We start from the raw sequence: 144,179 nt of genomic DNA on the forward strand, positions 1-144,179 counted from the left end.
TGAACTCTAACCCGCTTTCATCTACCTGATGGTACACACACACACCACAAAGCCATCTCCTCGGTTCACTCACTAATGGCTCTGGAAAAGTGTTAAAACAACCTGTTACTCTCCCTCACTAGTATCAATGTGCCAGAAATGTCAATCTAAAAGGCCATCATCATCATCATCATCATCATCATCATCCAGGCCAATGACCTCAGTTGGTCAGGTGAGGTTGGAACAACATCCTGCAGTACCTGCGGCACTCCAGGAACAGGGGTGCCTACCCCTGATCTAGGCAGCCAAATGTGCTATTTGAGATGGTGTGGGATCTTTCCAAACTACATTTAAATATAGTTATATAATATAACAAAAGATGACTGATCTGGTGATGGCTGTTGGAATGACACCAGTTTCTCATATTGGTAATGATTTTGGAGTCAAATTTGAACTGAGTGTGCAGAACATGTCAACAGCCTGTCAATTTAGCCTAAACATCATACTGTTACCATGGTTACTCCGTGAACTTTTAGTCTGACCCGAAGTTACCCTAAAAAAGACGCAATAGTCTCTACAAGCCAGAATGTTGAATAAAATGATACACTACATGACCAAAAGTATGTGGACACCTGCTCGTCGAACATCTCATTCCAAAATCATGGGCATTAATATGGAGTTGGTCCCCCCTTTGCTGCTATAACAGCCTCCACTCTTCTAGGAAGGCTTTCCACTAGATGTTGGAACATTGCTGCGGGGACTTGCTTCCATTCAGCCAAAAGAGCATTAGTGAGGTCGGCACTGATGTTGGATAATTAGGTCTGGCTCGCAGTCCGCGTTCCAATTCATCCCAAAGGTGTTCGATAGGGTTGAGGTCAGGGCTCTGTGCAGGCCAATCAAGTTCTTCCAGACTGATCTCGACAAACCATTTCTGTATGGACCTCGCTTTGTGAATATAAAATAAAATAAAATAAAATGTTATTGGCCACATGCGCCAAATACAACAGGTGTAGACATTACAGTGAAATGCTTACTTACAGCCCTTAACCAACAATGCATAATTTTTTTTAGAAAAAAAGTAAAATAAAACAACAACAAAAAAGTGTTGAGAAAAAAAGAGCAGAAGTAAAATAAAATAACAGTAGGGAGGCTATATATACAGGGTGGTACCGGTGCAGAGTCAATGTGCGGGGGCACCGGCTAGTTGAGGTAGTTGAGGTAATATGTGGGTAGAGTTAAAGTGACTATGCATAAATAATTAACAGAGTAGCAGCAGCGTAAAAAGATGGGGTGGGGGTTGGGGTGGGGGTGGGGGGGCAGTGCAACTAGTTTGGGTAGCCATGATTAGCTGTTCAGGAGTCTTATGGCTTGGGGGTAGAAGCTGTTGAGAAGTCTTTTGGACCTAGACTTGGCACTCCGGTACCGCTTGCCGTGCAGTAGCAGAGAGAACAGTCTATGACTAGGGTGGCTGGAGACTTTGACAATTTTGATGGCCTTCCTCTGACACCGCCTGGTATAGAGGTCCTGGATGGCAGGAAGCTTGGCCCCAATGATGTACTGGGCCGTACGCACTACCCTCTGTAGTGCCTTGCGGTCAGAGGCCGAGCAGTTGCCATACCAGGCGGTGATGCAACCAGTCAGGATGCTCTCGATGGTGCAGCTGTATAATTTTTTGAGGATCTGAGGACCCATGCCAAATCTTTTCAGTCTCCTGAGGGGGAATAGGCTTTGTCGGGCCCTCTTCACGACTGTCTTGGTGTGTTTGGACCATGATAGTTTGTTGGTGATGTGGACACCAAGGAACTTGAAGCTCTCAACCTGTTCCATTACAGCCCCGTCGATGAGAATGGGGGCGTGCTCAGTCCTCTTTATTTTCCTGTAATCCACAATCATCTCCTTTGTCTTGGTCACGTTGAGGGAGAGGTTGTTATCCTGGCACCACACAGTCAGGTCTCTGACCTCCTCCCTATAGGCTGTCTCATCGTTGTCGGTGATCAGGCCTACCACTGTTGTGTCGTCGGCAAACTTAATGATGGTGTTGGAATCGTGCCTGGCCATGCACAGGGGCATTGTCATGTTGAAACAGGAAAGAGCCTTCCCCAAACTGTTGCCACAACGTTGGAAGCACAGAATCGTCTAGAATGTCATTGTATGCTGTAGCGTTAAGATTTCCCTTCACTGGAACTAAGGGGCCTAGCCCAAACCATGAAAAACAGCCCCAGACCATTATTCCTCCTCCACCAAACTTTACAGTTGGCGCTATGCATTCGGGCAGGTAGCGTTCTCCTGTCATCCGCCAAACCCAGATTCATCCTTCGGACTGCCCGATGGTGAAGCGTGATTCATCACTCCAGAGAACGCATTTCCACTGCTCCACAGTCCAATGGCGGCGAGCTTTACACCACTCCAGCCGATGCAGTCTGATATACCACGGCTTTCAGCTAATCAGCATTCAGGGCTTGAACCACCCAGTTTGTAATGTGTGATATACCACAGCTTTCTGCCAATCAGCATCAAGGACCCAAACTACCCGGTTTATAATTTAAAATATATATCTGCAATGTTGCGCCATCCGAATGTCCCTATTTCATTTAGTGAGGAACGTTTAGCCTTGTGAAATAGATTAATTCCTCATAAATCAAATTTCTGTTTTTCTAAGTAGGCTATTCATTACAAACTGAGTGTGGAATTATAATAACTTCAACACCATGTCTTGAATGCAACATATCCTCTGAATTCTGGAGCTATACGGTTTGTTCTTTGGAATGAAAAAGTATATTCACAGTCAATAAGGATTCCATGATATACTATACAAACAGAGCTCTCATCTGTTAAGAAAAATACATTGATTACACAACTAGAGTAGTGTCCAAGCCAACATGACCCTGGCTCTGGCACCGCTGGTGTTCCGTCAGGGTTGGTGACGTGCCGTGGCGGGGGACCCATAGGCAGGACCACGCAGAGAGCGACCTTTCCAGTCATGTGTCACCTGCTTCTTGCGCTCAGGGAACCGCGGCGACCCTCTCAGCTCGGGTGTGTCTCTGAATGTCACAGTTGTGCCGCTCCACTGGAGCATCCCCAGGCCTGGGCAGCATAGTGTGCAACCAGGAAGCCACGCAGGCAGCAAAGCACTGGAGCCAAGCATCAGCCCAACATACCCTGATGGTGTGAAATCACTTTTATTCATTAAGGACTAGTGTGGTGGTGTCCGTTTATATTTCCAGGTAGGCATTTGTATAATTAATTCCACATCAAATATGGATGTTTTCTTTGTATTTTCTCATTCTTGCCTCTGTGTTCATCCTATGTGGCTTCTCAGAAGATGCTGCTGCCCCTTGCAGGGTCTGTGTCCACCATCCTCCAGAGCGTAATTTAACCTGTGTCAGAGGGGCAGCCCCAGTGGGATCATTGGCTCGTTAGATCCTCCTGTGATACTAAACCCCAAGTTGGGTTTTTGTTTTCGAAATACAGTGAGGGAAAAAAGTATTTGATCCCCTGCTGATTTTGTAAGTTTGCCCACTGACAAAGACATGATCAGTCTATAATTTTAATGGTAGGTTTATTTGAACAGTGAGAGACAGAATAACAACAAACAAATCCAGAAAAACGCATGTCAACAATGTTATAAATTGATTTGCATTTTAATGAGGGAAATAAGTATTTAACCCCTCTGCAAAACATGACTTAGTACTTGGTGGCAAAACCCTTGTTGGTAATCACAGAGGTCAGACGTTTCTTGTAGTTGGCCACCAGGTTTGCACACATCTCAGGAGGGATTTTGTTCCACTCCTCTTTGCAGATCTTCTCCAAGTCATTAAGGTTTCCAGGCTGACGTTTGGCAACTCGAACCTTCAGCTCCCTTCACAGATTTTCTATGGGATTAAGGTCTGTAGACTGACTAGGCCACTCCAGGACCTTAATGTGCTTATTCTTGAGCCACTCCTTTGTTGCCTTGGCCGTGTGTTTTGGGTCATTGTCATGCTGGAATACCCATCCACGACCCATTTTCAATACCCTGGCTGAGGGAAGGAGGTTCTCACCCAAGATTTGATGGTAAATGGCCCCGTCCATCATCCCTTTGATGCGGTGAAGTTGTCCTGTCCCCTTAGCAGAAAAACACCCCCAAAGCATAATGTTTCCACCTCCATGTTTGATGGTGGGGATGGTGTTCTTGGGGTCATAGGCAGCATTCCTCCTCCTCCGCTTGGCGATGGTCTTGTAGCCCATTCCAGCCTTGTGTAGGTCTACAATCTTGTCCCTGACATCCTTGGAGAGCTCTTTGGTCTTGGCCATGGTGGAGAGTTTGGAATCTGATTGATTGATTGCTTCTGTGGACAGGTGTATTTTATACAGGTAACAAGCTGAGATTAGGAGCACTCCCTTTAAGAGTGGGCTCCTAATCTCAGCTCGTTACCTGTATAAAAGACACCTGGGAGCCAGAAATCTTTCTGATTGAGAGGGGGTCAAATACTTATTTCCCTCATTAAAATGCAAATCAATTTATAACATTTTTGACATGCGTTTTTCTGGATTTTTTTGTTGTTATTCTGTCTCTCACTGTTCAAATAAACCTACCATTAAAATTATAGATTGATCATTTCTTTGTCAGTGGGCAAACATATAAAATCAGCAGGGGATCAAATACTTTTTTCCCTCACTGTATATTCTGTTTTTCTTTTGAAGTGAGAAAGAGGCTTGTTTCCGCTACCTTCGTGCCTGTAATTGGTTATGGTGATATCTTGTACATGTATGCCCCTGTGGCGTCATTACGTATGCTGGACGCTGTGTACTGTTGGGCGATGAGGTTTGTTACGAATTCCATAGCCCTCACTCATCACTGTACCCTCTATATGAGAGTGGGCTGGCCTTCCTTCGGAGACTAAGTCATTGTTACGTTTTTATTTATAAGACCATACTGAGACAGCTCCCATGTCACCTCTGTACCTACATTGTCCAGCAGACAAATGACAACTATCACCTGAGCACACATGACTGTGTTTTCTTGAATGTGCCTGATGCTGTGTTCAGTAACCAAGTGGGAAGTGGGAATTTACCACTTACGACTGGGGAAAATCCACTCCAATGGCCCTCAAACTGGTAATTACTACAATTTATCTTATTTCAAGATATTTTTTCAAGATATTTTACCTTAATCGTCTCATTAAGGTAAAATATGTTGAAAAATATATTGAAATAAGATAAATTACTTTAGGTTAGGCCTTTTCAGGTTAAAATAAACAAAATCATCTGCTAATGACGTTAGATAATTTAGCTTAGTAAGAAAAAAAAAGTGAATTATCACGTAATATAAGATATTTAGGCTTGCTTAGATTTCACTTTTTGCAGTGTAGTGGGAAAGTCGTCTGTCATCCTGAGCTCCCACTTTTTCTACATGCTGACCTCTGATGTCATCTACTGACCTCTATAACACAATTTTTGGCATTTAAATGCAACAACAAACATTATTATTTTTAAAGCAATCTATTCATACAGTTTTGGAACATAATATAATCTGTTTAAAAGCTTGATAGCTGTACTTTTTGTTTATGGTTTATGCAGCTTGTTGCCACTAGCCAATCGGCTTCTCTCAACAAGTTCAAAGCACGTGAATGCATCCAACTGGTATTTACGACTTCACAACTGGTACATTTCCACCTCCCATTTGGTTACGAACACAGCATAAGGCCTGTACATAGCTAGGGAAAAACATTTTGTTACGTTACAGCCATACTCTAAAATGGATTAAATAAATAAAAGTCCTCAGCAATCTATACACAATACCCCATAATGACAAAGTGAAAACAGGCTTTTAGAAATGTTTGCACATTTATTGAAAAATAAAAACAGAAATACCTTATTTACATAAGTATTCAGACCCTTTGCTATGAGACTCGAAATTAAGCTCAAGTGCATCCTGTTTCCATTGATCATCCTTGAGATGTTTCTACAACTAGATTGGAGTCCACCTGTGGTAAATTCAATTGATTGGACATGATTTGGAAAGGCACAAACCTGTCTATATAAGGTCCCACAGTTGACAGTGCATGTCAGATCAATAACCAAGCCATGAGGTCGAAGGAATTGTCTGTAGAGCTCCGAGACAGGATCTGGGGAAGGGTACCAAAAACTGTCTGCAGCATTGAAGTTCCCAAAGAACACAGTGGCCTCCATCATTCTTAAATGGAAGAAGTTTGGAGCCACCAAGACTCTTCCTAGAGCTGGCTGCCTGGCCAAACTGAGCAATCAGGGAGAAGGGCCTTGGTCAGGGGAGGTGACCAAGAACCCGATGGGCACTCTGACAGAGCTCTAGAGTTCCTCTATGGAGATGGGAGAACCTTCCAGAAAGACAACCATCTCTGCAGAACTCCACCAATGAGGCCTTTACGGTAGAGTGGCCAGACGGAAGCAACTCCTCAGTAAAAGGCACATGACAGCCTGCTTGGAGTTTGCCAAAAGGCACCTAAAGACTCTCAGACCATGAGAAACAAGATTCTCTGGTCTGATGAAACCAAGATTGAACTATTTGGCCTCAATGCCATTCTTCACTGTCACGTTCGTTGAGTACAGGATTGGACCAAGGTGCAGTGTGGAATGCATACATGTTTATTCACTAAGTTAACACATGACAAAACGACAAACGCAACGTAACGTGAGGCTCACAATGGCTACACACAAACAAGCCAAACAAGAGTCAAAATCCCACAACATACAGTGGGGAAAAAAGTATTTAGTCAGCCACCAATTGTGCAAGTTCTCCCACTTAAAAAGATGAGAGAGGCCGGTAATTTTCATCATAGGTACACGTCAACTATGACAGACAAAATGAGAAAAAAGAATCCAGAAAATCACATTGTAGGATTTTTAATGAATTTATTTGCAAATTATGGTGGAAAATAAGTATTTGGTCAATAACAAAAGTTTCTCAATACTTTGTTATATACCCTTTGTTGGCAATGACACAGGTCAAACATTTTCTGTAAGTCTTCACAAGGTTTTCACACACTGTTGCTGGTATTTTGGCCCATTCCTCCATGCAGATCTCCTCTAGAGCAGTGATGTTTTGGGGCTGTCGCTGGGCAACACGGACTTTCATCTCCCTCCAAAGATTTTCTATGGGGTTGAGATCTGGAGACTGGCTAGGCCACTCAAAATCTCACGATACATTGCCCCATTCATTCTTTCCTTTACACGGATCAGTCGCCTGGTCCCTTTGCAGAAAAACAGCCCCAAAGCATGATGTTTCCACCCCCATGCTTCACAGTAGGTATGGTGTTCTTTGGATGCAACTCAGCATTCTTTGTCCTCCAAACACGACGAGTTGAGTTTTTACCAAAAAGTTATATTTTGGTTTCATCTGACCATATGACATTCTCCCAATACTCTTCTGGATCATCCAAATGCACTCTAGCAAAAATTTTCTGTAAGTCTTCACAAGGTTTTCACACACTGTTGCTGGTATTTTGGCCCATTCCTCCATGCAGATCTCCTCTAGAGCAGTGATGTTTTGGGGCTGTCGCTGGGCAACACGGACTTTCAACTCCCTCCAAAGATTTTCTATGGGGTTGAGATCTGGAGACTGGCTAGGCCACTCCAGGACCTTGAAATGCTTCTTACGAAGCCACTCCTTCGTTTTCCGGGCGGTGTGTTTGGGATCATTGTCATGCTGAAAGACCCAGCCACGTTTCATCTTCAATGCCCTTGCTGATGTAAGGAGGTTTTCACTCAAAATCTCACGATACATGGCCCCATTCATTCTTTCCTTTACACGGATCAGTCGCCTGGTCCCTTTGCAGAAAAACAGCCCCAAAGCATGATGTTTCCACCCCCATGCTTCACAGTAGGTATGGTGTTCTTTGGATGCAACTCAGCATTCTTTGTCCTCCAAACACGACGAGTTGAGTTTTTACCAAAAAGTTATATTTTGGTTTCATCTGACCATATGACATTCTCCCAATACTCTTCTGGATCATCCAAATGCACTCTAGCAAACTTCAGACGGGCCTGGACATGTACTGGCTTAAGCAGGGGGACACGTCTGGCACTGCAGGATTTGAGTCCCTGGCGGCGTAGTGTGTTACTGATGGTAGGCTTTGTTACTTTGGTCCCAGCTCTCTGCAGGTCATTCACTAGGTCCCCCCGTGTGGTTCTGGGATTTTTGCTCACCGTTCTTGTGATCATTTTGACCCCACGGGGTGAGATCTTGCGTGGAGCCCCAGATCAAGGGAGATTATCAGTGGTCTTGTATGTCTTCCATTTCCTAATAATTGCTCCCACAGTTGATTTCTTCAAACCAAGCTGCTTACCTATTGCAGATTCAGTCTTCCCAGCCTGGTGCAGGTCTACAATTTTGTTTCTGGTGTCCTTTGACAGCTCTTTGGTCTTGGCCATAGTGGAGTTTGGAGTGTGACTGTTTGAGGTTGTGGACAGGTGTCTTTTATACTGATAACAAGTTCAAACAGGTGCCATTAATACAGGTAACGAGTGGAGGACAGAGGTGCCTCTTAAAGAAGAAGTTACATGTCTGTGAGAGCCAGAAATCTTGCTTGTTTGTAGGTGACCAAATACTTATTTTCCACCATAATTTGCAAATAAATTCATTAAAATCCTACAATGTGATTTTCTGGAGAAAAAAAATCTCAATTTGTCTGTCATAGTTGACGTGTACCTATGATGAAAATTACAGGCCTCTCTCATCTTTTTAAGTGGGAGAACTTGCACAAGTGGTGGCTGACTAAATACTTTTTTCCCCCACTGTAGGTAGGCAAAATGGCTACCTAAGTATGATCCCCAATCAGAGACAACGATCGACAGCTGCCTCTGATTGGGAACCACACCCGGCCAACATAGAAATACACAATCTAGATCTACACATAGATACCTAGATATTCACATGATAACCTCTAGCATTCACACCCTGACCAACCTAACTAAAGAATAACAGGCTTTCAAGGTCAGGGCATGACAGTCACGTCTGGAGGAAACCTGGCACCATCCCTATGGTGAAGCATGGTGGTGGCAGCATCATGCTGTGGGGATTTTTTTTCAGGGCATGGACTGGGAGACTAGTCAGGATTGAGGTAAAGATGAACAGAGCAAAGTACAGAGAGATCCTTAATGAAAACCTGCTCCAGAGCGCTCAGGACTGCAGACTGGGGCAGAGGTTAATCTTCCAACAGGACAACCCTAAGCACACAGCCAAGACAATGCAGGTGTGGCTTTGGGACAAGTCTCTGAATGTCCTTGAGTGGCCCAGCCAGAGCCCGCACTTGAACCTGATCAAACATCTCTGGAGAGACCTGAAAATAGCTGTGCAGCAACGCTCCCCATCCAACCTGACAGAGCTTGAGAGGTTCTGCAGAGAGGAATGGGAGAAACTCCCCACATGTTTTATTTTATTTAACCTAGGCAAGTCAGTTAAGAACAAATTCTTATTTACAATGACAGCCTACCCCGGCCAATCCCGGACGATGTTGGGGCAATTGTGCGCCGCCCTATGGGACTCCCAATCACGGCCGGGTTGTGATAGAGCCTAGAATCGAACCAGGGTCTGTAGTGACGCCTCTAGCACTGAGATGCAGTGCCTTAGACTGCTGCGCCTCTCGTGAGCCCAAATACAGGGGTGCCAAGCTTATAGCGTCATACCCAAGAAGACTCGAGGCTGTAATCGCTGCCAAAGGTGCTTCAACAAAGTACTGAGTAAAGGGTCTGAATACTTATGCATATGTGATATTTTATTTTTTATTTTTAACAAATTTGCAAACATTTCTAAAAACCTGTTTGGCTTTGTCTATATGGGGTATTGTGTGATGATAAGGCTGTAACGTAACAAAATGTGGAGAAGGTCAAGGGGTCTGAATACTTTCGAATGCACTGTATGAGCCGTGCAGGACTCCCACACTGCTGTAAATCAACTGTGAGTTCATGCTTGGAAAATAAAGAGTTGATCATGTCAATTGAAATGGATGAATGGATGGATGGATGGATGGATGGATGGATGGAGATTAGGAGCACTCCCTTTAAGAGTGGGCTCCTAATCTCAGCTCGTTACCTGTATTATAGACACCTGGGAGCCAGAAATCTTTCTGATTGAGAGGGGGTCAAATACTTATTTCCCTCATTAAAATGCAAATCAATTTATAACATTTTTGACATGCGTTTTTCTGGATTTTTTTGTTGTTATTCTGTCTCTCACTGTTCAAATAAACCTACCATTAAAATTATAGATTGATCATTTCTTTGTCAGTGGGCAAACATATAAAATCAGCAGGGGATCAAATACTTTTTTCCCTCACTGTATATTCTGTTTTTCTTTTGAAGTGAGAAAGAGGCTTGTTTCCGCTACCTTCGTGCCTGTAATTGGTTATGGTGATATCTTGTACATGTATGCCCCTGTGGCGTCATTACGTATGCTGGACGCTGTGTACTGTTGGGCGATGAGGTTTGTTACGAACTCCATAGCCCTCACTCATCACTGTACCCTCTATATGAGAGTGGGCTGGCCTTCCTTCGGAGACTAAGTCATTGTTACGTTTTTATTTATAAGACCATACTGAGACAGCTCCCATGTCACCACTGTACCTACATTGTCCAGCAGACAAATGACAACTATCACCTGAGCACACATGACTGTGTTTTCTTGAATGTGCCTGATGCTGTGTTCGTAACCAAGTGGGAAGTGGGAATTTACCACTTACGACTGGGGAAAATCCACTCCAATGGCCCTCAAACTGGTAATTACTACACATTTATCTTATTTCAAGATATTTTTCAAGATATTTTACCTTAATCGTCTCATTAAGGTAAAATATGTTGAAAAATATATTGAAATAAGATAAATTACTTTAGGTTAGGCCTTTTCAGGTTAAAATAAACAAAATCATCTGCTAATGACGTTAGATAATTTAGCTTAGTAAGAAAAAAAAAAGTGAATTATCACGTAATATAAGATATTTAGGGTTGCTTAGATTTCACTTTTTGCAGTGTAGTGGGAAAGTCGTCTGTCATCCTGAGCTCCCACTTTTTCTACATGCTGACCTCTGATGTCATCTACTGACCTCTATAACACAATTTTTGGCATTTAAATGCAACAACAAACATTATTATTTTTAAAGCAATCTATTCATACAGTTTTGGAACATAATATAATATGTTTAAAAGCTTGATAGCTGTACTTTTTGTTTATGGTTTATGCAGCTTGTTGCCACTAGCCAATCGGCTTCTCTCAACAAGTTCAAAGCACGTGAATGCATCCAACTGGTATTTACGACTTCACAACTGGTACATTTCCACCTCCCATTTGGTTACGAACACAGCATAAGGCCTGTACATAGCTAGGGAAAAACATTTTGTTACGTTACAGCCATACTCTAAAATGGATTAAATAAATAAAAGTCTTCAGCAATCTATACACAATACCCCATAATGACAAAGTGAAAACAGGCTTTTAGAAATGTTTGCACATTTATTGAAAAATAAAAACAGAAATACCTTATTTACATAAGTATTCAGACCCTTTGCTATGAGACTCGAAATTAAGCTCAAGTGCATCCTGTTTCCATTGATCATCCTTGAGATGTTTCTACAACTAGATTGGAGTCCACCTGTGGTAAATTCAATTGATTGGACATGATTTGGAAAGGCACAAACCTGTCTATATAAGGTCCCACAGTTGACAGTGCATGTCAGATCAATAACCAAGCCATGAGGTCGAAGGAATTGTCTGTAGAGCTCCGAGACAGGATCTGGGGAAGGGTACCAAAAACTGTCTGCAGCATTGAAGTTCCCAAAGAACACAGTGGCCTCCATCATTCTTAAATGGAAGAAGTTTGGAGCCACCAAGACTCTTCCTAGAGCTGGCTGCCTGGCCAAACTGAGCAATCAGGGAGAAGGGCCTTGGTCAGGGAGGTGACCAAGAACCCGATGGGCACTCTGACAGAGCTCTAGAGTTCCTCTATGGAGATGGGAGAACCTTCCAGAAAGACAACCATCTCTGCAGAACTCCACCAATGAGGCCTTTACGGTAGAGTGGCCAGACGGAAGCAACTCCTCAGTAAAAGGCACATGACAGCCTGCTTGGAGTTTGCCAAAAGGCACCTAAAGACTCTCAGACCATGAGAAACAAGATTCTCTGGTCTGATGAAACCAAGATTGAACTATTTGGCCTCAATGCCATTCGTCACTGTCACGTTCGTTGAGTACAGTATTGGACCAAGGTGCAGTGTGGAATGCATACATGTTTATTCACTAAGTTAACACATGACAAAACGACAAACGCAACGTAACGTGAGGCTCACAATGGCTACACACAAACAAGCCAAACAAGAGTCAAGATCCCACAACATACAGTGGGGAAAAAAGTATTTAGTCAGCCACCAATTGTGCAAGTTCTCCCACTTAAAAAGATGAGAGAGGCCGGTAATTTTCATCATAGGTACACGTCAACTATGACAGACAAAATGAGAAAAAAGAATCCAGAAAATCACATTGTAGGATTTTTAATGAATTTATTTGCAAATTATGGTGGTAAATAAGTATTTGGTCAATAACAAAAGTTTCTCAATACTTTGTTATATACCCTTTGTTGGCAATGACACAGGTCAAACATTTTCTGTAAGTCTTCACAAGGTTTTCACACACTGTTGCTGGTATTTTGGCCCATTCCTCCATGCAGATCTCCTCTAGAGCAGTGATGTTTTGGGGCTGTCGCTGGGCAACACGGACTTTCAACTCCCTCCAAAGATTTTTTATGGGGTTGAGATCTGGAGACTGGCTAGGCCACTCCAGGACCTTGAAATGCTTCTTACAAAGCCACTCCTTCGTTTTCCGGGCGGTGTGTTTGGGATCATTGTCATGCTGAAAGACCCAGCCACGTTTCATCTTCAATGCCCTTGCTGATGTAAGGAGGTTTTCACTCAAAATCTCACGATACATGGCCCCATTCATTCTTTCCTTTACACGGATCAGTCGCCTGGTCCCTTTGCAGAAAAACAGCCCCAAAGCATGATGTTTCCACCCCCATGCTTCACAGTAGGTATGGTGTTCTTTGGATGCAACTCAGCATTCTTTGTCCTCCAAACACGACGAGTTGAGTTTTTACCAAAAAGTTATATTTTGGTTTCATCTGACCATATGACATTCTCCAAATACTCTTCTGGATCATCCAAATGCACTCTAGCAAACTTCAGACGGGCCTGGACATGTACTGGCTTAAGCAGGGGGACACGTCTGGCACTGCAGGATTTGAGTCCCCTGGCGGCGTAGTGTGTTACTGATGGTAGGCTTTGTTACTTTGGTCCCAGCTCTCTGCAGGTCATTCACTAGGTCCCCCGTGTGGTTCTGGGATTTTTGCTCACCGTTCTTGTGATCATTTTGACCCCACGGGGTGAGATCTTGCGTGGAGCCCCAGATCAAGGGAGATTATCAGTGGTCTTGTATGTCTTCCATTTCCTAATAATTCCTCCCACAGTTGATTTCTTCAAACCAAGCTGCTTACCTATTGCAGATTCAGTCTTCCCAGCCTGGTGCAGGTCTACAATTTTGTTTCTGGTGTCCTTTGACAGCTCTTTGGTCTTGGCCATAGTGGAGTTTGGAGTGTGACTGTTTGAGGTTGTGGACAGGTGCCTTTTATGCTGATAACAAGTTCAAACAGGTGCCATTAATACAGGTAACGAGTGGAGGACAGAGGTGCCTCTTAAAGAAGAAGTTACAGGTCTGTGAGAGCCAGAAATCTTGCTTGTTTGTAGGTGACCAAATACTTATTTTCCACCATAATTTGCAAATAAATTCATTAAAAATCCTACAATGTGATTTTCTGGAGAAAAAAAATCTCAATTTGTCTGTCATAATTGACGTGTACCTATGATGAAAATTACAGGCCTCTCTCATCTTTTTAAGTGGGAGAACTTGCACAAGTGGTGGCTGACTAAATACTTTTTTCCCCCACTGTAGGTAGGCAAAATGGCTACCTAAGAGACAACGATCGACAGCTGCCTCTGATTGGGAACCACACCCGGCCAACATAGAAATACACAATCTAGATCTACACATAGATACCTAGATATTCACATGATAACCTCTAGCATTCACACCCTGACCAACCTAACTAAAGAATAACAGGCTTTCAAGGTCAGGGCATGACAGTCACGTCTGGAGGAAACCTGGCACCATCCCTATGGTGAAGCATGGTGGTGGCAGCATCATGCTGTGGGGATTTTTTTCAGGGCATGGACTGGGAGACTAGTCAGGATTGAGGTAAAGATGAACAGAGCAAAGTACAGAGAGATCCTTAATGAAAACCTGCTCCAGAGCGCTCAGGACTGCAGACTGGGGCAGAGGTTAATCTTCCAACAGGACAACCCTAAGCACACAGCCAAGACAATGCAGGTGTGGCTTTGGGACAAGTCTCTGAATGTCTTTGAGTGGCCCAGCCAGAGCCCGCACTTGAACCTGATCAAACATCTCTGGAGAGACCTGAAAATAGCTGTGCAGCAACGCTCCCCATCCAACCTGACAGAGCTTGAGAGGTTCTGCAGAGAGGAATGGGAGAAACTCCCCACATGTTTTATTTTATTTAACCTAGGCAAGTCAGTTAAGAACAAATTCTTATTTACAATGACAGCCTACCCCGGCCAATCCCGGACGATGTTGGGGCAATTGTGCGCCACCCTATGGGACTCCCAATCACGGCCGGGTTGTGATAGAGCCTAGAATCGAACCAGGGTCTGTAGTGACGCCTCTAGCACTGAGATGCAGTGCCTTAGACTGCTGCGCCTCTCGTGAGCCCAAATACAGGGGTGCCAAGCTTATAGCGTCATACCCAAGAAGACTCGAGGCTGTAATCGCTGCCAAAGGTGCTTCAACAAAGTACTGAGTAAAGGGTCTGAATACTTATGCATATGTGATATTTTATTTTTTATTTTTAACAAATTTGCAAACATTTCTAAAAACCTGTTTGGCTTTGTCTATATGGGGTATTGTGTGATGATAAGGCTGTAACGTAACAAAATGTGGAGAAGGTCAAGGGGTCTGAATACTTTCGAATGCACTGTATGAGCCGTGCAGGACTCCCACACTGCTGTAAATCACCTGTGAGTTCATGCTTGGAAAATAAAGAGTTGATCATGTCAATTGAAATGGATGAATGGATGGATGGATGGATGGATGGATGGATGGATGGATGGATGGATGGATGGATGGGTGGATGGGTGGATGGATGGATGGATGGATGGATGGATGGATGGATGGATGGATGGGTGGATGGGTGGGTGGATGGATGGATTTGGATGGATTCCATAATTGATTGATTCAATGATAGCTGGATGTTAGTCTACCACAGAAACTGAATTGGAAATGTGTATACCTGACTTGTCTGACACAGTCCTATCACAGCTGTCAACAGAGTGTGAGGGAGAAAAACTTCAGGCACTTTGCTTACTGCACAAACATTATTCCCTAGAGGTGTTCCACTGTCTCTGCGCCAGCCCAGCGGATGAGTCATGTTGTGCGTGTTTGCGTCCCCGGGAGTGCTGAGAATGAGACTCCGCTCTGAGCAGAACATGCACCTCTGCCTCTCTCCTACAGAGATAGAGGCAGCGTGTGTGTGTGTGTGTGGGTTGGTTGTGTGTGTGTGTGTAGACCCCTAAATCACATTACATAACAACAAAAACACAACAAGCTTTCCCAGAAGGGGAGCCAGCTGGGCTGTCATGGAAACGGTGTAAAGTGACCTTCAGGGACCATTGATGCTCCCCAGAGATGTTTCATATTTTGTATGTCGTGTCACTTTATGTGTAACCATCACAACCTTGAGATCCATGCACTTTCACTGGAAATAGCTACAAGGAACCTATTTGAGGGCTTTTCATATTCCTAACTTGAATTATACTGTTATTAATGCATCCAGAATTACGTTGGGATTCATCACCATCATGAAACAAATTAAAGTGTCCAATGGTCCCACATGCAAATATTATCAGGTTTTACAGTCCAGAATATTGGCAGACTCAATATATCCTTTCTTTTCTCTGCCTCCATGGTATTGATAGTAATAATCTTCTTCCTTTGTGTTTTGTCCATAGCTAGTGTTGGTGCTGTGAGAGGGAGGCTATTGTATAACACAGGACTCCCACAGGGGCTGGGTACATTAGCATAATAACAGCACAGGTTTTTAGAACATGCTGTTCATCTGTGACTGTAAGGTGCAAAGGGTATTTATTTCTATGTAATACAAACAACAGTTTTTGACTTAATTTGCAGCTATTGAATTAATTCTTTATTTTTCATTACAACTGAGATATGGCAGGCAGGACTGTTGTACCCAAAGAGAACAATGGTATAGCACTAATAGGACACCCTGTGTGTAGCACATGCAAAGTATGACAGATATGAATCAGTGTAGTGCACGTGTCAAACTCATTCCACGGAGGGCCGAGTGCCTGTGGGTTTTCGCTCCCCCCTTGCACTTGATTGATGAATTAAGGTCAGTAATTAGTAAGGAACTCCCCTCATCTGGTTGTCTAGGTCTTATTTGAAAGGAAAAATCAAAAACCCGCAGACACACTGCACTTCGTGGAATGAGTTTGACACCCCTAGTGTAGTGGATTGAATAGGTTGCATGGATGTGGTGAGAACACTGCCATCCACTGGTAGAGCAGAGCAACTGAAGCAGGGTATAAAAACCTCTGATCCTGAACATGATCGCTATCTACACAGTGTAGGTGAGTCATTCTTTGAATTGAAATTCCTTTGAAAGTTGAAGACATTGGATATGTATGTTATTTCAACTAGTTTCTTCCACATACATCAAATATGTGGCTCTCAATGTAGTTTTGTCCAGCAAATAAATAAAGGGGTAACAAAATGTGTGAATTCACAGTCTATCTGTGACGTATTCTGCCATAAGTGTTCTCACCCAACAATGCAAACGATGTTGGTGGAATTAACAGGCAGGGTGTGTATGTGGCTCTTCATGGGTGTACGCAGACCACAGTTTAGAAAGATTTATCGGGATCTGCATCATAGCTCGTTGCCATGGCGACCAAAACTGGATCTTTGGAACAGCCAACTTTATTCCCAGCTGAGAAAAGAGCTACTGAAGTCTGTCGTGCTCTGGTTCTAATCATGGGACTTGACAGTTCCATATGTTGTATGAGGATTTCTTGACTAGAGTATAGACAACTGTACACAAAATCAGAGAATTCTGAAAGATAATGTTACTTTGACAGTTGTAAGACAAATGATCTGGATACTATTGAATAAATCTTGATTTACACAATCCATGTTGAGGCTGATGTAGTTAATTTGAGGATGCAGCTTCAAGGTGACATTGATGCCCCCAACGTGACAGTGATCAGGACAATGAGGCACCAGTGTATTAAAACAGGAAAATAAACGACATGTTATAACTACCATTACTACAGTGCCTGGCTATCCAACTGGCCTGCCTTGAATTGAACTTGACCTCAAGTTTGACAAAAGGACCACATATAGAAATTAGGTTCCAACAATGTCTCTTGTCCCATTGGCCATCACAGACCAATATCTATGTGGCTTTGAAGAGAGGCACTCAACTAAGAGGAAGAGAAGCTGATTGTCATTTCAGAATGCAGTGGTGCACTCAGCAAAGCCCAGATGACATGGTGTGCTTCTGTTTTTATTTTTACTCAATGTCAGCCGCCCCCCAAAAAGTAGAATATAAATATTAAGTCAACAAGAAAGAGGAACAACTTTATAAAGTCTTAATGATTCCTTATGCTACCTATGTAGGGCAGCACCTGAAGGGACTCTTATCATCACTCTATGCAAAGGGGTTTTATAGTCTTCTCAGGAATTCAGCATTCTCTGTGTTGTCTTGCCAACCCCTCGTCACACTTCTGAGAAGCAGAGGTTCTGTTGTCTTCACATCCTATAGATCTGATATCTGATTGGTGGTTAACTTTACAGTACTACTATTGGTCAACAACTCAGATTTTGAATCCAAACAAATCAATGTTATAAAGGGGTCTTAGATTCATTGTTTCTCTTTTTTGTTCCTGACCTGCGCTGGTGAGATCCACTCCATCTTTCTGTTCTTTCTTTCTTCACCCCAGGGACTCTTGGTACACGGCCTTTCAGGCTACGACTTCTCTCGCACTCTCCCCCTCTATGATCATGCTTAGAATAATGCCTTGTAATGCTTGTTAATAATGCTGTGTAATTTAAGTTTATGCCTTGTATAATGTAGCATTCATCTTACAAAGCAATAAAAATAGACTTGTATTTACAATTCTATTCTTATTCCTTTCTCGATTGCCTATTACTGCAACTCAACTATAGTCTCTTGCATATTCTATTTATCTTTATGGAGTCAGATAAACAGGCTAAATGCAGTCTTATCATGGGTTACGTGTGAGGTATATACTGTTTAATGTCATTTGATAAATATTATCCCATTACACCTATAGGTGTAATGGCAGTCATATGCAGTATATTCTATCATAATGAAATGCTTGCAGAGTATTACAAATCAAGTAAAATACATACTGTATCAGAAATGTAATACTACAGCAATAACACAACTTACTATAAGCCTAACCAAAGTACACAAACAACTAGAATGTGTGATTTACACCAAACCATATCTCAGTCATTGCTATGGTAACAGTCTTGGGAAAATGAAAGTATGAGAATCTATCGCACTATGAATCATACAGTCGTAGGAGTTCTGTGGTGAATGAAATGCCTTTGGTCTGTCAACGGTTTATGTTGCTTATTGGTGTGAAATGGTGCCTTTCCTCGTTATTTACTTTTACAGGGCATTTCCGAAAGGGCAGCGCAGCGCGTGGCCATGGCCGTGGCCCTGGTGTGTTGAGGGAAATGCATGTCTTTTGTTTTTCCACCTCCCCCTCTCTCTGTCATGGTGTTGTTTGCGTTTCAGAGCATTGGTGGGAGAGCGTGAGTTGAAAAATCCCTCACTAGTCCAGTAGCAAGCCACAGAGGTACATCAGGCTTCCACAAATGGCAATGCTATTAATCTGTGTTGCAAAAGACTCGCTGCAGAATGTATCTTCATTTTGATACATGAGTGCAACGTATGGGAGATCTCAGTAAAGGTCTCCATATCAGCAGAACGGGATCTACTGGTTACAAATGGGTTTAGAGAAATGTTATCTTATTCTAAACAAAACTCCATATGGGGGGGGCTTTTTTCGGAGCAGATGGTTCCAAGCCAGCCAGCCAAAGTCAGGGGAGACGAAATAACCCACATATATTCTCTCCCGCTATCTCTCTCCCCGACCCCTGCCATCCTCAGCTGGGTGAGTGGTTCCTTGCACCAGGGATCCCAGAGATGGAGGAGATTGGCTCTGAGGACCAAGAGCAAGAAACCTCTGATAATGAAATATGGCCTCCTTCAAGAAACAAGATAAGGGTTGGTTTTATTTTTTCTCCAATGACTATCAGTTCCACAGGATAAAATGCATTTCGGTGTACACGGATCTGCCGATTCCATCCATATCAACTAGCTTCCAGGCCTCATCTCAGTGAAGATTTTTTATTTTTTTTGGCAAACTCCTGAGGTATGCAGGTGAGGTGAGGTGAGGAGCTTGGAGCTTGGCGTCGGGTAAGTTTGGCTTTATACATAGCTTGGGCTTTGTCGAGTAAGGCTTAAACTATGTATTCAGATTGTAAGGTATTGTAGGTAGGTATCGTGGGTTGTTGTATGTAGTTATTGTATGTAATTATTGTAGGTTAGTATTGTATTCGGCGGTGCCGGGTGTAGCACGAAGCTAGCTAGCTAACTCACCACCTAGACTAGCTGGCGAGTAGCTATTAGCAACGGTATAGTTGTTTCACGCCTGAGAGTGCCTGTAATTACGCCAGCTGGCTGCCTACAATAATTACATACAATAATTGCCTACCATTCAGCTGTTTTCTAACCTCATTGTCTGAACCGTTAACGTTAGGCAGCAAGTGGCTACTGTGCTCGAAAATTAGCAAGCTTGTTGCAACCTGGATAGCTACTTGTAAACAATAGCTGGACCGACCGGCGAACAGACGCGAACTGGCTGAGTCAATTCAGTGGCTAGCTTTGCACTTGGCTAGCTAACAGTAGCTGCTAGGGGTAAGTCATAACCTACACTTGTGTTTTGTTTTTTTACATATTGATAGCCCGAGTCGCTCAAGGAATTCGGGACATGGGTGACTAGTTAACGTTAGTTTGGCTCTCTCTGTGTGTTCGTGCCGTGAAAGGAGGGGTTCTTCTTTGTCTGAAAGCAATGGCTAGCTAGTTTGCTAACTATTCTAGCTAACTAACTGGCTGAATAAGTTGACGACGGACTCGCTCAAGCTGTCGGGACTAACCCACAACGTTAGACACGGACGATCTGCTTGTGTGTTGATACACTGGTGGTTGTTGTGGCTGAGTATTGGCGCTAAACCCTGCTGTTGGAGACCGGCATGCTAGCTGGCTGTGGCGTCTTATGACGAGGTGCCCGGACGTTTTTCACGGAATAATACTGCACCTAGTTAGCTAGCTGAATAAACTAGGTTAGTCTATTCCTAGAAAACATTGAACCGCTGTAGTTTACAACAATTATAGTTTCTGAGGTGGAAGTTGGGAGAGTTATATTTGGGAGTTGTGGTGAGGGAGGCCCCGCTCTCTCCTTTCCCAGATATTTAGTTCATTTATTCCTCTGCATTATTGTAGCCATCTGCTGCAGCCTGTCAACTATGCCTCTGCCTATCCCTGTTCTCTCCTCTCCGCACAGGCTACACAAACGCCTCACACCGCGTGGCTGCTGCCTCTCTAACCTGGTGGTCCCTGCACGCACGACCCACGTGGAGTTCCAGGTCTCAGGCAGCCTCTGGAACTGCCGTTCTGCTGCCAACAAGGCAGACTTCATCCCAGCCTATGCTACCCTCCAGTCCCTCAACTTCTTGGCGCTGACGGAAACATGGATTACCACTGAAAACACTGCTACTCCTGCTGCTCTCTCCTCGTCTGACCATGTGTTCTCGCATACCCCGAGAGCATCTGGTCAGCGGGGTGGTGGCACAGGAATCCTCATCTCTCCCAAGTGGACATTCTCAATTTTTCCCCTGACCCATCTGTCTGTCTCCTCATTTGAATTCCATGCTGTCACAGTCACTAGCCCATTTAAGCTTAATATCCTTGTCATCTATCGCCCTCCAGGTTCCCTTGGAGAGTTAATCAATGAGCTTGACGCCTTGATAAGTTCCTTTCCTGAGGATGGCTCACCCCTCACAGTTCTGGGGGATTTCAACCTCCCTACGTCTACATTTGACTCATTTCTCTCTGCCTTCTTCTTTCCACTCCTCTCCTCTTTTGACCTCACCCTCTCACCGTCCCCCCCTACTCACAAGGCAGGCAATACGCGACCTCATCTTTACTAATCTCACTGCAACTCCCCTCCAAGTCTCCGACCACTACTTTGTATCCTTTTCTCTCTCCCTCTCCTCCAACACTACTCACTCGGCCCCTACACAGATGGTAATGCGCCGTCAGCAACCTTCGCTCTCTCTCTCCCGCTACTCTCTCCTCTTCCATCCTATCATCTCTTCCCTCTGCTCAATCCTTCTCCCTCCAATCTCCTGATTCTGCCTCCTCAACCCTCCTCTCCTCCCTTTCTGCATCCTTTGACTCTCTATGTCCCCTATCCTCCCGGCCGGCTCGGTCCTCCCCTCCAGCGCCGTGGCTTGATGACTCATTGCGAGCTCACAGAACAGAGCTCCGGGCAGCTGAGGAAATGGAAGAAAACTAGACTCCCTGCAGACCTGGCATCTTTTCACTCCCTCCTCTCTACATTTTCTTCATCTGTTTCTGCTGCTAAGGCCACTTTCTACCACTCTAAATTCCAAGCATCCGCCTCTAACCCTAGGAAGCTCTTTGCCACATTCTCCTCCCTGCTGAATCCTCCTCCCCCCTCCTCCCTCTCTGTGGATGACTTCGTCAACCATTTTGAAAAAGAAGGTTGACGACATCCGATCCTCGTTGTTAAGTCAAATGACACTGCTGGTCCTGCTCACACTGCCCTACCCTATGCTTTGACTTCTTTCTCCCCTCTCTCTCCAGATAAAATCTTGCGACTTGTGACGGCAGGCCGCCAACAACCTGCCCGCTTGACCCTATCCCCTCCTCTCTTCTCCAGACCATCTCCGGTGACCTTCTCCCTTACCTCACCGATCAACTCATCCTTGACCGCTGGCTATGTCCCTTCCGTCTTCAAGAGAGCGAGAGTTGCACCCCCTTCTCAAAAAACCAACACTCAATCCCTCTGATGTCAACAACTACAGACCAGTATCCCTTCTTTCTTTTCTCTCCAAAACTATTGAGCGTGCCGTCTTTTGCCAACTCTCTTGCTATCTCTCTCAGAATGACCTTCTTGATCCAAACCAGTCAGGTTTCAAGACTGGTCATTCAACTGAGACTGTTTCTTCTCTGTGTCACAGAGGCTCTCCCGCACTGCTAAAGCTAACTCTCTCCTCTGCTCTTGTCCTTCTAGACCTGTCTGCTGCCTTTGATACTGTGAACCATCAGATCCTCCTCTCCACCCTCTCCGAGCTGGGCATCTCCGGCGCGGCTCACTCTTGGATTGCGTCCTACCTGACCGGTCGCTCCTACCAAGTGGCGTGGCGAGAAGCTGTCTCCGCACCACGTGCTCTCACCACTGGTGTCCCCCAGGGCTCAGTTCTAGGCCCTCTCCTATTCTCGCTATACACCAAGTCACTTGGGTCTGTCATATCCTCACATGGCCTCTCCTATCATTGCTACGCTGACGACACACAACTAATCTTCTCCTTTCCCCCTTCTGATAACCAGGTGGCGAATCGCATCTCTGCATGTCTGGCAGACATATCAGTATGGATGACAGATCACCACCTCAAGCTGAACCTCGGCAAGACGGAGCTGCTCTTCCTCCCGGGGAAGGACTGCCCGTTCCATGATCTCGCCATCACGGTTGACAACTCCGTTGTGTCCTCCTCCCAGAGTGCGAAGAGCCTTGGCGTGACCCTGGACAACACCCTGTCGTTCTCCGCTAACATCAAGGCGGTGACCCGATCCTGTAGGTTCATGCTCTACAACATTCGGAGAGTACGACCCTGCCTTACACAGGAAGCGGCACAGGTCCTAATCCAGGCACTTGTCATCTCCCCGTCTGGATTACTGCAACTCGCTGTTGGCTGGGCTCCCTGCCTGTGCCATTAAACCCCTACAACTCATCCAGAATGCCGCTGCCCGTCTGGTGTTCAACCTTCCCAAGTTCTCTCACGTCACCCCGCTCCTCCGCACACTCCACTGGCTTCCAGTTGAAGCTCGCATCTGCTACAAGACCATGGTGCTTGCCTACGGAGCTGTGAGGGGAACGGCACCTCCGTACCTTCAGGCTCTGATCAGTCCCTACACCCAAACGAGGGCACTGCGTTCATCCACCTCTGGCCTGCTGGCTCCCCTATCTCTGCGGAAGCATAGTTCCCGCTCAGCCCAGTCAAAACTGTTCGCTGCTCTGGCACCCCAATGGTGGAACAAGCTCCCTCACGACGCCAGGACAGCGGAGTCACTCACCACCTTCCGGAGACATTTGAAACCCCACCTCTTTAAGGAATACCTGGGATAGGATAAAGTAATCCTTCTACCCCCCTTTACTCCAACCCACCCCAAAAATAAATAAAAAATTAAAATTAAAAATAAAACATTGTAAAGTGGTTATCCCACTGGCTATAAGGTGAATGCACCTATTTGTAAGTCGCTCTGGATAAGAGCGTCTGCTAAATGACGTAAATGTAAATGTAATAAAGGTCTGCTTACGCGCATTGAATACAAAAATGCCACCACGTTACATTTCAGATCTACCAAAAAAACAAAGTTATCGAATTAAAATACAAAGGTAAAATGATATCCGATAACACTGCAGTCCCATAATTTCATTAGTGCCGTTACAGCTTTGATGAGAGACCAACTGTGACGTGTACCAGTAAGAACAAAAATGACATCGATTTAGCATGAACAAAACCTACAAACCTCCATTTTCCAAACATGTCCCCCTGAGGCCAAAGGATGAGTATGTGGTGGTGATGAGGGCCTTTCAGAGGGCTGGTTAAGGAACAGATGTGGGGGTTTTAAATGGCAGTTACAGGTAGGTGGGTTGCAACACAGTTAATGCTAGTTTTACTAAGCAGAGAGGAGAAGCAGTCAAGACTGTCAAGTTTGTGAATAACAAAACGGGAAAAAATACATATAAAGCAGGGGGTTTACAATGAGATTATTTCACAAACTAGAGGAAGGATAAGGAATTAACTGAATAGTTTCAGGCCTCCTATAATATCTTACTAAATCACACACCTTACAACTTTCTATAAAAATGCTAATAGGAATGGTGCTGGACCACCCTGGGGCAGTTCTAGGAAGATGAGACAATTACCTTGACTTTAGTCCTGATAGGAAGCCATCCTGTCCCTCTTCTCTCAAGGTGAGGGACTAATGACTTGGATGGCATTGTTATATTAGTCCAGCGTCGCTGTGTCTTGGAGACGTGCCGTCGCCAGGGATGGGTGGTCCCTCTCCAGTCAGACTGTGAGGTGATTGGCCTTGATGAATAACCATGGTCGGGGAGCACACAGTGTGTCTATTGTGACAACTGAACCATCGCTGTCACGTTACATTACCGGCTCAGTGGCATCTTATCATCACATCAAATTAGCCTTAATGAACACTAACGAGTCGACAGAGAGATAATCAAACTTTTATTAAATGACTTCATCTTCTGTACATTCATAATGGAGGAAAAGAGAGGAAAGAGGTGTGTGTGTCCCTTACAGAAAAACCACATGAATTTCACATGATCACATGTTCATGTGATAACATGCGACAACATGTAAAAGCAACATGTGATAGCATGATATGTGAAATAAATGTGACAACATGGGAAGCAAAATGTCAACGTAATACCATGAAACTACACTTGACAACATGTGAGTAAAATGTGACAACATCGGGATGCAACATTTCAACGTGATAGCATTCAACTACTTGTGAACATTTTTTGACAACATGTGATACCATGAAACTACACGTGACAACATTTGAGCTAGATAAAAACCTTCAGAGGACCATGACACAACATCCCAAGAATGTCCTAAAAACGTCCTGTGGGACATCCTTGAAACAAACCGGGAACTAGACAAAAACCTCCAGGGGACCATGACACAACATCCCAAGAATGTCCTAAAAACGTCCTGTGGGACATCTTTGAAACAAACTGGGAACTAGACAAAAACCTCCAGGGGACCATGACACAACATTCCAAGAACGTTCTAACAACGTCCTTGGGGACATCCCTGGAACAAAACTGGAACTAGACAAAAACCTCCAGGGGACCACGACACAACAGCCCAAGAAAGTAATTGAAGACCATGTTAGGATGTTTGTAAGATGTTTTCAAGACCATTGTTTTACCATTCATCAGGACATCACGTGATAAGTAAAGTAATTACATGGTATGGGGGTTTTAAAGTAAGTGGTACGCTGTTCAGCTAAAATAGTGTAAAAAGATTTAATCAATGTCAATATGATTACATTTGACATGATCACTTAGTAGTTAAGTACTGACTTTTCAATATGACCCCACTTGGGATTTGAACTCACAACCTCTGGATTTGGGGTAAGCTGATCTTTCTGCTGCACCACAAACTCTGTAGCATTCCCCTACACATACTATACTATACTACATCTCTGCACTTAGCAAAAGAGTGCCATCTACACTGCTATTTTAGTTATCAGTTAATCTAACAATTCTCTCATCATTGATTTCAGCAATTTGAGGGTTATCTGTATAGTGGTCTAATGTTGGTGGGGCATATTACCGTGTTTTAATGTTACTCCTGAATCACTACAATAAATCTGTACTTTTGACAAAACTGAGATTTACTTTGACGTCCAAAGTGTAGGAATGTCGGAATGGCATGAACGAAGAGGTTGTGAGTTCAAATCCCAGGTGAAGACATGTTGAATAATAATTACTGTATAAATAAACATACACAATGTAATCATGTATGTCAAAGTGTGTCAAATATGTAAGTTGAAAACACTATGTTAAAAGCACTGTTTGTGTTTGTATCCTAACGACTATATTTTCACAGGCATCACCTGTGAAATTTCAAGTGAAAAAAAATATATCCCCCAAAATATTCACATTTGAATCAAAATGTGAAAGGTTATGTGATCACATGTGAAACTCCACGTGAAATATCATCACATGTGAAGTGCTCCAAAAACACATGGTTTCACATGATTTCACAGTTCCAAAAACACAACATGTGAAATAAACATGTCAAATCATGTGTTTTTTCTGTAAGGGTTGTGTGTGTATATGTGTGTCTTTGTGTGTGTGTCTACCGGTAAGAGGGGGTTCTATATCGAGATGTGCCCCAGTAAAGTCTAAAACCTAAAATCTTTACCACCCAGTGGGCTTTACAGAACACATAACGCAGGAGCCATTTGTTTCAGCACAAAATGGGCCCATGTATGTAATGCAATGATCTAAATACAGCTGTGTAAAGTAATGGACCTTCTCACAGCCACATCACTGTCTTGAGAAATCAAAAAGAGATGCATTTCAAAAAGTATATTCCTTCAGTTGATTTGGTTATCATACAACAAAATGCACTGCAGTAGCTTACTCTATAAATCTTGCTCACTATATACCAAGAGCAGCTACATCTATCAATATTGCAACCAAAACAAGTTGTAAATGCTTGAATTACAGATGCAAAATGCATTAAAAAAGATTCCACATGTATTTCTACTGGGGTGTAACCCCAAGACTTCTCACCATCAACAATAGTATAATATTTAATTTTCAACATTGAAATGGCTATAAAGCACAGAATTAATGAAAACGAATTGCTTGCTTTTTATGATTTATAATGGGTTATATATATATATATATATATATATATATATATATATATATATATATATATATTTGAAAGACTACAGGTTTCAAATATACCACCTGAAATAAAATCAGGGTGTCAATTGGGTATGGCAGAGTATGGCAGTCGCCATACCCTAGCTCAACACCAACTATTTAAAATAGACTACTAAAATCATTCCAATCCCGATAAAAAGGCAATAACAGTTTAGTGTGTTATGGTTGGAGTCAATTTTGCTTGTTTTTGCGGTTCTATGAATAGCATTTTAGAGTTTTTAAATTGTGTAGAAATGCAGTAAATAAGCTTCAATGTTATCCCCCCACCCGTCACTTTGCCATACCCTAGGTTTAGCTGAAATGACCCCACTGACTAAAATGTACCAAGTAGAAATCGGAACAAGAGAGTAAAAGCGGCATCGACATGAACAGAAAAAGCACCAGGCTTTTTTTACCCCCTTGGGGAAATGGAACTAATGGATTTCCAAAAAAGACTTAAGTAATGTGCAAGGCATTATGCCCCCTTTGGCTGATGGTAGCAGGGATTTTGTCTTGAATTTGGTCTAAATGACACAGGCTCCATCACAGAGCCAGTTCTTTCACGTGCAGTTGGAGACCAGGTTTTAGTGCTGAGAAGGATATGGCCTCTGGGCTGACAAGGCATTTACATTGTAATGATGCAGATTAACAGAAGCACAGAGAGCCGATTGCACATAACCTGGGCAAGTGCTGTAGACCTTGGTCGACAGATCATTAGAGTCAAAATGTCCAAGACATTTATTAGTTCCTAAAACAAACAAAACATCCCTCATGTGCTCAGTGATGCACCACATACATTCAATTTCCTTTTTTAAGATTCACCCCCCCCCCCCCAAAAAAAAAAAATATTTTTTCAATGGCCTATGTACAAGAGATTTACATGAAATATACCATCACAAAACCTCATTTAGACACCACATGGGATCTAAATAGGACTAGAGCTCTTGGTGGCATCAGTTTCCCCTCAGAACTGAATAAAAGCATTCTTAGGGAGGACGCTCTTAGGTGCTTTTAAGACACAAAGGCTCTAGAAACGACTTTTAAATGTCCTCTTCCACCCAGCGGCAACAATAGAGACTCCACCGAAACAGATAAAGGACATGCTGCTGCTGGAATTGGCCCGAGGGTGGAAAGAGAAGGGTGGGTGAGAGCAGGTTGTGTAAGGCCTTGGGAGGGGCACTCCGTTGGAGGGGGGTTCCGAGGCCCGTTGGGTTCTACCTCGTCAGCTGGCCCACCACCTTCAGGAGAGTCTTGTTCTCCTGCTTCAGCTGCTCGTTCTCCTCCTCAATGTCGTCAAGGTCCTGCAAAACAACAACAAAGGAGACAGCTCCACTTCAGCCAGATCTAAAGGAAGTCACATACCATCACTATGCAAGATCTGCCTTCTTTTTACCTCAGAGGAGTTAGCTTGTCAGTTTAGAGAAAGATCAGAGTGTGGGAGGTGGAACGAAGAGTTTCACCTCCCGGGTCTCCCTTCAGCAGAATTGCCTTGATAATAACGAATTAAACTTGAACAGCTCCAATTAGGCACAAATGAGGAGCCCCGTTGCCACGACGCCCTCTCATCAAAGCGCTGATCTAAAAGTGACACTTCTCATTTTCGGCTTCCTCCATCACTGGCGGCAGCGACAGGCGACCGTCAGGATTAGCCAATCCGCACTTGTCGGAAACTTAAAAAGTGAGGTTGTCTGAGAGTCAAACACGGGAGGTCACAGAGCCACAGACATGGTGTGGCTACAGAAAAGCTCACTGTCAGCTCTGACACAAGGTGAGAAAAGTCGGCTCATTTCAGATCAGACGGCTGCTAGATCCACTCGATAGCCATGACTTTGTTTTTCTGGCCTTCGGCATACCACTTGAACCTTTTTAAGTTACAACCGACTAATAACTGTATTCACATTTAATTGAATCTCCCAACATAGATTATATCTACATGTACTTCAACTTGCATGCACCTGCTTGAGCCTGTATTCTATGTAGCCAATACCCAGAGTCAGATGTTCTCCAGGGTCATATCGTCTGCCAGCACATCAGCCTTATCCAAGCCTTCCCTACAAAACAAACTTTGCTAGTGAGTCACAGTTCAATCTTCAAGCGCCGCGAGAAAGAGACGCCACACTGGATCTGTCCCTTATCTCCTGCCTTCCCATCAGGCCTTGCAGTAACATTTCTGATCACTATCACCCCGGAGAGTGTTCCCACAGGGAGACTGCCTCTTATGAGGTCCTGTTCGTGTGATGTTATCAGGGCTCTCTGATCCAACAGTTATATGGCCTCCTCCATTTGGCCAGATGGCTCATAGCCTACTGCAGCCTACAGCCTTTCTTAATGAAGAAATGTGAAGACAAAGACAGCCAGGCCTAGCGGACACTTGCAAGTTTCTGAAATGTGTAAAATCAACACTGACCGGCAACTGTATTTGTTGGCAGGTTAGACTCAGGGCTTGTTTGCCTTCGAACGCCTCATCGAGGAGGGCTGTAAACTCTCTTTTGGAATATTTCAGAGATGAAAGGCTTTGGGAGACCCCCTGCTGGGTTTCCCAATGCCAAAAATGTTGCCAAAACCTGTGACCCAGATAACAGGAGCAGGGGTCATGCGATGGGGAGAGTTTGTTGATGGTCTCATAGCACTGGGAACACTGGACCAAGACTGTAGACTCAGGAAACAGAAACTCCGACCTCTGGTTAGACCAACAGAAAAACAGAAATGAGACCCGCTGTTGAGGTTTCTTCTCAATCTTCAATGCCAGGAGCTAGACAAAGATCTATGAAACCTTCAAAGTGAGTGAATGCCATCTACTTTAGAAAAATACAAAATAACAACAGGAGAAATGCTGAGGAATCTGTGTTTCAGAGGACCCCAGTATTTGCATCTCTGTATACGGTGTGAGTCTACAGCAGGTGTGGAGACAGGGTGTGAGGTATTTGCATGTAGGCTGTCACAGAGCTGACTCCCTGGTGCCAATTGGTCTCTAGAGAACGAGGCATATGAGACACAGTTGTCTCTTTACATTCAGAATCTGTGGATTTAGCCTAATGCACGGATTATTAAATGCATACATAACATTAATTGACTAATGATTAATTCATTACAGGCTGATAACCCAAGTGGTTATGAGTCACATTACATCTCAGGGGATGATTGAAATCAGATTCGTACTCCACACCACAAGGGTTATCTTAACCACAATGTAAGGGCTGTTGATTGGCATAAGGACTCTTATAGGGGGGGCCTAGTGTTTTCTTAAGACTAGATCCGATAGAATTCCGTCAGTAAAGGGAAAATGTCATGTTTTCAAAAGGCAGCTGTTTTAAGTCAGGCGGCACACAGCGCATCTCAAAAGTTGTTTCTCCAAACTGCCACGGGGAGCAGGGGAGTGAAACTGAAGAGCTCTGCACCTCCGACGGGTCTGCATATCGTTTGCTTCAGGCTCTGCAGACCAAAACCGGATGGGGTTACGACCCGTGCGGTTGACAATGAGTTTAAAATGTTGATAAAACACCAATCAGATCCAGTTCAGAGGTTGGGGTATGGGAGATAAAGAGAGAGAAAACATGAGAAAATGAGTTTTGGGGGGTGCCTGTGCGAGTGTTACTCCTATCAAGTGCTGGATAATTGTAATCTTCTGCTTATCCGAGAAGCAGCTTTACAATATCAAGCTGATTGCCCGTAGATAGCAATGTGGTAATTTGGCAATCGGTTCTATTTAGTCCTCGGCTTCACTCAACACAGCTGTGTGAGACTGAACAGCTCCAAGTTTCCTCTGCAGTGCACAGTTACTAAAAATGCCATGAGCTTTCAACTGACAATTAAAGATAAACTATAATAAAATGTAAGTTGCAATATGTAACTTTTTGGGTGACCTGACCAAATTCACATAGAAAAGCGTGTTATAGATCAGTCATTCTCATTGAAAGCAAGTCTAAGAAGCGGTAGATCTGTTCTATGTGTGCTATTTATATGCTTCCCTTAAGTTTCCAAACGCCTGAAGGTACCACGTTCATCTGTACAAACAATAGTACACAAGTATAAACACCATGGGACCACGCAGCCGTCATACCGCTCAGGAAGGAGACGCGTTCTGTCTCCTAGAGATGAACGTACTTTGGTGCGAAAAGTACAAATCAATCCCAGAACAACAGCAAAGGACCTTGTGAAGATGCTGGAGGAAACAGGTACAAAAGTATCTATATCCACAGTAAAACAAGTCCTACATCGACATAACCTGAAAGACCGCTCAGTAAGGAAGAAGTACTTTTTGGAGAAATGTCCTCTGGTCTGATGAAACAAAAATAGAACTGTTTGGCCATAATTACCTTCGTTATGTTTGGAGGAAAAATGGGGTGGCTTGCAAGCCGAAGAACACCATCCCAACCGTGAAGCACGGGGGTGGCAGCATCATGCTGTGGGGGTGCTTTGCTGCAGGAGGGACTGGTGCACTTCACAAAATAGATGGCATCATGAGGAAGGAAAATTATGTGGATATATTGAAGCAGCATCTCAAGACATCAGCCAGGAAGTTAAAGCTTGGTCGCAAATGGGTCTTCCAAATGGACAATGACCCCAAGTATACTTCCAAAGTTGTGGCAAAATGGCTTAAGGACAACAAAGTCAAGGTATTGGAGTGGCCATCACAAAGCCCTGACCTCAATCCTATAGAAAATGTGTGGTTAGAACTGAAAAAGCGTGTGCGAGCAAGGAGGCCTACAAACCTGACTCAGTTACACCAGCTCTGTCAGGAGGAATGGGCCAAAATTCATCCAAATTATTGTGGGAAGCTTGTGGAAGGCTACCCGAAACGTTTAACCCAAGTTAAACAATTTAAAGGCAATGCTACCAAATATTAATTGAGTGTATGTAAACTTCTGACCCACTGGGAATGTGATGAAAGAAACAAAAGCTGAAATAAATCACTCTCTACTATTATTCTGACATTTCACATTCTTAAAATAAAGTGGTGATCCTAACTGACCTAAAACGGGGAATTTTTACTAGGATTAAATGTCAGGAATTGTGAAAAACTGAGTTTAAATGTATTTGGCTAAGGTGTTTGTAAACTTCCGATTTCAACTGTAGGAATACTTTACTATACCTATGTTCTAGTCTAGAGGGGCACCATACATATCACACGTTATAATTTAAGGAGCATACTATTAATATCTAACAATTGTGAAAGTAGATCTAGCCTTGTTGCTCTAACATGTGTATAGTAACCTCTTCAAAATACCTGTAAATGACTTAACTCTATGTGCCTTAGTGGCTCCCTAGCCTACCTCTACCCTCTCAACCCTGGGCGACCCTCTCCAACACCCTAGCCCACCTCTACCCTCTCAACCCTGGGCGACCCTCTCCAACACCCTAGCCTACCTCTACCCTCTCAACCCTGGGCGACCCTCTCCAACACCCTAGCCCAACTCTACCCTCTCAACCCTGGGCGACCCTCTCCAACACCCTAGCCCAACTCTACCCTCTCAACCCTGGGCGACCCTCTCCAACACCCTTGCCCAACTCTACCCTCTCAACCCTGGGCGACCCTCTCCAACACCCTAGCCCAACTCTACCCTCTCAACCCTGGGCGACCCTCTCCAACACCCTAGCCCAACTCTACCCTCTCAACCCTGGGCGACCCTCTCCAACACCCTAGCCCAACTCTACCCTCTCAACCCTGGGCGACCCTCTCCAACACCCTAGCCCAACTCTACCCTCTCAACCCTGGGCGACCCTCTCCAACACCCTAGCCCACCTCTACCCTCTCAACCCTGGGCGACCCTCTCCAACACCCTAGCCCAACTCTACCCTCTCAACCTTGGGCGACCCTCTCCAACACTCACTCTATTCAGCAAGTCAATCTCCTCCTTCAGCTTTCCAATCAGGTCATCTTTGTCCTGGTGAGCTTTCAGCAGCTGCCCGTTCTCTTGCCGCTGTCTGGCCAGCTCCTGAGAAAGAAGGGACAAAGAGCTCTGTTAACAGTAGAACACATACTGCAGCACTTTGGTATGGTCCAGACAGACACAGAGACAGAGACAGAGACAGAGAGAGAGCAAATATAGAAGCCTAAGCCATGTGGACATATGGTCAACGTTTCACGTTGATATTTACGCTCCGAAATAAATGCTCGCCAGGAATCTGCCTCTCCAGCTTAACTTCGTTTATACTACAGATAAGCGTGAACTGGTTTCCATGGAAACCCCTATAGCAACGAGAAAACATCAAACATAATGCAGCTTCAAGTCCATACCGTGATAACCATAGATCTTCAGGCCGCGGAAGATAACATTTATCTTATGGAGGGTTACCCGAGTTACATGGGTAACTGAAGCGTCAAAGTAATACAGTACTTTCATTATCATGATGAATGACACTACAATGTGATACTTAAAGCAATTAAGGACGCAGCACATTTGTCAATGTTGTATAAAGCTATGAAATCTACTGCATTTAAACAACAAGCCAGAGACCAGCAACAACTTGCTGAAATCAATACAAAACTAAAGTGCACGGACTGCTCTCTCGAACTCGCCAGTGATGTGCGAACTCTTAATTTACAGGCGTCGTGGCAAGTGAAAGCAGTAGTTTTTCTTTTATAAATGGACTGGACCGGGGTGACATTTGAGAATCTAAAAAGTGATGGAGAGGGAGTACAGAGTGTTTCATAAGAACAGGGTGATGGGGAAGAGAGAACTCTCCCTCCCTCCCTCCCTCCCTCCCTCCCTCCCTCCAGGAAAGGACATTCTCTGACTGAACACACAGAGGAGTTATTGCAGTCAGGAATATAGGAGGGCTACAACTGATTTAAGACAAACAGCTAGGCCAGACTGTGCAGCCGCTCAAACGACTCAGAGAGGAATTCATCTTTTAAAAGAAATCCTCAAGATTTATCAGGATGCTGATAGATGCTTTAAAAACAATTATAGCACCAGGGCCTGGGGAGTGGAGACCAATCAAAGTCTCTCTGCCCCCTGTGACGGACGGACGGACAGACAGACAGACAACACAGGTCTTTCAGGAAATGAGAGAGAGAAATAGCAGTAGATAGGAATGATAACAAATACCAACAATAAAATGTCAAATGTGCCAAGAAACATAACAGTCATTCTGAAATAATCAAATAAGACATCATCACAGTCACATTATAAACATTGGATAGTGATGATGGATAGGGCTACGTTGTAATACAGTTGTCAACTAGTGAACGATAGGCCTAATGCGGAACCTTCCACCAGCCATGCTTACTTGCACTAATCCAATGTGTTAAATGCATGAGGGGGAGTGACCGAGTGCACACTTCTGGGGGAATGGTAGAGCAAGCCTAATTTCGAGTACCTTTTCCAGTTCCTCCACCCTCCTCTCCAGTCCTCCGGGTACGGTGGCGTTGCCGTGACGGTTGCGGCGGTGTCGACTGTTCCCCCCTGCCCCCGCCTCCTCCTCAGAACCAGGACCTCCAGAGCTGCTGCCACAACACACATCAATACTTCTGACCAACACCAATGCTTTCAACACAGACTCATGTCAATAATAGAACTGGGTACAGTACATTTACATTTTAGTCATTTAGCAGACGCTCTTATCCAGAGCGACTTACAGTTAGAGTGCATACATTTTCATACTGTACACACGCACACACACACACACACCTGTAGTTTGTGAAGTAAATCCCATTAACAACGTATAAACCTCCGATTTGTGAGATGTTCCCTGACATTCAAAAGTATCACATCAAAACTGAAAAGCTGTGGTAGTGTATGACTCAGACACTGTTGAATGCACAATACAGCTCTAAATGCTCAGACTTAAGTGTGGAGAGAACAAGTATTTATACCTTTCTAAAGCTTTTTTTACCTTTTATTCCATTAGAACATAAAACCCATCAGCGTTTTATCTCGAAAGGCGAAGAATGGATTCTGAATATGAGGCAATTTAAATATGACCACCTTGAACGCTGAGATGTGTGAAGAGTGCCCTGCATAAATCCACTTCATGTCATTAGCAAACAAAGCGTCCTTATTCATCGGCTAGTGAAAAGAGGTGCTACGGGGTCCTTGGGCTGCAGCTAGTGAGGAACATAAACAGCTCTCTCTCTCTCTCTCTCTCCCCCTTTCTCGTTCTTGCTCTTCTCTGAGAGAAGACTCTCGGGCAGCGAGGGGAATATTGGAACTTATTTCCTAGCGGCTTTATTTAAATAATTACCTGATATTTGTACCCGTGCGGATTGTGCCGGGTCCAAAAACTCTCTCCGGGAATCAAATTATTGGGCAGCCTGTGGGCTTCGCCTCATTGCTTGACAGGGTTGTCTGCATATTTCTCAAAAAGGACCATGAAAAAAAAAAGTGACGCTTCTGGAATTGCTACAGAAAAGCATAGTATTCCATTGTATACCACCTGTAGTGTGTTCAGGCTGTTACCTACTGGGCATTCAATAGACCAGTTAAACTAAGAGAGATACCACTCTCTTGGAGGAGTACAGTATGTCTGCATTACAGGAAAGCAAACTTCAATACTTCTTAAACAAGGTTGAATACCAGTTGAATACTTACTTATGCTGAGCAGTAAAATAAAAAAAAGTTCTAAAGAGTTTGAGACTATACAATCACAAGCTCCCTAGAGGCAGAAATCAGACCCATCTCCCCATCCATCGGAGTAATGCCATATTCATCCCAGCTTTGATCAGCCACTCTTTTCTTTAGCCAGGAGGCTCCACCACTCATAATACAAACACTCACAGGCAGTAATGCAGTTTTTTGGGGCTATTTGACATTTACTTCCTCAGTAACTCAGAGGCTGAGCCCACAGAGATTATTTTCACCCACTCTTTTCAGAACTAAAAAGTGTTGTGCCCATTGCTTTTGATAGAGAGAAAGTCCTTGAAATGCTCTCCATGGCACTTGCCTCTGCCAAGATAAAGTTACTTTTTTTTTTTTTTTTTGCAGAGGCTAATCGAGGCCACTCCTCCCTTGTAGGTGCAAACACACACACACACACACACACAGAGTATGTTCCAAAGTGTGGGCCCCATCATGGCATTGACCTTCCCCGCTCACCATGGACCCATAGCTCGCTCACCCTCCCTCCCTCCCTCCGTCTCCAGGGCTTGCAGCATCTGCCAGGCACCCAGTCTAAACGTCCATGTCCTCTGTGCTAATCACCCCACTCTGGTCCATTAGCGCCCCGCAGAGAGCGCATGGGAGACAGGCAGAGACAATGATCCACTCCTGGAGGTCTCAGCAGGTGGTGGTTGGAGAGGAGAGTCAGAGCCAATAACAGAGTAGTAACCCAACGGCCACACACAACAAGCACTGAGATGCCTGGTGTGATCTGCTAGCAGAGGAACTATAAAGTGGAGCCCCAGGGGAACAGAGAAGGCTCATCCATCTTAAAGTCATAAGCCATCTCCAAAGACTGACAACCAGCAACAGGCAGATCGCTATAATAGCCAATATCAACCATAATGATAGTGTAGTGAGAGAGGATGGTGTGAATGCATTAGCAGCCTGTTGTACAGTTTCGTTGGCGTTCACAGAGATGGGGTTGCCCAATCTTTCAGCCATCTTGTGGCGCCCACCTGGCAGCCGCTCTGCTCCACAACACTGGACCACCCGACAGTGGAGGCCAGCCAATCACAGGAGGACATCATTATTGGACCAGATTGGGAGCGTCAGCTGGTGAACTTGGCCGGGATCACACAGAACTTCACAATTTGATGCTGATTGTCCTTATGCAAATGGTGGAAAATAATGTCCAAATGGTGGTTGGGAATTTAACAGTGTGGTGTCCAGCAAAACTGAGGTGTCAATGGCTATGGCTTTGGACATTTAGCAGTGTGGTGTCCAGCAAAACTGAGGTGTCAATGGCTATGGCTTTGGACATTTAGCAGTGTGGTGTCCAGCAAAACTGAGGTGTCAATGGCTATGGCTTTGGACATTTAGCAGTGTAGCAAGGAGATACATTGAGGTGTCAATGGCCACACCATAAGCAAGAAATATACTGACTTGGTGTGGATTAATTGACTCATGTATGCTCCAATATGTCAATCATAGTAAGTGTGTGGTATGAAGGGGACATAAGCTGTAATCAGCAACAACTCTTTCCGACCTTGAACTTCAACTCCTTATCAAGACACTGGGTCGGCTTGATATGCCCTCATGTTACGTCAGTGTTGCATTGCCTTCCAACTTGTCAAACGATAGTCTGAACAACATTTACAAAATGTACGCGGCTGTTGTTGGAGTACAGTCTTCTACTAGAGCAGGGTTTCCCAAACTCGGTCCTGGGGCCCTCCCTTGGTGCACAGCTGATTCAAATAATCAAAGCTTGATGATGAGTTGGTTACTTGAATCAGCCATGTAGTGCTAGGGCAAAAACCAAAACGTGCACCCAGGGGGGCCCCAGGAACGAGTTTGGGAAACCCTGTTCTAGAGGACACCCTGGCGAGTTAAGCTGTGCTGTCATTTCTGACACATTGAAATCAAACTGGAACTTCTAGTTCTGACAGGCACCGTAAACACAGAGGACATTTTCAGTTGTGAAACTTTAAAATCTATTTAATTACATGCAAGGTCATCTGCTATAGTAATTCTACTAAACTGCTGCCTTCTCTTCCTGGTTCTCTGTTTCTTCAATTATCGCCACATTCACTCCCACCAAACCAGACACAATAATATACGCCCTCATTCTCAACAGAAGTAATATGGAAGGTTTCTCACCTCTGCTGGCGGCCACTCCCGGATCTTAGAGTATCCTAGGAAAACAAAGGAGAGCCATGTTATAGGAAGGGGATCCTCAGACAACAGAAGGCCAGGGTTCTTCTGTACAGTACAGTACATGACATACTGGTGGGCTAGGTCAGGGGGAGGTTCCTTTCCAACTGCTAAGAAATACATGAACAAAGGCAAGGGAAGTCTATCATGTTTGTTTAGGATGAATACTCGATGTGCTTGAGGAAAATGATGATATGTAGCTTGGAGTTATGAAACTGTTTAGTCAGTATTTTAGTATTCAACACGTTGTTGTCCAGAATGTGAAATGCACCGAAGTGACTCTCTGAAAATAATCAGCTTGAAAAGCTTGTCAATGCCTGACACAAAGCCCACCTTTCCTCATTAATCTGCCTTGGGTGCAGACACACATACACACAGACGTACAGACGTAGACGCACACATACAGACACACCTAGGCTCACACACATGCACGCATGTACACACACACACACACACACACACACACACACACACACACACACACAGTGCAGGGGCACGTGGTTGTGTGTGCAACACCGAGACAACAACAAAATAACATGGCATCAACATCAGCAGAAATTCATCAGGAATAGCTATTACAGAAAGCCTGCAGGTTGTGTATAAACCTTCTTGAACCTCTGCTGCTGAACTGATATAGATAGCTCCCCTGAATCTAATAGCTTACCCATCACCATACAGCCCCCAGTTGTACCATGCAATCTGTTGTGTAACTCGAGGTGACACACGTTAATCATTTTTCCCATTCTAGTATAATCTTAGAGTTAAAGGTCCACGCATCGGTGATGCCCCCACTGATCCCCTATGATAAAAAAATATCTCAATTTCAAAACAAGGTCAGGACCAGAGATATATACACACTACAGATCGATATCAATTCCTCCCATATGGCCCTGAACAGTGCAACTCCACTGGTGTGATTGAGGGTCTCTGCCTCTCCTCCACTTGATCAGAGAGTGGGGTTTAGTTGGTGCCGGTGGTGGACCTTAGTCTCTAGCTCTGTCTCCCTGACAGCAGAACCAGAGAGGTCCCTTAATAAATTCTGGAAGACCTTCAAAAGGAATCACACTTAATTAGAGGCTTTGGGACTTCAAAGATATAAGGAAGGCAGTTCTCGCTATAGAGAAATCTGAATAATTGTGTACGGTACAGAACTTCCATAGAGAACTTCAAATGGTTGTCTAAATGCAAATCTGTATGTGTATTGTGTATAGTACTTTGGTTTATGAATTGGTACAGTTGTTCCAAGATGCTCTGGCTTTCTATATATATACAGTGGGGGAAAAAAGTATTTAGTCAGCCACCAATTGTGCAAGTTCTCCCACTTAAAAAGATGAGAGAGGCCTGTAATTTTCATCATAGGTACACGTCAACTATGACAGACAAAATGATTTAAAAACATCCAGAAAATCACATTGTAGGATTTTTAATGAATTTATTTGCAAATTATGGTGGAAAATAAGTATTTGGTCAATAACAAAAGTTTCTCAATACTTTGTTATATACCCTTTGTTGGCAATGACACAGGTCAAACATTTTCTGTAAGTCTTCACAAGGTTTTCACACACTGTTGCTGGTATTTTGGCCCATTCCTCCATGCAGATCTCCTCTAGAGCAGTGATGTTTTGGGGCTGTCGCTGGGCAACACAGACTTTCAACTCCCTCCAAAGATTTTCTATGGGGTTGAGATCTGGAGACTGGCTAGGCCACTCCAGGACCTTGAAATGCTTCTTACGAAGCCACTCCTTCGTTGCCCGGGCGGTGTGTTTGGGATCATTGTCATGCTGAAAGACCCAGCCACGTTTCATCTTCAATGCCCTTGCTGATGGAAGGAGGTTTTCACTCAAAATCTCACGATACATGGCCCCATTCATTCTTTCCTTTACACGGATCAGTCGTCCTGGTCCCTTTGCAGAAAAACAGCCCCAAAGCATGATGTTTCCACCCCCATGCTTCACAGTAGGTATGGTGTTCTTTGGATGCAACTCAGCATTCTTTGTCCTCCAAACACGACGAGTTGAGTTTTTACCAAAAAGTTCTATTTTGGTTTCATCTGACCATATGACATTCTCCCAATCCTCTTCTGGATCAACCAAATGCACTCTAGCAAACTTCAGACGGGCCTGGACATGTACTGGCTTAAGCAGGGGGACACGTCTGCACTGCAGGATTTGAGTCCCTGGCGGCGTAGTGTGTTACTGATGGTAGGCTTTGTTACTTTGGTCCCAGCTCTCTGCAGGTCATTCACTAGGTCCCCCCGTGTGGTTCTGGGATTTTTGCTCACCGTTCTTGTGATCATTTTGACCCCCACGGGGTGAGATCTTGCGTGGAGCTCCCAGATCGAGGGAGATTATCAGTGGTCTTGTATGTCTTCCATTTCCTAATAATTGCTCCCACAGTTGATTTCTTCAAACCAAGCTGCTTACCTATTGCAGATTCAGTCTTCCCAGCCTGGTGCAGGTCTACAATTTTGTTTCTGGTGTCCTTTGACAGCTCTTTGGTCTTGGCCATAGTGGAGTTTGGAGTGTGACTGTTTGAGGTTGTGGACAGGTGTCTTTTATACTGATAAGTTCAAACAGGTGCCATTAATACAGGTAACGAGTGGAGGACAGAGGAGCCTCTTAAAGAAGAAGTTACAGGTCTGTGAGAGCCAGAAATCTTGCTTGTTTGTAGTTGACCAAATACTTACTTTCCACCATAATTTGCAAATAAATTCATAAAAGATCCTACAATGTGATTTTCTGGAGAAAAAAAATCTCAATTTGTCTGTCATAGTTGACGTGTACCTATGATGAAAATTACAGGCCTCTCTCATCTTTTTAAGTGGGAGAACTTGCACAATTGGTGGCTGACTAAATACTTTTTTCCCCCACTGTGTATATATATATATATATATATATATATATATTTTTTTTGTAAATTTTTTTTAAATTTTTTATTTTATTATTATTATTATATATATATATATTTTTTTTATTCATTCATGTCCTTGGGCTTCGGGACGATTATGCTTATATCCTCCTCTATGGTGGAAACACTGCTGACAGTTTTATGTTGAGTCACTGACACAGGGGTTTACTGTCAACTGTTTTTCTACTAAATAATGCATAGTGTGTACACCAGCCACATACAGGTAACTGCCAAAATAAAGGAAATGCCAACTTAAAGTGTCTTAATAGAGCGTTGGGCCACTACGAGCTGCCAGAACAGCTTCAATGCACCTTGGCATTGAGTCTACAAGTGTCTGGAACTCTATTGGAGGGATGCGACACCATTCTTCCACGAGAAAATCCATAATTTGCCGTTGTTGATGGTGGTGGAAAACACTGTCTCAGGCGCTGCTCCAGAATCTCCCATAAGTGTTCAATTGGGTTGAGATCTGGTGACAGACACACATACACACCCTTTAAACCCCCTATGCTCTTTTGAGACCCCTCTTTTAAAAAGTCACTGAGATCTCTTCTTCTAGACATGGTAGACAAAATAATAAGCAACTGGGCATGTTTAGACATGACCGTAAGCATGATGGGATGAATTAATGCAGGAACCACACCTGTATGGAAGCACCAGCTTTCAATATACTTTGTATCCCTCTTTTTAATTTAGCAGACGCTCTTATCCAGAGCGACTTACAGGAGCAATTAGGGTTAAGTGCCTTGCTCAAGGGCACATCAACAGATTTCGCCTAGTCAGCTTGGGGATTTGAACCAGCAACCTTTTGGTTACTGGCCCAACCTCTTAAAAACCAGGCTACTACCCAGCCCAACTCAAGTATTTCCTTTATTTTGGCAGTTGTCTGTATATTTCCATAGTGATAAGATCAAATCAGATCCAAAGGTTAGTGAACATAACAAAATGTTTTCATATAAACCCTGGGATTTATAAACACACGATCAAGAGAATAGTAGATTACAGCAGCGCTCGCATGTTGTGGTGCACAATGTATTGATCAAATAGATATTTGACTACATAAAACAGCATAAAAAAATATTATTGTCCATTAAATTGCAGAGAACGGAAATGTCTTCATGCTCACAACCCAACATGCATGCATACCTGAAAGTGTCTTAATCTTGCATGTATAAAAAACAAGGGTTACACAACCATACAGGCCAAGGGAGTCAAGGACTCAGAGGTCTGCCTGGCTGTTCTGTAGAGAGTTGTGTGAATGAGAAACACGACCCTGCTGCTGCGTGTGACATTGAAAGAATGTATCGTTTTCAGATATTCTCCCGGTTTGCATTCATCACATTAACAGACCACCGTGCGGCGGTTGCTTCCCAGTGTGCTGTCTTGCATCCCGGGCTGGGAGTTGCTGAGACAAGGTTAATGCAATTTAAGTAAGGATACTTCACAGCGCTGCATTATGGGGCTGTGCGGCTCTATTTATCATGCTTAACAGCCTCTGCTGCAGTCCTAAGAGCCACTATTACAGAGAACAGACAGGCCTCAGAAGAGCAGAGAGCATCGGAAACAACACTATGAATGAATGAGCTGTATTGATGTTACATTTCCAGCTCCTATTTTTCACTCTCTGATCATTCTTAGAATAATGCTTTGTTAATGTCAGTATTGCCTTGTAACTTCAGCTTTATGCCTTGTATGTGAATCCATTCACTTTCCAAAGTAATCAAATACACTTTCTCAGACATTTCTTGATTGCCTATTACTGTAGCTCAATTATAGTGTTCTTGCATATTGCTAATTATCTTTATGGAGTCAGATAAACATTTTAATAGGCTAAATAATTAGTCTTATGACGAGTCGCATGTGAGGTATTTATGATATCATATATACTGTATATACACACACGTCAAATATTACTGCCCACTACAGTAGCAAAACATGCTCAACATAAATGTCCAACAAGATATTGTAGCCTATAGCTTTGTGCCACTCCAGGAAAAGAGGAATAGCGTCATGGCAATGTTCTCCCTCTCATAAATCACATGCACCTTTTTTAAAAAGGAATTTATGGATGTTTGCGATCTGACAGCCTTTGTGCACTTGACAGGCCATTAAAATTTCAGAAATCCCAGAAGGAAGGCATGCCTAATAAAAGTTCACATTAGATGCCGACTTGTAGTTTAAGTTAGACGCGTATGTATATTAACCCATCATTTCTTAGGTAAATATAAGGACCTTTAAATATTTACCTGTTAAAGTAAATAAAAAAATATGAAATGGCAGATTCCTGTGTGCTAAATACTAAAGCATTTCTGTGACAATAGACAAGTCCAGCTCAAGGACAGAACTACATACATGTAAATGGTGAGAATAAATGCATTAAAAGGAATTCAGTGAAACTTTGTAGTTGACAGGTTTGATGTCGGACAAGAATATAATGATTTATTGTGTGCCAAAGCCATTAAGATGAAAGGCAATGTTTTATACTGAGGCGTTGGCGGGACCTTTAAACATATTACTGCATTAATGACTACAGGCTTTGTTATAGGCAATACCTTTCATGGTCAAGTTGGCGGCTTTTCGTGTCAGTCAGTCTGTGTCGGTCTGCCCATCTATCCATGGCCAAATATATAATTCATGACAATATTCTCCCACTCATAAATCACATGCACATAAAAATAAAAAAAAGAGGAATTTATGGGTTTGCAATCTGACAGCCTTTGTGCGCTTGACAGACCATTGTCAGAAATCCCAGAAGACAAGCCTAATAAAAATTAAACAATAGGCCTACTTTTGCATTCCAGCATGCTGCCGATGCCCTGAATTCTCCATCTATGTCTCCTTGCAAAGCCGATTAAGATCCCTATCTGTTACTCTGGAGGCACTCGGTCATATTATGGGTCCATGATTGACATTTCAAAAGGTGAGGCCTAACAATTCAACTGGCAAAATGAGAGGACTACAGCCAATGACCTATTTTAGCTGGCAGCAGTCTTGTAAAGGATACATATTCATCTGGTTAACCTGATTTACACACTTGTAATCTTTGGTCCAACAAAGGTGATACCCTCTGACAATATTGTCTCAGGCTATACAAGCAAACTTCTGAAAAGCTTAGAGAACACTACAGAGCGTCTGCTAAATGACTAAAAATGTAAATGCAAATTACATCTAAGCAGGGAAGCTTTAATTTATGCATTTGAAAACTGGGCAGGGAGGAGAAAGTGCCTGCCTTCCAGAAAAGATTCTCAAGCTTTGCTGGACTGACAGGTGCAAATGAAAAATGAAAATGAGGGTTGTTAAGGTGTTGGATACCACAACGGGGTGTGTGTGTGTCTTATTCACGTATGTTATGCTCTAGAATGGTTTACTTTAAAATAATTTGAACATACAGTACCACAATCAAAACATATTTGTTTGCAAAGTCATATACTGTAGCTACATGTGTATATAGTTAAACTGAGTATAAAAAAACATGAAGAACACCTGCTCTTTCAATGACAGACTGACCAGGTTAATCCAGGTGAAAGCTATGATCCCTTATTGATGTCACTTGTTAAATCCACTTCAAATCAGGGTAGATGAAGGGGAGGAGACAGGTTAAAGAAAGATTTTTAAGCATTGAGACAATTGAGACATGGATTGTGTATGTGTGCCATTCAGAGTGTGAATGGGCAAGACAAAAAAGATTTAAGTGCCTCTGAACGGGAGTATGGTAGTAGCTGCCAGGCACACCGGATTGTGTCAAGAACTGCAACGCTGCTGGGTTTTTCACGCTCAACAGTTTCCCATGTGCATCAAGAATTATCCACCATCCAAAGGACATCCAGCCAACTTGAGACAACTATGGGAAGCATTGGAGTCAACATGGGCCAGCATCCCTGTGGAACGCTTGCCACCTTGTAGAGTCTATGCCCTGACGAATTGAGGCTGTTCTGAGGGAAAAAAGGTGGGGGTGCAACTCAATATTAGGAAGGTGTTCCTAATGTTTAGTACACTCAGTGTATACAGCGCACACAGTTTCAGAACTCAGAACCCAAACCATTCCCCCCTTTGGACCCAGCACCACATTAGAAGCAGATGATCCGGTGGAATGTTCCCTATGGTTGTTTCTCTGACAAGGATCCAGGTTTAGGGAAAGTGTTTTCCTTGTACAGCTCACATACCACAGAGGGGTAAGGCCTGATAACCAGGACCACATTGGGGCCTCAGAGAGCGAGAGAGAGGGCCTCTCTGTGACACGGGCATCACTGAAACTACACTTGATTACACTGAAACTACACTACCTCACAGAGGAACGCCACCATAGGCAAGAAGAGAAAGACACCAATGTGTGTGTGTGTGTGATTATTCGTGTATGTGCGTGTGTACAGGTGTGTGTGTGATCCCATGTGTATCAAAAGGTGATATTGTGTGTGGGTGGATGGGTTGACAGCAGGAGATGGGGATATTAAATAGATGAGTAGGAACAGAGAGAAATGATGACAGTGGAGGAGATAGTGCTGCTGCCATTACAGGACTCTCTTTGTTCTCCCTCCCACTGAGATGGGCTGGTCAGTAGGGCCGGGAGGATACACAGTATTGCGATACTCGTTAGTATCGTGGCAAGGAAACAAAACACGAAGTGGATTTAACGTCTTTAGGAAAACAGCCCTGATGTTGGAAACAAACATCCTTATGTTGTCATCCAGAGTCACATGTATTTATTTTCCAAACTATAGCACACAATATTTTACAAACAGCGGGTTTTTAAAGGACCAAATAGTTGTCTGCTTCGTGTTTCCATTTTTGGCATGGAAAAAATATTGCAATACAGGTATTGTCACAGCTCTACTGGTCAGTGTTACACTGCTTTTACCTAGTCACATCTTCATGAAAGGGTTGTGATAGAGCAGGAACACACAGCGCTCCACAGAGGAGGAAGAAGGGGAGGATAGTGTGTTTTACTTAGTTCAGATAGACAGACCCAAGAAAGGATGAAAAGAGAGAAATACGAATCAACTATTTTACATTTTTTTTTACATTTAAGTCATTTAGCAGACGCTCTTATCCAGAGCGACTTATAAATTGGTGCATTCAACTTATGATAGCTAGTGGGACAACCACCCAATATATATATATTTATATTGTTTATGGGGGGGTAGAAGGATTACTTTCATTCATTATCAAATGAAAGTCGGAAAGCTCACTAATCAAGTTAATTTATTATTGATGCAACACTGTCTGGACTCAAAACGATAGGGGATCATTTTGTTCTGCAGAAACGTCAACGTTTTCTTAGTATTTGAAGTTGCCAGTACCGTCTCAGTCCAGACATCTTGATACCAGTGCAAAAGCTAAAAAGCCTGACAGTTTGCTCTCGAGGTAGCTGTATATTACACAGCCCAACATGGCAACCGCTTGTCTGTGTGATAAATGGGGTCAGAATGAAATGGCACATTTTTGGAATGCTCCGTCTTTACAGATGTCTGCTTGACAGCTCCCTGTAAATACACGTTTCCAAATGTTCTATTGTTCTCTCCATCCCTCTCTCTCTATCCCCACTTACTCTCTCTCTCTGTATGTCTCCTTCCTTCCCTCCTGTCTGTTTTCCTCTGTTAGCTCGTCACTACGGTCACAAAGGCACAACACACAACCAAATATGACCGTCAAACATCCTTAAACCAAAGACAGGGAGTGGTAGAGCAGTGGGTGAGATGCAGTGTGGGAGATACCCAGTGGTTAGTCATGGCAGTGCCCACATCTGCTCTGACTTAAGGGAAATATGTTGCAGTGGTAAGGTGGGTGGAGTGGGCACCTCCATGTCTCATTTCAAATGGCTGAAGTGTAATCTGGTTATGTCTCAGTGGGAAGGAGTGTGGTTCAAGTATGTGTTATGACATCTTAATCTTCTGGATTCACTATATGGTACATCAATGGAGTATAAACCTCTTTACTTGCTACACATGACACATAGGTTAAATGAGTGGGTGGGTGCTGACTCTTATTTCTAGTGAATTAAGTGTTTGCGGGCCTACTGACTTGATACATTAAATTACTAACTACATTTGGACAGCTTTACACAAATATATCATCTGACATACTGTATAGTACAGACAGAAACCCTATCTGTAAACACAAGGAGGAAATCGAAATCGTATTATATTCCGGCTCATAGTTACACAGATGAGTGCTTCTGCTGTTGCCTTCGTTACGGACATATTCTCATTGATGTCCTTTCATGTCTCTGCACAGAGAGTTTGACAGCACTTCAATTGCACACTTGTTGACTGCACAGTAATGATCTCCTCAAGGAAAAAGTAACAGAACATGATATTTTCAACATCACTGCTTATAGAGACATCACTGCTTATAGAGACAATCATAACAATAACAATAAGCCTGATAGTATGGACTCAGTCTTAGTCACGTCTGTTATGCTCTACAATGGTTTGCTTTAAAATCCATTGCACATACAATACCACAATCAAAACACAATAGTTTGCAAAACCATATACTGTAGCTACATGTGTATATATAAAATCGGCTTGGCCTTCCTATGATATCTATTAATGCAGGGGCCTGAATAGGCAGGGACTCATACATTACAGATTAGTTCCAGATACGGCTCTGAAGTGTGTTTTTAGAGAGACTTTCTGCAACACAGGCTCCAAATGAACCTTTGATTAATGTTAGCACTTAGCCCTATGGACCTTGGAGCTAAGCTGAGCTGTGTTGTGCTGTGTTGTGACCATCTCAAAAACACAGCTGTCCAAGCTATGTGTTTTTAGTACTGCTAATGTCATCACGCTCAGAGAATGGTTACACAGAATGAGAATGCATTTGTATTTGTAGCGTATTGTAGTGCATCATTTTGCCATACGACCTGGTTTATATAGAGCAGCGTTTCCCAAACTCTGTCCTCGGGTCCCCAAGGAGTGCACGTTTTGCTTTTTGCCCTAACCCTCCGCAGCTGATTCAAATAATCCAAGCTTGATGATGAGTTGATTATTTGAATCAGTTGTGTAGTGCTAGGGCAGTTTGGGAAACCCTGATATAGAGCAATGCATTGGTTGCGGCGCCCTTCTTCTCAAGCAGCCTATGGAGTGATTTCTCTCTGACCAACAGTGCCTCTGTTTGGTGGCACTGTGGTATCTATCTATCTATCCATCTCATCATCACATTCTGCTCAGGGGAGGGGAGTGTGTGTGTTGGGCTGGACTCAGCTGTAGATCACCATGGGAATCTAGAGGTCTATCCTGTTTTGTACTATACACTCAGAAAAAAAGGGTTATTTGGGGTTCTATATAGAACCTTTTGGTTCTTCAGATGATATTAAAGAACCCTTTACTAAAAAAGGTTCTATATATATACACCCAGTGAAGACAAAGAACCTTGAGGGTTCTATCCCTTCCCAGAGTGTAATGGGGATTTTAGAAATTAAGCTAACCCAGTCACATCAAACTCTGAAATGACAGCTAACATTCCCTCTTAATTTGTTTTAGCTGTTTTCCCATTGACATTTATATCTATATTAATGCTGCTGCTGCATGACTTCGCCTGTTCAGAAAAATGGCGAGCTGACGTCCGACACGTTAGCGCTCTATGGCAAGGGAAATATTTCATTCATATTCTGCAACATTGTTGCCATGGTCTGAGTGGCAAACAGCCAGGCCCAAACTTGTGCTGTTGCAAACTAAATTCTAGCTAGAAGCAAGTGGAAATTATGTGTTTAATAAAAGCATGCACTCATAAAAAAGGAGTTCTAGAAACTTTTGGTTAACTCAAAATGTAACTGCCATTCCGATTCAAAAACGAACTGCCAATCCATTCCAGCATGACAAAGCCCGAGGATGTTGGTTGAACCAACTTGCAACTAGCCTACCAATAAGCACATTTGTTAATGTATTAAGGTAAGCAAAGTTGATTCTTTAATTAAAATATATGAAGCCAAACAGAAAAAGCTAGGCTACTTTAATTCACCACTTCACAAGCTAGCTATCTCTTTCAAATAAACTTGAATTATGGGATATGCCAAATAGAGCTACAGACCCAGTCTGACATTGGCAATTAGCTAATTTTTTCTTTTATTTCAGTGTGCAGTCAATTGAAGGGACTATGTTTCATTAAAACCATTAGAAGACTGTTGCTGAATGAGATGTATAAATTATTTATAATAAATTAGGTATAATAAGTATTGGTGATTCAATAGCCTAGTTAATCATTACATTACTTTTAACACACTATCTATGTTTTGCTCAGTCTGGCAGTAACCCAGAACTATCAGAGGCTCTCTCTTTCGGCTGCTGCGGACAACTACATGTAAGTTGTTCTTCTACATCATACTAATTATATGTCTGCATAGCATTTTGGCAGGTTAACTCATGCTTATTTCTGAAGATTAACTCATTTTGTCTTCTTCTCTGGAACCAGTCAAGCAGCTAGCCCAGTGGCTAAGGAGTTGGGCCTGTGGCCGAAAGGTGGCTGGTTCTAATCCCGGGCCGGGCGCTGGATTGTTTTTGTTGCAGAATTGATCTGACAACTGGAGGGCAGCTGGGTTCACATCCTCAAAACATTCCCCTAACGTTAAGCCCTTGAGCAAGCCCCTTAACCCCAGAACATGCTCTCCATCCAGGGGAACTGCACTGCAGCTTGAACCTGTGATCATCTCAACTGTATGTGTGAGGTCTGCTGTTTGGGGGGGGGTTGAGAACAGAGCAGAAGACACCTTTTTGTTGTTCACTAACTAATGGACAAAGTATTGTATTGTAAAGAAGTCAGCCAGAGTTGACGTGGGCCATCATTCTTTTAACACACTGGGCTAGCTGCTTGACTGGTTCCAGAGAAGAAGACAAAATGAGTTAATCTTCAGAAATAAGCATGAGTTAACCTGCCAAAATGCTATGCAGACATATAATTAGTATGATGTAGAAGAACAACTTACATGTAGTTGTCCGCAGCAGCCGAAAGAGAGAGCCTCTGATAGTTCTGGGTTACTGCCAGACTGAGCAAAACATAGATAGTGTGTTAAAAGTAATGTAATGATTAACTAGGCTATTGAATCACCAATACTTATTATACCTAATTTATTATAAATAATTTATACATCTCATTCAGCAACAGTCTTCTAATGGTTTTAATGAAACATAGTCCCTTCAATTGACTGCACACTGAAATAAAAGAAAAAATTAGCTAATTGCCAATGTCAGACTGGGTCTGTAGCTCTATTTGGCATATCCCATAATTCAAGTTTATTTGAAAGAGATAGCTAGCTTGTGAAGTGGTGAATCATTCAAACAAAAAGATGCCTCCCTGGCCACCAGCGCATATTTCCAACTATGTTGACATTTAAATGGCAAATTCTAAAAACTCTGCCATTATTTAATTGTTTATTCAAGTATATTCTTAGCTCAAAATATTATTATTTAATAGTAGTAGCCATAATTCATAAATGGCACCATGCAGTGTTCTACAGTATATGGAACCATTTCGGTTCAGTGAAGAAGAACCTCTAGGGTTCTGATCAAAGAACCATATAAAAGGGTTCTATATAGAACCTTTAGGGGTTTCATATATGAAGCAAGCGATAGAACCCTTTTTTGTGTACAATAACTTGGGGAGCCAAATTCCTTATTGATTGATATGACTTGAGCCCAGAGTTTATCCTGCTCTGGTTACATGGTCAGGCTAAACTCCAGGCCCTAGGTATTACACTAAGGGGTAAAGGTCAGTGAGGTTGGGTGACATGTGACCTGGTCCACACCTGTAGTAAGTGAGTGGTGGCCCCTGGGTCAGAGGTCATGGCTTCGTTCTGTTCCGTGTTGAGCTGCGTCAGCTGTTGCTCCTCCTCCGTCTCCTTCTCCCCTCCGTCGTCATCCAACTCATCCAGGCTCTGCAATACAGAGAGAGAGAGAGGGGGAGAGAGAGAGATGAGTTGAACACACCTTTATTGAATAATTCAGGTGTGAATAGAGAGGTCAACGTCTTGAATGGTCTTTAGGTGCAAATCAAAATAAACTATCCAATACACTAAGTAACATATCAACAGGATGTAAATCTATTGTAAGAGAGAGAGAGAGAGAGAGAGAGAGAGAGAGAGAGAGAGAGAGAGAGAGAGAGAGAGAGAGAGAGAGAGAGAGAGAGAGAGAGAGAGAGAGAGAGAGAGAGGGGGGCACGGGGAGTGAGACACCACCACTGACGTTGACGCGCGGTGACAGCCGGGGTCTTTCTCACTGTAACCGTGGTAACCTCCGGCGAGATGTGGCCCCGGTCCCCTTAATCCTCTTAAGACATTATTTATTTCACAGCCCCTGGACAGCTCTGACGCAACCTAGGCCACATTCACTGGGACACGCAGGCAACAGGAAGACGGCCGGCAAGGGGTCCTTACATTGCTGCTGTGGACGTGTAGTCAGAGATGGCTTTTTGACCAGTGGAATGTCCCCGAAAACACTGGGAGTCAACAACACTCTGTGACGTATGGGTCAGTCACGACACAGCGAGAAATTGTGCACATCTTTCTGGGAAGTCTTCCAACTTTACTGAGGCATCTCTGCTCTCAGCTTCATCTTAAATTGTTTATAATATATCATCTTGACTTTCTATTTAGGCAACTAATTCATGAAATATGCGATTAAGTTAAGGAGTGCAACAAAATAAATGAAGATACATTGAGAAAATACAGTTTGACTTTGAACTTGACGGTTGTATCATCAATATTGACAGAAACAGGAGCCAACCTCCCACACGTACAGAATACAAACCAGTCTTTCCTGTTTTCACAAACAAAAAAGGTGCTTACCGGACGAACAGGCCCTTGAATGGTAAAAATAGCCTTAAAAGGCTAAAAAGGAATGTTGTGATTTGCAAAGACCTTCCTGCCAAAACGTTTATCAGCACGCCTGGGGAAATGCCAACTCTTTTCTCCTCTGCTCTAACTCAGGCCGAGGTTAACGCTAGTTGTTCTCGTCTGGCCTATGACATATCGCGCGCACACACACAACTTTTAGGAGCATGCTGCCTGTGTCCGTGCAGACTAGCCCAGTAAACACACACTGCCTGCCTTTAGCCGTCTGACCCCTGCAAAGGGCACAGGGATTCTCTGTGCTGTTTGATTCGCCAAAACGTTCCCCTGCTCCCTCCCAACTGCCTACAGCAATACACAGCTTTAGACTACAGAGAAGCAGGGGTCAGAAACATAGAACAGCCAGATATGGAATAATGAGGGATATTACACAGTCTAACAGAAGTCAGTCTATATCAACACAGTGTTTACTGACTAAAAACTTTGCTATGCACAGTTGCCTGAACAGAGGGACTTTACATCTGGAATTGGGTTTTGAACGTTTATTTTGGATCACGGTGCTGGCTGTTTTACCCACTATTACTTAAAAATCATTGCCATGCATTTGTCTTATTCCAGATAAAACAAATGGGAGATCTGGGATCATCCTTTTAAGGGATGTTTTTGTTTCGGATGTCAGTAGAAAGAATCTGTGTTTTTCCCGACCCAGACGGTGAGAGGAGACTGGGTTAAGCCATATTTTGTCTCTGTTCTCGATCAGTCATGGTGGCCACGTCTGAGTCCACATGGTCAAATAGGTTTATGTCAACAGAACCATGGATATATAACCTTGGTCCAGCATTCCCTTTCACATTACCAAGTCCAACAGTGAAGGATTATAGGATACTGTCCCTAGCATGCTAGTAGATATCATAGACTTCCAGTCATTGCACTAATGCTAGCTTGCATTAGCTCACGAAACTACCTCTAACTTCCTTCATACTGGAGGCAGACATAAAAATAATAGTATACTGTATATGACTAACTATTAAGAATAGGTATACAGTATCATGGTGCAACCACACAGCATATCCAACAGACAACTGTAAAATACAGATAAACACTGAGCATACACACACAAACACGTATCCATTAAACACATAGCTCAACCAGGGACAAGTATCACCTATTGAAAGCAGGAATTGGGCACTAGTGGTTGCCCTGGGAAACTCTGAGTACATTTCCTCCCGTCAAGGGGCTCCGATAAAGTGGTGATGACACACACCAGAGGGGAGAGGGGAAGTGGAGGAGTGAGTTCTGAATAGAAGCAGCCGAGTCCCAACATTCCTTCCTCTTCCTGTTTATAATGTGTGGGACCTCGGCAGGCGTAAAGCGCGAGGCCTCTGAAGAGCGTTTACTCAACATGGTATTGAGGTCTCCAAAGGCCATAACACCGGTGTCCATCATGGGAAGAAACATTAATTTAAGAAGCTACATCTGGACCCAACTGTGGCAGTCTATTAGGAATGTGTGTGCTGGGTGGAAATGTGGTCCTTTTGGGGGAAAGTGATCCGCAATCTATCATTCTAATGCTGTATCCATGGCAGGAGGAATTTGCAACATGTCTGACTTTTGGTGTCTATACCTCCCTGAATGGACATTTCCGTGTCTCAAATAACACTGCTTATGTACTGGAGATGAAGAATCTGAACAGTGTACAGCATCCTCACCTTGCTATAAGATGAAAAAAATACTCAAGCACAATTTCCAACAGCTGCTCCTTGACAGAACTATAGCTGCAGGAAGAGCAAATGTGGTCCTATACCATAAACACTTATAACACTCATATATCCTCTCTCCCTCTCCTCAGAGGTCCCGGCTAAAAAATCTAAGCTGACCGCCTGCGCCGACTTGTTAACGTGCCAGCGCTCTGTCCATTTACTCCTCAAATTTATTAATAAACAAGCAAAGGGCACCTCCGTCCGCTGGTCTCTTCTTCCCACTGGAGGCTGCTGCTACGGTGGTATTGTGCGACCGGGCTTAATGACTTGTGGGCATTAATTACCTGCCGCATGCCCTGACATTGACTGAGTTCATTTGGATGATGTATTAGATATGGAGCGGAGAGGAGCAGTGAGGAGAGGAGAGGAGCAACGGCACTGAAGTGATTCACCCACTGCCCACTGTCCGTTAATCATCAGCGTTGTTCGTTCAGCCTCAGCTCAGCTACGACCTGGCTCACAAACACAACACAGAGCTCTCTGGAGGGACTGGAGGAACTCAGGTCTGTCAGAGATCAAAGGGAGAAAAACATCCACGATGAGAGTCAGGGGGATAAATGTAACACTTGTTGCCAATGTGGGTTAAAGTAGAGGTATGCCAGCTATGAGGCTTGACCCATATCATCTGGCAAGGTCATAAGAGTTTATGTAAAATATGACTGTCTGGTTATCGTAACAACTTGTTATGGTCCTAAGTGAAATAATAATATCATGGAGGCAGATTAGGTGAATGCTGAATCAAACTATGGTTGATTCACTGAGTAAAGGGAACAATGTGAAGATCCAAGTGCAGCAAGAGTCCAAGGGAGTGGTGTTCAGTGCCCGGATTCAGGCAAGCTGGCATGGCGCACACACACACACACAGAGAGAGAGAGAGAGAGGGAGAGATGAAGAGGCTGCACACTGCTCAGTGGGCTCTCAGTCAGACAGATGGAGGTGCTGGTCAGCTATGGGTCCAACCATAAACCATCCCTGAGCCTCTAAGTCAGTTCCAACTCTCTCTCCCCTAACCCAGAGAGCGGGATTTATCGGCCCTGTTAATCCCAGACTGGTTTTGTTCCCAGAATACGTCGTTTTTTCATTTAAATTCTGAGTTGAAATTCCAAATAAACTTGTTTCTCCTTGCAGGAGTTGGTTTGGGCCTTCAAGTCAAACTGTGTACAAGACATTCTCATAAAGTGTAGCTTGTCTTGGCTATGAGCTCAACTTCTTTATGTATTCTTTTAATCAATGTTTATCAAGCACAAGCCTGATAAAATGCTCTGACAACCGTGGAATGGGAAAGGAACATTAAACTGGGTCTAAACCAGAAATCAAAATGTCCCCCTTTTTATCACAAACCTTTCAGCAATAACGTTTTAACAAGCACGTTTAAAACTCCACCAGACATCCCAGGGACGTAATCTCCACGTGAGGTGACAGTAAAAGCCTGCCATTACAAAACATAGGCTACAACTGCTAGGAAACACACTATATTTCCTCCATGGTCATCAAACATGAGACAGTGTGCTAGTATCAGCATCCCTCTCTGTTGTAGTCAGACCTGGGCAGCCAGGAGGCCAAGCAGAGGTCTACTGTCTGGCCTCTGGGCCCAGCTTGAATCCATCTGTGGGAATAGACCATGCAACAACACCACAATGCGTTTCTCACTGTGCTCTTGCTTTGCAAGCCTCATTCTATGCTCAATAACCTCTGTGCTTTGGACGAAGAGCCAGGAATTGAACTGCTGGGCATGTTATGAGGCTTTGGGGGAGAGAGGGCAGAGAAGGTATTCAAACAGTCTCAGCGGCTAAACTCCTAAAATGGTAGCTTACACTGCAATACCACCCAGCTCTCTGTTCTAACCCCATTTCTAAATGTTGTATCACAGAATGGGGTCGTCTTGTTTTTGGAGAGCATTAGGATTTTGTATCAACTGTGAGAAAGAGAATCAATGACATTGATCAATATCTGCCATGTGCAGTCAATGGATAACAATCTACTATACTGTTTAAACCTCTAATATAACTGTATATAATATACATATGCCATTTGGCAGACGCTTTCATCCAAAGCGACTTACAGTCATGCGTGCCTACATTTAACATATGGGTGGTCCCGGGAATCGAACCCACGACCCTAGCGTTACAAGCGCTATGCTCTACCAACTGAGCTACAAAGGACCACCAGTCAGTCTCCTGACAGGGCTCATCCTGCCTAAAGCAGTGCTTCTGACCTCAGCGGGACCTCAGAGGATGTGTGGTGGTGACCTCTCCCCGGTTTTATACGCAAGCCGACAGACCAGACATAAAAACAATGATTGATAGTTTAGTGAGTTGCTCAACTGCAATGAAAATATCAAAGGCTTTGTAATGGATACCAACATGTGACAACATACAGTACTTAATTGCATTAATTACATGTATTGGATTACGCATTCCTTGTGCAAAATTATCATTGATTTTCATAGGCCTCTCGCTACTAGGAGAGTTCTCCTCTGCCTCGTGTCTTTTTTCCAGCCTTAAATGAGACAGACACACACACACACACACACACACAGACAGACAGAGACACAGACAGAGAAACAGACAGACAGAGACACAGACAGACAGAGACACACAGACAGCGACAGACATAGACAGACAGACACACAGACAGCAACAGACAGCGACAGACAGAGACACAGACAGACAGAGACACAGACAGACAGAGACACAGACAGACAGAGACACAGACAGACAGAGACACAGACAGACAGAGACACAGACAGACAGCGACACAGACAGACAGACAGAAAAGATGATGGGTTCAGGTGAGCAATATTTAATGACAAACGGAGAAAACAACCTTGGTAAGAAGATGACGCCACACGACAAGCTCTGGAAAATAGTGTGTAATATTATGAACGCATGACATTCGCTGATCATATGTTACACCGTAGCAATTTTCCAGTCATATGGAGAATTGCTTAATTACATGGTTTTGCCTCTTAATTCCTAATGAATAATTAGTAGCTGGATGTTTGGTTGAATTTATGCAAGAGGAAATAGGCTACTGTACACATTAGACCATCTTGGAGAAAAGACAGAGAGCCAGTGCTGTCTTGTCTTTAGACGGCCAAGCATTTGAAAAGATTACAGACTCACCTTGTAACGGTGATGGCCAACAGATCCACTCTCCCCCTGTTGTCATCCCTTCCAGAACAAAGTGATTTTACACTGTGTAAAAAGACAGCTTGACGTGAAGGCACATGCCCGTTCCAGCTGTTAGGATTTTTGACCATAATGTTCATCTTTCATACCAGGACATGGCATCCATTCATGAAATAAAACATGAATATTCAAGACAATAGACTTCAGCACAATAGTTCTCTGTTGGAGTCCATTCAGCACATTTGGGCTCATCAACGTCCAATGAGAGCAGTGTTCAGTACATCTGTCTAGTCTTCTAAACCTATCAAATCCTCAAATAAAAGCATCCCAGCAGGACTGTATACTGTGCAGACCAAACTAACCAGTTGGCCAAGGGGTCTTTATCTCTGTGTGTTGACTCTAGCTCCCTGCATAAACACTGCTAGCCTGGGTCTGATGGAAGGGTATGCAGCTTGTAGTTAAGGCCCCATTAACAAGTCTATTGTTTGTTTTCTCTAGTGTTTGACCAGGGAGGAGCGCCACACTCACATTCAACTGCAAACACACTCAACTGCAAACACACTCGGTCCAGTCCACTGCTCTGGCTACCCTAGAGCAGCTGGTTTGTCAAGGTATACTATCATGATGACAGGAAACCTCTACATGACTAAAGGTTCAGACGTGCCTGTCCACAGGTATAGGGAAAGGGAAATGGGATACCTAGTCATTTGCCAGATGTTAAATGTATCCCATCTACAGTTGCCTGCAGACAGTTTCAAGGCCTTCACGCCAACTGAATGCATTCAACTGAAATGTGTCTTCTGCATTTAACCCAACCCCTCTGAATTAGAGAGGTGCGGGGGGCTGCCTTAATCGACGTCCATGTCATCGGCGTCCAGGGAGCAGTTGTTGGGGGTTAACTGTCTTGCTCAAGGGCAGAACGGCAGATGTTTCCACCTTGCCAGCTTGAGGATTCGAACCAGAGACCTTTCAGTTACTGGCCCAACGCACTTAACCGCTAGGCTACCTGCCACCCCTATTCGATGGCAGTGTGGTTTTCAAATGATACCAACAGTTACGTCCAACTCTTCTAGTTTGACACTGTTGATACTCTTCCTGTTGGCATGACAACATGACAATGACAACAATACCATCTTGTCTCCCGAGTTGGCGTGAAGGCCTTGAAACTGTCTGCAGGCAAGTGTAGATGTGATACATTTAACATCTGGCTCTTCTAGCCACAAGCTACGGGTCCTGTACTGTACCTCAAACCAGAGTGAAACCAGGACAATCATAATGAATCCTATCCCTGTAAACCAGCAGTAATAACAGGGTGTGTGTGGTGGTGGTATACGGAGGCAGCGGGTAAGCTGGTTCTGTGTTGTCTAACGCCTCATCAGACCGACATTATCATTGCGTTTGGGTACACCAGAAGTACATTCATTTCCAATGGAATGCTGTGTTTGCCTTGCAGCATTGCGTTGCAGAGGCAGTTGCTGTGCGTAATGTGTTCTGTGTGGTGAATAAATCCAACGTATTAATCCAATTGTATCCGTAGACTTAACAGAAATAGTAGCAAAAGGTGAATGTTGAACTGTTGTTGCACACATATCCAGAAAATGTTTTGGATAACATAATGAAAAAAGTTTGACTGCAGAATGTATTACGCAGCATTGATGCAATGACGCTGTCTGTCTGATCGATGCGTAACCCCCTAATCTTGTTTTCGGCCTCAGCACTGGCAAGAATACTTACTTCCCCCTGCTTTTCACACGGTGCGGTTCTAACCCCTCGACCCCTTATACCCCCCAGGGTCACAGTGTTCCAACATATAGAACAACCCCGAGCATGAGGCTGTTTCTCATCCAGCGCCGGGCCGCTGAGCTCCCGCCATTGTTCTCTGCCATTCACCGCACCATCCACACGCACACAGTCCTACAGAAGCCACACGAGCGGATTAAAAGCATGCAGGGGGAAGCAGTGCAGGTAGCCAGGAGACAACAGGGAAAGCAGGCAGCCTCAAAGAGCTCCCTTTCTCTCTCCCTCCCTTCATTCATGGCCGTTCCGTTGGCTGCTGACACACGCTTAGAGGGAGGTATGGGCGTCAGGGGAGGTGGGCGGGAGTCACCGCGGTGGTGGGAGGGACAGATGGGACAGATATATGAGGCTAACCCAGGGTTTAATGGGCTGCTTATCTCCTGAGCCAGTCCTACTGTGTCTGTCAGCCCATTACAACCTGACCTCCAGCCTCATACGCCCTGTAGGAGGCAGACAGACCCACATTCTCCACACACCCTCATCTTTGGAATGTCTAGTATCTGTAGACATGAACAACCCATCAACCTCTGCCTGACCTGCTTTAAGAATACCAGTACAAAATGGGGCATTACATAGTAGCTGACACCCCATAATATTCTGTCAGCCTTTTGAATGCTTGGATCTAAGTCTACCTAGTAACCTGGCGCCGAGAGGAGAGCGCTCATCCGAGCGGCAGGGGAATCAGCAACAGCAGCACTTAACACTGGGTTATTGTGTCAGTAGTGGTTCTCTCCAACAAAAGGAGGCAATAGAGAGATTAAGAGATGTCTTGGCTGGTGTGAGCCAATAAGACCCCTCGGGACGCTTAAAGAAGAGAAAGACATCAGTTCTTCGTCCCTTTGATTGGGTTTATCTAAAAAAAAAATAGCCAACGACAGTCAGAGCCAAGCGCCATTCAGTCCCTCACTCCTTTTGTGTGAGCCCTCACGGTTTTTGGCCGCAATGGCCCGGTTTCTTGGCGGCAGCTTCTTCGCTCTCATATAGTCTCTCAACTCTGGGACTATTCAGGTTTCATAGAGCTATCAAAAGAGCCAAAGAGACGCTGGGCTGCAGTAAAGCCGGGTCCACAGCAGCCAGCTAGAGCAGTAGCAGCAGTCTATCACGTTGTCAGACTGGAAGATATCATCACTTCTCATGCCCAGGATGAATCCAAACAACCTAAAGGGCCGTGGTACAATACCAGATTCCTTTGTCCTTTCACGGGGTAGAATAATATATTATGTCTAGAACATGACAAAGGATGTGTAAAACCAGTGCATACCATCACAACTATGACCCTGTAAAACACAGAGCCGGGACAAACACAATGCATGAGATTGGATCAAGTCCTCTGTGACTGCAAGGTTGTGGAGTCAATTTCCAAGAAAGGTCTCAATAACTGTCACAACCTTTGATTGGAATCAAGGTTCTTTAGATTTAGGTTAAACAAATACAAGTCTAGTCAAGACAATCTGTCATTCAAGAGGGAGATACGAATAAGATGGCTGTGCAGCTCTTCTGTAATGCATCAGGGTGCCTGCTCATCGAGTGACAGAAGGAGATGAAAGAGGAGATGAAAAGATAAGTAGTGGTGACTCAGACCAGTGTGTGTTGTGTCTCTATGGTGACTGATGGGCCAATAGGAGAGAGCAGAGCAGTAGTAGCCTGATGGCACCTGATGGCAGTACTGAACCATCCTCCCCTTCCTCTACTATACACCTTCATAGGTCTACCACTGATGCACAATCAACACACACCTCCAACAACACAACACACACCTCCAACGGGTCACCTAGAAACACACTGACACACACTTACCACAAACACATGTACGCAGCATGGAGCTGGACAGAGTGCAGAAGCATATGTACCGTATTTTCCGCTCTATAAGGCGCACCGGAGTATAAGCCGCAGCAGCTAAATTGAATGATATTGAATGATGTGTACATATATAAGCCGCACTGGACTATAAGCCGCAGGTGTTTTAATGTTTAATTACCATATGTAAGGGTTCGTGCACAGAGGGGATTGTCGGGAAAGAGAAACTGTCTCGCTCTCGTAATGTCTGTCTGTCTTGCTCTCGTTCTGTCTCTCGTTCTGTCTCTCGTACCACTCTCGGTTCCACTTTTACTTTTGCGCGCTACCTGTCTCACTCTTTTCCGGCCTCCAGCTTTTCCTGCTGGAGCCCGCCGCTTAAAGGTGGGGGGGCGCGGACCGGTCATAGAGCCCATAGAGTTAAAGTTGGTGGACTGTAACCTGTAAAATCCATAGATTTAGGAGGTCTTCTAGTGGCCGTTAGCTGTAAAAATCCATAGATTAGCCGCACCGTTATATAAGCCGCAGGGTCGAAAAATGGGAAAAAAGGCGCAGCTTATAGTCCGAAAATTACGGTATCAATCAGAACAATCTGATCTTAACTGCATAGTTTCTATCTCTCTCATACTCTTTGTCCATTACATTTTCTGCTTTAGCTAACTTGTTTTGGTCTTGTAATGATGTGGCGTTGCTGAACGCAGAAATAGTCTAGTCTGGTCTGACACCCAGGGCAATTTCAAAGCAGTGTGATAGCACAAACCACACTGTTATTGAGGGGGAACTGAGGACCTTGAGTAGTGGGAGAACATGTTGTCCCTTTCTATTACCCGCATCATCCTTCACTTCACATTGGAGGTTCAGTTTGAAGGGCTATTCATCATTCAATCAAATACCACACACATACTGCCTCCAATGTGGTTTCGCTCTCTGGAATGCTAGAATGGTGGGGTATTGCTGTGGACTCTTTTTTTAGTTTGGGCCATTAGAAAAGTATGGCACTGAAGACTTTACTTCCTCCTCAGGATATTTTCCCTCCATCTCCTTAAGGGGACTGGCCTGTTTAAAAGCAATTTCGGCACAACAACAACAAGCTAATTAAGGCGATAATGTCTTATAGCAACAAAACAAATACCTCTGGCGACCAGCGCAGTGCACGGATCCAGAGTAGGTCACAATTCAATTATTTCAGATGGAGCTCCTTGTTCTCACAACGAGAGAACAAAGAGCACACTAAGACTGACTCCAAGAATCACATTTAGTAATGGGATTACCGAGCCTTGGGAAACAAACTGTCCTCCTCTTCTCTTATTAGCTTTGCCATTCATGTTCTTCTTAGCTTTTGTATCATCCCACATTTATTTGAAGGAATCAAAAGATGGAGAGAAATTTTAATTAGGCTACGTTCTAAAATGAAATGCCACACACAGAGTATACCGTGTCATCTCCGATTTGTACAGTGGATCATCTATGTCAGTCACATGAGGAGAGACAGTGCTATAAGCTGCTCAGTGCATGGAGGGAAAAATTCTATATAATTGGTACCATCTGCCAGCCACCCTCGGATCCATGAATGGTTTCTACTCTGGCAAAATATCAATCCATCTGCACCAATTCATGTTCCATCAACCACCATTTATTCACAGAAATCCTCATTCGTGCAGATGCACGGTACACAGTTTACATAAAGGCAATCACTCACAAAATATGGAATTTCCTTGGGGGGACGTTTGGATGGATTTAACGACGCATGTTTCTATGGCAATTTATAAACTGAGGAGCTTGGAGCAAAGTTGAGGTTTGGCATCAAATTGATGGACATCCTCCTCTTGGCTTTGACTAACACTTTTGCAGTTGACACAATTACCATTATAGTTTTTATTAGTCCTTTCTATTTAGAGAACTATGTTAATACACTTCTCCCAAGTAAAGCATTTGAAAAGGAATGTGTATAAAAGCCAAATGGCCCAAATAAAAAAATACCATGACCCTGGTCCCTGCATGGGTAGCCCCACATGAAGAATTCCCAATTGAGGTTAAGCCCAGCATTAAGCTCACAAGAACAGCCCCTCCAAACACACACATAGGGCTGACTGAACACCTACATTAACCTAACTACCTACCGCACGGCTGTGGGAACTCCGGGGGACTACAGTATCTATGATTGACAGATCTTTGGAAGAAAAACTTAAACAGGAGAACACTGAAGACTTCCCTCCCACCTCTTATTCCCCCAGCCAAGTCCCTCGAAGCCCAAGTCTCGTTCCTCCTTTCGGTCTCCTTCTCAAGAACCCTTGGAGGAAATAAAAGGGAAGCTGGGAATAGGAGGCTAAAAAAAACAGAGACATTTACTACAAAAAGAAAGCTCAGCTGAATAGTTTATTATTTAGCAAGACAGAGAAGCTCCCTGAATTCCTGGGCATGAACTCATGAGGAACTAAGGAGCTGAGTGGAGCTCCCATTAAAAGGCTGGAGAAATCACACAGCAACACAGGCTCCCGGGTTCCTCACAGGTCTTGCGGCAGCACAACCTAACAATGTCAACACATTCCGCACCAATTTGGTACCATTTAACAATGCAAAACCGAGAGCATGCACTGTGTACACTTGCACATATGTTTCTTGTGTATCAAATAACCCACACATATCTCAAAGTCCAAGAATCACAGTGTCCAAGCCAGGTCATAATCACTAGGCAGCGCAGTGGGTGAATAGTGACGTGTGGACAAGCGCTGAGGACAGCCACCACATTCCCATTCTGATTCCAATGACGGCAGAAGGCCCAGAGCCTCTCAGGGCCAATGTACAAGGCAAAAATACTCTCTTTGCATTAAAACTAAGGTATAACAGTTGTTAATGGGATGATCATAAAGTAGTATTGCTTTGGAGTATATCAGAGATGTATAATGCTTAATCTCATATAACAAAGAGTCCTTTGTGACTTATATACTGTAATAACGGCATTAACTTTGCAAGCCCATTGTATAACACACAGAAGATAAAATCTGGACTTTAATGAATCCCAAACTGGGACCCAGTCTGTGTGTCTGTAGATGACTTGTGTTCTGGGGAAAATGTAATGAGTCTCTGAAGTGAGTCCCCACAGCGAGTTCCAATATCAGAGGAATGTAAATGAACTGAGTGCGGATCCTCGGAGCAGTGGCGGCCAGTGGGAAGCTCATCAGGTTTCCGAGGGTTTTGCTTTGAGCTCTCTGCACTCCGAGCCATAGGGAGGGATGAGTAGCAGACTCTTAAGCAAATAAACCAGATTTCTAACAGCTGCCAAACATGAAAATAGTCTGGTTGAGCGATTTCATTTGTGGGGCCACTGGCCAAAGCGAACAAATATCTTCGGCGTCGACCGCCGTGCGAGAACGCTGGGCTATAGTTGATGCTGTGGTGACAACTGGGTGACAGGAGCTGAAGACGTATTGGTGTTCTAGGCCTGTTATTGGTTAGAACCACAGGACAGGAGATCCAAACCAACCATGTAATAAAATGGTGTTGACTTCTCATTTTGGAGGACTATGAAGTATGGGATTGATGAGAATGACAGCCAAAACCTGACCTGAACAGAACAGAACAGTGTTCTATAAGCAAGGAAATTGCCCAGAGTGCTATGAGAGAGATAGACCCCACACAAAACACCCACAGACATCCCACTTATTTCAGGGCCAGGTTTATTCTTATCATCTTGTGTTACAATGGAAAAATAAAGAAAATAAGAGTGTGAGTGAGATTTCTCAGGCATTCTGGACTTCCTCTTCTCTCACTCTATATGTGCCTCCAGGCCAGGGACAAACATTCACTGTCTTTTTTTGCCAAGAGTGACATTCAAGCACAAGAACTTCAGATATGAAGGAAAAACTATTTTTATTTTTTTTTATTTTTTATTTACTCTTTGGGTATTTCATCCTCCCTGAATCAGGATAAGCTGGGTAATGTAATTCTCCTGAGGCTGGATCACAGCAGATGAGGATTCTGTCTGTGAACTCTTTCTATAGTCAACACACTATTTGTTGCTAGGTTGGGGACTTTGGACTGAACATTGTGCTATAGCAACACTAGAGGCTCTCTCTTCCACGTAGCCTACTGTGGGTGGAATCACATGTAGGTGGATGGGAGCTGGAGGGAGAAGCCTCTGCCTGTGGTTTGGCTGTGTGATTCTCTTACATAATCTCAATTGGGAATAACAGAATGCTGTAATAATCACAGCGTGTAGGTTTAACACAGTGCTCCATACCAGTTTGTGCTTCATACTGATTAGGTTTTGATTATCCTCCGCATTATTGTGTCTAATGGTCCTTATCTTTCGTAGAGGAACTATTTTCCCTGGAGGGCGACTATCCAGACCATTCCTGCCAGACCCCTAAAGGGTATAGTTCACTGGGGAGATATAAACAGCCATCTGGTTTCCTCAGTACTACTGTACCTCTGTAGAGCTCCCTCATCTTCAGTTCAGCCCATAAAAACAGTGGTTAAATAGAATCCACAGACCATAGCTACATTTTGATTGGAATAATACTGAAATACCCCAGTTGTCCAATGAAGCTTAGCACACTTAGTCCCAGCATGCACTGCAAAACCACAAGCACTATGGGAAGAGAGGAGAGTCACGCAATAGGGTAGAGATTCATTGGCATCTGTTCAAGGACACGATGATGTCCACTGCACAGGGAGACAGACAGGGGGATTTGCTACACTGGACATTTAAAAAACATGGCCGCCGTGCCAAATCCCCAATCAATGCCAGAGGCTGATAAAGCACTTCACAGCACTACCGAGCTATAAAGTATGAACCAGCGCTCTAATGCCAGTTTACCCTCCTTTCCGGGACGAGCTGGCTGGCCTACCACCACCACCCCCGCTAACAAAGCAGCTCTGGCAGCCCACCGTGTTAAACCAAGTCTGGCTGAGGGACGCACTGCCACCTCTAAGGCTTTGAGTGAGAACGGAGCAGTGGCCACACTGTGTGAGGTAATGAGAGTGAGAATCATCAGCATGAATTACAGAATACAGGTTCAAATCAACTTGTTTTAGTGGTCCTCTGTAGCTCAATTGGTAGAGCATGGCGCTTGTAACGCCAGGGTAGTGGGTTCGATCCCCGGGACCACCCATACGTAAAAATGTATGCACACATGACTGTAAGTCGCTTTGAATAAAAGCGTCTGCATATTATTATTATTATTATTATTAGTCATCAGCTGATAATCACAATATCAAACAAAGGCTATTTTATCATCTAGCACTTCGATTGCCACTGCTTAGCTTAAATTAAATTAACCTGGAATTAAAATGTGTGCTTTGATGTTGAGCTAAAAATGTGGCTGTTGGTTCAGGGCCGATAAGCAATTTGAAATTGAAACCGAAGTCTAAGAACCTCAAATCCTCTGTGAAGCGTAGAAGAGAGAGCATAATTAAATTCCATCACCTCTCTGATATCAGAAGTTATTTGATCCATTTAAACTATTTGCCCTTTGTAGAAGATTCCCATAAGCACCAGGTTAACAGCACATGGCTTCAATAACACTTCTCTTCCACACACTACAATCGTTCTCCCTCTCTCTCATGTCCCCCAGAGCAGTCTCTCCCAGTCCTACCCTTCCAATACACAACCCAGTCAGAACATGTTAAGCCAACGCCCTCTCCACTGCTCACGCAGAGCTGAGAACAGGATCCTTCACACCTGCAGCTTCAGAAGGCAATGCACTAAACTACTCAACACAATGGAGACTAGCGCTCAATGGCGAATTAGCATTAGCTAACGTACATAAGGGCAACATGGAGGGACTATGATACTACATAGCAATGTAAAGTACCTGAGGAGGAGCCAGGTGGAAGGAGCCCAGGAGGGTGACTGGGCACAACGTTTGACACATTGTGCTTTGATCAGTGTGTGAGTGGCTCAGAGCAAGTCAAGGTGCTTTGACATCTGGGAAATCCATAGACACCCTGTTTTGACTGGCATACCCCCACTTGTGACATCTACTTATCATACAGACAGAACACACTGACAATGTTTCAATGCCTAGAGGGGGGAGAAGAGGGCTTTAGAAACATAATGAGAGGGTGAACTGAGGCGATGCAGACAGAGAGAAAGGGAGAGAGAGAGAACTGAGGAGACGATGATGGAGAGAGAGAGGGAAAGAGAGCGAGCGAGAAAGAGAGAGAGGGGAATTTGAGAGAGAGTGGGAGAGAGAGAGAGACTGAGTGGGAGAGAGAATGTGGGGAGAAACTAGAACAACGGCTGATTTTTACAACAGTGTTACATAAGACTATTTAAAGTTTGGCAAGGTTCTTATCCAGGATGGGTTGATGGCTTCCAGGGCATTGTTCTTCGAGAGACCCTTCAGAGATATCTGGATTTCTGATTAAGTGAGAGGGTGTCATGCCAAGGCAGTGGAAATTGCCAGCTCATGTGAACTACACCTGTTGTTGCAGAGTTCCTGAGTTTATGACTCCAGTGAAGATCCATAAAATGGTAATCTGTTCATTACTAATACATTACAATAAATGAAAGGTGGTAAACAAGGGTTTCTTCAGTGTAAGGTAAAATACTTTCAATGATTGTGTTAACATTGCTGATTTGGTCAGGAAGAGATGAGGAGTATTTTTCATAAAGCAAATGTTACAGATACACAGAAATGTTATTTGAAAAAGGAGAAAACACAACCTCCCTCATATTTCTCCAGTGCTCCAAGGAGAATGTAGTGCATTAGTTTGAATGTACATTTTTAAGCCCATTATTTTCCCCAATGTACAGTGAGGGAAAAAAGTATTTGATCCCCTGCTGATTTTGTAAGTTTGCCCACTGACAAAGACATGATCAGTCTATAATTTTAATGGTAGGTTTATTTGAACAGTGAGAGACAGAATAACAACAAAATCCAGAAAAACGCATGTCAAAAATGTTATAAATTGATTTGCATTTTAATGAGGGAAATAAGTATTTGACCCCTCTGCAAAACATGACTTAGTACTTGGTGGCAAAACCCTTGTTGGCAATCACAGAGGTCAGACGTTTCTTGTAGTTTGACACCAGGTTTGCATACATCTCAGGAGGGATTTTGTCCCACTCCTCTTTGCAGATCTTCTCCAAGTCATTAAGGTTTCGAGCCTGACGTTTGGCAACTCAAATCTTCAGCTCCCTCCACAGATTTTCTATGGGATTAAGGTCTGGACACTGGCTAGGCCACTCCAGGACCTTAATGTGCTTCTTCTTGAGCCACTCCTTTGTTGCCTTGGCCGTGAGTTTTGGGACATTGTCATGCTGGAATACCCATCCACGACCCATTTTCAATGCCCTGGCTGAGGGAAGCAGGTTCTCACCCAAGATTTGACGGTACATGGCCCCGTCAATCGTCCCGTTGATGCGGTGAAGTTGTCCTGTCCCCTTAGCAGAAAAACACCCCCAAAGCCTAATGTTTCCACCTCCATGTTTGACAGTGGGGATGGTGTTCTTGGGGTCATAGGCAGCATTCCTCCTCCTCCAAACACGGCGAGTTGAGTTGATGCCAAAGAGCTCGATTTTGGTCTCATCTGACCACAACACTTTCACCCAGTTCTCCTCTGAATCATTCAGATGTTCATTGGCAAACTTCAGACAGGCCTGTATATGTGCTTTCTTGAGCAGGGGGACCTTGCGGGTGCTGCAGGATTTCAGTCCTTCACGGCATAGTGTGTTACCAATTGTTTTCTTGGTGACTATGGTCCCAGCTGCCTTGAGATCATTGACAAGAGCCTCCCATGTAGTTCTGGGCTGATTCCTCACCATTCTCATGATCATTGCAACTCCACGATGTGAGATCTTGCATGGAGCCCCAGGCCGATGGAGATTGACAGTTCTTTTGTGTTTCTTCCATTTGCGAATAATCGCACCAACTGTTGTCACCTTCTCACCAAGCTGCTTGGCGATGGTCTTGTAGCCCATTCCAGCCTTGTGTAGGTCTACAATCTTGTCCCTGACATCCTTGGAGAGCTCTTTGATCTTGGCCATGGTGGAGAGTTTGGAATCTGATTGATTGATTGCTTCTGTGGACAGGTGTCTTTTATACAGGTAACAAACTGAGATTAGGAGCACTCTCTTTAAGAGTGTGCTCCTAATCTCAGCTCGTTACCTGTATAAAAGACACCTGGGAGCCAGAAATCTTTCTGATTGAGAGGGGGTCAAATACTTATTTCCCTCATTAAAATGCAAATCAATTTATAACATTTTTGACATGCATTTTTGTGGATTTTTTTGTTGTTATTCTGTCTCTCACTGTTCAAATAAACCTACCATTAAAATTATAGACTGATCATTTCTTTGTCAGTGGAAATGTGGGCAAACGTACAGTGGGCAAACGTACAAAATCAGCAGGGGATCAAATACTTTTTTCCCCTCACTGTAATTCTGCAGGCCCCGTTGTCTCCAGACTCCTTTTCATCAGTTTCAGAGATGTGCCTGTGTTGGTCAGCTTCGATGGAAGACACAGAACATAAACATAGATCTAACTTAGCCATATTTAGCCTCTAGAGAAAATGTAAAAAAAATAATAAGAAGAACACCAGGGGACGTTTCTCTTTATGATTTAAACTGTGCTGGGGACGGTAATCAAACCCCTGCAAGACCATATAGAGAATATTGTGTGGAGTCTGGACCAGTCTTATCATGCAACACTAAAATAGTCAACACATACTCTCACACACAGTAACTGAATAGTTTGAAAACTTGCCATCTTAAAAAATACACTGAGCATCACAGTTTCCTGTCAAACATGACAAGGATGACATGCATGAGTAATGCTACTTATTTTATTTGGGCTGACTGACTTACCTGGCTTCAATAACAAAGGAGGAAGTGAATGAATGAGGTGTATTTGCATAAAGCCTGTAAATCGACACGTATCAACTTTCAGTTAAATCTATTTGCATGAGGAGCAAATATGAATCCAAGGGTCTTAAGGACTTTGGAGGAAGAGTTATTCACCAGTGAGGCAGGCACATAGACTGGGTTCTGAACCAAGTTATGTTCGTGGAATTCTGAATGTCAAATCCAATTTTATTGGTCGAATACACATATTTAGCAGATGTTATTGCGGGTGTAGTGAAATGCTTGTGCAAAGTTGCTTAGGAGCCAGAAACAGGGTGGCCATGTCTATCGGCGCCATCTTGATTATCCTTGTCATTGATTCTGAAATAAAAAACATTTCTAAAACAATCACAATATTCCAAGGGAGAGTAGAGAAAACATAAGAAACTTGGTATTCAAACGAAAATGCCTAAATTCTGAGGCCAAAACATCAAATCAGTTGTTTTGCTCAAGAGTAGATGGGGAGAAAATGTTAAACATTTAAAATATCAGCTTGAAATATGCTTGGCATAAAGTTGCAGTAAACCACCTCTTTGGCACTGAAATGTAGGGAAACTTAAATCCATTCTACCTCATTTCTACCAGCATGTTAAATGTGCAACCAGAGGAAAAAAACTCTAGACCACCTTTACTCCACACACAGAGACGCATACAAAGCTCTCCCTCGCCCTCCATTTGGCAAATCTGACCATAACTCTATCCTCTTGATTCCTGCTTATAAGCAAAAACTAAAGCAGGAAGCACCAGTGACTCGGTTAATAAAAAAGTGGTCAGATGACGCAGATGCTAAGCTACAGGACTGTTTTGCTAGCACAGACTGGAACATGTTCCGGGATTCTTCAGATAGCATTGAGAAGTACACCACATCAGTCACTGGCTTCATCAATAAGTGCATCGATGACGTCATCCCCACAGTGACCGTACGTACATACCCCAACCAGAAGCCATGGATTACAGGCAACATCCGCACTGAGCTAAAGGGTAGAGCTGCCGCTTTCAAGTAGCGAGACTCTAACCCGGACGCTTATAAGAAATCCCGCTATGCCCTCTGACGAACAATCAAACAGGCAAAGAGTCAATACAGGACTAAGATTGAATCGTACTACACCGGCTCTGACGCTCGTAGGATGTGGCAGGGCTTGAAAACTATTACAGACTACACAGGGAAGCACAGCCGCAAGCTGCCCAGTGACTCAAGCCTACCAGACGAGCTAAACCACTTCTATGCTCGCTTCGAGGCAAGCAACACTGAAGCATGCATGAGCACCAGCTGTTCCGGATGACTATGTGATCACGCTCTCCGTAGCCGATGTGAGTAAGACTTTTAAGCAGGTCAACATTCACAAGGCCGCAGGGCCAGACGGATTACCAGGACGTGTACTCCGAGCATATGCTGACCAACTGGCAAGTGTCTTCACCAACATGTTTCAAGCAGACCACCATAGTCCCCGTGCCCAAGGACCCTAAGATAACCTGCCTAAATGACTACCGACCCGTAGCACTGACGTCTGTAGCCATGAAGTGCTTTGAAAGGCTGGTCATGGCTCACATCAACACCATTATCCCAAAAACCCTAGACCCACTCCAATTTGCATACCGCCCCAACAGATCCACAGATGATGCAATCTCTATTGTACTCCATACTCCATACTACCCTTTCCCACCTGGACAAGAGGAACACCTACGTGAGAATGCTATTCATTGACTACAGCTCAGCGTTCAACACCATAATGCCCTCAAAGCTCATCACTAAGCTAAGGATCCTGGGACTAAACACCTTTCTCTGCAACTGGATCCTGGACTTCCTGACGGGCCGCCCCCAGGTGGTAAGGGTAGGTAACAACACATCTGCCACGCTGATCCTCAACACAGGGGCCCCTCAGGGGTGCGTGCTCAGTCCCCTCCTGTACTCCCTGTTCACCTATGACTGCATGGCCAGGCACGACTCCAACACCATCATTAAGTTTGCCGACAACACAACAGTGGTAGGCCTGATCACCGACAACGATGAGACAGCCTATAGGGAGGAGGTCAGAGACCTGGCCGTGTGGTGCCAGGATAACATCCTCTCCCTCAAAGTGATCAAGACAAAGGAGATGATTGTGGACTACAGGGAAAAAAAGAGGACTGAGCACACCCACATTCTCATCGACGGGGCTGTAGTGGAACAGGTTGAGAGCTTCAAGTTCCTTGGTGTCCACATCCCCAACGAACTATCATGGTCCAAACACACCAAGACAGTCGTGAAGAGGGCACGACAAAGCCTATTCCCCCTCAGGAGACTGAAAAGATTTGGCATGGGTCCTCAGATCCTCAAAACGTTCTACAGCTGCACCATCGAGAGCATCCTGACTGGTTGCATCACCGCCTGGTATGGCAACTGCTCGGCCTCCGACCGCAAGGCACTACAGAGGGTAGTGCGTACGGCCCAGTACATTACTGGGGCCAAGCTTCCTGCCATCCAGGACCTCTATACCAGGCGGTGTCAGAGGAAGGATCTCAAAATTGTCAAAGACTCCAGCCACCCTAGTCATAGACTGTTCTCTCTTCTACCGCACGGCAAGAGGTACCGGAGCGCCAAGTCTAGGTCCAAAATGCTTCTCAACAGCTTCTACCCCCAATCCATAAGACTCCTGAACAGCTAATCACGGCTACCCGGACTATTTGTCTGTGTGCATTTGAAAGACAAGCCTGTAAATGATGGTCAAACACCACAAGACAGGTATGGTGCTGCCATGGCTGCTGTAAAAAGTGGAGAGAAACACCCATCCTGATGAGACACCATTCATTGTGAATGACGCCCATTGTTCGCTGTGGTACAGAGCGGGGGGATACCATTCAGTCCAGTGTTTCTGTGGCAGTTATTTCACGGCAACAAAATATGGGACATGAAAAAATATTTCTGCCGAGGTGCACTTTGAAGATGCTAGAACAGTCCACATTTACTTTTCCTCTGCAAACAAAATGAGTAATGAATAGAAAAATCGGACAACCCTAAGGTAGAATAGTTTATCAATTTACCTAGTCAGCTTGTTGTTGTGTGTTCTACGTGAGATAAATTCCTCTCAAGGCGCATTCAAGTTGCGAGTGCCATGTATAGGGAGGGAAACATGCATTCTGACAAGCAGTGTCAATGTACAACAATTCATAATGCAATCACGGGGAAAACAGCAGTTTTAATAGCCTTTGTTAAAAAGAGGGGGATCCCAGCTTTCCATTCCTACTTTGTTTATTTCTCAACTCCTAAATATTTCGCAAATGGCACCATTTTAAACGCAGAGTTTTTAGTAGCGGCATGGTTAAGCACCTTACAACTCTGCAATCCACAAGGCGTACATAGAGGAGAGTGGGGATGAATGGAACACAGGTCAATTGTAGGGTAGCTTGGGGTAAAACGCCACCCTACCTCAAAATCTTTTTTTGAAGTGACTTAAATTATGATGAGACATTACATTTTTTGTTAAGCAAGAGTAGTTGCAACCAGGGAAAGTGTCGAGGGGGTGACATGAAGTGGTTTCTATGAGAAGTACAGGCAGGGGCATGTTACCCCAGTGTGGCGTTTTACCCCCAAGTTACCCTAACAGGTTAGCCTACATTATATTCACTGTGTTTATGCACGTTTTTTGGGAACATTAAATTCATCAACATGATACTAACTTTTTTAAAGATCACATTTGGGATTTAGCTAATGATTACCGCAATAGGGTGAATGCAGATAGGCAACCCCATTCTTCAGCCTATTTATTTATAGCCACTATGCTGCATCTGTTGGGCTACAGGTGATAATGCTTATTGCTAATAGCATAACTGATAATATGGACCATGCAATAATTTTACCAATATGTTATTGGGCTCATTTCTGGAGGTGGAAAAATTATCCGGGGGGACGATGGACCCCCAAAACAACAGGGTTGCCTGTCTGCATTTACCCTATATTAACACCCCCCACCCCATGAACATTTTCCCCCACATTTTTCCAGAGGAACCACTGATTCAGCCTGGATTAATGACTATGTCACAACATTCCCCTTATAGCAAAACAAGAAAAGGGGAGGGGGGAGGGGTGCTCTTCTTGGCAGAACAAGACACACAAAAACCCCAACGCAATTTCCCTAAAACAGTGAAACTTCCTCTGCATCAGCATTGTTTGGGCCAGAGGGGGAGAATGTAGCCAAATGGCCCAGGTCTGGAGACTTTTGTTTTGAAGTGCAGACAAAGGAAAGCAGAGTCTGGCAGACTGGGCTAGGCAGGGCAGGGCTAGGCAGGGCAGCAGAATTGCGTGATTAGTGCATTCCTGCACTGCCGCTCCACTCCATTGGCAAAACAGTCAGCACAGACAGAGACAGCGGGCGGGATAAGAGAAACAATCACAGGCCTGACACACTCTCTGTTAGAGTGGATCACTGCTGGTAATTTGCTCATAAACCCACCGGGCCCTTCCCTCACTCCCAGACATGAGACAGCAGATCAAAAATGGCCACTGTGTTACCTGAGAACCATTACTGAAATCTTCCTATCGCTCCCCTTAACCTGGAGGCGCAGGATGAGGGAACACAAAGATAGTACAAATGACAAAGATCGAGGTCGCCCCAGAGATAGTGACGAGAGGCATCACATCATGTCAGGAACACACACACACACACCAACAGTTTCCATAATTAGTGGGCCGTGTGGGTGGTTGACAGTTGACACACCAGGTGTGTGATGAGGAGATGGTTCCGGGACAGGAGGCTGCATGATAAGAGGCGTCTAAAGGTTTCACATTCCATTGGTTCCCATCAGCACAGGACGGCTGCATGGCAACTTCCTCCCTGTGAAAGAAGAAGCCTGATCTATTTTATCTAAACAACACCCAGAGGGTAAAGCACCATCTCTGTTGTGTTGGGTATTAGTCTCTCTACCGTAGCATTCATAATATACATCTCCTCCCTTTGCTTAAGTCTCGCCTGCAGAGAGGATCACCCCAGAAATGTGCAATAGACCCGGTGTGGCTTTCAAGGGAGCCGGAGGGTCCAACGTGGAAAGACAGAGAGACAAACAGTCAGTGTAAACGGCCCAGAGCGCAGCCCAGCATGACGTTTGCTTTTCATGAGAAAAAATGGCCTCTTGCTACCCCCACGAGGCTCTGGGAATGTTACTGTCTGGACAAATTAACCTCTTCTCTCCCTTGCTCTCTGGATCTGAAGCCAGACCAAGATGGCCACCGCAATTACCTTGTCTATGACCTCGCACCCCATCACTTCTTATCTGGCACAAAGGGAGGAGCAGCAGAGGAGGGGGGGGGGGGTGGAGAGAGAGCGAGAGAGAGCGAGAGCGAGAGAGAGTGTTCAGGGTGCAGATGATGGATTTCCCTGGAAGTAGACCAACAGGTTAAGCATGTATTAACAGTCTCCAAGACCTCATCAGGGGAAATGTGTGGAGAAGGAGAGAGGCAGGGGAACTGAGATAGAGTGAGCGAGAGAAAGAGAGTGAGGATTTCAGAGCCTTGCAGACGTACAAGCTGCCAAGTTCAACCAATGAGGAGTTGACAAAACAATCATAAGGCAGAAAGTGTATGCATGCCTGCATAAACAGGACAATGAGGAAAAATCTAAAGCTGAGCTAAATCTCAAACACCACTTGGAGGCATACATCTAAGGCTTGCACGATTTTGACTACATCTAAAAATAGGCAAAACACGAAAGGGGACGCCTTCAGAGCGAGATTATGGGGAGATATCAAGTTACGGCGCCACATCATTTATCACAGGTGGCTGATAGCAGTTCCTTTAATATTTTAGAACCAAAGCGATCCGTCTGCTTGCTTCAAAGCGCCACTCGGGGGTGAGAGGGAGGGGAAACGACTGGAGAGGGAGGAGGCAATGTTTCACATGTTATTAGGGAAGCCAACTGGAAACATGTTAATCTGATTAATGGGACTCTGGCAACCGTGTGTCTCCACAATAGAGATTTAATTACCCAATAAGGACAGTAGAACCCAACAGGTTTAAAGCGGGTGCTGTTGTGTTAGTGATGGTGGTGCAAGCACCGATTTAGGCTACTACCTCTGCTTTTGCCATCTTATCCTTTTATATCTAATGATAATGATCGCCGTAATAGCGCAACGTATTTGGATGATTGATCTAACTGGCCTCCCTATAGTTATATTATTGTAGTGGCTATACCATATCTGATATCTACTCTTTGATAGGGTTATATAATGCACTGTTCACAATATCATTACATAACAACCCTCCATGACCAATTGATCCACTACCATTAATGATTTTAACCTGAAGCACTGATGTTTTACTGGAACTTTCTCAGCTTTTGTTTAAGTAGGCTGGCAGCAGACACTGTGCATTGCAGAACCACTCCCTCCATCTCTCCCTCTCTCTGCATGTGACAGCATGCTGGATCTCACTCCAATAATTCATCAAAAGGAGAGAGGAAGCAAAGTGGGAGATAAAGGTTCAGAACACTGGAGGTCTCTACTTTCTCAGTAATTATCCGAGAGATGTTAACCCTCCTCAGAGAGGAAGATGACGAGGGAGAAAGAGAGAAGAGGGAGTGACGGGAAACCAACTGCCTCCACACTACAGGCATGTGACAACAAAGAAGCATCATTACCTCCAGGCATTTTAAAAGTGCTCCTTGTTACTCAACAGTTATTCATCTGCAGCAAAACTACTGTCTCAACTTCTCCAGAGTAGATAAAGAGACAGCAAGTGGGAGAGAAAGAAAAGAGTGAGAATCAGAGCGAGAGAGAGAGAGGCAAAGGAAAAAGTTGAGAGAATCTGAGAGCAAGAGCGCGAGAGAGAAAGAGAGAGAGAGAGACAGAGACAAAGAGAGAGAGGCAAATAAAAAAGTTGAGAGAATCTGAGAGCGAGAAGAGAGAGAGAGAGAGAGAGAGAGAGAGAGAGAGAGAGAGAGAGAGAGAGGCAATGGGAAAGGTTGAGAGAGACAGCGGGAGAGAGAGAGAGGCAACGGGAAAAGTTGAGAAAGAATCTGAGAGAGAGAGCGAGAGAAAGAGAGAGATGCAAAGCAAAAAGTTGAGAGAGAGAGCGGGAGAGAGAGAGAGAGGCAACGGGAAAAGTTGAGAGAGAGAGAGAGAGAGAAGCAAAGAAGAAAGGAGAGCGAGGGACTGTGGGGATTAGAACATGAGGAAAAACCTGAATCTGCATGTGACTGCTGCAGGGCTTTGGGGCTGCTATCTCCACCACAATCTGTCCAAAGTGTCTAATGTGACATATACTTTACATTCCTCCCCCTGACCTTCAGCAGTGAAGAGAAACATCAGAAACCATCACTCACCTTCTGTCAACACTGCCGGTTCCAGGAAACTAAAACTTGCCCAACGATAATACTAATAATGAGGTATTATGTTAGAGAACACCTACTGTGGATTGATGGTGGTGACAACCTCATTTTGAGGATTTGGGGAAAAGTGCAAAGTTACTCTGATAGAAGACATCTCAACGTCCATATGTTTTACTGATAAGAAACCACTCCTACTGTGGTTTTACCATTGTGCTCGGGACAATATGTGGTTTAGGGAGTAACATTCAGGGAAAATAAAGCGCACCTTGCATGGCATGCCTAACGAGTAACACAATCTCCTAATATTCTGTATCGGAAACGGTTAAGGCATGTTTTGCATTCCTCTGAGAAAGGGGGCTTTGTGTACAGTGGCCATTGTGTTAGGGCATTGGCAGACTAGAGTAGACCATGAGTCATGGAGAGCACTGTCTGGGGCCCAAGCAGCAGCCAATGGGATCACTGGGAATTGTGGGAAAGGTTAAGTCCATGTTTGAGTCAGACAAAAACAGCATTTCCCTTTTCCCCTTTTACCTGAGAACTATAGATGTGCAGACATGACACAAAACATGAGACATGGCATCAGTACAAGAGCAGAACTGTATGGAGAGTGATTTTAAACGACTGTTGTTCACAGAGCAAATAGCTTTTTCTCCCAAGGCTGCTGTGTTAGCGTGGAGGGCTAACGGCAAAGCTCAGGAAACAGGAAATTCAATTTCACGTGTAGTGCTAACCACATCAAAAAGCTGCTGCTGCAGTCAAACTCAATTGCTGGAAATGTCCCCGTAAAATGTTGGGATCAGCGCTTTCGGAAGCTCCCCTTGTGAAGATCATAGTTCTCCTGGTGGTATCTGAATTATACTCACTAGGAAAACTGGTTAGATTGTGCAAAACAGAAAACTGGGAGAACGTTCACAGAATGAAGGCTAAGTGAGTTATTCTGTGAGAGAATATCCTCCGGACCACTATAACCCTATGTCAAGTTGTTAACACATTTTAAGAGAGAATCAGAAACAGGAAGCCATGATTCACTTCTATGTTATACTGCTTTGACACAATTCCCTGTCATTACATTAAACGACAAGCATATAACTAAGTTAGGTCGATAAATAACTAAAGACTCACAAGTGTTCAATATAAATATCATTATTATAACCAACGGGGGAGTGTTGTCATGAAACATCTGTCTGATATGAATCCATTAAAATTGGCTAATGCCGTAGAGCATTGCACTGTATGAATTTGGGTGACTTTCTTCCCGTGCATTCCTTTGAAAGTGAAATTCCATATACCCAGAAGCATGCTGTTTGAATTTGTATCATTCACGTCAAAGGAGAGTTGACTGGAGTCACACCATCCTCTCTATCACCTCTCTCCCTTTTTCTCTCTCCCTCTTTCTTCATTTCCCTGTCCCTCTCTAGATAATGCTGGTCCGTGGACTATTTGCACTTGATTGTGTGACCTTTGAGGCTGAGGAAGATAAATCCAGTGCTGTGAACAGACAGAGCAGGCGACACCAGCCCCTTCATCCTGCTGGGGAAGGATCCATTTTTCTAACTTTCACCGCTGGCCCACATGGGAAAAGGAAAGAGGGGGGAGTGAGACAGAGCGAGAGAGCGAAAGAAAGAGAGAGAGAGAGAACCAAACCTCATGTTTACTCATGAGCCCGGGCCACACAAAAGGAGGAGCAGTGCATCGCCACCTCTCTGGACGCTGGACACAAACAAACATGGTCTGGGCAGACTAGACTAGAGGACTGCCATGCAAATGAGCAGTTTCACAAAACAAGCCAGAGAGGACCGTCCTCTCCAGTCCCCAGTCCAGAGAAAGAAAGGAAAGAATGCAAAAATGTGGAACCAGCCTAACATAAATAAATCATGTGTATCCACAGGCTAAATACCATGTCAAATCAAGGCAGCAAGCCGAGCGTAAGAGAGGAAGAATAAGAAATGGAAAAAGGGAGTAGAAAAGGGGACGGGTGGAATCCCGGACGAGGCGTCCAAAATCAATGAGGGCGTCTTGGGGATGAGAATCCCATCGGTCACACCAGAGTGGAGCGTTTCATTGGCCGTGCATCTTTTAAGAGGCCGCTGGGCTCCACAGACAAAAGGTTTATACCCACAGAGGAGCGGAGGCAACACGGCGCAGGGCAAGCCTGCTGGAAATTACCATTTGGTTTCTTCTCTCTGAAAATGCAGTCATCACCCAGGAGATTAAAGAGAGGCATTCTCCATCTCTCAGAGACTCTTGCTCTTCAACTTAAACTTTTGTGCAGGGTTTTAGATAAGAGGTGATGGCAACTGGCAAAACCAATTAAGCCTGCATTAATTATGCAACAGTGTACTTTTAAAAGAGAGGAGGGAAAAAACTGTTCCAAACTGGTACTTATCAGTATGCAGAAGGAGAACGTCTAACAAGAGATAAGTGCTGCTGGGGATAGAGCAGGAACAGACATATTTCATTGCACTGATCTGACCACTGGACAGTTTTACAATGTAAATGAGCAGATGATCAACATTGGAGGTGTGAACAGACTCCTAGAGACAAACAGGGAGGAAATTACATTGATATGCTCTGTCTGTTTGGAATGACATTGATATGCTCTGTCTGTTTGGAATGACATTGATATGCTCTGTCTGTTTGGAATGACATTGATATGCTCTGTCTGTTTGGAATGACATTGATATGCTCTGTCTGTTTGGAATGACATTGATATGCTCTGTCTGTTTGGAATGACATTGATATGCTCTGTCTGTTTGGAATTACATTGATATGCTCTGTCTGTTTGGAATGACATTGCCGTTCTGAGTGCCAATGTTTAATATAACCCTTTGTCACTGTGGAATTGCTTGCTACTGGGCAATTCCACAGTAACGGAAATACGCTTTGACTCAGTTTTTTTACTTAAAAATGTATGCCAGAAACCATTAATTTCAAAGATTAACAAACCATAAAACTATGCACAAGGACTACTTTTAACAATATCCACTGAAAATTGTACCCAAAAAATTTTTGTGGAAGAACTGTGCAGATGCACATTTTTGTAATGGAATTAGGGTAAAATCTCCCTCAGGTTTTTATGCAAACACGTTTAAAAAAAACTCTTACATTTCTGCTCTGAATTAAGATTCAAAGATGTCTGCAGAAACAACGTGGTGTCAGCTATGACATGGCACCTTGAGTTTTGGAAAAAATATTTTGGTTATTGAACTACAGTAAGTGAAATAGATTTACACCCGGTAAAGGAATTACGGTAACGAAATTACATAATGGGTCCCTGATCTGTACTAGACTTGAGTGGTACAGTGGGGAAAAAAAGTATTTAGTCAGCCACCAATTGTGCAAGTTCTCCCACTTAAAAAAATGAGAGAGGCCTGTAATTTTCATCATAGGTACACGTCAACTATGACAGACAAATTGAGATTTTTTTCTCCAGAAAATCACATTGTAGGGATTTTTTATGAATTTATTTGCAAATTATGGTGGAAAGTAAGTATTTGGTCAACTACAAACAAGCAAGATTTCTGGCTCTCACAGACCTGTAACTTCTTCTTTAAGAGGCTCCTCTGTCCTCCACTCGTTACCTGTATTAATGGCACCTGTTTGAACTTGTTATCAGTATAAAAGACACCTGTCCACAACCTCAAACAGTCACACTCCAAACTCCACTATGGCCAAGACCAAAGAGCTGTCAAAGGACACTAGAAACAAAATTGTAGACCTGCACCAGGCTGGGAAGACTGAATCTGCAATAGGTAAGCAGCTTGGTTTGAAGAAATCAACTGTGGGAGCAATTATTAGGAAATGGAAGACATACAAGACCACTGATAATCTCCCTCGATCTGGGGCTCCACGCAAGTTCTCACCCCGTGGGGTCAAAATGATCACAAGAACGGTGAGCAAAAATCCCAGAACCACACGGGGGACCTAGTGAATGACCTGCAGAGAGCTGGGACCAAAGTAACAAAGCCTACCATCAGTAACACACTACGCCGCCAGGGACTCAAATCCTGCAGTGCAGACGTGTCCCCCTGCTTAAGCCAGTACATGTCCAGGCCCGTCTGAAGTTTGCTAGAGTGCATTTGGTTGATCCAGAAGAGGATTGGGAGAATGTCATATGGTCAGATGAAACCAAAATAGAACTTTTTGGTAAAAACTCAACTCGTCGTGTTTGGAGGACAAAGAATGCTGAGTTGCATCCAAAGAACACCATACCTACTGTGAAGCATGGGGGGTGGAAACATCATGCTTTGGGGGCTGTTTTTTCTGCAAAGGGACCAGGACGACTGATCCGTGTAAAGGAAAGAATGAATGGGGCCATGTATCGTGAGATTTTGAGTGAAAACCTCCTTCCATCAGCAAGGGCATTGAAGATGAAACGTGGCTGGGTCTTTCAGCATGACAATGATCCCAAACACACCGCCCGGGCAACGAAGGAGTGGCTTCGTAAGAAGCATTTCAAGGTCCTGGAGTGGCCTAGCCAGTCTCCAGATCTCAACCCCATAGAAAATCTTTGGAGGGAGTTGAAAGTCCGTGTTGCCCAGCGACAGCCCCAAAACATCACTGCTCTAGAGGAGATCTGCATGGAGGAATGGGCCAAAATACCAGCAACAGTGTGTGAGGCCTGTAATTTTCATCATAGGTACACATCAACTATGACAGACAAAATGAGGGAAAAAAATCCAGATAATCACATTGTAGGATTTTTAATGAATTTATTTGCAAATGATGGTGGAAAATAAGTATTTGGTCAATAACAAAAGTTTCTCAATACTTTGTTATATACCCTTTGTTGGCAATGACACAGGTCAAACGTTTTCTGTAAGTCTTCACAAGGTTTTCACACACTGTTGCTGGTATTTTGGCCCATTCCTCCATGCAGATCTCCTCTAGAGCAGTGATGTTTTGGGGCTGTCGCTGGGCAACACAGACTTTCAACTCCCTCCAAAGATTTTCTATGGGGTTGAGATCTGGAGACTGGCTAGGCCACTCCAGGACCTTGAAATGCTTCTTACGAAGCCACTCCTTTGTTGCCCGGGCGGTGTGTTTGGGATCATTGTCATGCTGAAAGACCCAGCCACGTTTCATCTTCAATGCCCTTGCTGATGGAAGGAGGTTTTCACTCAAAATCTCACGATACATGGCCCCATTCATTCTTTCCTTTACACGGATCAGTCGTCCTGGTCCCTTTGCAGAAAAACAGCCCCAAAGCATGATGTTTCCACCCCCATGCTTCACAGTAGGTATGGTGTTCTTTGGATGCAATTCAGCATTCTTTGTCCTCCAAACACGACGAGTTGAGTTTTTACCAAAAGTTCTATTTTGGTTTCATCTGACCATATGACATTCTCCCAATCCTCTTCTGGATCAACCAAATGCACTCTAGCAAACTTCAGACGGGCCTGGACATGTACTGGCTTAAGCAGGGGGACACGTCTGCACTGCAGGATTTTAGTCCCTGGCGGCGTAGTGTGTTACTGATGGTAGGCTTTGTTACTTTGGTCCCAGCTCTCTGCAGGTCATTCACTAGGCCCCCCGTGTGGTTCTGGGATTTTTGCTCACCGTTCTTGTGATCATTTTGACCCCACGGGGTGAGAACTTGCGTGGAGCCCCAGATCGAGGGAGATTATCAGTGGTCTTGTATGTCTTCCATTTCCTAATAATTGCTCCCACAGTTGATTTCTTCAAACCAAGCTGCTTACCTATTGCAGATTCAGTCTTCCCAGCCTGGTGCAGGTCTACAATTTTGTTTCTAGTGTCCTTTGACAGCTCTTTGGTCTTGACCATAGTGGAGTTTGGAGTGTGACTGTTTGAGGTTGTGGACAGGTGTCTTTTATACTGATAACAAGTTCAAACAAGTGCCATTAATACAGGTAACGAGTGGAGGACAGAGGAGCCTCTTAAAGAAGAAGTTACAGGTCTGTGAGAGCCAGAAATCTTGCTTGTTTGTAGTTGACCAAATACTTACTTTCCACCATAATTTGCAAATAAATTCATAAAAAATCCTACAATGTCATTTTCTGGAGAAAAAAAATCTCAATTTGTCTGTCATAGTTGACGTGTACCTATGATGAAAATTACAGGCCTCTCTAATTTTTTTAAGTGGGAGAACTTGCACAATTGGTGGCTGACTAAATACTTTTTTTCCCCACTGTATACTGTATACCGGGGTATTTGAACAAAGCCACGGGATGGTTTTTCTATACCGTCAATACTATTTATTTGATGTTTTTCAATCAATTTGAATATTTGTAGCTACTTTTTAAGTTAATAATTGCAGTCAACCGCAATGCGTTAGGAGATAAAGCAGATTGCATTCTTCATTTCAACCGTCACATTATTTTACATTATGAAGCTTACCCTAGTTCCCCAGAACAGTTGATCCAGTCACATATTTGTTTGTAAATAGCACAACGGGAGAAGGCGGGATCTGGTGAGTCCATAGCGTTCTATATCTATCGACAAGTCGCTGTTGTGCGGTGCACATGAGGTGATTAAGTTACACTTTTATGTAATTCACTACAAAATACTAAACATCAGATATCTTAGAATGGCTTTCTGCCAGAAGTCAAAGAGCTCTGGATGAGTTATTCTTTCCCTGTGCTTCCTACTAGGCTTGTTTTTCTCTCCGCTCTTCTCCCCTCTGCTCCGAGTACAAATGCTGCTCTTCCTTAAGAAAAACAAGCATCACAACGTTGTTCATTTGCACAATTTCTCTCGTTCACGTTCGCTTGTAAATGTTCACACTCACCGAAAATGACATTTGGTAGCTACTAGCTACGCTTGTATAACTTTATGAGCTGGATTTGCCAGTCTTTGCAATTTGTTTATGTTCGCTTTCGCTTATTAGCATTACCAATTTGCTATCGGAATTGCACGTTTTAACCAATTAATAATTAAAACAAAATGTTTAAAAGTTAAATCACTATAACTAATTGGTAGGTCTACCATTACTTGTTACTTCTGTGAACTTTCATTATCCTCCCTTTGTCATGAGGGAGCGAAATTAGAAAATATCTTAAAGATACATGGGTTTTTATATTTACAGAAGGTTAACAATTTCTCCAAAACGAAATATAAAAAGTGTTGATATTATTTGTCAGGGGTCTTTTACGTCAACATTATTGTGTTTATCCTTTTAAGACTTTTTCTGGTTTCTAAGAGCCCTTTTCCACCTGTTTATCCAGAAATCAAAGCCTTTACTTATGCCTCATTTTTAAGATGGAAAATGGTTGAAAAAATGATCTGTGCCTTAATTTCCCAAAATATAGACCGCTTTCATTTGGCACCCAATTTGATATGCTACTATGAACTTAACATGTTGGAGCTCATGGTTCATTTGATGGAAATCCCCTACTGTGAAAATACATTTCAAATACGTTTGAGGAGGCCAAAGAAGTGCTACTCTATTTAGTTTGAACTGCGATGGTGGGCAGGTCACTGTGGTCTTGGACAACGGCTTTTCTCTGAGCTTTCACGTCGAGGAAAGATCCCATACATGCCAACACCTCTTCATAATGGCTATGATTATCAGTGATATATGGAGGCTCACCTCCCATGCACTTGACAGCTTGTAAAATGCCAAGACACATGCAATGTGGTGTAATAAACCAGCCTTGAGTAAACAGAAGGACCCTAGATACTGTAGCTATGTGGATGCTCTGTTTTGATTGAACGTGTGATGAGGAAGGTGTGCCCATTGACAGGGCGTGTCCACATTGTCAAGATTCCTCAGCTCCGGGTTGGGGACACTGACACAGGGTTTGTTGATGTATCTGCCCATGTGATTCTAGAGCACCGTGTTTACTTTTCATGCCAGGCTACGTGTCACCTAAGGCCACTGGGTACAATACCAAGCAATCTCTTCTGATAGCAGAAGAATGGAACCTTTGGCTGGGTCAATCGCCGCCATGGGCGTTACAGAACGTTCTCTAAGACAGGATGGCACTGACGGGTGTAAGCAATGAAGGGTGTAAGCACTGAGGGGTGTAAGCGGGCCAGGCCAGGAGCAAGTGGACCGGAACAATGGGGCGACTACTAATCCGGGTGATCTGCTCCGTGTCTCTGTTGTCTTTGGGCCTTGTGCGCCTCGTGCCTCCTAGCAGCCTCAGGGAGGAAACCAAGCCTTCCTCCGGTCCCTAGCACATGGCTGGCATGATTCACACAACGGAGTCTTTGGGGCTTCCAGCTTCCAGCACAAAGATAAAAACAACTGGGATTTGGACAACATCCTAGTGCCCCCAGAGGCCTGCTGGAAGCGGGGAAAGATGTGAGAGGTTGGGGTGTTGGTTGAAAGCCTATCTCGGCCACCTGTGAACACATACGTGGGTCAGAAGGGATGGGCGGAAGGTAGGTATGCTACCAGTAGCAGCCAATCGCTGGTCTGTTGTGGACATTGTGGGATGCGTGACAGTAACACATCACATAACTGTGTTTATGTAAGTGGACCCTCCGTCTACCCACAACAGGATCAGTAGGGGAAGGACATACACACTGACACACCAACACACAGACTGAGGTTCCAGCTTTAAAGCCAGGGGTAGGATGGCATGTAGTTACTTTTATCCTCTAAAGCACATTCATTCATCTTTGTTTGGTTCAACAACTTAAAGGTCAAGGCTTTATATCCACAGGCACTTTGAACCCACATTTTAATTCGATTTAGAGTGTTTATCGGCTACATTCTCAAGCTGTTTTCCTGAACCACTTCTCCATTTGGTTTCTCTTTTGATGTGAGCCTGCCTGGCTGTAATTTCCATAAATCAAAAAGATGAGCCACGCAAACAACATACACGTCAACAGTCAGAATATTCAATTTCTTCAAAGCATTACGAATTCCTCCCATTTCTCCGGCTCCCAACAAATCAACTTAAGTCTCCTCAGGTATGCATGTAAAGTGAATGTGTTTTTAAAGACTGAGAGCTAGGCTTAAGAACCCCCCCACCCCGTCCTCCCAGGAGCACACAGTCGAATGCCAAACACTCCTGACAGCCTCCACCTGTAGATCACCAACCGTAGTCCTACACTCAGCTAAGTGTTGCTATGACACCCAGAAGACACTCTCTCCCCCTTATCCACACGCTGAAGCAGAATGAAAAGAGCAAAGACTTTTATGACGTATGATTTGTATGTTTATTATTCATCACCTAGGTTAGCTCGATTGTTATGCAGCTGTGTCTGATACTGTGACCTACTTCTGCTGACGTTTATCTGGGGGACAAAGTCTGACAGGGAAAGAGAGCAGCTACTGCATACTATTATATTCTACTGTAATGAATCCAAACAGACAGTTCTCCTGAATGTCTAATCATGCAGTGGCCTGATTACAGCTGACTCACAAATCCCCCACTGCTGCCAAGCACACAGGAATGTCCCACAAACAAGTTACATTTATGCAGGAACACACACACACACCACAGCTACTGTAGATTAGCAAGCTGATCAGCAGACAAACCCCAATCCACTGAATCTCTCTATGAGCTCTCCGCATGCAGCAGCTGAATGTGGCAGCCCAAGCTTCCACAAGAACACAGTGGGGGGCTAAGTGGCAGTTTCCAAAGGGGAGGCATGAAAACCACTACCCCATGCATCCGTGTGAAACCATAAACTATTAGTAGATATATCAAGGGCAGGACATTTCAGTTACAATAACATGCAAAAGTTAATGTTAATACTGTTAGCGTGATGGCTGGTATTGGCAGGAAAATATATGGAAAAATAACTAATTAAGCCTAAGACAGATGAAAGGAACTCACTGTCTGCATATCTGGTACTGGATTATGAATGCGTTAACCTCAATGAGGGGAGACTAAATCCCCATTTAGTTCAAAGGAGAACGCTTCCATGTTCCGTGACACAATTCCAAAACATAGGCATTTTACTCTAGGTCTTACGGTAAATGAAGTGCCTCGCGGGGAATTAGTACCAAATTGTTTGTGTCCAACGAATAGTTTAAAATATGGGTCAACAACACACCAAGAGGGAAGATCAGTCACGGTATGATTTACTATTAGAACAGTTGATCAATCATTCATAGTCACAATTCACAACACAGTAGGACATTAACCTCAACAACACCATATTAAGTAACAAACAAGTCTCCCATAGCTCGCTGCACTTCCTGGTTTTGATTGTGAGTTAATGATTGGCTACTCAGACACCGACTGCGTCATCCAAGCAGTGACAGAGGAGCGTGTCATTTCTCACGCAAACAAAATGTGCAAACAGGCGTCTCTGTAAAAGGTAGATTTATAGGGTCCAGCGTACTACTGTCCATTGAGACCATGACTGTGTGGTTCTGTTGTACTAAAGGGAGGGGGCGAGTTCTTACTCATTCACCAGACACGTGCTCCAGACACCAATGCCCATTACCCCTGGGCAATCAGGTTTGCATTCTCTGAGAGAGGCAGCGCAGGGGAGCATTCTTTCTTGCCAAATAATAATATACCACATGGAGCTCCTAAATAGCCCCATAACTAAAGAGCACTGACCCAATTACAGTAGATAAATCTATGGCCAGGGTTAGAACAGAACACTCTACAAACCTACACATTCGGAACATGACTCCAAATTAGGCAGGCTACTTTCTTGTCAGGCCTGCTGAAATGTATACATACTCCTGTGATCATGTGTTGCTAAAACTGGATTCCTTGCCAGAAAGTGAGCTCATTAACCTGTGACAAGCCAAGAGGATGTGGGGAGTAAGCAGGGGCCAGGTCAGTCAGAGAGCCATTGGAGGAGCAGCAAGAACTACTGTATTCTCATAGTGAAGGCTCCAGTTTACCTATCACATTCCCTTGGTCTGATTAAGTGATATGATTCCCCCTGACAGGGTAATGAACGGCTGGCTATTCACTGGGCCTCACCTAGTCAGAGGGCGCATTAATGAGAGCTGTCGTTTACGCAACGTTCCGAAAACATGCACAAAACCCTGTGCCACAGCCCATTAGGGGGAGCGGGGTGTTTTATGAGGTGCTGAGAGACCGTCGGGTGCCACCTGTATTAGGGGCCTACCTGGTAACCATGTCATGGAACCAGGCGAACATTTCCTCGTAAACGATCTACAACTCCTGCTAATTAGTCAACCTGTCAAATGTTCTTGTAAACTCAAATAACTGGCAAAAGAGCCTGGTTATTAAAAAATGCTCTTTGGATTAGAGAGTTTAACATAATTCCTTGCTTACCCAAGTCCATGATCCAATCCCTATGGTATTTCCAGTGATGATGTGACCTTGTTTGGGAAAGGTTTTAGGAGCGAGTAAAACAGGCTCCACCCAATAGCACTTTCATTCTTACATTCCTTTAAAACAGATGTATAGAAAGCTTTACATTTTTTTTTAAGTACCTCTTCGAGCATCCTATGGTTTACCTAATTACCTTACAATTGAATAACACCCTATTACACTGATGCTCAAAACTTTCCCTGGCCATTGCTTTCATGCCTATTAGAAGGAGTGAATGAAAACAGTCTGTGGGAGGCCTTTAGAACAGAATAATTTATGATCGTACAACAGCAGGAAGAGAGGTATCTTCAGAGGTGGAACCAGAACACAGATGAATGACAGAAAGTACGACAGCCCCAGCATAAGGTCCAGAAGTAGTGGAGCAAAAACATATACAACTCCCAGAGGACAGGAAGAGAGTGTAGCAGCACAACAGGCCTCCCGCGCTAGGATGTGTGATTTGAATTATTAGGTTCCCCATTAGCCGACGTCAACGGCGACAGCTAGTTTTACTGGGGTCCGACACATAACGTAAAAAGATATTACAGACAAAAGACTTTACAATTACATACATTTAAAAACAACATGGATTGTGTGTGTGCGCATCTATCAGTTACACATACAGTTGAAGTCGGAAGTTTACATACACTTAGGTTGGAGTCATTAAAACTCGTTTTTCAACCACTCCACAAATGTCTTGTTAACAAACTATCGTTTTGGCAAGTCGGTTAGGACATCTGCTTTGTGCATGACACAAGTAATTTTTCCAACAATTGTTTACAGACAGATTATTTCACTTATAATTCACTGTATCACAATTCCAGTGGGTCAGAAGTTTACATACACTAAGTTGACGGTGCCTTTAAACAGCTTGGAAAATACCAGAAAATGATGTCATGGCTTTAGAAGCTTTTGATAGGCTAATTGACATCATTTGAGTCAATTGGAGGTGTACCTGTGGATGTATTTCAAGGCATATCTTCAAACTCAGTGCCTCTTTGCTTGACATCATGGGAAAATCCAAAGAAATCAGCCAAGACCTCAGAAAATATTTGTAGAACTCCACATGTCTGGTTCATCCTTGGGAGCAATTTCCAAACACCTGAAGGTACCACGTTCATCTGTACAAACAATAGTACGCAAGTATAAACACCATGGGACCATGCAGCCGTCATATCGCTCAGGAAAGAGACGCATTCTGTCTCCTAGAGATGAATGTACTTTGGTGCAAAAAGTGCAAATCAATCCCAGAACAACAGCAAAGGACTTTGTGAAGATGCTGGAGGGAACAGGTACAAAAGTATCTATATCCACAGTAAAACGAGTCCTATATTGACATAACCTGAAAGGCCGCTCAGCAAAGAAGAAGCCACTGATCCAAAACCGCCATAAAAAGGCCAGACTACGGTTTGCAACTGCACATGGGGACAAAGATCGTACTTTTTGGAGAAATGTCCTCTGGTCTGATGAAACAAAAATAGAACTGTTTGGCCATAATGACCATTGTTATGTTTGGAGGAAAAAGGGGGTTACTTGCAAGCCGAAGAACACCATCCCAACCGTGAAGCATGGGGGTGGCAGCATCATGCTGTGGGGGTGCTTTTCTGCAGGAGGGTCTGGTGCACTTCACAAAATAGATGGCATCATGAGGAAGGAAAATTATGTGGATATATTGAAGCAGCATCTCAAGACATCAGCCAGGAAGTTAAAGCTTGGTCGCAAATGGGTCTTCCAAATGGACAATGACCCCAAGCATACTTCCAAAGTTGTGGCAAAATGGCTTAAGGACAACAAAGTCAAGGTATTGGAGTGGCCATCACAAAGCCCTGACCTCAATCCTATAGAAAATGTGTGGGCAGAACTGAAAAAGCGTGTGTGAGCAAGGAGGCCTACAAACCTGACTCAGTTACACCAGCTATGTCAGGAGGAATGAGCCAAAAACCACCCAACGTATTGTGGGAAGCTTGTGGAAGGCTACCCGAAACGTTTGACCCAAGTTAAACAATTTAAAGGCAATGCTACCAAATACTAATTGAGTGTATGTAAACTTCTGACCCACTGGGAATGTGATGAAAGAAATAAAAGCTGAAATAAATAATTCTCTACTATTATTCTGACATTTCACATTCTTAAAATAAAGTGGTGATCCTAACTGACCTAAGACAGGGAATTTTTACTAGGATTAAATGTCAGGAATTGTGAAAAACTGTGTTTAAATGTATTTGGCTAAGGTGTATGTAAACTTCCGACTTCAACTGTACGTGTCAGTACATACACACAACAAGTAGGTCACATGGTGGAGAGGCGTTGTACTGTGAGGTGTGTGCAATCCCACAGCTTCTGGTTGTGAGTCAGACTGGTTTGACCAGGAATTGAAAGCAAGAGGGGTGATATAAATATGAGCTAGGCCACTTTACCACATCTATATCAAACGTTACATTCCCCAGGGCTTCAGTACAGGCCAAGGGGGAGTTAATGTAGCTATATGGCAAAACTCTGTCTCAGCACGTCCCATATACTCAGATTTGCTGCTTTACCCCTCATTGACAGTGCTGCTACTTTAAGCACAACAATATCAAGTGATGGTAAAGAAAATCTGGGTTTCAACACGACAGTATTTCACTCAAGAAGGTTTACAGATGTTTAGATGGTGTAATTGAATTCAATTATCAGATAAAACTCAACTCACTCACCTGGAGAGACCTCGTTGTGCATATATCCAGAGCTAGATATGATCAGATGGATCTTTAGAAACTGTGGGTACAAACTGTGCTACCTTGTGGTAGCCTCACAAAACAAAACTGTTGCAGTTGGCATTTGAGCTCAAAATGTTAATGATAGGCCTACCAATCAGGCTGGAGCTGTGGCTTTATCTACCAATGGGCCATAAACATTTTGAGGCAAAGCCAACTGTCAAACAACGGGCCTTCCATTTATTAGCACTTTGTTGATGCAGTTTCTCATAGGAAAATAAATGTTATAATCACATTGCTTTGTCCGTGGAGTGAAAGATATCAGCATGAACATGTACAGTTAACACACACACACACTCCTCTTAGCCCATGACATATGCATAAACTACACAAAAGTGATTAAACAGCAACCAGGAAGAAGCTCTGAGAAATCCCCTCGGCTATACACTGCGGCCCTATCATTTTTACATTTGACATTTTAGTCATTTAGCAGAATTAGGGTTGAGGACCTTATTCAAGGGCCCAATGACAGATTTTTTTACCTAGTCGGCTCTGGGATTTGAACCAGTGACTTTTCGGTTACTGGACCAGCGCTCTTAAATCGCTAGGCTACCTATCACCAGTGTGGGGCAATTCCATGGTAACGGAATTACGCTGAGACTCACTTTAAAATGTATGCCAAGCAAAAACCATTGATTTCAAAGTTTAACAAACCATACAACTCTATGCACAATGACTACTTTGAACAATTTACAAAAAAAAAAAAAAAAAAAAAAACATTTACTGGAAACACTGTGCAGATGCAATATTTAGTAACATAATTACGGTAAAATCTCCCTCAGTTTTATTCTGTTACCAAACTTTGTATTTGCACAGTTCTTCCTGTAAATGTGTTTTTACTAAATTTAATGTGGAAATTGTTCAAAGTAGTCCTTGTGCATAGAGTTGTATGGTTTGTTAAACTTTGAAATCAATGGTTTTTGTTTGGTATACATTTTTAAGTGAAAAATGTGAGTCTCAGCGTTTTCCGTTACCATGGAATTGCCCTGTGCTAATTGGCACCAATGTGTAGCCTGCCCTATCATACAGTCTGTTCACTGTTGCTACTGACAAATGGCTCTGGGTGTTCCAGACACAACAGCAGCAGCAGCCTTTATCAGAGAGATCCAGTCCACCACATGAAACAAAGTTCACGCTCCCGAATGAAAGCAACTCAGTCTCCAAACAGAGCCTTATAACACACTGCTGGTCATAAAACATGGACGGCCCCATAAAACATGAGGCTCATAAATTAGGCCTAAGCCACAGTGAGGCCAACAGGAAACGGACCACTGACACAACACAAACATCCTAAAGAGAGAGAAAAAGAGAGAGAGAGCGAGATAGTACTCACCTCGCCCGAAACACACTCAGACAGCGTTATCTTCACACACACATCACTTAAGCAGTATTCCGTTGTTCAGTAAGCATTTGTTAAGCGGGTCAGAGGTCTCCAACAGCCAGTAGACACATACCATTCTCCGTCAGAGAGGGTGAGACGGACAGGGAGGCTGAAATGAGACACCTTCCTGGAATGCAGGAGGTGGTCCTGATTGACACTCCACAGCAGAGCCACAGTGTTTGCGTCGGTTAACCGTGAAGCCATTATCAGCCCATCATAGGGAGAATGGTCCTATTGCTCTGAAACCCCCTCAACAGCTATTGCGCCCCACAGAACAAGCAGGCTGATTATGCCCCAGCGTACCTATTCAACAAAATGCATAACACAAGGGGCCTTGTGTGAAGATGGTCCAAATCATACAGCGATCGCGGTGTCAGGGTTTAGATTTACCATGGGAAAGATGCAATGCAATTACATTTACATTACATTTTAGTCATTTAGCAGACACTCTTATCCAGAGCTTATAATTAGGGTTAAGTGCCTTGCTTAAGGGCACATCGACAGATTTTTTCACCTAGTCGATTCGGGGATTAGAAACAGCGACCTTTCGGTTACTGGCACAATGCTCTTATCCACTAAGCTACCTGCCGCCCCTAACACAGGCAATGTTGTTGCATGGGGCATGATCGCACATAGTTTGGCATGATCTGTGGGGTTGAAACCTAGCATTACGGCTTGGCTTCTGACCAGCTTCTCAAACTCCTTGACTGGCACCGCCGACCGCCTAATAACAGGCTGTCACAAGCCAACTGAGACACTGGTCAACCTCCCTATCCACATCGACGGGACAGCAGTGGAGAAGGTGGAAAGTTTTAAGTTCCTCTGCGTACATATCACTGACAAACTGAAATGGTCCACCCACACAGACAGTGTGGTGAAGAAGGCGTAACAGCGTCTCTTCAACCTCAGGAGGCTGAAGAAATTTGGCCAGTCACCTAAAACCCTCACAAACTTTTACAGATGCACAATTGAGAGCATCCTGTTGGGCTGTATCACTGCCTGGTACGGCAACAGCACCGCCCAGCAGGGCTCTCCAGAGAGTAGTGTAGTCTGCACAACGCATCACCGGGGGCAAACTACCTGCCCTCCAGGACACCTACAGCAGCAGGACAACTACCACCTCAGCCACTGCCTGTTCACCCCGCTATCATCCAGAAGGCAAGGTCAGTACAGGTGCATCAAAGCTGGGACCGAGAGACTGAAAAACAGCTTATATCTCAAGGCCATCAGACTGTTAAATAGCCATCACTAGTACAGAGAGGCTGCTGCCTAGATACAGACTTGAAAATCACTGGGCACTTTAATAAATGGAACACTAGTCACTTTAATAATGTTTACATATCTTGCATTACCCATCTCATATGTATAAACTGTATTCTATACTATCTATTGCATCTTAGCCTATGCCATTCTGATAATGACAATGCTCATCCATATATTTATATATTCTTATTCCATTCCTTTACTTAGATTTGTGTGTATTAGGTTTTTGTTGTGGAACTGTTAGATATGACTTGCTAGATATTGCTGCACTGTCGGAACTAGAAGCACAAGCATTTCGCTACACTTGCAATAACATCTGCTAACCATGTGTACGTGACCAATACATTTGATTTGATTTATTTGATTTGAGGTGAAACTCCACAGAGGGCAGCGTGGGTCTGGGGTCTGGGAAGCTGTCAGAAAAGCCAGGCCCCTAATATGTAGACTACACTACGTGGCTTCAAGGCTCTGAGCCAGTGTCAACGTCATGAAACATGCCCATTATACAGTGCCTTCAGAAAGTATTCAGACCCCTTGACCTATTCCACATTGTTGTGTTATAGCCTGAATTAAAAATGGATTAAATCAAAAAAATTCTCACCCATCTACACACAATAACTGATAATGACAAAGTGATAACATGTTTAAAATGTTTGCTAATTTATTGACAATTAAATATCTAATTTACATAAGTATTCACACCCCTGAATCAACACGTTAGAATCATCTTTGCCATCAATTACAGCTGTGAGTCTTTCCGGGTAAGTCTCTAAGAGCTTTGCACACCTGGATAGTACAATATTTGCACATTATTCTTTTTTAAATTCTTCAAGCTCTGTCAAGTTGGTTGTTGATCATTGCTAGACAGCCATTTTCAAGTCTCGCTATAGATTTTCAAGCTGATTTAAAGTCAAAACTGTAACTAGGCCACTCAGGAACTTTCAATGTCATCTTGGTAAGCAACTCCAGTGTATATTTGGCCTTGTGTTTTAGGTTATTGTCCTGCTGAAAGGTGAATTTGTCTCCTAGTGTCTATCGGAAAGCAGACGGAACCAGGTTTTCCTCTAGGATTTTGCCTGTGCTTAGCTATATTCCGTTTCTTTTTATACTCTGGAGTCCTTGCCGATGACAAGCATACCCATAACATTACATATTTTCAAGCATGGTGGTGGCTGTGTCGAGTGGTACTCAGTGATATGTTGAGTTGGATTTGGCCCAAACATAATGCTTTGTATTCAGGAATGAAAGTATTTATTTGTATTCTGTACAGGCTTCCTTCTTTTCACTCTGTCATTTAGGTTAGTATTGTGGAGTAACTACAACATTGTTTGATCCATCCTCAGTTCTCCTATCACAGCCATTAAACTCTGTTTTAAGGTCACCATTGGCCTCATGGTGAAATCCCCGAGTTCTTTCCTTCTGGCAACTGAGTTAAGAAAGACACCTGTATATTTGTAGTGACTGGGTGTATTGATACACCATCCAAACTGTAATTAATAACTTCACCATGCTCAAAGGGATATTCAATGTCTTCTTTTTTATTTTTACCCATCTACTAACAAGTGCCCTTCTTTGCGAGGCATTGGAAAACCTCCCTGGTCTTTGTGGTTGAATCTGTGTTTGAAATTGACTGCTCAACTGAGAGACCTTACAAATAATTGTGTGTGTGGGGTACAGAGATGAGGTAGTCATTCAAAAATTATGCTAACCACTATTATTGCACACAGAGTGAGTCCATGCAACTTAATGTGACTTGTTAAGCATATGTTTAGCCTTATTTAGGCTTGCCATAAACAAAGGGGTTGAATACTTATTGACTCAAGACATTTCAGCTTTTCATTTTTAATTAATTTGTAAACATTTCTAAAAACATAATTGCACTTTGACATTATGGGGTATTGTGTGTAGGCTTGTGACACAAAATCTCAATTTAATCAATTTTAAATTCAAGCTGTAACACAACAAAATGTGGAAAAAGTCAAGGGGTGAGAATACTTTCTGAAGGCACTGTATAAATATAATTTCCCTGATGGTGGAAGTTCTTAGAATAACAGGACAGACATATTATTGAGTGGCGGACTGGTGGTTGTCATGCTTTCATCAGCCTCCCCGCTTTAATCTGAACCTCGGCCAGGCTGTGACATGATTTAAGTGCAATAACAATGATACTGCTCTCTCCGCACATTTTCAGCATTCTCATGTCTGTGCCAGACAGAAGGTCTTCATAAACACTCAACTGGAACAGACATGTTTATGTGGGCCTTTTGAAGGTCAGAAGAATGAATGTTTTGATGACTTCTCATTAGCCATTAAAGCTACTCAGTCTCAAACCATTATTTTCCCACAAATATCCAACCCATATGGTAGATTAAATGTTTGTTTTCATAATGATAATGACAGAACCTAAGGGACAGATAAGTCCATCTTTTATGCAGTCTTTTCCCCAGTGGTTTCATAACTTTTTTGTGGGCATTGGCCTACAGGTTGACAGTACAGAGATTAAACAGTCTCATCCAACACCATGAGTCATGCTTAATAACTAGGCGATGATGTGTAAATAAATGAAAGTTCCAGACATTTTGGACTCACCTCGGTGGATGGCATGCTGACAACACCTGTTGATCTGCGCTTCTCCCTGAGCTTTCTCTTCTCTATCTGTCCTTTCCCCTTCCTGGCGCTTGGACCACTGTTCTTCTTCTCTTTGCCTTTACTGGGTGAGGGGCTCTCCTTGTCACTGCCATGGTCATTGCATGCAGTGGGGCTGGACTCTTGTGGGGTGCAGGGCACCAGTTGCGGTGTCTTCTTCAGGTTACTCCCCGGTGTATCCGCTCCTCTGACGGCTGGTGTCGGGTGTGGGTCATCGTCAGGTCTCTTCAAGGCTGAGGAGGATGATGAGCGAGCCATAGGGTATGATGTCCCGCGGTCCGGGTTGCCGTTGTTGTTAAGTTCGGTGCTCGAGGTGGCATTGCGCATCTCACTTTTGTTGCTGTGGCTCCCCAGGGACGCAGTGGCAGGGGCAATACCACCAGTGCCCGCGCCGGTGGCCGCAGCGATGTCCCCGAGCATTTTTGCCCTCATTTTCTCCCGTTTAGCCTTCCATTCCTCCAGAAAGTCTGTCTGTGCATTTGGTTTAAATCCACCCGTTGCCATGTTCCTTTTTTTCGTTTTGTATGTGTGGGTTTTTCACCAGTGGCTTTTCTAAGTTTGTAAACTACGCTCCTTCAGCAGGGAATTTGTAATTTCCGTTTTTAATCAGGTTACGGTGCAATCGTCCTTCGCTTCTAATGGCACCACATTTCTCAAAACGACTCGGTCTACAGGTAATGGAGAATCACAGTTAGTGTAAATTTGGTCCAAACTTCAATGAAACTACCTCATTTCCAAATTACTAAAGTTCATCACATTGGACGTGTATCAAAGGTTGTTTTTTACAAACTAGCCTACCCATAAACAAACAGGGCTTGAACTATATATATAACTAATTGCAAAGTTGGTGCTAGATGGTCACAAGTCGATCATTCTTAGAAGTTGTCTTTTTTCCCCAAAAATATTACAAAGTAACATGAATCACTTAGTGAACTATTGTAACAGTGACATGCGTTTCTAATAAGACTCACCTGTTATTTTGCAGTGCTTTCGCTCTCTCAGGTGAACATTCCGTGGGATGTAGCCTACTTCACTGGCAAACTCGATTAGTCACACGCAACCAAGGGAACAGTGCGGCTCGGACTCAGCCCCTTCTCCTGGGCTTCTCCGAACCCATACGAAGACTCACGAATACATACGAAATTAAACGGATGTATCCTATTCTATTATTAAAAATGTTTGCGTTGTACTAAACACCTTTCTTCAGTGGCGGCTGGCCGATAGAGGGCGCTAGAACGCCGCCTCTTAAATAAAATTATTTTTAAAAAAAATAAAAAAAATAAAAATAATAATAATAATAAAAACATCAGTATGTCAATATTTGTGTGTTTTGAAATATGGAATGCACACAGTAATATGTGTAAGATATGATAGAAAATCATATTCGCAACCTTTCCTCTGCCTGTCAAACGCGCTCGTCAGCTCTGGGCGATACAGAAAGTGCCCGAGGAGGCGGGTCTACGTAGCAGTTAAGCCAATTGCTAATTTAAGATATGAATGTATGACATAAAATGTAGCTAATCAGCGATTTTAATTCGAATCCAAGGGGCGATTATTTTATCGCCCCAAGCTCGCCCTGATAAAATAAGGACCGGAGCTCCAGTGGCGCCATTTTTACTAGACGACAATGGCGGACGCAAAGCGTTACTCCTCAAGACCCAACCTAACTCGGTGAAATCTCTCCTCCAAGATCCGTTTGGAGGAGAACTTTGTCGAGAGAAAGTTCGGGTGAAAGAGCTGGAGCCCAGATCAACCTGACCTCTCAATCAGACAGCAGGCTAGCGAGAAAGGGAAGCAGTATGTGCGGGCTTCTCCGTAGCTGGTACACCAGGAAGGCTTGGCTAGCTGGGTGCACTGATGCTAATGCTTTATTTTGCTTTCCGTGCTTGCTTTTAAAACGACGGGGTCAGATTCAGCATGGACAGGTACCGGAGTGAGTGGATATGAAGCACCTGTCAGAGAAGGTAAAGAAACATGAGAACACCAGGGCACACATGGACAACTCTGTAAAGCTAGCTGTATTAGGAAGGGTGAACATTGCTACGCAGCTGGATGACGGCCACAGGATTGCGGTGAGGAAACACAATGAGGAGGTGGATAAAAACAGGCACATTCTATCCAAAATTATCGATTGTGTGAAGTTCTGTGGGGCTTTTGAGTTGGCCTTGCGTAGGGCCGAGGAGACTCCCAGAGCCTCTACAACACGGTGGAACTTCCACAGTCGCGCTGTAAACACTGTGTACGAGTACAGGGATGACCTCCTAACGTGTTTCCAGACCATCAGAGACTCTCTGGGAACTTTGATGCCCAACTGTCAGAGAGGCGGGGGCTTTGTGGAGATGCTCGAAGACGAGGCTTTCTGTTTTTTCCTGGCACTGTTCCACAAGATCATGCCAAATGTGGACATGCTTTTCAGCCAGCTGCAGAAGAGGAACATCGACCCTGTCTTCATTAAAGCACTTGTCCAGAGGTTCACAGAAAGCATGCTAACAATCAGGTAAATAACTATATTTACTATTGGCTGATAAAGATGCTGTTAGAAAGATGAATAGTTCACTTACAACAGTTTAAAAGCCTAAATGTGTCTGGTCATCAAAGTGAGTGATTATCATAGAGCCGTCACAATTATATTTGTTTTAGTATTTTTAAAAGGAAAGAGAAGACATTTACATTACATTTTAGTCATTTAGCAGACGCTCTTATCCAGAGCGACTTCACAGTTAAGAGTGCATACATTTTTTTCATACTGGCCCCCGTGGGAAACGAACCCACAACCCTGGCGTTGCAAGCGCCATGCTCTACCAACTGAGCTACACGGGACCACATTAGTTTTGGCAAGATCTGAAAAAGAAGTTGGTGGAGTGCAACCCTCAAACATTGAAGAATTACAGCAGTTTGCTGCTGAAGAATGGGCCAAATTGCCAGCAGAAAAGGTGCAGCAAGCTCATTGATGTCTACAATAAGCATATGTTGGCAGCTATCTTGGCCAAAAGCTGTGCAACCAAGTACTAGCTCCAGGGTGCCAATAATTTAGTCCATGACATTTGTCTATATTTTCTAATTACAATTGTAAACTTAAGTTTACAGAAATATAATTAAAGGTGTGGAGACCCATTTTTTCCTCTCAAATTTCAACTGATTTTAGAAGAAATAGGGAATTATTTAAGAAAAGCCCAAGGGTGCCAATATATTTGGACACAACTGTATGCCTTCAGTCTAATTGGAATGTATGGCAGTAGAGTTGTTTGTATTTCTCCCTAACCAAAATGGCTGCCATTAGGATACCATTCAGGATTTTTTTTCACCTGTGTTCACGACAATCACGCCAAATGAGCATTGCATTTGTGTGCTCCTTCAGTGTGAATGCGCAAATTTGATATGGGTCACATGTAAAACTGATACATAATTGATACAGATTTACGGTATGTTGCCTATATATTACTATATACCGGTATTGATGCACAGACCAGTTTGGGTTTTTACTTTACCTTCTATAACGGTATTTCAATGTTTGGTTTGTTAAATGTGGTAATGCCACTCCGCCATGTGTAACGTCCGTTTTTCTAGTTTACTCCGCAATTTGGGTCGTCTCTCTCCCTCTCTCACCAAGTACCACCCCGTCACTCAAGGAGCGCAGTTGTTGTTACTCGACCACGAGAACAAGTGTTTGTCCAAAAAGACACAATCAGACGTTGATAATAATGCAGGAAAGTACTACACAGTTTGTAATAATTATTCAGGTGTCCACCAGGTCAATTTCTAGAAGAGGCCTAGTTGTTATTGAAGATTAACTTTATTGCTAAGTGCACAGCAGAACAAAATTATGTTGCATCCCTCTCACAAATGTAATAGAAAAAGGCTTTAAAACGTAATAACATCAGTTAATTATGTACATCACAGGTTAAAAGCAGTTACTAGACATAGTTTGTGTGTATATACACACTATCTGTCTGTCTGTCTGTCTGTCTGTCTATATATATATATATATATATATATATATATAAAAGTCACTGGTTGTGTGTTGAGGGGGAATTACAGTGAGCTAAGAAGTCTGATTGCAAGTTATCAAATTAAACTTTATTTTTTGGACCCAGGGCCTCAATTCCCTCTTTGTGTGGGGACAGCGCATCTGACGAGCAGCAACAGCCCATCAAGCGACGGAGGATGCTGGGACCAGGAGAACAACAGAGGTTGGCTATAGAGGTAAGTTGTGATGTAATTGTCAGTGTTTCCCCCATAGAAGTTTTTTCAGGCCTGGTAGTATGTAGCCAAAACCCTGAACAATCAGCACCTTGGTAATCATATACTTGAGTTGGACATAGGCATGTGTCAGTCAGGATCACTTGCATCAAAATAGCTTAATTGCAAATTAAAGCTGATGATGTATCTTTTACAGGTATGTGATACCATCCTGAGTCATGCCAAAGAGAGGTTCTCCTTCACCCAGCACCTCATCAGCGCAACACTATTGCACGGAGAGTTGTTCCCACAACACAGTGTGAAGTTCCCGATACAGCGCTTTGAAACAACCGTGGAGGCGTACCCCATGTTGAACAAGGCCAAGCTCAAAACCGAACTGTCCCTCATCTATGAGAACAGTGAGTTCAAGGCTGTAGTGGTGCAGTGCCCCTGTACCAGTTCTTCATGGAGAACAACCTTCAGAGCACTTTCACAGAGACTGCCAGCCTCCTCAAGATCCTCATCACCACACCCATGACAACTGCTGAGTCAGAAAGGTGCTTCTCTACACTGAAAAGGATCAAGACCTTCCTGAGAAACAGCATGACACAGGATCGCCTGAACGCTCTGGCCATGCTCTCCATGGAGAAGAAACTTGTCAGGGACATTCCTGACTTTAATCAAAGGGTCATTGAGAGGTTTGCCACTCAGAAGGACAGACGGGCAAAATTCCTGTACAAATAAGATGACAGACACACACACACAGAGCAGCTCTGGCCGCATGTTTCTTTGTATATAGTTGACCTTAGCATAAAAAATCCAGTTATATATGGTACTCTAGAAAGTCTTAATAGTGTCTTTGCTAATATTACTGTATATATGTTGTTTTGTATCAATTAATTGTTGCAGTTCTGGAGCACATTAACAATTAGTCACATTTAGTATGATCATAAAATACTGTATGCTATTCTTCCAGTCAAAGGTTTGAGTTCATCCACTTGATATCCATTTCTATATTATACATCCTTTTATACAGTGTAAGATTTCCTATAAACTTTATAATAATTTCATGTTATTGTCCACTTTCCACTCTGTTCTGACAGCATGCCTGTTGCGTTGCCTGTTTACTACCAATGGTAAAAAGTTCACTTTAAATGCAAATGAAAGGCTTGGGTTTGTGTAATATGTTTTTGTGTAAGAATGCCTCAACTTTTTAATATTGGCATTAAATAATTACTGAATGTTTCACTGAGCACTGCTGTCCTGCAGTTTGTGTTAAAATATATCGCGATGGTTACAGGAAAAAAAAGTATGGCACAGCCCCACCGAGAATATTTTTCACCAGCCGCCACTGCCTTTCTTTGATCCCTATTTAACAACTAAATGTTTATTTGTTACAGCATCTACGCTACAGGGTGGAAATTAACAACAACAACAAAAATCTCACCCTAATCATAGACTTATATCATGTATATTCTTCTTAACCTATAGGCTGTGTTAGTGGCGGCTGGTGGGAGGAGCTGTAAGAGGAATTGTAATGGAATTCTGGAACAGCGTCTAACATGTGGTTTCCATATGTTTGATACCTTTCCATTATTCCATTCCAGCCATTACAACGAGCCCGTCCTCCTATACAGTGAGGGAATAAAGTATTTGATCCCCTGCTGATTTTGTACGTTTGCCCACTGACGAAGACATGATCAGTCTATAATTTTAATGGTAGGTTTATTTGAACAGTGAGAGACAGAATAACAACAAAAAAATCCAGAAAAATGCATGTCAAAAATGTTATGAATTTATTTGCATTTTAATGAGGGAAATAAGTATTTGACCCCTCTGCAAAACATTACTTAGTACTTGGTGGCAAAACCCTTGTTGGCAATCACAGAGGTCAGATGTTTCTTGTAGTTGGCCACCAGGTTTGCACACATCTCAGGAGGGATTTTGTTCCACTCCTCTTTGCAGATCTTCTCCAAGTCATTAAGGTTTCGAGGCTGACGTTTGGCAACTCAAATCTTCAGCTCCCTCCACAGATTTTCTATGGGATTAAGGTCTGGAGACTGGCTAGGCCACTCCAGGACCTTAATGTGCTTCTTCTTGAGCCACTCCTTTGTTGCCTTGGCCATGTGTTTTGGGTCATTGTCATGCTGGAATACACATCCACGACCCATTGTCAATGCCCTGGCTGAGGGAAGGAGGTTCTCACCCAAGATTTGACGGTACATGGCCCCGTCCATTGTCCCTTTGATGTGGTGAAGTTGTCCCCTTAGCAGAAAAACACCCCCAAAGCATAATGTTTCCACCTCCATGTTTGACGGTGGGGATGGTGTTCTTGGGGTCATAGGCAGCATTCCTCCTCCTCCAAACATGGCGAGTTGAGTTGATGCCAAAGAGCTCCATTTTGGTCTCATCTGACCACAACACTTTCACCCAGTTCTCCTCTGAATTATTCAGATGTTCATTGGCAAACTTCAGACGACCCTGTATATGTACTTTCTTGAGCAGGGGGACCTTTCGGGCGCTGCAGGATTTCAGTCCTTCACGGCGTAGTGTGTTACCAATTGTTTTATTGGTGACTATGGTCCCAGCTGCCTTGAGATCATTGACAAGATCCTCCCGTGTAGTTCTGGGCTGATTCCTCACCGTTCTCATGATCATTGCAACTCCACGAGGTGAGATCTTGCATGGAGCCCCAGGCCGAGGGAGATTGACAGTTCTTTTGTGTTTCTTCCATTTGCGAATAATCGCACCAACTGTTGTCACCTTCTCACCAAGCTGCTTGGCGATGGTCTTGTAGCCCATTCCAGCCTTGTGTAGGTCTACAATCTTGTCCCTGACATCCTTGGAGAGCTCTTTGGTCTTGGCCAGGTTGGAGAGTTTGGAATCTGATTGATTGATTGCTTCTGTGGACAGGTGTCATTTATACAGGTAACAAACTGAGATTAGGAGCACTCCCTTTAAGAGTGTGCTGCTAGTCTCAGCTCGTTACCTGTATAAAAGACACCTGGGAGCCAGAAATCTTTCTGATTGAGAGGGGGTCAAATACTTATTTCCCTAATTAAAATGCAAATCAATTAATAACATTTGTGACGTGTTTTTCTGGATTTTTTTGTTGTTATTCTGTCTCTCACTGTTCAAATAAACCTACCATTACAATGATAGACTGATCATGTCTTTGTCAGTGGGCAAACGTACAAAATCAGCAGGGGATCAAATACTTTTTTCCCTCACTGTAGCTCCTCCCACCAGCCTCCTCTGCTTTGAACAGTTTGTTGTTGATGCTTCCACGCAGATCCCACAGAAAACCTCCCTAAGGCGTCGGATGAGTCACTCAGCCCCAGAGCTCTTCAGTGGTGAACATTATTCATCTCTCAATAACAAAACAGGCATACCAACCCACTACTAACACCAACACTGTACTATGTGGCTATGTGTGAGGGTCATGATGTAAGTGCATAGTTGTTTCCACACTTCCCATAAGAGCAGGTTGAAAATAACCCAAAAGGACACAGGTTGAGTGAGGGTGCCAGGCAGATTCACAGTGATATAGTGATGGCAATACAGCCATATGGATGAATGGGAGAAGACTCACTCAGAGTCCTCTGTAGCTCAATTGGTAGAGCATGGCGCTTGTAATGCCAGGGTAGTGGGTTCAATCCCCGGGACCACCCATACGTAAAAATGTATGCACACGTGACTGTAAGTCGCTTTGGATAAAAGCGTCTGCTAAATGGCATATTATTTATTATATTAGAGATATCCTAGCTGGGTTCAAACAAGACAGTGACCTTGGCTGAACAGCCAGTATGAAGCCAATAGTATCTTCACTATTCACACCACCCCTGATTAATTATGTGAATGCATTGGGTGATTAAAGTGTAGGTTCTCTTTGGGTTGATTAGGTTCTGTTTGGTTTGAGATATTTTACAATCATACCAAACAGAACCTAAGAACCCACTGTATTCACATAATAACAGGCTGTGATTATGTGAATACAGTGGGTGCTTATTTCCAGCTCTCTTGCAACATGCTTTGGAAGCTGCCATATCCCCTGGAGTTATTTACATGTTATTCGGTCCTTATGTTTAATGATCCCTATTTAAGGAAATATACTGCTGCATCTGTTGCGGTGTAGCGATGGATGCAGAGCTCCAGCGCAATAACTCTGGTTGACATTCCTAGCTATTCAGTCTGTGTGTTGATTACCATACCACTTCTCTGTGCAGCTCTCTCCTCCCTCTGAGGGCCCATTACTCCATCGCTACTTGCCCCAGACAAGCACGAGTATCTCACTCCCTCTCCGCCCTGTGATTTAAACTTATAGGCTCTTGCTGTTTGAAACCTAATTTCATGCCGTGATAATGGCTCCATAGCTTAGCTGGGCTGGGTTGGTTACTGCTGAAGGAGTGTGCTGAGGGTAGATATGCAGGAAGCTATAACCTGTTTCCCAAGATTGCACTGGTATTTAGGCAACATTTTCAATGTCCAGATATGTGTTCAATAAAGACATGGCACACAGTCAGAGGACAGGGGATTTTTTTCTGACCATTTGACAATCTGTGCTCCTCTTTCAACTAAATCCCACTTAGCATTCCAATAATGCATTTCCACTGAGGGAGATAAGTGTGTGAAGTCCCTTTATGAACGTCTCTATTTTATCATTTTATTTCACCTTTAGCAGGGAGTCCCATTGAGACCAGTGCCTCTTTTACAAGGGAGCCATGCATGAACACAATTGATAAAATGTGCAACATTCAAACATACAACGTAAAAAGAACATACAATACTACAAGCAATTTAAGAAGCAAAACACATTCCTCAACAATGAGGTCCTCCATTAGCAATTTGAACTACCCTATAAATAGTATATATAATAATCTACTGTTTGTACAAGTAAACTACATATATTGGGCAGTATTGTACATGTGCCAACGTTATTTATTGGCGATGAAGGAGAAAAGTACCTAAGTGAAAGGAGTTAGACGCCTTCGTCTAAAAATAGTGGCTGATCTAAGGGTTGAGGTCACATTGCTGCATATTTAGCATTTTTCTCTCTGCTTTTTGAGAACCTGAAATACGAGGGGACAGTGGTTGTCGCTCACAGTGGCTGTGCTCCTCTTTCAACTAAATCCCACTTAGCATTCCGATAATGCATTTCCACTGGAGGAGATAAGTGCGTGAACTCCCTTTCTAAACGTCTCACAGTGTTAAGTCTTATCTCTGGTGGGATCAAGACCTTCTGTAAAAGCAGTCTGGCATTTTCAATGAATGCCAAGATAACTTTTTCCTCCATGTTACACATAGCCCAGACTGCACATTTGCGGTGGAGTTGTAGAAAAATACAGAGAGCAGCCAAACAGTAAAATCTTCATAGCCAGTAACCCGAATTTAATCTAAAACCATAATATAATATCCACCGTTTTTGGTTCACAGTTTTTTATCCATCCCACAGTTATGTATTAAGTTAAAAGCCATGAGGTGGCATATAAAATGAAAATTATCTCCCTTTATTCAGTTTCAACTGGAGCTTTTTGTGGATATAAACTTACACTGAGTGGACAAAACATTAAGAACACCTGTTCTTTCCATGACATAGACTGACCAGGTGAATCCAGGTGAAAGCTATGATCCCTTATTGGGTTGTGCAACTCAGTATTAGGAAGGTGTTCTTAATGTTTTGTAAACTCTGTGTATGTTGTACTAACTCTATGAAAACATTCACATTCAGAAGGGACACTCACCAAACGGCATCATCCCTCAGCACTACATAACATTCCCTTATTTACCCATTTTGGATCATAATGCTCAATATTATGGTCTAAGTCTGAGTCATTATCTCCTTTCTGTACGTGACTGGGCAATCAGACTCACAACACAGACTGCACCATATGCCTTACAAGTCTTGTGAGTGTGTTTGACATACCAGAAGAGCTGAGGAGAAGGCCTCTCAGTGGAATGTACAGCATGGCTGACTGGCCCTCTGGAATAAGCTTGGCCAGAGGCAGGAAGGAAGTGAGGCAGAGATTGACAACAGAGCCCTGGGTGACACTCTTCCTCACACACAGAGAGAGGGAGGGAGGGAAGGGGGGGGAGAGAGAGAGAGAGAGAGAGAGAGAGGGAGAGAGAGAGAGAGAGAGAAGGACCACCCCAAATTACATGTAAAGAAGTCGACTAGCCACATCAGAACCGGATCATTCTCTACTGTACCAAAGGCCCCAGTCATGTTTAGGGTTTGACCCCTGCCTGTACTCCTCTGGTGATGTGGACTCTGGCTCCATGGATCCATGGGTCTCTCTCTCTGTCCAGTATGTGTATGTTCGTTACCCCGCCTGTGCTCTCCAACGGCTGCCCATGCCATCTGCGGGGTGCCATCTGGTGAGTGTGATGTGGTGGGTGACTAAGTGGGACAGTTAGCCAACCTGTTCCATGTTCTGTACCACTGAGTCAGCACATCCCTCTGCTGATTGGCTTCTACTCTGGTTTAGCCAATAGGATGTCAGCTACAGATGTTGCATCAGTAGATGTATCATACCATCGTAGGCAGTGTGCATGAATCAATAGCCCTGTTTATGTCTGCCGTTAGCATGTATCCTTCGTCCTCCTGATCTTTACCTGATTTCGTCTGTTTACACATAAGATCTGATCACAATGCGTATTTGTATCATCTACACTAAAAATGTGGGCACAATCAGAATGTGGACAAGATCAGGACAAAGGCTGCATGTTAGAACCAGGTATAAACAGGACTAGAATAGGCTCATATGGTTAGCTGCATAAAAGTGGTGTTGTCTTGTCTGAACTTGCTTTGGTCTAATCCACTCCTATACCCTGAGTGTCTGAATAATGTGTGGTTTATCTGCTGCAGTAAGGATATGTTTATGACTCCCTGTTTGTCACCTCAGTGAGAGGGAACAGAGAGTATGAGGGTGGGAATGGCAACTCCCAATGTTATGTAACCCGGTCCCCAACCGCCCTACTGTACTGTATGTGGGGAATGACAGCGGACACAGAGACAGACAGACAGACAGGCACACATGCAATTTGAACACTTCCAAAGCACAATGTTCTTCTAATTGATCCAATTAACACAGCGTTTTCGTTAATCATTCATCCAACCCGTGTGAATAGTCCAATCTACCAGATCTGGGCTTCCATAATGGGAGTATGGCACATGTTGTAACAGCCCGGTCAGCTATTGTACCATTGTCTGTCTGTGGAGCAGAGGGGCTTTGTTCACCCAGCGTGTCTGATATGGGTGGCAGAGAGCTTTGTGCTCATCAGCTGCTCTGCTCTGCCTCTGTTGGTTAGCTCACACCACACTCTGCAACTTCAGCAAAGTGCAGGACAGAGGAAAGGGGGATGAATAGACAGCAGTGGAAAAAATGAGGAGGGAGCAGAAGTGAAGGGATCAGAAGGCAGTGTATGACAGGAGCTGCTGTGGAGATCTAATTCCCCTCTCTGGATGATTTCAAACCCAGAAAAGCACATAATCTTATGGCAGAACAGTTGTCAGGAATCAAAGAATCAGGCCTCTCTGCCAATCATGAGCTGCTTTTGGGGCTAAGCCCCCAGTGATTTTCTTTGAGCCTCAGTGAGGGAAAATTCTACCCTATCAAATAGAACAGATGAAGTCTGCCTCTAAGATGAAATGTTTATGATTAATTATATTTACCAACTGAAATCTCAGGAAAACAGATAGGTTGTTATCTAAATGGTTTCTGTCTGGTCCACAGGTTCACAATGGAGATCAGGCAGAACAGAACACATTCATCCTTTGCAGTGAGAAGAGCGAATCCAGCCCCACTGTGTGTGTGTCATTAAACACACAGAAGCCACCACAACCGTCCTCTAGATGTTTTGGTTTGATCATAATGACATCATCAGATACTAATAAGAAGTCCATATACGCAGTGTCCTGACTATGTTTCTCAAACACCTGCTCTGTAATAGAAGCATATATGACATTATGACCATTTCTGGTCTACAGTACCATTGTCCCCTCTCCCTTTGGGATGCTGGGAAAGTCATGAATAGACTACACTAATTAAATCAATTTGTTTCTATAATTATCTCTGGTCATTTTCTAAACCTGGGAAGCTGTCCCAACTGATATTTGTCCCATTAGCTTTGCTCAAGGTCCTGAAGAAGACAATGTGTTTGAGGGAGCTATGGAGGAATGTCCATATCGACACCAGACACAAACCAGGCTCGTCCCACTATCATTATGCTTGTGCAAAAAGAAAATGGAAAAATACAAGTATTTTGCATGATGACTATCCCCAAAGCATTATCTAAGCTTGGAGTTGGATATTTGAAGAGCACCATTGGAGCAGGGCATTCTCTCTGCCAAGAGTAGTTATTGGGAGAACTAAAATGGCCTTGTGACATTTTTTTATTATCAATGTAAATGATGACATACTCTTTATTAATAAGCAACTCCATCTGAGGTTTTATTAGAGATATGTACTGACCACAGCACTGAACTGGTGAAACTCTGGCTTGAGGTCTGATCCTCTAAGGTAGATGTAAGCTCCTCTGTTGCCCATCTGATCACAGGGACACTTTAACCCTGATTACACAAATGTCACCAGTATCCCTGACATTGATTGGCACTGATATTGACCTTGTAGTGTATATTCTTGTGTGTATCTATTTTATATGACTTAGTATTACTGCATTGTTGAGGAAGAGCTTGCAAGCAAGCAACCATTTCACTATACTGTTTACATTGGCTGTATCCTGTGCTGTAGCACGTGACAGAGAAACTCTGATTTGGGATAGGGAGGGAGAGAAAAAGAGGAAGAACAGACAAGAATGTTAAAAACAATATGCAGGGTCACATTTGATGGGAGATTCCCAGAGGTGGAAAAAGTACCCAATTGTCATACTTGAGTAAAAGTAAAGATACCTTAATAGAAAATGACTCAAGTAAAAGTGAACGTCACCAAGTAAAACACTACTTGAGTAAAAGTCTAAATGTATTTGGTTTTAAATATACTTAAGTATTTAAAGTAAAAGTATAAATAATTTCACATTTATTATATTAGGCATACCAGAAGGCACCATTCTTGTTTATTTATTTATTTACAGATAGCCAGGGGCACACTCCAACACTCAGACATCATTTACAAATGAATCATGTGTGTTTAGTGAGTCTGCCAGATCGGAGTTAGTAGGGATGACCAGGATGTTCTCTTGATAAGTGCGTGAATTTGACCATTTTCCTGTCCTGCTAGGCATTCAAAATGTAACGAGTACATTTGGGTATTAGGGAAATGTATTGGAGTAAAAAGTACATAATTGTCTTTAGGAATGTAGTGAAGTAAAAGTAAAAGTTGTCAACAATATAAATAGTAATGTACAGATACCCAAACAAACTACTTAAGTAGTACTTTAAAGCATTTTTACTTAAGTACTTTACACAACTGTAGATTCCATAGAGTCCGTAGTCTAGCATGGTATGAGTTGCAGTGGCCTCTATACCATACCATGCATATGAGCACAAAGCATGGCCCATGTCTCACTCGCCCCAGTTCCCATCAACTATACAATTAACCACATGATGGCATACATAAAAACACAGATGTTACTGTAACATTCCAACATTCAATTGTGTCAACCAGACCACCCAAAAACCACCCATAGATGTTCATAGATATCAGAATTGTAGAGGGGTAAGTATAGCCAATGACTTGCTTTCTGCAAGTGGCCATAACACACTGCATCCCCCGTGAGCGCCACCAGCCTAGTTAACTTGATGTTAGATGGTTCCTCACCCTGAAGTAGGTTGATATTTATTGTCATGGGTCTTGTCCAGGAGGCAGAACTGAGCAATTTCCCTTTAGATAGGCCAGTTGCAAAGTCAAAATTGGCTATATTGAAAAAATTGATGAAAACCTTTTTGGTCTTCATTTAAGGTTATCCATTAGGGTTAGCAGTGTGGTTAAGGTTAGGGTTAAGGTTAGGTTTAAAATCAGATTGTATGATTTTGTGGCTGTGCCAGCTAGTGACCACTCTGCAGTGCTGCCTCCAGAACAAGATTCACAACAAAAACATTAACCTGCAATTCATCTATGTGCCAGGAGAAACTAAATAAATAAAATAAAAATATGCCATTTAGCAGACGCTTTTATCCAAAGCGACTTACAGTCATGCGTGCATACATTTTGTTTGTGTATGGGTGGTCCCGGGGATCGAACCCACTACCTTGGCATTACAAGCGCCGTGCTCTACCAGCTGAGCTACAGAGGACCACTAATCCATGGTTGACATGGGTCTATATCACATCCTTGTTATTGCAGTTGAAACAAACTGACCTGAGGTGGTGGTGGTTGTAGGCCTAGAGGAGCATGGATGTTGGGCTCTCCCCAGCTGAGCTGGGTGTTTCCATTCTATATGAGTGAAAATAAACTTGAACTTTTTACTTGGTACATATGAATAGGAATGAGTAGACGTTGTCATTTCTTAAAACATGTACACTCTTGTTTGCTATAAACAAAATACAGGTAGTAGTTTTGACAGAGACACTAACATGTCTAACATAGCCCTCTATGTTTGTCGATATCATAATTGTAGAGGGTAGGTATGGCCAATGACTTACTTTCTGAAAGCAGCCATAACACACTGCATCCCCCAGGGGACGCCACCAGCCTAATTTTGTAATAGTGTTTTTATTGGAATTTCAGTTTTACATTTTACATTTACATTTTAGTCATTTAGCAGACGCGCTTATCCAGAGCGACTTACAGTTTTCTTCAACATTAAGATACAATAAAAAGATAAAATAACAATTACAATAAAGTAAAAAAATTAATAATAATGAACAACAGAATAAAATGAAACACTCAAGCTCAGTTTAAATAGAGTAATTAGGCCCAATACATGGAACGTACAGAGATCGGCCTCAGCGACAATTATTTGAATAATTCAATGGATGTTTTGTGCGCAAAGGTGATGACTAAAGGGTCCTAAAAATGTTGACTTCTATGGGGTCGTCTATGGGAATTGTCTTTCTGGGCCGTACTTCAGTTGAACTGCAGTACCGAAAGTGCCCTCTGGTCCAGTGGAAAGTGTGCCACTAGATCGGATGCCCCCTGGTAAAGAAAGGAGACATCTCACTTTTTCTGGTCCCTCTCTCTCATGAGAATGCCACAGATTATAGAGGAAAGGAAAGGGAAAGGGGGATGCCAAGTGTGCAAAGCTGTCATCAAGGCAAAGGGTGGCTACTTTGAAGAATCTCAAATCTAAAATATATTTTGATTTGTTTAACACTTTTTTGGTTACTACATGAGTGTTATTTTATAGTTTTGATGTCTTCACTATTATTCTACAATGTAGAAAATAGTACAAATAAAGAAAAACCCTTGAATGAGTTGGTGTGTCCAAACTTTTGACTGGTACTGTATATTTTTATTTCAACTTATTTGAAAAGAAATAGAGAATTACTTAAGAAAAGTGAAAGGGTGCCAATATACTTGTATGATTATAATATAAATGTAAATAAGAAATGCATCATTTTTACAATTTTGTACACATTTTGAGCAATTATTTTATTATAAATCAGTTCCACTATTAACATTATGTAAATGTCATGTAATATAATTATAATGGTGTGACAGAGTATAAAAACACAACTTTGCCATCCAGTGAAAACAATAACAGGTATATTTTTGGCAAAATTCTTTAAAATAACTGTCCAATGAAAATCTCGTTTTTTAAATAAAAATGTTTAATCTCATTTTTAAAAGCTCATATTCTGTTTGCTCATACCAAATAATGTTGTTGACTCTTCATTTACCAGCAAAACCATTTTAATTCTATATATTTTGCCAATATTTTTGAAGGGTGGGGAGCCTCCAATCTTTTTAAGAGACTGGGTCTTTGTGCTGCCCCCCTGGCTCCTGCTTCAGTAGGAGAGAGATCAGTCCCTCTTTTTGTTTGTCTGATAGTTTTGCATTTATATCAGAGTAATTAAAACATGACAGATCTTTCAGTAGTTTATAAAAAGTATATCTCTATTGGAATGCCACCGAGGCCAGGGTTTTTCCCCATCTGAAAATAATCAATTGCCAACCACAGTTCGTCCTGTGTAATTAGGCCTTCACAATATATTTTTTGTGTCGCAGATAGTTTAACATTATTTTTTGGGAGAAGGATATCACAAAACTCATCATCAAGTGAGGTTGGAGGAACATTCAAAATCTCCTTTGGTGAGATAAGGATTTCTCCATCGTTTGTAACTATTTTTCTGTTGGTTCTTTTTGGTTGGGTTTCTATATTGAATTTGCTCTGGGTTTGAAAGCATTATTATTATGAAACCCGGTCTTTCCTGAATAAGTTCCTCAAACTCCTTTTGTTTTTGTGTCTAGATTATTCAGTGCTTCTGTAGAACATTTATCAACACCATTGATGTGTAATGTTAGATTTCCTATTTCTGTTGTAAGTATTTTCTCTGTTGTCCGATACCGGTTTGGGGATGAAAATTGAATTCAATGGCCTCTAAAGTTACATTAAAAAGGCATCCTGTGCGATAAGTGGGTTTACTGAACCTGTATTGTGCAAGAAGAAGTCTGTTAAGAATTCCTTACTTTTTGTTAAGAAAGTACTGTCAGTCAATAAACCCTGATTAAATGTCCAATATCCCCGTCCTCGTGGAAAGTCTGTCATAGTTATATGGAGGGATACTGTATAAGTTGATGAGCTGATTGCATTCGATCCTCAATCAATGGACAGGTACTTTAAAACATTTGTCCCAAAAAAATATAAAATGATTTAAAATATACCATACAGTGAGCTATATTATAGATATACTGTATCAACATTCAGATCTCAGTCCATTGCTCAGCAGATCTTCATGACGAGCCTATTCCAACAAGTAGTGCCACCAAAAAGGATATATTTCCAAGGAAAAACAAGACCAGCAGTAACAACTCCATTCTTGTCTGGGGGAGAAATGAAAAGTCAAATACAGCCGTGTCAGACAAAATAGTTGTTAAGAATGAGCCACTTACTAATTCACTGACACAATAAGTACATTTAAATGTGTGGGATTAAATGGTGGGATTGAGCTTACTGATTCAGAAGCACTCTCTGCTTGATCTAGAAGAACAACCAAAGTTATTTTGAAGTATTTTCAAAGAAAATATAAACCTGCGCACTTTTCTTGCTTGTTTCACTTTGTTTATTCAAGCTTACGTGTCGGCCTCTTGTCCTTCGTCAGAGCTTTTGACGTATGCCAAGAGGCCGACAAAAGTTATACATGGCAGATAAATATTTCCTTAACAGATCCACAATAAGAGGTTATTCAATGTTATAGGGGCCTATATATCATCAACCTGAATTTAACTAAATGAAGATCGATATCATTATGTAGTTGATCTCACCATTGCGCTTCCATCGCATGTGGAATTCTAGCAGGATGTACAGCGTTGCCTCCCATCCAACAAACCCTCCCATCACCTTCAGAAGCCAATTATCCTCAGAGGTGTTAAAATACGACAGCCCAGTGAATATGGCTGCCACTGGAAGAAAATGTCAACACAATCACTAACATGGTCGTAGAGCAACAACAAACATGTTTGACAGATATTGGCTGAGAAGATACGGTACTTTGTACTATGCTAATAAAATCCAACAAAAACAATGTCATATGTCATGATCACAGTTCCTTACCAGCTAAACCTTTTATTGCCACTGCATTCAAAGCATGCGACCAATTGAAGAGGAATCGCCTGTGAAAAAACAATAACACAAAAAGAATACATTAACTTCTTGAGAAAACAAGCCACTTTTGGATTTACATACACATGAGCAAACTCACATACAGTAGGTATGATTCTGGATCCCTTACCAGTGATGGTGAGGTCCACATCGGAACAAGGCAGCGATTGGCTGGAAGAAGGCCAGGATCATAACGATGCAGCCCAACACAGGATGGGCGCCCTATAAACACACTGGGCTCATAAACTGTATCTCGTAACTATTTCAATTATCTGAGCCTTCCATAATAGAGTAGGTTTTATAAAACGGTAAACGGCACAGCATTTGTCAGATAGGTTTGTTTGTTTTAAATAACAATCGGCGCGCAGTAAAGGTTTATGATACATACCCCACTCCAGCTTCCAACTTCTGAGAAGGCCAAAATGAAGGCAATGATGGTGGCAGCAACAGTGAGTGTCATAAGAGACACGTGCGCCTGAGAAACATACAAGCCAAGCGTACAGATTATGTGGCATTATTGTTTAGTTCTAAGAACATTCCACCTAATAAAGTCATCTAGTCGTGCTAATGTTTATGTTCCTATTCTTACAGTTGAAGTCGGAAGTTTACACACACCTTAGCCAAATAAATTTAAACTGAGTTTTTCACAATTCCTGACATTTAATCCTAGTAAAAATTCCCTATCTTAGGTCAGTTAGGAATACCACTTTATTATAAGAATGTGAAATGTCAGAATAATAGTAGAGAGAATTATTTATTTCAGCTTTTATTTCTTTCATCACATTCCCAGTGGGTCAGACGTTTACATACACTCAATTAGTATTTGGTAGCATTGCCTTTAAATTGTTTAACTTGGGTCAAACGTTTCGGGTAGCCTTCCACAAGCTTCCCACAATAAGTTGGGTGAATTTTGGCCCATTCCTCCTGACAGAGCTGGTGTAATTTAGTCAGGTTTGTAGGCCTCCTTGCTCGCACAAGCTTTTTCAGTTCTGCCCACAAATATTCTATAGGATTGAGGTCAGGGCTTTGTGATGCCCACTCCAGTACCTTGACTTTATTGTCCTTAAGGCATTTTGCCACAACTTTGGAAGTATGCTTGGGGTAATAGTCCATTTGAAGACCCATTTGTGACCAAGCTTTAACTTCCTGACTGATGTCTTGAGATGTTGCTTCAATATATCCACATCATTTTCCTTCCTCATGATTCCATCTATTTTGTGAAGTGCACCAGTCCCTCCTGCAGCAAAGCACCCCCACAGCATGATGCTGCCACCCCCATGCTTCACGGTTGGGATGGTGTTCTTCGGCTTGCAAGCAACCCCCTTTTTTCTCCAAACAAAACAATGGTCATTAAGGCCAAACAGTTCTATTTTTGTTTAATCAGACCAGAGGACATTTCTCCAAAAAGTACGATATTTGTCCCCATGTGCAATTGCAAACCATAATCTGTTTTTTTATGGTGGTTTTGGAGCAGTGGCTTCTTCCTTATGTCGATATAGGACTTGTTTTACTGTGGATATAGATACATTTGTACCTGTTTCCTCCAGCATCTTCACAAGGTCCTTTGCTGTTGTTCTGGGATTGATTTGCACTTTTCGCACCAAAGTACGTTCATCTCTAGGAGACAGAACACGTCTCCTTCCTGAGCGGTATGACGGCTGTGTGGTCCCATGGTGTTTATACTTGCGTACCATTGTTTGTACAGATGAACGTGGTACCTTCAGGCGTTTGGAAAATGCTCCCAAGGATGAACCAGACTTTTGGTCTTGCTGAATTATTTTGCTTTTCACATGATGTCAAGCAAAGAGGCACTGAGTTTGAAGGTAGGCCTTGAAATACATCCACAGGTACACCTCCAATTGACTCAAATGATGTCAATTAGCCTATCAGAAGCTTCTAAAGCCATGACATCATTTTCTGGAATTTTCCAAGCTGTTTAAAGGCACAGTCAACTTAGTGTATGTAAACTTCTGACCCATTGGAATTGTGATACAGTGAATTCTAAGTGAAATAATCTGTCTGTTAACAATTGTTGGAAAAATTACTTGTGTCATGCACAAAGTAGATGCCCTAACCGACTTGCCAAAACTATAGTTTGTTAACAAGACATTTGTGGAGTGGTTGAAAAACGAGTTTTAATGATTCCAACCTAAGTGTATGTAAACTTCCGACTTCAACTGTATCTTTAAATGTTTCATATTGTTGTTGCATTGTCGAGAAGGAACCTGCAAGTAAGCATTTTGTTGGATGGTGTATACCATGTGTATCCTGTACATACGACTAATAAAATGTGAAACTTGCTTGCTTAACAGTATAGCTCCTCGCAAACACAAGTGACCGCCTGCTTGACACACTCTCCCAGTCACTCTCTATGTAGAAAAGGCACCAATTCGATAGCAGTGAAGACATTTCAAGCTGGGGAGGGAGGTTTACGGTCAAATCTAACTTTGTTACACTAACACATTAGGGACAGTATTATAGAAACTCACCAGAAACCAAACATCTTTCCCAAAATGATGTTTCCCCTTGGCCACACCTTTCAGATACCTGGCTATGATCATTCCCAAACTACCTGTGGTCATCCACGCTATCAACATCAAGGAACCTGAAGCACAACAGGATAATAAATCATCAATAATCCAAAATCAATTTAAAAATCAATAAGCTTGTATATAGTTAGAATCAGTGTATTACCGTATAACAATATGTTTGAGGTTATGCATACAAACTTCTGACTAGGGAATCGGCAACCTTACCATGCGCTTTAATAATGGGTGGCTCTTTTTGACTTGTAGCAACTTGAGGACTTGAAATATCCACTTTAGTGGCACTGATGAAGTTGCCAGTATGAAACCCGATTATCCCTGTCAAAGTAACCGAAGAGTGAAATAGAATAAGAATAATATTATATATAATAGAATAATATTATGAAACATACGACTGCTAGACTGAAGCAGACTGCTTTCTTCATTGGTACTAGGCCCAAAATATTTTAATTAAGCAATAAGGCACAAGGGGGTGTGGTATATGGCCAATATACCACAAAGGGCTGTTCTTACGCACGACGCAACGCGGAGTGCCTGGATACAGCCCTTAGCCGTGGTATTTTGGCCATATACCATAAACCTCCGAGGTGCCTTATTGCTATTATAAACTGGTTACCAACGTAATTAGAGCAGTAGAAATACATGTTTTGTCATACCCATGGTATACGGTCTGATATACCACGGCTGTCATCCAATCAGCATTCAGGGCTCGAACCACCCAGTTTATCATTCTTATTAGATAACAGGGCCCATATTCATACAATATCTCAGAGTAGGAGTGCTGATTTAAAAAGATCCCTTCTTCCATGTCCATGTAATGTCACTCATTATTATCTAAAGGGTAGAACTTATCTCAGATGTCATAGCACTATGTAAATAAAATTACAGACGGATACAACCACTTCCTCTGTATCATTACTGGTGCTACTATACTGTAAGCATTTGGCTCATACTGTACCATTACTGGTGGGCCCGTGAACGATCATGAGATAGTAGAGGGAACTGGACCCTACAGATCGCTGAGTTGAGATGGGGTTCCTAGTCGTGAAGGAACAGCTAATGATATTATTATTCACTGAGGATTTAACATCAGAAACATTTCCCTAGAAAAGGACAAACAAGAGACATTTGTGTCATTACCAATTGTTTTGTGATTCATTATAGCATCAGGGTTGGGGGTACATTCCATTTCAAATCAGGCAAATCAGAACGTAAACTGTAATTCCAGTCCTAATTCCAATTGCTATCATCCTCTTTTCTTTTTATTGGGATTGGGATTGACCCCAAACCTGAAAACACGTCATTCATATGTCATAATAGCAAGCAAGTACCAGAGGAAGTATCTCCGGTCTCCTCCTTCCTGTTGAAAAGGCGTGTTGCAATTGGATGAACCCGCCACTGTCCCGTCCACAAATATAGATGTCATCATTTCCCTTATGTGAAGCAGAGGAAAACAGATTATGAGAAGAACACAATCAACCCTGCCACAAGCTACTTGCAGGTGCAGGGTACAAAAAAATAAAAGTTATAAAAGAAAAATTGCACACTGTTGAATGCTCCTTACTGCCTTCCACCTGCCCTCATACAATCCTTCTTCATCATTCAAAAAATAAACTTGTTCACCGTTTTCATTGAAGTGAAAGTATCTGGATGAGTGCCTCGAAATTTGAATAAGTATATTCAATAGTAGGATGTTTATGCACTACTTCTGAAAAGGTTGAAGGCTGCATTACCATCCTCTGGTCATCTGAGAAGCCGATGGCGATGTAGCCATCTGAAGGGCCGGTCATCTCCAACTGGACGGCTGTATCACCGGGAGAGGTCATAGCAGACAGGAAGTAACAGTCTGGGCTGACCCCAGGGTCACAGTTCAGAGGTTGGCTGAAACAGACCTTACTGCTGCCACATCCAGTGCTGGAGTTGGACAACTATTACAAACATATTCAATGTTATTGTAAAGCACTTTGGGACAACTGATGTAATAGTGTGTAAAAATAAATGTCATTGTTTGATTGAAAATGTAATATGACAATATTGTCAGAGAGTGAACGGCAGGTAGCCTAGCGTTAGAGCATTGGGCCAGTAACCGAAAGGTTGCTAGTGCGAACCCCCGACCCGACAATGTGAAAAATCTTTGAGCAAGGCACTTAACCCTAATTGCTCCAGGGTCGCCGTCACACTTGTACAGGTTACCCACTTCTACATGCAATGAAACAAGACAAATATAAGCACCCCTTATTTGACATCGTTAAGCCAAGTTGATGTTTTAAATAAAACATATTTGTACTATTATCTATTACCATAAGTACTGAGGATTTCATTGGAAATACTGAGTACGTTTACATGGAGACTAATAATTCGATATTAAACTGATTATGGCAGTAGGCCGAGAATGGCATTAGTCATGTAAACACCTTACTCTGCTTATCTTAAATCGGCGTAAGTTCATAATCTAAGTAAGCATACGTTGATTAAAACACCTTGTTTTCTGAGAAATCTTTCAAATTATTAGGACATAATAGTTCCAAAAGGGTTCTGCGGCTGTCCCCTTTTAGGTTCCAGGTAGAACCCTTTTTAGTTCCAGGTAGAACTATTTTGGGTTATATGGAAAGGGTTCTACATGGAACCCAAAATAGTTCTACCTGGAACCAAAAGGGGTTCTTCAAAGGGTTCGCCTATGGGGACAGCCGAATAACCCTTTTAGGTTCTAGATAGCACCTTCTTTTCTAAGAGTGTAAACACCTTAATCGTAGTTCCAGCGGTTTATTTAATCTGCGCATGTGCTAAAACCAGCAGTGCGAGCCTCCCTCTTTTGCACGAGTGAAGGGAGTTAAAAATGTCAGAACTGAGAATCAAATAGGCTTCCCAAAAATAACATGGTCTCTGTGGTAGAACGTTTCTTTTGATTGGCAATTTTCTGCATTTATCAAAGTCCCAACAGTAGCCTGATTTCATCTCCATGAAAACATAATTATTAGGGAAAATGTTTTTCTTGCAAAGCATACAAATGTTTTAATCAAACTATTATATTAATCTGAATATTCACAATAATCATATTATTGTGTGCATGTAATCATACTCACTTTTGAGGATGAGGCGAACGAGGTGGTAGAGGTGATGGGTGTGGATGTGCTGTTAGCTGGGGGTACAGCAGTGATGTTGTATGTAACTGGAGAACTTCTCACTCCAACCCAGAAGGTGGAGTAATCTTTTACAAAGGATGCACTGTAAAAATGGCATGGCAGAACAAATACTAAAACAACGTAATAACATTAAGGGATGGATTTTCCATTGAGAGTGTATTTTAGTCAAGAACTTGGCTTAATCTGTGTACAGGAAACCGGGCCCCAGGTTATAAGAAGTGAACATACTGGTTCAGGAGCTAAGAGATCCTGGATGGGTGAATCACCTGAATTGTATGGAGTCGAGGTTGCCTGATGTGGGGGCCCTCCATATTGCCTGGATGGAGGATTTAGATGAATCTGATGTGTGAGAAACTGCAGAATTCTGAGAAAATGAAAAAAAAGGATCCATGAAGATGTAGTTATATTCAGATGCAACAGGATGATTCAACACCAGGAAGCCCCAAAAATATTTTGGGTTTCTTAGAGTGTTCTGGCAATTCTCACATATAAACTTCATTGGGAGGGGGGGGGCATCATGATGAAAGTGGCCATTTTAGGCCCTTTTTAGACCTTCAGTGCATTAGGAAAGTATTCAGACCCCTTGACCTTTTCCACATTTTGTTACGTTACAACCTTATTCTAGAATTGATTAAATTAAATGTTTTCCTCATCAATCTACACACAATACCCCATAATGACAAAGCGAAAATAGAAAATACCTTATTTACATAACTATTCAGAACTTTTGCTATGAGACTCAAAACTGTTTCTATTGATCATGCTTGAGATGTTTCTACAACCTGATTGGAGTCAATCTGTGGTCAATTCAATTGATTGGACATGATTTGGAAAGACACACACCTGTCTATATAACGTCCCACAGTTGACAGTGCATGTCAGAGCAAAAACCAAGCAATGAGGTCGAAAGAATTGTCCGTAGAGCTCCGAGACAGGATTGTGTTGAGGCACAGATCTGGGGAAGGGTACCAAAACATTTCTGCATCATTGAAGGTCCCCAAGAACACAGTGGCCTCCATCATTCTTAAATGGAAGAAGTTTGGAACCACCAAGACTCTTCCTAGAGCTGGCCGCCTGGCCAAACTGAGCAATCGGGAGAGAAGGGCCTTGGTCAAGGAGGTGACCAAGAACCCGATGGTCAGTCTGACAGAGCTCTTCTGTAGAGATGGGAGAACCTTCCAGAAGGACAACCATCTCTGCAGCACTCCACCAATCAGGCCTTTATGGTAGAGTGGCCTGAATTAAGCCACTCCTCAGTAAAAGGCACATGACAGCCCGCTTGGAGTTCGCCAAAAGGCACCTAAAGGACAAGATTCTCTGGTCTGATGAAACCAAGATTGAACTATTTGGGCTGAATGCCAAATTTCAAGTCTGGAGGAAACCTGTTACATTCCCTACGGTGGCAGCATCATTATTTCAGTTTTTTATTTTTTTATACATTTGCAAACATCTCTAAAAACCTGTTTTTGCTTCGTCATTATGGGGTATTGTGTTTAGATTGAGGAGGAAAAAAACTATTTCATCCATTGTAGAATAAGGCTGTAATGTAAGAAAATGTGGAAAATGTCAAGGGGTCTGAATACTTTCCGAATGCACTCCTCCTGTAAGACCCCATGATCCGTGAACCATACATGATACAGACAACGTGTCATTATACTCCTTATAGTGTTCTTTAAAATATGGAGTTTGTCTAGATTCTGAAATACAAAAATGTACATGAATTTATTCAACATTAAAAATATGAATATCAATATCTCAAAAGACACACGTCTACAAAGAAAGCAGAGTGCTCTCTCACTTTCCAAGGGGCAACCACAGAGCAGGCTCAACTTGGCTGGCTGCCATACATGCCATAAAATGTCAGTCTAAGTTAAACAATGGGGATGATCCATAAAGATCCGTTTTAGGCTAGGCCTACTGGAATTCTTTAGAGTTTTGTTGTTTTCAGTAAAAAAAACGGACTGCTTGCCCGAAGTCTCAGTTTACTTGCCCCAGGAAATAGGGGAACCCTTAAGGTCCCTGCTACAACCAGGTTTCTGAGTTTTACCTGTTTTTTGCGACTGCACTTGAAGAAACTTTTAAAGTTCTTGACATTTTCCGGATTGACTGACCTTCATGTCTTAAAGTAATGATGGACTGTCATTTCTCTTTGCTTATTTGAGCTGCTCTTGCCATAATATGGACTTGGTCTTTTACCAAATAGGGCTATCTTCTGTATACCAACCCTACCTTGTCACAACACAACTGATTCGCTGAAATGCATTAAGGAAAGAAATTCCACAAATTAACTTTTAACAAGACACACCTGTTAATTGAAATGCATTCCAGGTGACTACCTCATGAAGCTGGTTGAGAGAATGCCAAGAGTGTGCAAAGCTGTCATCAAGGCAAAGGGTGGTACTTTGAAGAATCTCAAATATAAAATACATTTGTTAAACACTTTTTTGGTTACTACATGACTCCATATGTGTTATTTCATATGAAGATAAAGAAAAGCCCTGGAATGAGTAGGTGTGTCCAAACTTTTGACTGGTACTGTATATATATATGAACCATAGAGATAAATAAAGATCGCAACGTTGTATCTGTCCCATTATGGCGTCTGTGAGCACACGGCAGGGGAGAACGACTGTCCCCTCTCATTGAAGCCACGAAGTTCAAGGCCGACCCCGGTAACGTCACTTCCTGGAGTAGCTCCAACTGCGCATGTTATGAGGCTTCTGGTTTGTTATCGTCCTGGACATAAAGATCTGTTTGGACTGGCTGACCAAGAGGTCATGACGGAGCTGGCCCTGAACTTGGTAAGTTGCTGTCTCCTGGGCACATGTGCATTTAGCCTGAAGACCCAACGTTGAATTGCATGGAATTCTACTTCGGGCAGAAATTAGCATTTGGATCAGGAAAGTTTCCTCTCACGACCTCCACCAGCCAGAATGCTGAATAAAATGATACTTTACCGGTTGTCCGTGTGGTTGGTCCTTTTGCAGGTAGGAATGTGATATCAAATATCCACAGAGTAGTGTTATCAACCCGACCTTCAGTATGCTGGTCTGTATTTCATTTTTATTTATGGTTTTTATTTTCAATACTGATGCAATTCACACGTGACAAACACTTGCACAATATGGCCGAGCCGAACTTCCAGCTGATTGCGAGGAAACGTTCCCTCGGTCGACTACATTCAGTTACATTTGGCTATTGTTTACATATTGTGCATCACGTGCAATGCGTCAACAGATTGAAAATATAAGCGACAGAACCTACCGGCGCCGCAATAAGTTGTGTAAGTTAAAGGATTTCAGACCTGCGTGAGCTGCCAATGGAATCATCAGATACAACCAGAGAAGGTCCGAGTGAGCAGCCGACTGAAGGAGCGGCTGGAGAACTGGTGGAGGGCCCAGAACCACATCCAACTATGGTAGCCTGGAGTGGAGGGACGAAGACATCAAGCAGGAGTTCCGGGGTCTATGACAATCTATCCTCACAGCCCTCACCTATCCCAAGCTGAGCTTGCCAGCCAGAGCCAAAGAATGGGTCTGTCAACACCAAGTCGACTGAGGGACGACGCAGCAGGGACTTCAACCCCACAGCAGGGTTTTCAAGCAGCGATGATGCTAACCTCAACCCCAGCACCAGGAGACCAGTCCAGCAGCACCAACGTCAACCCTACAGCATTCCTGAGGAAGGAGCCGAAGATGCCGTCGTACCAGCAGTGGGTGGACATTGAAAACGACCTGCTGAAGTGGGCCTGCAGTCTTGATCCATTGCTCAAGGGCAAGGCCATGGAGGCTTACACAGCGACTGATGAGGGGTTGTCCAATGTCTACAAAGACCTGAAGGAAGCGCTGCTGGTGAAGTTGGACATCTCCCCTGAGACATCATTTACATTTTAGTCATTTAGCAGACGCTCTTATCCAGAGCGACTTACATGAGCAATTAGGGTTAAGTGCCTTGCTTAAGGGCACATCGACAGATTTTTCACCTAGTCGGCTCAGGGATTAGAACCAGCGACCTTTCGGTTACTGGCACAACGCTCTTACCCACTAAGCTACCTGCCGCCCCACCTACCTTCAACGCTTGAGAGCTGGATCGACGCCATCGGGGATGGGTTCCGCCGATTGTTTCGACTGGAGGAAAAGACACAGGACGAGATCGGTGAGGTCGTCATCCTCTAGCAACTTCTACAAGTTCTTCCACACAACACTCAGACCTGGGTCAGAGAGCACGAGCCCAAGGATGGGTTTACGGCGGCCAAGCTGGCACTGAAGTACCTCAACATACAAAAAGGGGGCCCACCACAACCTGCAGCATCCGCTCCAAGAAACTTCAGAGACACAAGGGACACCAGGAACACCAAAGATGGTGGAGGTAACTCTGGGGGGTTTGTGTCTGGGAGGAGGGAGGTATGGGATCGTGCAGTTCGTTCAGATGGGAGGGACCTGTTTTTATTGTCAGCAGCAAGGGCACAAAGCTTCAATGTGTCCACTAGATAAATCCTAGCTCTCAGGTTACTGTTATGTGCCCAGAGAGGGAGATGGTGTTCAGGATAGGCAGAGTGGGGGAGAGTCAGTCTTGCTACTTGTGAAAGTGAATGGTCAAAGTCTCACCGGAATGCTTGACACTGGTAGTTCCCTGTCTCTGAGGAGGACCTTTGGAAAATCTACATATTAAAAAGTCAAATAAATCCATTTAATATAGCCTACACAATCACAATAAATCCATGATTTATTTTAGGCAGGTCTAAAGAAACATTATGATATGAAGAAAATGTAGTCTATTTCAGAAGAACCAAATGGCATATTCTGAGTCGTCCTTATGTTAGGCCCTGATCTGGAAATGTCATATGGCTGTGGGCTACACTAGTTAATTTAATAATTCCTGTGGCATTATTTTACATTACTTTATAGTAAGAAGAATACAATTGAACATAGCTGAATAAATATAACATATATTTTTCCCAAACGATTTCTGAGGGAGTGTGCACATGCGGCTATTCTATGTTATCAAAGTGATTTGAAACAGGTTCTCCTATATGCTTACTTTCTAGTTAATTATGCAACTTTAGTTGTGATACAAACCTTAGGCTATACAGTGCCTTCAGAAAGTATTCACACCCCTTGACTTTTTCCACATTTTGTTGTGTTACAAAGTGGGATAAACATTTATTTAATTGTCATTTTCTGTCAACGATCTACACAAAATACTCTGTAATGTCAAAGTGGAAGAAAAAGTCTAACACTTGTAAAAGATTCATGAAAAATAAAACACTAATATATCTTGATTAGATAAGTATGCAACCCCCTGAGTCAATACATGTTCGAATCACCTTTAGCAGCGATTACAGCTGTGAGTCTTTCTGGTTAAGTCTCTAAGAGCTTTCCACACCTGGATTGTGCAACATTTGCCCATTATTCTTTTTAAAATTCTTCAAGCTTTGTCAAATGGGTTGTTGATCATTGCTAGACAACCATTTTCAGGTCTTGCCATAGATTTTTCAAGCAGATTTAAGTCAAAACTGTAACTCGACCACTCCGGAACATTCACTGTCTTCTTGGTAAGCAACTGTAGATTTGGCCTTTTGTTTTAGGTTATTGTCCTGCTGAAAGGTGAATTCATCTCCCAGTGTCTGATGGAAATCAGACTGAACCAGGTTTTCCTCTAGGATTTTGCCTGTGCTTAGCTCCTTTACGTAAATGTTTTATCGTGAAAAACTCCCCAGTCCTTAACGATTACAAGCATACCCATAACATGATGCAGCCACCACTATGCTTGAAAATATGGAGCTACTCAGTAATGTGTTGTTTTGGATTTGCCACAAATTTGTATTCAGGACAAAAAGTGAATTGCTTTGCCACATTCTTTGCAGTATTACTTTAGTGCCTTGTTGCAAACAGGATGCATGTATCGGAATATTTGTTATTCTGTACATGCTTCCGTCTTTTCACTCTGTCATTTAGGTTAGTATTGTGGATTAACTACAATGTTGTTGATCCATCCTCAGTTCTCCTATCACAGCCATTAAAGTCTCCTGCGCAATGTGTATAATCGGAGGCGGAGCCGGAGCGGAGCCTGTCTGCATAGCTTGCTGCCCCGCAGCTCACCAGCTGATGTAGGCTGTGTGTGCTGCATCCTTCCCACTGCTGAATAGAACTGCGCTGCACATCTGTGCTGCTAATATTAATTGTGTTTATCACTGAAAAGCTCTCAATCTCTCCAAAAACTCTCATCCAATCCATTTAGTAGTTAGATTTTAGTCAGAGATAATTTTGTTTAATCTCGTTTTAGTCAACTGAAATGAAAAATAATTTTTGTTTAGTTTTAGTTTTTTCTGGGTCTATTTAGTCATATATACAGACATAGACAGATATACAGTGGGGGAAAAAAGTATTTAGTCAGCCACCAATTGTGCAAGTTCTCCCACTTAAAAAGATGAGAGAGGCCTGTAATTTTCATCATAGGTACACGTCAACTATGACAGACAAAATGAGAAGAAAAAAAATCCAGAAAATCACATTGTAGGATTTTTTATGAATTTATTTGCAAATTATGGTGGAAAATAAGTATTTGGTCAATAACAAAAGTTTCTCAATACTTTGTTATATACCCTTTGTTGGCAATGACACAGGTCAATCTTTTTCTGTAAGTCTTCACAAGGTTTTCACACACTGTTGCTGGTATTTTGGCCCATTCCTCCATGCAGATCTCCTCTAGAGCAGTAATCTTTTGGGGCTGTCGCTGGGCAACACGGACATTCAACTGCCTCCAAAGATTTTCTATGGGGTTGAGATCTGGAGACTGGCTAGGCCACTCCAGGACCTTGAAATGCTTCTTACGAAGCCACTCCTTCGTTGCCCGGGCGGTGTGTTTGGGATCATTGTCATGCTGAAAGACCCAGCCACGTTTCATCTTCAATGCCCTTGCTGATGGAAGGAGGTTTTCACTCAAAATCTCACGATACATGGCCCCATTCATTCTTTCCTTTACACGGATCAGTCGTCCTGGTCCCTTTGTAGAAAAACAGCCCCAAAGCATGATGTTTCCACCCCCATGCTTCACAGTAGGTATGGTGTTCTTTGGATGCAACTCAGCATGCTTTGTCCTCCAAACACGACGAGTTGAGTTTTGACCAAAAAGTTCTATTTTGGTTTCATCTGACCATATGACATTCTCCCAATCCTCTTCTGGATCATCCAAATGCACTCTAGCAAACTTCAGACGGGCCTGGACATGTACTGGCTTAAGCAGGGGGGACACGTCTGGCACTGCAGGATTTGAGTCCCTGGCGGCGTAGTGTGTTACTGATGGTAGGCTTTGTTACTTTGGTCCCAGCTCTCTGCAGGTCATTCACTAGGTCCCCCCGTGTGGTTCTGGGATTTTTGCTCACCGTTCTTGTGATCATTTTGACCCCACGGGGTGAGATCTTGCGTGGAGCCCCAGATCGAGGGAGATTATCAGTGGTCTTGTATGTCTTCCATTTCCTAATAATTGCTCCCACAGTTGATTTCTTCAAACCAAGCTGCTTACCTATTGCAGATTCAGTCTTCCCAGCCTGGTGCAGGTCTACAATTTTGTTTCTCGTGTCCTTTGACAGCTCTTTGGTCTTGGCCATAGTGGAGTTTGGAGTGTGACTGTTTGAGGTTGTGGAAAGGTGTCTTTTATACTGATAACAAGTTCAAACAGGTGCCATTAATACAGGTAACGAGTGGAGGACAGATGAGCCTCTTAAAGAAGAAGTTACAGGTCTGTGAGAGCCAGAAATCTTGCTTGTTTGTAGGTGACCAAATACTTATTTTCCACCATAATTTGCAAATAAATTCATTAAAAATCTTACAATGTGATTTTCTGGAGAAAAAAAATCTCAATTTGTCTGTCATAGTTGACGTGTACCTATGATGAAAATTACAGGCCTCTCTCATCTTTTTAAGTGGGAGAACTTGCACAATTGGTGGCTGACTAAATACTTTTTTCCCCCACTGTATACATAGACAGCTACAGTTGAAGTCGGAAGTTTACATACACCTTAGCCAAATACATTTAAACTCTGTTTTTTTACAATTCCTGACATTTAATACTAGTAAAAATTCCCTGTCTTATAATGTCAGAATAATAGTAGAGAGAATTATTTATTTCAGCTTTTATTTCTTTCATCACATTCCCAGTGGGTCAGAAGTTTACATACACTCAATTAGTATTCGGTAGCATTGCCTTTAAATTGTTTAACTTGGGTCAAATGTTTCGGGTAGCCTTCCACAAGCTTCCCACAATACGTTGGGTGAATTTTGGCCCATTCCTCCTGACAGAGTCAGGTTTGTAGGCCTCCTTGCTCGCACACGCTTTTTCAGTTCTGCCCACACATTTTCTATAGGATTGAGGTCAGGGCTTTGTGATGGCCACTCCAATACCTTGACTTTGTTGTCCTTAAGCCATTTTGCCACAACTTTGGAAGTATGCTTGGGGTCATTGTCCATTTGGAAGACCCATTTGCGACCAAGCTTTAACTTCCTGACTGATGTCTTGATTTTGTGAAGTGCATCAGTCCCTCCTGCAGCAAAGCACCCCCACAGCATGATGCTGCCACTCCCGTGCTTCACGGTTGGGATGGTGTTCTTCGGCTTGCAAGCAACCCCCTTTTTTCCTCCAAACATAACGATGGTCATTATGGCCAAACAGTTATATTTTTGTTTCTTCAGACCAGAGGACATTTCTCCAAAAAGTACGATCTTTGTCCCCATGTGCAGTTGCAAACCGTAGTCTGGCTTTTTTATGGCAGTTTTGGAGCAGTGGCTTCTTCCTTGCTGAGCGGCCTTTCGGGTTATGTCGATATAGGACTTATTTTTCTGTGGATATAGATACTTTTGTACCTGTTTCCTCCAGCATCTTCACAAGGTCCTTTGCTGTTGTTCTGGGATTGATTTGCACTTTCCGCACCAAAGTACGTTCATCTCTAGGAGACAGAACGCGTCTCCTTCCTGAGCGGTATGACGGCTGCGTGGTCCCATGGTGTTTATACTTGCGTACTATTGTTTGTACAGATGAACGTGGTACCTTCAGGTGTTTGGAAATTGCTCCCAAGAAAGAAACCAGACTTATGGAGGTCTACAATTTCTTATCTGAGGTCTTGGCTGATTTCTTTTGATTTTCCCATGATGTCAAGCAAAGAGGCACTGAGTTTGAAGGTAGGCCTTGAAATACATCCACAGGTACACCTCCAATTGACTCAAATGATGTCAATTAGCCTATCAGAAGCTTCTAAAGCCATGACATCATTTTCTGGAATTTTCCAAGCTGTTTAAAGGCACAGTCAACTTAGTGTATGTAAACTTCTGACCCACTGGAATTGTGATACAGTGAATTATAAGTAAAATAATCTGTCTGTAAACAATTGTTGGAAAAATTACCTGTGTCATGCACAAAGTAGATGTCCTAAACGACTTGCCAAAACTATAGTTTGTTATCAAGAAATTTGTGGAGTGGTTGAAAAACAAGTTTTAATGACTCCAACCTAAGTGTATGTAAACTTCCGACTTCAACTGTATATAGACAGTCTGGTCAATTGCCACTGAAAAATAGGTGTTTGATGAATATTTTAGTCAATATTTTTGTTGACGAAATTAACACTGATCTGCAGTGATTATGCACACTCACATGACTCGCTCTTCTAACACACACACAACCCTACCATAGATAATTATATCCTGCTTCTCAGCCACTTTACCCCTGATTGTATGCATTTAACTACCTCATATATCACCATTATCACTGCCATCATTATATCAGTACATGTACATTCTTGTGTTCTTTCTCTACTCGCATTGACACTTACGTTTTTACAAATATTTACTTTTATATTGACACTTCTATTTTTTTATATTGATACTGCACTGTTAAGGAAGAGCTTGCAAGTAAGCTGAAAGTAAGCATTTTACTGTAGTGTTTACACCTGCTGTATCCTGTGCATGTGACAAATAAACTTTTATCTGATTTGATATAGTGCGTGTTTACATTTACGTCATTTAGCAGACGCTCTTATCCAGAGTGCATACATCATTTTTTTTATTTATGTTTGTTGTTATAGGTGTTCGTTGTAATATTTCCATCAACATTAACTGAATATTCCAGGAATGTTTTTTTTTTTTTGAACAACTTTATTGCTTCAACATTTTATTGCTGAAGTATGTTCAGGGAACGTTATTAGAACCACCATGTCATAATGTCACACTATAACTTTATGAGAGCATTGTGGGAATATTCCCTGCTTGTTGTTATGGGTGTTTTTAATAACATCAACTTTAGCTTGAACGTTCCCGTAAAGTTCTCTCAGAACCATTTCTATTGCTCTCACATTTTGTTGCGGCAGTATGTTCTAAAAATATTACTGGTACATTGTATTATTACATTACCTGGAAACCTAATAAGAACGTTTGGGAAATGTTCTGTGGTGATTGTTAGAGATGTTGTGCACAACATTTTAGTGAACGTTAGAACATTCCAAGGATTTTTATTTTATTCTGAAGAAGAAAAAAACATTTTGTTATCAAAAACATTCTTTGACTGTTTTTGGAATGTTATCATGCTAATGTTAGATAAAACCCTAACTAGAACTTAATGGGAATCTTAGCTAAGGTTCTGGGAATGTTCCCGGTTTGCTGGAGGGCCACTAAAATGTTTTTACATTAAAATTTTTGTCATTTAGCAGACGCTCTTATCCAGAGCGACTTACAGTTAGTGAGTGCATACATTTAAAAAACATACTGGCCCCCCGTGGGAATCGAACCCACAACCCTGGCGTTGCAAACGCCATGCGACCAATTGAGCTACATCCCTGACGGCCATTCCCTCCCCTACCCTGGACGATGCTGGGCCAATTGTGCGCCGCCCCATGGGTTTTGCCTGCAAAATGCTAGAAACGTCCCCACACACACACAAACTAATCTCCACCTCCCTGCTCCGTTTTCAGCTACATTAGCAGCAATGTGGGTCGACACACAAGTTAACCTAGCGATCTCAGTTCATACATTTCACACATTATTCTTACCCTCCATTCAGTCACTGTTTGTATGTTTTAAATAATGCTCAGACAAGTGTTCAGGTTTCATTCGAGTGCCATTTATTGTACTTATCTATGTTTTGGATGAGCAATCTGTCTGTTGTTTCAGTTTTTTCTCCGTTCTCTGTAGCTTCCAGGTATACTAGGAAAGGGACCCGAACCAGAGATGGTAGAAAAAGCGAGACATCCCACTCCCTCATTTTTTCTGATCGGGGCAGGGCCACTCTGGTCTATTAAAGCCTTGTTCACACTGCAGGCCTTAACGCTCAAATCTTTTAAAAAATGTGTTTATCCGTTTTGGAATACTGACTGTCCAAACAGCAAGTTAAAAGTGACCAAATCAGATTGTGTGTATTCAGACAGAAGTCATTTGCTGACATGGCTATGCTAGTTGTCATAGTAAAAACGGGTGTGTGCGCAGTGGTGTAGGATGATTGGCGGTGGTGCTCGTCACTCAGAAGTTATTTAGCAAGCTAAGGTGACAATGCCTGCAATGGGCATTTCCCAGTTGACTTGAATGTACAAAATCATAGTGTAAGAACACTTTTAAGGCCTCAAAGGATAAAATAATCCAACTTTCAAAGCAATAATTATTTGGCTAGCCACAGCTGTCAACTAGCTAGCTAGGTAGCTGTTTAGCTTTCTAGCACATTCCCTAATTTGTTTGTAAACGATTAACAAGCTAGTTAGCTACCACGTTCTTGTCAAACTGTCAACAGAGCAGCTAGCAAACAACAAGATATGCCAAATAAGTCTAAAAACCACTTCAGGGCAAATAAATCAGTCGCATGGCCAAGAATCAGATTTGTATCTGACCTACGGAGGTGGTTTCAAATGTGGCTTGAAACATCCTATTTCATGTGCTTTTTGGATGTTCAGACTGCAGGAAAAATAAAAGATTTGAATTGGATATGCATTTTTTTTGGGGGGGGGGAATCACTTTAAACTGCCAATGTGAACAAGACTTTATTGCCCCGGCCCTACGAAGGGGATGCCCCAGAGCAAGACATCTCACTGCTATTTTTTTCTGGTCAATAAGTAGACGAGAGCCAACTGTTCCCTCTCTTATATGAGCATGCTAGATATTATGGAGGAACCCTGAGCTCTCATGGGATAGCATGCTCACAGGAGAGAGGGAACGCCCACTTACACAGACAGGAACATCAAATATTTTTTACAATGGTAAACGTCTTAAGTGAACTATCCTCATTTATCCACCATTTGTGGCCGAACTACGGCAATCGGGATGGCTTGCAGTGCCTGTCCCAAATTGTGCGTGCATGTGAAGTCACGTTTTGGAACACACACTTTGAGTAGTGGTGTTATGTAAAAGTGATATAGTAATTTGTGTGTTGATCTTTGAGAAGCTGATTGCAAATGTACATTTATGATAATTAATTAAATGATTATCTGTGAACCTTTTAAAGGACATGGAATGTGATACAAAACGAGGCTACGGTGTGCTTTAGGACCATGCAGACGCCTCCGAGCAGTCGGGTAGGCTGTTCGGAGTGTTTATCCGAAGGGATAAAAATACAAATAAAAAATACAAATAAATAACAAAAAAGTTATGTCCCCCCTCCCCTTCTAAAACCAAAGTTGCGCCCCTGGTTATATATAATACTGTAGCTCTCATTACATAACAGAAAAGCAGGCTCCAGATCGGGTGGTAATAGATAGGTGGGAATAAATTGATTTAAATTGAATTATACAGTCTCTATGGGAATAGACTCACAGGTAGTCCGTTGCAGGTGAGTAGCTGGGCCTCTCCACTTGTTACAGTGAAGGATCCCAGAGGACTGCGTCCTCCAACCTCTCTGGCTTGTAACATAAACCCCATGAATGGAGTGGAACCTGCCAGGAGCTTGACTGTAAACAACACAGTGTTTAGTTGATTTAAACACCACCATAGAAAATGGAGACCGTTATTCATTCCATATCTACTTTTCAGAAACATCTACCCATAACAGCCAAACCATAGATGGATTAATAACACCTATAGTCCTAGTGGTGAGTGTTCAATATATCTGCATGAACCCTGCAGTAATAGAGAAAACTACATAATGTCTCACCTATGATTTCATCGCCCTCCTTGAAGCTGAACCGGTCAGTGGTGACATAGAATGTAGCGGGGCTTTGCTGCGCGCCTATTTTGTGTTGCGGTGTCATATTGTCACAAGCCCCAGTCACCTTTCCGGAGCTGTAGCACTGCACGACCCGCAGAACACACGCCAAAAGCATGATGATAAATATGTATCGATCCATTTAGATTAAATTATTAAAACGAAAATTAACTAAGAATAGCCTACTGCTGGAGACCTATGCCGGCAAACTGTGGAGTTTGGGTGAGGGCGGAATTTATATTGAAGTGCCTTGTGGGTGGAGAGTAGACTAGTCTCGACAGGTTATGCTGCGTTCATAACCAAGTGGGATGGTGGAAATGACCTTTTGTGACGTCATAAATACTAGTTGGATGTTTTCACTCCTTGATAAAATGCTGATTGGCTAATGGCCAACTTGGCCAACAAGCTCCGTCAACCATAAACTATCATGCTTGTAAACAAATTATAGTGTTCCAAAACAATATTAATAGATTGCTTTTTAGAAATAATGTTTTGTTGTTGCTTTTAACTGCCGAAAATGCTGTTATCGAGGTAATTTCCTTGACATTAGAGGTCAGCATGTAGTAGAAATCGGCGCTCAGGGATGATGGACGAGTTTCCCTCTAGTAATTACCAGTTGGAGGGGCGTTCAAGTGGATTTCTCCGACTCGTATGTGGTAAATACCACCTTCCCACTGGGTTATGAATGCAGGGTATGACAGGTTGCTTCCATAGAGATATATAGATATCACAGCGTTGTATCTGTCCTATTAAGGCATCTGTGAGCGCATGAGCAAAGCCAGAGGCCACCTCCATTTCGAAGTAGTCCATTTTCTTCTACTACTACTTCAATGAGTTGGTAAACAAACTAAGGGTGCATACTGTGTAGCTCAGTTGGTAGAGCATGGCGTTTGCAATGCCAGGGTTGTGGGTTTGATTCCCACGGGGGGCCAGTATGAAAAATGTATGCACTCACTAACTGTAAGTCGCTCTGGATAAGAGCGTCTGCTAAATTACTAAAATGTAAATGTGATACTGCCACCTGGAGTGTGTTGTTTGAACAGGTATAAAGCCAAGGTTGATGATTTACTGCAATTATGGAATGTTTGCTCACAAGTATAATTCATTGGTTGATCCCTTCTGATGACCTGGATGGAATTATGTGATCCTTCCTTAACCTATAGGACAGGGTTCCCCAACTGGCGGCCCCCACAAATCATATTTTTGGGAATTTTCATTATTGGACATAAAAGACTGTAAAAACACCAGGAAATCAGTTCCAAGTGATTTTAATTTAAGAAATATGTTCCAAAGTAGGCCTATTCCCACGCATAATAGAAAGTCGTGATCATATACAAATGTAAACAAGATTTGAAATGATTATGTTTTAGTCAAACATGATTTCTGTTTGGGCTTCTTGCGGTCAATTTGCCGTCTACAAATTATTTGTAATTATGTTCCCACTCCCAGACCATCTGCTCAATAAATAAATCGGCCCATGGCTGAATCTAGTTGATGATCCCTGCCATAGGAATTCCCACCCAGATGACTACTTTCGAAAATGGTGAAAGTCCTCAATGGTGCTGCCCATGCTAAAACTGGCTTTTGGGCATTAGAGGCCTCTATAGAGTACTACAGTATGAGTCATAATACCCATACAATCTAGCGGTCAAACAGGAAAAAGGTTCCAATCGTTTTTCCACCATTCATTTTTCCCATAGGGGAAAATATATTAGAGGACACCGCCCAATGCAATTTCATTAAAGCAGTGTGAACCCCCCTATCAAAAAGAAGGCAGCAACTTCATTTTGGATCCATGTTTACTGTAATGGGGATGCCTTTGTTACATACAGTTATAGCTGTGCACTTAATCCTAATACCTCTTCATTGATTACATTTGAACATTGTCTTCTTTTAGGGTGTGAATTGCTATGGTCAGATTGAATTAAAACAGTTAATTTAAGGGGCAACTCTGCCACTTTTCAACCTCATATTATCTTCAGCACCAAATCGGTGTCTATACAGTATGTGAACATTTCTACATTTTGTAGAAAATATAACGTAAAAAGTTCTACCCGATGACATCATCAAAAGTTAAAACATTTTAAAAACATAGATTTTTCAAACACTATGAGATTCACAGTGACATAAGCCAGACTGGAATATGTTCCGGGATTCTTCCGATGGCATTGAGGAGTACACCACATCAGTCACTGGCTTCATCAATAAGTGCATCGATGATGTCGTCCCCACAGTGACTGTACGTACATACCCCAACCAGAAGCTATGGATTACAGGCAACATCCGCACTGAGCAAAGGGTAGAGCTGCTGCTTTCAAGGAGCGGGACTCTAACCCGGAAGCGTACAAGAAATCCCGCTATTCCCTCAGACGAACCATCAAACTGGCAAAGCGTCAATACAGGACTAAGATCAGGGCTTGCAAACGATTACAGACTACAAAGGGAAGCACAGTCGCGAGCTGCCAAGTGACACAAGTCTACCAGACGAGCTAAATTACTTCTATGCTCGCTTCGCGGCAAGTAGCACTGAAACATGCATGAGAGCATCAGCTGTTCCGGATGACTGTGTGATCATGCTCTCCATAGCCGATGTAAGACCTTCAAACAGGTCAACATTCACAAGGCCGCAGGGCCAGACGGATTACCAGGACGTGTACTCCGAGCATGCGCTGACCAACTGGCAAGTGTCTTTACTGACATTTTCAACCTCTCCCTGTCTGAGTCTGTAGGACCAAAAAGCTCCTTAACAGCTTCTACCCACAAGCCATAAGACTGCTGATTATTATCTATGCATAGTCACTTACCCCTACCTACATGTACAAATTACCTTGACTAACCTGTACCCCCGCACATTGACTCGGTACCGGTACCCCCTGTATATAGCCTTGCATTTCACGGTAAGGTCTACACCTGTTGTATTCGGCGCATGTGACAAATAACATTTGATTTGATTTTTAACCACATATCATAGAAATGCACCGTTTTCACATATGTACAGTGCCTTGCAAAAGTATTTATCCCCCTTGGCCTTTTTCCTATTTTGTTGCATTACAACCTGCATTTTAAATTGATTTTAAATTTGGATTTCATGTAATGGACATACACAAAATAGTCCAAATTGGTGAAGTGAAATGAAAAAAATTACTTGTTTAAGAAAATTCGAAAAAATAAATAACGGAAAAGTGGTGCGTGCATACGTATTCACCCCCTTTGCTATGAAGCCCCTAAATAAGATCTGGTGCAACCAATTACCTTCAGAAGTCACATAATTAGTTAAATAAAGTCCACCTGTGTGCAATCTAAGTGTCACATGATCTGTCACATGATCTCAGTATATATACACCTGTTCTGAAAGGCCCCAGAGTCTGCAACACCACCAAGCAAGCGGCAACATGAAGACCAAGGAGCTCTCCAAACAGGTCAGGGACAAAGTTATGGAGAAGTACAGATCAGGGTTGGGTTATACAAAAATATCAGAAACTCACCAAAACTCTAGGACCAGGCAAGGAGGGCATTAATCAGAGAGGCAACAAAGAGACCAAAGATAACCCTGAAGGAGCTGCAAAGCTCCACAGCGGAGATTGGAATATCTGTTCATAGGACCACTTTAAGCTGTACATTCCACAGAGCTGGGCTTTACGGAAGAGTGGCCAGAAAAAAGCCAATGCTTCAAGAAAAAAATTAGCAAACACGTTTGGTGTTTGCCAAAAGACATGTGGGAGACTCCCCAAACATATGGAAGACGGTACTCTGGTCAGATGAGACTAAAATTGAGCTTTTTGGCCATCAAGGAAAACGCTATGTCTGGCACAAACCCAACATCTCTCATCACCCCGAGAACACCATGTTTTTCATCGGCAGGGACTGGTAAACTGATCAGAATTTAAGGAATGATGGATGGCGCTAAATACAGGGAAATTCTTGATGGAAACCTGTTTCAGTCTTCCAGAGATTTGAGACTGGGACGGAGGTTCACCTTCCAGCAGGACAATGACCCTAAGCATACTGCTAAAGCAACACTTGAGTGGTTTAAGCGGAAACATTTAAATGTCTTGGAATGGCCTAGTCAAAGCCCAGACCTCAATCCAATTGAGAATCTGTGGTATGACTTAAAGATTGCTGTACACCAGCGGAACCCATCCAACTTGAAGGAGCTGGAGCAGTTTTGCCTTGAAGAATGGGCAAAAATCCCAGTGGCTAGATGCACCAAGCTTATAGAGACATACCCCAAGAGACCTGCAGCTGTAATTGCTGCAAAAGGAGGCTCTACAAAGTATTGACTTTGGGGGGGGGTGAATAGTTAAGCACGCTCAAGTTTTCTGTTTTTTTGTCTTATGTTTGTTTCACCCCCCAAAAAAATGTGCATCTTCAAAGTGGTAGGCATGTTGTGTAAATCAAATGATACAAACCCCCCAAAAATCAATTTTAATTCCAGGGGGTGAATGCTTTCGCAAGCCACTGTATTCCCCGGTTTGGTGCTGGAGATAATGAATATGTGGAAAAGTTGCGGAGTTGCCCTTTAACAATGCTGTTTATACATCTTGTTGACATTAATCCAAGGACACCTTGACTTGCATTACACACCCTCACTGCAGAAACATTATAGAAAAAGATTCCTGTAAATGCAACCTGCTACAAGTAGGAAAAAAGTTATGGACATAATAGAAATGTGACATATCTCTTTGACAGTGACCCTGAATGATGAATGTGTGAACTACTTTGTCATCTCTTTGGCTAACCACAAAGGGACATTCTAATCTTTAAAGGCATCTAATCTTTAAGGCAGAACAGGTTTAAGCAAAGTATAGTGCCATTGTTTTCAGGAGGGACAGGAGGCGGACTACTGATACTGCACTCTCCTTTGTATGACCTTAAAACTACATGGGTAAAGCAAAAGAAAAGTGCACTATCTAAAATCTAAATGTGTTTCTCCGACTTTATTGGCTGTTATGGTGTGTGTCATGATCAGGAAGATCCGAACTTGGAACCCGATAGAATATCAAGGCAAACCGTAGTAAGCAGTCAAAACATGGTGGAACAAAGCCAGAGTGCAGTAACTTCATTTAGTAACTTCACTTACTGCTGTTTTCCTTGGTTTTTCCTTGGAATTTGTAGTTACTGCAAATTTGACACTCAATTTTCTCTAAAATGGAAGATAATTGAACCAGGACACTTTGTCACAAGATAAAACAGATAACACAAAGCCTGGTTTCAGTCTTAATTGTACGGCAGAATACATCTCTGATCTTGACTATATCAGATTGCTTAAAATGTACTGTGACGTAAAATTATAAGTCATCATCATAATAGTACGTTACAATATACCGTTTATCATACTTTATATGTTTATACTTTACAAACATACATTTTCATTATGTAGTTCTCAAACTCTGTAGTAGAAAAAACTGTTTAGAATCTAGAGGTTTACCAAACGGTTAAGTGGTTATCAATTAAGAGCAGTCGGATAGTAAAATGTATTTTAACAAATGAGAAGACAATCATAAAAAATTATGTGAACATTGCAGTGTGAAAAGCAATTAATTTATTTGAACATGTATTGCAATGTGAAACATGTTTTTCTACATGAAACACTGATTAAGTTTGGTGAAAAAGTGACTGTATGATTTTGTGTTGTACATAGTCAATTGGAGTGCTTAGAGTTTTGAAACAACTGCCTTTTTGATGATCTGTTTTGAGTTTTGTACTAAGTGTTGTGAAAATGTACCACATACATTCAAATCTTACCTTAACATTACAATTATTCCACAATACTAATGATGAATCAGCTCCTGGAAAGATATCACCTAAGGCTACAAATACTAAGGCGGCTTATTCTAATGCTTACCCTATAATCATGCACTACATTAAGATTTGGCACATCATTACGTTAGGCTACACATCATAAAATATATTGAGACAAATTACTGTAACCTACAAGTAGCAAAAAATAACCCAATTGATTGAACATCATATTGAAATAGGCCTATAGCCTACTGTATAGTTGTAATTTGAAGCATATTTTTATATGTTGCTTGTTTGTATCAATTGCAAAGACATCGCAACTTTGAATTCATTTGTATAAACCACATGATTCTGTTTAGCGGAGATCTTCTGTGTATAAAGTGACGCAGGAGCGTCTGAGGCAGACGTTAGATTACGAGCATTTCCAAGTGCAACGTTAATAATGATGGTTTTGGGGAAACAGCTCAGAGATTTAACAATGTGCATACGAAGGTTCTAATGACGTACTTAGCCTTAAGATGCTTTTGGGAAACCGGGCCCTGGATAGCTAGTGTGAAAAAGCTGGCTGTAGCCTTGAGCACTTAAAGCAGGGGTGTCAAACTCATTCCACGAAGGGCCAAGTGTCTGCAGGTTTTTGGTTTTTCCTTTCAATTAAGACTTAGACAACCAGGTGAGGGGAGTTCCTTACTAATCAGTAACCTTAATTAATCAATTATATGCCATTTAGCAGACGCTTTTATCCAAAGCGACTTACAGTCATGCATGCATACAGTGGGGAAAAAAAGTCTTTAGTCAGCCACCAATTGTGCAAGTTCTCCCACTTCAAAAGATGAGAGAGGCCTGTAATTTTCATCATAGGTACACGTCAACTATGACAGACAAAATGAGAATTATTTTTTCCAGAAAATCACATTGTAGGATTTTTTATGAATTTATTTGCAGATTATGGTGGAAAATAAGTATTTGGTCAATAACAAAAGTTTCTCAATACTTTGTTATATACCCTTTGTTGGCAATGACACAGGTCAAACGTTTTCTGTAAGTCTTCACAAGGTTTTCACACACTGTTGCTGGTATTTTGGCCCATTCCTCCATGCAGATCTCATCTAGAGCAGTGATGTTTTGGGGCTGTCGCTGGGCAACACAGACTTTCAACTCCCCTCCAAAGATTTTCTATGGGGTTGAGATCTGGAGACTGGCTAAGCCACTCCAGGACCTTGAAATGCTTCTTCTGAGCGACTCGCTTCGTTGCCCGGGCGGTGTGTTTGGGATCATTGTCATGCTGAAAGACCCAGCCATGTTTCATCTTCAATGCCCTTGCTGATGGAAGGAGGTTTTCACTCAAAATCTCACGATACATGGCCCCATTAATTCTTTCCTTTACACGGATCAGTCGTCCTGGTCCCTTTGCAGAAAAACAGCCCCAAAGCATGATGTTTCCACCCCCATGCTTCACAGTAGGTATGGTGTTCTTTGGATGCAACTCAGCATTCTGTGTCCTCCAAACAGGACGAGTTGAGTTTTTACCAAAAAGTTCTATTTTGGTTTCATCTGACCATATGACATTCTCCCAATCCTCTTCTGGATCATCCAAATGCACTCTAGCAAACTTCAGACGGGCCTGGACATGTACTGGCTTAAGCAGGGGGGACACGTCTGGCACTGCAGGATTTGAGTCCATGGCGGCGTAGTGTGTTACTGATGGTAGGCTTTGTTACTTTGGTCCCAGCTCTCTGCAGGTCATTCACTAGGTCCCCCTGTGTGGTTCTGGGATTTTTGCTCACCGTTCTTGTGATCATTTTGACCCCACGGGGTGAGATCTTGCGTGGAGCCCCAGATCGAAGGAGATTATCAGTGGTCTTGTATGTCTTCCATTTCCTAATAATTGCTCCCACAGTTGATTTCTTCAAACCAAGCTGCTTACCTATTGCAGATTCAGTCTTCCCAGCCTGGTGCAGGTCTACAATTTTGTTTCTGGTGTCCTTTGACAGCTCTTTGGTCTTGGCCATAGTGGAGTTTGGAGTGTGACTGTTTGAGGTTGTGGACAGGTGTCTTTTATACTGATAACAAGTTCAAACAGGTGCCATTAATACAGGTAACGAGTGGAGGACAGAGGAGCCTCTTAAAGAAGAAGTTACAGGTCTGTGAGAGCCAGAAATCTTGCTTGTTTGTAGGTGACCAAATACTTATTTTCCACCATAATTTGCAAATAAATTCATAAAAAATCCTACAATGTGATCTTCCGGGAAAAAAAATCTCAATTTGTCTGTCATAGTTGACGTGTACCTATGATGAAAATTACAGACCTCTCTCATCTTTTTAAGTGGGAGAACTTGCACAATTGGTGGCTGACTAAATACTTTTTTTCCCCACTGTACATTTTTGTGTATGGGTGGTCCCGGGGATCGAACCCACTGCCCTGGCATTACAAGTGCCGCGCTCTACCAGCTGAGCTACAGAGGACCACAAGTACAAGGTTGTACAAGGTTGGAGCGAAAACCCGCAGACACTCGCCCCTTTGTGGAATGAGTTTGACACGTGACTTAAAGGCTTTAAAAGTACACTGAGGGCAAAACGTTATAAAACAGACTTAATTAAAGGTGCAATATGCAGAAATCACTCCGCCATTTCCTGGTTGCTAAAATTCTAATAGTTTACTTAATTTCTGTTTTGTTTTGTGACAAAACAAGCAGTGTATAGTGTAGAGTCCTCAAACTCAACTCCTGTGTAGCTCAGTTGGTAGAGCATGGTGCTTGCAACGCCAGGGTTGTGGGTTCAATTCCCACAGGGGGCCAGTATGAAAAATGTATGTAAATGTATGCTCTCACTAACTGTAAGTCGCTCTGGATAAGAGCGTCTGCTAAATGACAAAAAAACCTTGAAGCCAATTCCACTGTATTTTTTCATTGTTCCCCTCTAATCAGTGTCATGACTGTCCTGTGTGAGAATCTAAGGCCTCAGATCAGCTTGACAATGGCTGACAATAACCAGACCATCTCTCACCCACAGAAGAGGGTAGTGGGGGCTGGGACGGTTTTGACACCTCACACCTGGTCGTAAATTAGGCAGAGGGGTATCTCTTACCATACCCTCCAGTACTGGTGATTGGAATGTCCCTTTGTCTCCAGAATACTTTTGCCGCCAAAACTCCAACGTCCAAAAAGTAAACACTGGAACAATATTTCTAAGATAAGAATGTGGGGAATGGTCAGTGGGGACCTAAAGAATAATCATGTCATATTGTTTATTATTTTGTGATGTCATTAAGAATGGTATCAAGAAAATACTGTAACTTGAAAAGTATACACACTATATATATGTCAAGTTTTCATCCTTTTACGTTGAATATGCGCCACTCGGTTCCCGATGGTGCAGCGGTCTAAGGCACTGCATCTCAGTGTTAGAGACGTCACTACAGACCCTGGTTCGATTCCAGGCTGTATCACAATCCGGCTGTGATTGGGAGTCCCATAGGGCGGCACACAATTGGCCCAACGTCATCCAGGTTTGGCAGGGGTAGGCCATCATTGTAAATAAGAATGTGTTCTTAACTGACTTGCCTAGTTAAATAAAGGTTAAATAAAAAATACATAAAAATAATGTATATAAAAAATGACGAGCGTATTTTTGTTAAGATAGGAATGTGATTTTGGTTTTCTAACGAGATCATCAGCATGATGAGCATGTCAGCATGATGGAACACCCCTTTTACCAAGAGTGCATAAAGGCTTGAAAAACAAATTAACATCAGACCAGAAAGACGTGAGACGGTGGTCTACACGTCTGAAAATGGTTGGAACGTTGAACCTCAACACGAGGTGAAGAAGACCAACTCCCAGACTAGACCCGAACATCGCCAGGCTGCAGCTGTGCGTGTAAAGTGGCTCAAACTCTGACTAACCACACAAGGTGGGAAGAAGAAAGCTCCCCTCTCAGACAATCACTGGTACATCTGAGTAACTGTTCTGAGGAAACATTCCAATACAAGCCAGGACAACTAAGAAGAAGGACATTGTAACCTCTTATGGACAATCAGGGCCTTAAACCCACAGGACAATCAGAGCCTTACAAGTGAGCTGAGCGAAGACCCAGCCAAAACCTCCTTTCCAAGAGGGCTTGGGTCAACAGAGATAGACGACGAACAAAGACATCCACACGTAAATACATTCATGATTTCTTCCTCCAAACGGGCGATGGTTCGTGAGCAAAGTATTATGATTACTTTGAGGGTAGTTTCCAAATGTATCCACGATAAGTGTTGTGTCTCTCTTTCTCTCTCTCGCTCTCTACCCCTCCCTCTTTTGGTAACCAAGCAGTCATGTTGTTGTTAGTCCGCTAGGGACTTTTTCTCATTTATTAAGTGTGTATGTTATTCTGTGTTATTATTTAGTTAGCTAGTAAATAAATAATTAAACCAATTTGCATAGTGCTGAATCATAAGTAAGGCTGGGGTTCGTGCAGATCCAAGAAGTCTACGACCGTTCAGAATGAGACTGATAAGAGGTCATGTTTAATATGTTCACTGTTTTATCCATATTGATAGGTAAAGAACTTTAGAGTTTAATTCGGGAGATGGTAACTCTATAAACAACTTCTTCCATGGTGCCCCAAATCCTAATGAGTTAATTGTTACATTATTAATTTAATCGAGTAACAAATAAACATAGTTAGTAGATTCGATAAATAACAGTCATCATATTAATGAAAGTCACGTCACGACATCAGGGACTGATTTAGACCTGGGACACCAGGTGTGTGCAATTATTTATCAGGTAGAACAGAAAACCAGCAGGCTCCGAACCTAATAGGGTAAGAGTTGAATACCCCTGATGTAGAGAATCATTCTACCATCTAAACCACTGTGAAATGTATTTTCAGTAACCTAAAATATTGTATTTTCAGCTGTGTGACGTTGGTGTGCAAAACCAAAGTAAAAGACGCAAAAACGAAACTTGAGCATGGGAAGCACAGAAATAGCGCACATAGAACATATCTACCACTTCTTAGACTTGCTTTCAATGAGAATGAAAGATCTATAACTCACATTTCTATGTCAATTTGGTAGGGTCACCCAAAAAGTTACATATTGCAGCTTTCATTTAGCAAGAAATATAAAACAATAAAACTAATTGGCAGTATCATGTGATAAAACAACATTTTACATTTCAGACCTTCTAGATTATAACATTCTAAAAACACTGGTTTTACACTCTGGCTTGAGTAATTAACTAATCAGGTACACCTGGAGTGTGACCTGCCATGCAAAACTGAGCTACTCAAAATTAAGACAAATTAAAGACTTAAACAAACAATTAACTGCTGATGGTTGAGACTGATAGTAAGCGCTGAGTAGGCTATGGAAGGATTTGAACGTTGATGAATGAATACAAAACATACAAACATGCTTGCTCTGAAGAAGTAACGTTCATACACATTCAAAAGAGTCCAATGCCTCTAGTGAAGAAGCCTCTCCTTTGCAGCTTGCCTACTTCAGACATGACATCTTTCCATCTTACAGAGCTTCAGATGGACTGTATTACAATAATAAAGTAAAACAGAAATAGATTATTATTAATTAACCCTTCATAACCATTTAGATGGCCATATAATATATATATTTTTTATAGCCTACAAACATCTAAATAGAATTGATCTACTATCAGTTCATAATATGGAACTAGAGGGTATTGAGCATGAATTGTTGAAATAACACTATCGTTCACTTTATATTAACTTCCAATAGTACACTCTTAGAAAAAAAGGTACTATCTAGAACCAAAAGGGTTATTTGGCTGTCCCCATTGGAGAACCCTTTGAAGAACCCTTTGAAGAACACCTTTTGGTTCCAGGAAGAGCTATTTTGGTTCCTGGTAGAACCCTTTTGGGTTCCATGTAGAACCCTATCTCTACATGGAACCCAAAAGAGTTCTACCTGGAACCAAAAAAATGCCAAGATGGAAAGATGCCAAGTCACCAGTAAGTGTCTGGTGAACGAGATTAGGACAGAAGTGCTGAAACCCCTACCCTTCCCATTAGTGACAATAGAAAGACAATGTGAGCAAAGCCTGGAGCTGAGGCTATAGAAAGACAAACCCTGTGTCCCAGAAGATGGAACTTTCCATGGCACTTTAACCCCTTGCTATTCCTAACATTAGGTAGTAAAACAGAACACCTGAAAAAAATTACTGAAATGCATGGTCCTTTGTATATGGTCCTTTGTAGCTCAGTTAGTAGAGCATGGTACTTGTAACACCAGGGTAGTGGGTTCAATTCCTGGGACCACCCATACGTAAAATGTATGCACGCATGACTGTAAGTCGCTTTGGATAAAAGCGTCTGCTAAATGGCATATATATATTATGCACATTATACTTGAATAAAACGTACCAAAAGAGGATGATTGAGTC

At 42.8% G+C, this 144,179-nt stretch overlaps 2 protein-coding genes across 3 annotated transcripts; both read right to left on the reverse strand.

Annotated features, from left to right (window-relative positions):
* Window positions 1–26,937: 26,937 nt before the first annotated feature.
* Window positions 26,938–96,373, reverse strand: LOC121579051 (PRKC apoptosis WT1 regulator protein). Of its 2 annotated transcripts, none has more exons than XM_045208939.1 (7): window positions 96,245–96,373; window positions 95,217–95,941; window positions 50,343–50,471; window positions 37,643–37,677; window positions 34,266–34,392; window positions 32,774–32,878; window positions 26,938–28,243 (listed from the first exon to the last, which is right to left on the reverse strand). In XM_045208939.1, exons 2-7 carry the CDS (start codon window positions 95,775–95,777, stop codon window positions 28,157–28,159), a joined length of 1,044 nt encoding a protein of 347 aa, XP_045064874.1. In that variant the 5' UTR covers window positions 95,778–95,941; window positions 96,245–96,373; the 3' UTR covers window positions 26,938–28,156. The 2 variants fall into 2 exon arrangements, with proteins under 2 accessions (XP_045064874.1, XP_045064875.1); XM_045208940.1 differs by having other exon boundaries at window positions 34,266–34,389; window positions 96,245–96,372.
* A 14,672-nt stretch (window positions 96,374–111,045) lies between these two features.
* On the reverse strand, window positions 111,046–132,223 carry LOC121580058 (putative ferric-chelate reductase 1). The gene is made up of 15 exons (XM_045208442.1): window positions 131,980–132,223; window positions 131,643–131,776; window positions 119,127–119,224; window positions 118,801–118,942; window positions 117,451–117,645; window positions 117,049–117,150; window positions 116,676–116,820; window positions 115,928–116,035; window positions 115,661–115,776; window positions 113,560–113,646; window positions 113,302–113,393; window positions 113,124–113,182; window positions 112,835–112,972; window positions 112,525–112,550; window positions 111,046–112,393 (listed from the first exon to the last, which is right to left on the reverse strand). The coding sequence occupies exons 1-15, from the start codon at window positions 132,170–132,172 to the stop codon at window positions 112,304–112,306; spliced, it is 1,725 nt and encodes a 574-aa protein (XP_045064377.1). The 5' UTR covers window positions 132,173–132,223; the 3' UTR covers window positions 111,046–112,303.
* Between the last annotated feature and the right edge of the window lie 11,956 nt (window positions 132,224–144,179).

Source organism: Coregonus clupeaformis, chromosome 28 (assembly GCF_020615455.1).
Source record: "Coregonus clupeaformis isolate EN_2021a chromosome 28, ASM2061545v1, whole genome shotgun sequence".
Taxonomy (NCBI): Eukaryota; Metazoa; Chordata; class Actinopteri; order Salmoniformes; family Salmonidae; genus Coregonus; species Coregonus clupeaformis.

Coding starts and splice junctions, on each gene's coding strand:
- LOC121579051 (XM_045208939.1), bottom strand. CDS start 95,777: ATGGCAACGGGTGGATTTAAACCAAATGCACAGACAGACTTTCTGGAG. Junction 37,678..50,342: donor CCACCACTCACTTACTACAG/GTGTGGACCAGG, acceptor TTGTTTTCCTAG/GATACTCTAAGATCCGGGAG. Junction 28,244..32,773: donor AGATTGACTTGCTGAATAGA/GTGAGTGTTGGA, acceptor GTTGTTTTGCAG/GACCTTGACGACATTGAGGA.
- LOC121580058 (XM_045208442.1), bottom strand. CDS start 132,172: ATGGATCGATACATATTTATCATCATGCTTTTGGCGTGTGTTCTGCGG. Junction 119,225..131,642: donor TCACCTGCAACGGACTACCT/GTGAGTCTATTC, acceptor TCATTTTCTCAG/AATTCTGCAGTTTCTCACAC. Junction 113,183..113,301: donor TGTGGACCTCACCATCACTG/GTAAGGGATCCA, acceptor GTTTTTTCACAG/GCGATTCCTCTTCAATTGGT.